Here is a 143250-nt window from a genome sequence, read left to right on the forward strand (position 1 = left end):
TTTTACCAACGCTCTTATATGGGTGTGAAGCATGGGTGATGAATGTTGCAGCGAGGAGAAAGCTGGAGGCAGTGGAGATGTCATGTCTGAGGGCAATGTGTGGTGTGAATATAATGCAGAGAATTCGTAGTTTGGAAGTTAGGAGGAGGTGCGGGATTACCAAAACTGTTGTCCAGAGGGCTGAGGAAGGGTTGTTGAGGTGGTTCGGACATGTAGAGAGAATGGAACGAAACAGAATGACTTCAAGAGTGTATCAGTCTGTAGTGGAAGGAAGGCGGGGTAGGGGTCGGCCTAGGAAAGGTTGGAGAGAGGGGGTAAAGGAGGTTTTGTGTGCGAGGGGCTTGGACTTCCAGCAGGCATGCGTGAGCGTGTTTGATAGGAGTGAATGGAGACAAATGGTTTTTAATACTTGACGTGCTGTTGGAGTGTGAGCAAAGTAACATTTATGAAGGGGTTCAGGGAAACCGGCAGGCCGGACTTGAGTCCTGGAGATGGGAAGTACAGTGCCTGCACTCTGAAGGAGGGGTGTTAATGTTGCAGTTTAAAAACTGTAGTGTAAAGCACCCTTCTGGCAAGACAGTGATGGAGTGAATGATGGTGAAAGTTTTTCTTTTTCGGGCCACCCTGCCTTGGTGGGAATCGGCCAGTGTGATAATAATAAAATAAATAAGTAGTCTCATCTTCATGTTTACTCGCAACATTTTTTTCATTGCTCTATTCTACCGCAATTCTTTTCCCTCCAAATTCTTGCCGTTCCTCTTTTCGCCTAAAAGAAATGGTCAGTAGCTAGCACTAACTAGGCTTGAAACTGTCCAATTCTCTAATAAAATTTATTGAACTTTTTAAAACTTGTTTATTACTGCTAAAAAAACCCTCCATGAATATAATCATGTAGCCCACTATTGAAAATCCTTGAAGCCTCTGTTCTCAAACCTCACTCACTATATATAGTCTAAACTCTCGCTCTCTGTGTGTCACCTTAATGAACTTCATCACTCAATAACACTAGCATATTTCACCCACTTAATGCACCTCTCTCAATAAGGCTTCATCGCTTTCTCCCTCTGAAACTACCCGGAATAATTAAGTAAATTATGTTAATTTTAATCGACCATATAAAGTTACTCCGCGAGCACACATTCCGTGTCTATGTCGTCAACTTCCCTGCAATGTTTGTATAATTTCCAGAGATGCTTATCAGCGAGACTAAATTAAGAAAGTCAACAGTAATCACGGTGTCCAGTAAGAACCACTCCTTTCCGAACTTCCAAATGTATGAGTGAGACAGAATGAAGAAGGGATTTTATGTCAATTATTAACCACAACAAAGGTTTAATAACCGGAGACAACTCAACGAAGATTTTTTTCCCGATGACCCGGAGGGTTAATCCAGGAAAGTCGGTGTTGCTCACTTCCGTTTGGGTCCTAAGGTTCTTCCGTAGGATACAACAAAGTCGACTAACTTTTATATATATATATATATATATATATATATATATATATATATATATATATATATATATATATATATATATATATATATCTGTTTACTACTAGGTAAACAATGTCCGGTCTCCTAACACAGTTACTAGGATCCCATACATCTTGCTCAGCCGGGATTAAACCCCCTGTCCTTTCGGTTGTAAGCCAAAGGCTGTACTACTGAGTAACAAGGTGTTACCTCCGTCAGAGAGGTTTATCTATGTTAAAACAAAATATAAAATTGTTGAGTGAGCTTGTTTATACTTTCAGGTGTCAGTACCCTTGTTGACTGTACTCCATTTCCCGGAAACTTGTCCCACTCTGTAGTGGTGCGATCGTGTGTGTTATTGGTCAAATGGTGGCTTAGGTTTAAAGCCTATCGCCCGCATGATCGTCATCAAGGCTGCATTTCACCCGTACACATAGTCAAGAATATTTAAACCTAAAGTAAATATTAAGCTCTCAATGCATATACACAAGGAAATATGCAACTCTTTATCTCTTTCTTATATGTATATGTATATATATATATATATATATATATATATATATATATATATATATATATATATTAGTATATATATATATATATATATATATATATATCGTGCCTAATAGGTAACACTGGTCAATTAGCAAGAACTCTTTTAAATTAAGCCCTTTCTAAAGTTTGCTCTTATACGTTTAAAGATATATATTTTTTTCATTTATGTTGATCTCAGTAAAAATTAATAATTTTATACCAAAAGAACCTCAGAAAACTTACCTAGCCTTATTATAACAAGCTCAATTTAATATATTTAATATATACAGGAGAAGGGTTACTAGCCTCTTGTTCCCGGCATTTTAGTTGCCTCTTACGACACTTATGGAGAAAGAATTCTGTTCCACTTCCTCATAATCTTGCTGCTTTGTTGGATGAATACATGGTCTGTTCATCAAGCGTTGTTTTGTACTGGTCCTCCTCCCAGTCATTGCAGCAGAACTACAAGATGACTGTGATTATCAAGTGCTGCTCCCAGTCAGTATACAGCTACAAGGTTTGTGGATATAAGATTGACTTCGCCAAACTGAAGCCTCATCTTATTGTTCTGTTTGGTCGCAATGAGTGTTGGTGTTTAACTGTCTGTACATTCACGAGTATGTATTTAAAATTAGCGTCCTGTATGATTGAGTATATGAACTGGCAGGTTTTATTTAAAAAATAATTTACAGTACTTATCAAAATATAAATAAACTTTATTTCAAGACTTCTTAAAGGAATTATGTACAGTGTTGCATTACGCATTAACATATTACTCTCTAGTGGGGTTCATGTTCGTTAGGTGTGGCGTTTTAAGACTGATTACCTTCATAGGTCCACTTTGGAGGATGCCGTGATTCTGGTAAAGGGCACAAAATTTCTAGCTGATAGTGTGTTCTGGGGGGTCAATTTTTCCCACAAACAGGAGGCTGAAGGCACCCTTGGCTCATTCATCTGTTCGTGGCACCTCGGTGATCACCCACTGCGATTTTTGGCAGATGCAGCATTTAATGCGTCTTTTAAACATAATTCTATACATTTCTGCGGCACCCCTTGCTGATATACGTGGCACTTCACTATTCCAGTTGGGAACCACTGAGTTTAACTTACGAGTAATAGATAATCCAGGAAATGGAGATGACACTAAGACGAGGATTCGATCCATCCTGAATCATTATAATGTAACTAACTCACTGCAGACAGCAGAGCCTAGTAGACTCACCACTGGCGGGCTCTGGCCCACACCAGCTCGTAACAGCAAGACCTGGCTTGTCCTCGGAACAAGAACCTCAAATTGTGGACGGGGTTGATTTCACTGAACATCAGCTTGAACCCGAAGCAGTCCAGCAGCTGAAAATACTTCCAGTATTTCTCCCTCACTTCTGACATTTCTGAAAAAAAAAAATGTGGTAAATATTTTTAGATATTTACAAATGGGAAGATACCATCACTAAGTAAATATTTTAAATGTAAGTTTCAGCCTATATATATATATATATATATATATATATATATATATATATATATATATATATATATATATATATATATATATATATATATATATATATATATATATATTACTAATTCGTAGTTGAGCGGTAGCAGATTTAACATACGACTCACGAAAACTAATACTCATATCTTATGATGTGTTATTTAATTTATAAGTTTCAGGCTCACTGAAACGATTATCATACGACTAAAAACCCACGTTAGGATACATTTTCCCATTTCTCTTGACAAGAAAATACCACCCTCGCACTCATCGTCATCCTGGTTTTTATCAAAAACAAGCTTCGAAATACTAGTCGTCATGACTACGCCTTCTTGTAGCCTAGACTACGAATTCTTGTAGATTAGACTCGCATTCTTGTAGCCTAGACTACGCATTCTTGTAGCCTAGACTACGCATTCTTGTAGCTTAGACTACGCATTCTTGTAGCCTAGACTACGCATTCTTGTAATCTAGACTACGCATTCTTGTAGCCTAGACTACGCATTCTTGTAGCCTAGACTACGCATTCTTGTAGCCTGGACATGAAAAGAAATGCTCTGCAAAATTATGGGTTTTCTGTATGCACAAGCAAATGTCACCCACCTATGTTATGGCCAGAATACGGGTAAGAGAACCACAAGACGACAACGGAAATAAGCCTACCTGGACTATCCTGGATTTAATTGCTCTCCAGGGTTAAATCCAAGTCAGCTTCATTCTAGAGGTAAGCTCAATGGAGCATCCGAGACTTACTGTTAGTGTAGCTGTTGTGGATCTCCATGCCGATTTGCTTGACGTTCTTGAGCAGGTTCGGGGTGTTGGTGAAGACATCTTGAAAGAAGCCTAGCTCGGCTCCTTCCACGTCTATCTTGAGGTAGTCTATGGTGGAGTTCTCATGTCCCAGTTTCTTCAAGATAGTTTCGTACCTGGCCAGCTGGTATAATGAAAGTATTATCATTATTATTAGTTATTATTATTATTGACACATCGGCCTTTTCCCACCAAGGCTGGTGACCATTATTATTATTATTATTATTATTATTATTATTATTATTATTATTATTATTTCATTCATTTGAAACCGCTAAATCCATACGGATCATACGCCGTATGACCTGTAAAGGTTTGAGCTACTCAAATATTACGCTAAAGGAGAAAAAAGAGATGGAAAAATCAATTTAAGAAAAATAAATGTTTAATTAAGTTACGAACGAATTAACACAGAACACATTTCGACACTCTTCAGGTCGCTTGTTCTATCTAGGTTGGAATATTGCTGCACACTAAGAGCACCTTTCAAGGCAGGTGAAATTGCTGACCTAGAAAATGTACAGAGAACCTTCACGGCACACATAACGGAGATAAAACACCTCAATTACTGGGAGCGCTTGAGGTTCATGAACCTGTATTCCCTGGAACCCAGGCGGGAGAGATACATGATTATATACACCTGGAAAATCTTAGAGGTACTAGTACCAAACTTGCCCACGAAAATCACTCCGAAAGCAAAAGACTCGGCAGACAATGCAACATCCCCCCAATGAAAAGCAGGGGTGTCACTATCACGATAAGAGACAACACAGTGTCAGGGGCCCAAGACTGTTCAACTGCCTCCCAGCATACATAAGGGGGATTACCACTAGACCCCTGGCTGTCTTCAAGCAGGCACTGGGCAGGCGCTTAAAGTCGGTACCTGACCAGCCGGGCTGTGGCTCGTACGTTGGATTGCGTGCAGCCAGCAGTAACAGCCTGGTTTATCAGGCCCTGTTCCACCATGAGGCCTGGTCACAGACCGGGCCGCGGGGGCGTTGTCCCCCAGAATTCTCTCCAGATAATGCAAATCAGGTGAACACAGTGAGAGCAAATTATAATATAGAGCAAAATGCATCAGAATATAACACCAGATGAAGTCAGTGAACACCAGTCATCATCTGACCAAGACCCGCGTCAGGAAACACTTGTCCGGTTTCCCGACGAACCTTACTTAACCTAACCTAACCAGGGATATACTGAGGTATTTTATATGACGTTTTGTGGGTGGTAGACACTTCAGTGGTACTGATTTCAGCATCTTTGAGAGAAACACTTCCGTGGTATACTCCAGGTATGAGTGAGACACTTACCTCAGTGGTGTTGATCTCAGCGTCTAAGAGAGACACACCTACCTTAGTAGTGTTGATCTCATCGTCTGAGTGAGATATTCCTAGGTCGTAGAACATTATGTTGGGAGACCTCCGATGAGTTTCTCGTCCGATGGTCGGGTCAAACGCGTACACCTGTAATGTGAACAGTAGTAGTCAGTGTTCTCGTAGCTTAGCACTAGAGCTCACAACCGAAAGCACCTGGGAGATATATAAGCCTCTCAGCGTGTATAGACAAATACACACCATTCATCGTATACACAGTTACACACCCCTCGGTTTGTATACATTAGGGGGATACACACCAATGAATGTATGTACACAGAAAGATACAAACCACTCAGTATATAAAGACAAATATACATCTTATTGTATATACAATAAGACGTACACACCACTCACTGCATATACATTGTGTATGTAGTTCGTTTTTTAAATTAATACAATAGAGTGGCTGGAGCAAATCATAATTAACTCACAAATTGGAGAAGAAACAGATTGAGATGACCCCGCGGTCCGTTTCAGCTCGATATTGATCCAGGGAGGACCTCAACGTCAGGAGTTCGAGGTAATCAGTGCCACCCAGGAGTCAGTGTGATCTGTCCGTCAGTTTTGATAAGAATACAACACGTGCGAAGAATGGGCTTACATACTGCAGATGCATATGCTGTCTGAAGGAGACTCACCGCGCTTTTGTCATAGGGCTGCCCCAGTCATGGGGCTGTAAACGGTACTACACTCGACATGAATTGCTTACCTTGCCTCTTTCACAGGGCTGTAAAGGGTACATCACTTGTACACACTCCGACACTCCTTCGGGAGCCACTGCCGGATCACAACATGGAGAAGACCCGGGCCAGGACCCGTCTTGGCAAACCTACATGAATATGCTGTATTCTTATCAAGATTGGTGGATTCACACAAACGTCGTTTAGCTGAAGCTTCTTCTCCTAATTATAAGTTAATAGCAGAGTGTCCCAGCAGCAGTTAGCTGTGGTTCCAGCAACTGACCTTACAGTTGAAGCGCTGATCCATATCATCGTCGAAGGAGAAATCTTGAAGGATCCCAAAGGAGAGCACGATGCACCTGCCGGGGACGATGTTGTAGGTCTTGCTCATGCACACCCACTTCTCCCCCACCATATATGGGGGATGACTCTTTAGCTCTCCTCCCACCATCACCTTGTCCAGGGGAAGTATAAAACTCGTCGTTAGTGATCGTTCACCTCTTTAGGTGAACGTAACATCTAGTGTTTTTTGGATACACACTAATATCAAGACTGAAGAAGTCACTCATGGTGAAACGTTTCCTCAGTAAATGTCTTGAACTGTGCGTGTCTTTACATACTGTGTTCATTGATATCGTATGAGAATGCAACTGAATTATAATAATGCTTCTATAGTTTGACCATTTCAGGAGCGAATCCTGTTTTCACTCTTTCCTCTACTCCTTACCTACACCCTTCCCTCCTCTGCAGTTCCCTCTCCACCCTACCCCTCCCCATGGCCTCTTTCCTTATCCTTCTTACCCCATTCTTTCCCTCTCTCCCATACTCAAACCATCGTATGTGCGTGAATATGAGAGGGGATACCTAGCTAGATATTTTCCCCACTGTGTACAACAGGGTAACAACACACTCAGGGTGTTCCCACCCTGTAATTGTCATATAAAGTTATTGTATTTAGTTCAATTAAAAACTCACAGGCTTGTCGCAGGGGAGCTGCCGGTTGTAGATATACGCATAGAATTCATCAGGATTGTTCAGCCTTGGTAGTGTGCAGTTGAGATTCCCTGTAGAGAAGACAGTCAACAGAGTCAGTCATGTGGAGTTTAAAAGAGTAGTAGATGTGGCAGGCTTGTTACCGGAATAGCTTCTTTTGGTGAGTACTTTTGGTTTCAACGCATTCACTCATACATACACAAACACGTCCATTCACTCACAAACACGTCCATTCACTCATACACACAAACACGTCCATTCACTCACAAACACGTCCATTCACTCATACACACAAACACGTCCATTCACTCACAAACACGTCCATTTATTCATACACACACGTCCATTCACTCATACACACACGTCCATTCACTTACACAAACAAGTTTACTCAAACACTCAAACGAGTGAGTAGGTGAGTACACACACACACACACACACACACACACACACACACACACACACACACACACACACACACACACACACACACACACACACACACTAACTAACACACACACACACTTTAAGGAGTTCAAGGATTGGAAGAATTCCAATTATTTCTACATAACAGGACGACTGTCACTGACTGTACTGATGTTTCTACTGCTGATATCCTCATCATCAGCAATACTATTTACTTTTTGTTGTGAGACGGTAGTGCAGCAAAACTTGAGTGTTGCAGATGACCGGAGACGTTGTTATGAGAGGTGGTGGGGAAGGCAGGGCTGTGTCCCCGGGTCAGTTCCTACAAGGGTTAGTACTAAGCCCTATATAAATAATAATTTGCCGAGATTATGGGTTATTGATTTGCTTGCTAGCCGTACAACCTGGTGAATACCTATTGAACATAAGTTAAACTCAAGTTCTAATTGTTTAAAGTTTGTCAGCCTCTTGTCGCCTCATTACCTTGTGATTTTTTTTATGTTACAAATTTGAGGCTTTCTGGTGTGTCCTCTTTTTATTCGAGTCACGAACTGATGCCGAATTACTTGCTATATATTTTGACTTTTTAACCTCTGAGTTTAAAACTTTATTATTTAAGTGTTGTGATCAGCAGTGTAAATCCGACAATTAGTTCTCTTTTCTTTCAGTAACAAACTGTAAGGACACTGTCAGTATCTTTAATACTCTCTCTACACTCTACATCTTATAAATGTTATATTTTTTTTTTGGTAGAAGGCAAGAGAGTAGCCCCTACAGTGTATCTAATCCCTGGGTACACTGACTGGCTACGTCCATGAGGTTAACTAATTTGAATCCGTGTCATTTTATAAATAGTATGCAATACACAATGATTACCTTAAGCTATCTCACCGCTTCGTCTACTGTCTCCAGTATTGTAATTATTCCTGTATTCGACTGAGGCGACAATTTTCGGTTATAAAAAATAATTAGTGTTGCACGTAGTCTCTTACCCATTCTATTCGTATGTTTGTGCTGGATAGTTTTCTGAGATGGTTAAAAAACAGTCACACAAAAATTAGGAAAGAGGTTACATATGATGCATAACACCTGTATTTCGAAGAGGAAGCAAGCTGCTCTGAGGGTCTTCGGTGCCTCTGACAGGATCGAGAGCTATCTTTTTTTTTTTTAATGTAATGTTAATTAAGAGTTAACCGGAACGCCGTAGACTGGACACCACGAGAATAGTTCTATAATGTTGAAGTGGGAGGCGGAAGAGGTGAAAGGTTCTTGATCCACATCATTGAGACTACCTTCGCCTCCTTAGATCAAACCTATTCCCGAAGCGGTGTGTGATCCGTAAGGATTTAAACTTTCCCCTTAAATATATTAATAGGTTACTCTAGCTGCTGCAGTTCAGTAATCACCAGAACAATTGTTTATCTATGTTGGACGATGCGATATCGCTGTGATATTGACAGCCACTTTGAGATACATTGACGAAACTATCCTTATAATTTAAAGATTAAATTTTAACCTGAAAAGAATGCTGAGCTCGACAAACTGATACCTTACCCCAGTCTTGGTGGTCATATGCGGTGTGTGTGCGAGCATTTTCTAGGAGCTCGCCAGCACCTTCACTCACATCACCAGCAGGAAACTTCTCCATGTTCACAATTTTATCACCGATTAACTCAAGGAAACCGTGGGCATATCTGAAATTACAAAAGAATCATCTCAGAGAATTGGCTTATCTGTAATTAACACGAAAATTGAGATATTCCTCTTTGTTAATTAGATCTGAAACGTGTCGACATGAGGGTCATCAAGGCTGCATGTAACCTACGCACGGATACTTTAATCCCTAAAATAGGAATTCGAGTAATCTCCCTCCATATATACATCGAGAGTCATGCACTTCTCAGTGTATACAACCTAAACTTGAAAACTTGAACTTGAACTTTTGACCAGAGCTTTGGTAAGAAAGGAAAGGAAGAAGGATGGGTAAGGATAGAAATATGGGAAAAGGGTGGGAGGGAGAAGAAAGGCAGGATACTAAAAGGAAGTGGCCCAAGCACTTTGGTGCAATTTGGAATGTGTATGTGTAATAACAGAAAATTATTAAAAGGGGTATAACATTTACTCATCAGATTCACACAGATATAGCAAATATATAGGTGCATGACTCTGAGTTGGTAATGGATATACAATCTGCAATTGCTTTTTTTTTTTTGCAGTTACAGGATGAAGGCTGGTAATGACAAGGGCAAGGCGATAAACATACGCACAATTTATTTAAAATTACTGGGCATGTTGGCTTTCAAGGTGGTGTCCCGCCATAGTAAGTATCGCGCTGTCAGTAGTAGATGTGAGCTTAGAGAAGTTATGAAAGATGTCTCCATAATTAGGTGCGATGATATGCTTAGTAGACATAGAATGGTTCCGGTGTTACCTAAGTATCTTCATCTGCAGGGAGGTTGCTCAAGATCATTGGTCGTTGGTAATCATCCTTGTGGGTGAAGCGGCGCACCCTAATTCGGTCCGGTTGAATTTTTATTTTTAAAAAGTACGGGTACAAAATTACGGCACTTTTTCTGACAGGTATGCAAAAAAAAAAAAAAATACCGCATCGTGGTTTGATCTTCGGTACGTGTTTCATTAAGACACCTGCTGTTCCTGTTTACCTGTCAGTAAAATAGGTACTTGGGTGTTAGCCGACTGGTGTGGGTCGCATCCTGGGGGACAAAATTAACATAATTTGCCCGAAATGCACAGCATAGCAAGGGGCTTTCTAAATATAGTAGTATGTCATTGATGTCAGTTAGGCCTGTATACCTCGTAAATATGCTTGTAGAAATAAAGATTATTATTAGAATTATTATTATTATTATTATTATTATTATTATTACCGTACCATACTGCCGGCATTGTCATAGGCCAGTGAAGATGATAAGATTATCCTGTACTTTACGTGTAATAAGAATAGGAAAAAATAACAGTAATATCAACAACAGAGTTTAAGGCTTCTTACCCTAAGGAGACCAGTAGTCCAGCTGTCGTACCCAAGGCAAAGATGAGCCAAGGTGGGATGACCTTAATTATTTTCATAGTGTCTGTCAACAACTGTGCCCCGCTGTCTTTACAATATTTAATTTTCTGAAACAAAAGAGGTTACGAGACCTTACCTGCTACTGTCAGTGAATAAACAGCAGGATGGTTGGTGGGGGGCGCGAACAGCGGTTCATAAATTGACAAACCATACCCCCGGCCGGGATTGAACCCGCGGTCATAGAGTCTCAAAACTCCAGCCCGTCGCGTTAGCCACTAGACCAGCTAGCCACAATAAGATTCATCCAACTAGGTATATTTCTACACCATAGGAAAGTTAGCACAGGCACCTCTGTGACCACAAATGCAAGTTTTTACAGACGAATCTCCAGCTAGCGTGGCCGTGACGAACTCTAGCTCAAGTCCCTTCACTGCCGTAAACATGACTCAAGAAATCGTAATGACACGATTGCAAATAAACCATACCCCCGGCCGGGATTGAACCCGCGGGTTCAATCCCGGCCGGGGGTATGGTTTATATATATATATATATATATATATATATATATATATATATATATATATATATATATATATATATATAAATGCACGATAAAATCACACTTTTTCAAGATATTAATGAATGACCCCGTTGAGCCATTATCTCGGGGAAAGAACAACAAAAATTACTCGAGTCTTTCAAAGAGGAAGTGTAGCACTCACTGCAGACACCGACGTTTCTCTGGTCGTTATTGCTGGAGTAACGAGCCAATACTTTTTATGCTAGACAGGCTAAATTGTAAATAATATTGCTTGCGTCATCGTTTCAATTTCCATGTAGACTTTCCTGGTGAGATACGTTAATGTTACAACTCCAAAGAAACGACACAAAATCCAACGAGCACATTGGTGCGACCGTAAAATGGTGAATATCGAGTTACTGAAGAGAACCTTAGATGTCGGCTAGACGGGCATCGTCTTCCATCTGAGAATTGTCGCTTTATTTTAGTTTCTCTCGCGCTTCCTCCAGCATTATGCCACATCATTCATCATTTTCTTACCTAATTTTCCTGCTTCGTATTTCTGTTCTTGTTTAACATCATTAGACCCATTGCATTATGGAAGTACGATTTACTGGACATAAGTATGAGCCGGGGGAAGAGGGGGTGGGGATGGGATGAGATGATAAAAAATAGTAAGAGGCAGGTCTGGGACAAACTGCCTCAGAGGCTAAATATATGGACTGCTGGTGAAGGCTGGTATTTCAAATGGGAATAAGGTAAGGTAGAGTGAAATTAGTTCCGAGGTTACCACAGCCACATATGTCCTCGCAACATGAAATATGCCTAGTGCTACTCGGTACATGATATTTGTAGGACTTACGGCCCAGTCGTTAGTTTTGATTTGCTTCCCAAGAAGCGGGCTACAGTAACAGCTAGAGAGAGCAGAAGTGAAAAATAGTTTTCAGTCTATTACGTATTCACGTAAATTTGTGTACATTTAATTTGTTTAATATACGCAAAACATTCGAATAAACAGTACTGCTAATGAAACTCTTATGGTGGGCGTTTAGATGTTCAAGTGAGCGATGGTGGGGAAAGGTCGCCGCCGACCACTACTCCGACCTAAAAGCTCTTTCCGTCTATTGGAATATTCCTGGAGAGGGTTTCGGGGGTCAACGCCCCCGCGGCCCGGTCTGTGACCAGGTCTCATGGTGGATCAGGGCCTGATGAACCGGACTGTTACTGTTGGCCGCACGCAACCCGACCTACGAACCACAACCCGATTGGTCAAGTACTGACTTCAGGTGCCTGTCCAGTTCCTTCTTGAAGACAGCCAGGGGTGTATTTGTAATCCCCCTTATATATGCTGGGAGGCAGCTGAACAGTCTTGGGCCTCTGACACTTATTGTGTTGTTTCTTATCGTGTTAGTGGCGCCCCTGTTTTTTTTTTTTTTTTTTTCATTTTGGGGATGTTGCATCGTCTGCCGAGTCTTTTGCTTTCATAGGGAATGATTTTCGTGTGTAAATTTGGTACTAATCCCTCTAGGATTTTCCAAGTGTATATAATCATGTATCCCTCCTGCCTGCGTTCTAGTGAGTACAGGTTGAGGAACTTCAAGCGTTCCTAGTAATTAAGGTATTTTATCCCAGTTGTGTGTACCGAGAAGGTTCTCTGTACATTTTCTAGGTCAGCAATTTCACCTGCCTTGAATGGTGCTGTTAGTGTGTAGCAATATTCCAGCCTAGATAGAACAAGTGACCTGAAGAGTGTCATCATGGGCTGTATAACCCTTACGGGTTTACCCATTGAAAGTAAAGCTGCTGCTACGACTACTACTACTACTACTGATAATAATAGTAGTAATAAAATAATAATAATAATTGAGCTACTCTGCACACCTTCATATTCTCGCTACAATGACTTAATTTAATTAAGGTTAAAGGGCTACACTTGTAGGGGTCACAGAGCGCCTGTGGAATTGGAGGCAATCAAGTTCGACCCGTGGGAGGCGAGTATAAATCCAGTTGCTTGAATCAAGACCCCCTCACCGGCCTTGAAGGTTATCCGTCCTACAGTTTGCGTATTCCTCGCAGTTCAGCGAGTTAGAGCGACTCTCACCAACAGTCTGATGGATCAGAGACCGCACTCCCCCCACCAATAACAGACCGATGATAAAATCTCCACCAGTCATTATTCTGAATGATCCATACTGGTTTAGTCTTCCATGAAGTACAATATACCGAAACATGTTATAAATTTTGTGTGTGTGTGTGTGTGTGTGTGTGTGTGTGTGTGTGTGTGTGTGTGTGTGTGTGTGTGTGTGTGTGTGTGTGTGTGTACTCACCTATTTGTACTCACCTATTTGTGATTGCAGGGGTCGAGTCTTAGCTCCTGGCCCCGCCTCTTCACCGGTTGCTACTGGGCCCTCTCTCTCCCCGCTCCATGAGCTTTATCAAACCTCGTCTTAAAACTGTGTATGGTTCCTGCCTCCACTACCTCATTTTCTAGGCTATTCCACTGCCTTACAACTCTATGACTGAAGAAATACTTCCTAATATCTCTCTGACTCATTTGTGTCTTCAACTTCCAATTGTGGCCTCTTGTTTCTGAGTCCCCTCCCTGGAACATCCTGTCTTTGTCCACCTTCTCTATTCCACGCAGTATTTTATATGTTGTTATCATGTCTCCCCTGACCCTCCTGTCCTCCAGTGTCGTCAGGCCGATTTCCCTTAATCTTTCTTCATAGGACATTCCCCTTAGCTCTGGAACTAACCTTGTGGCAAACCTTTGTACTTTCTCTAGTTTCTTGACGTGCTTTATCAAGTGCGGGTTCCAAACAGGTGCTGCATACTCCAGTATGGGCCTGACATACACGGTGTACAGTGTCTTGAACGATTCCTTACTAAGGTATCGGAATGCTGTTCTCAGGTTTGCCAGGCGCCCATATGCTGCAGCAGTTATCTGATTGATGTGTGCTTCCGGAGACATGTTCGGTGTTATACTCACCCCAAGATCTTTCTCCTTGAGTGAGGTTTGCAGTCTTTGGCCACCTAGCCTATACTCTGTCTGTGGTCTTCTGTGCCCTTCCCCTATCTTCATGACTTTGCATTTGGCAGGATTAAATTCGAGAAGCCATTTGCTGGACCAGGTGTCCAGTCTGTCCAGGTCTCTTTGAAGTCCTGCCTGGTCCTCATCAGATTTAATTCTCCTCATTAACTTCACATCATCTGCAAACAGGGACACTTCTGAGTCTAACCCTTCCATCATGTCGTTCACATATACCAAAAATAGCACTGGTCCTAGGACCGACCCCTGTGGGACCCCGCTCGTCACAGGTGCCCACTGTGATACATCATTACGTACCATGACTCGTTGTTGCCTCCCTGTCAGGTATTCTCTGATCCATTGCAGTGCCCTTCCTGTTATATGCGCCTGATGCTCTAGCTTCTGCACTAATCTCTTGTGAGGAACTGTGTCAAAGGCCTTCTTGCAGTTCAAGAAGATGCAATCAACACACCCCTCTCTCTCATGTCTTACTTCTGTTATTTTATCATAAAACTCCAGAAGGTTTGTGACACAGGATTTGCCTTCCGTGAATCCGTGCTGGTTGGCATTTATACTCTTGTTCCGTTCCAGGTGCTCCACCACTCTCCTCCTGATAATCTTCTCCATAATTTTGCATACTATACACGTCAATGCCACAGGTCTATACTTTAGTGCCTCTTTTCTGTCTCCTTTTTTAAAAATGGGAACTACATTTGCCGTCTTCCATACCTCAGGTAGTTGCCCAGTTTCCAGGGACGTGTTGAAGATTGTGGTAAGTGGCACGCACAACATATCTGCTCCCTCTCTAAGGACCCACAGGGAGATGTTGTCCGGTCCCATTGCCTTAGGCTTAGAGGTATCGATGTCTCTTAGCAGTTTCCTCACCTCCTCCTCATCTGTATGTATGTCGTCCAACACTTGTTGGTGTATTCCTTGCTGGTGTCCCCATCTGGTCTGTCCCCCCAGAGTCCTTCCTGTCTCTACTGTAAATACTTCCTTAAATCTCGTGTTGAGCTCCTCACATACCTCTTGATCGTTTCTTGTGAGTTCTCCACCTTCTTTCCTCAGCCTTATCACCTGGTCCTTGACTGTTGTCTTCCTCCTAATGTGGCTATACAGCAGTTTCGGGTCAGATTTGACTTTCGATGCTATGTCGTTTTCATACTGTCGCTGTGTGTGTGTGTGTGTGTGTAAGGTAAGTAGAAGTGACCTTTAATTGCTTTTATGGGAAATAATATGAAATTTGTTCTTATGAAACTCAAGTTCATTTCTGAATGACACTTTCTTATCGACCCCAAAGTATTTTGTCTTATTCTTCTCAATTCTGATCATTTAAAATCAATATATTAATTAATAACTCCAGGTAAGAACAGGAACCATTAGCTTATTTGAACGATTGTTTTACAAAATAACGTTAGGGAACAGTTAGTCAAATCCTTTTCTTTGGCAGTTGCAAATTAATATGTCGAGTGTGAAGCAACACAAGGAGGACTTCCCAAGACCAGAGATTCTGAATAATCTCTCTGAAGATGTAGAAGAATGGTTACCACCAGAGCCAGTCTATGTTTAAGACAATAAAAACCATCCTTACTGATGATACCTTACAACATCTAATCAAGTAGCATCCGAAAACTACCTACGGCAGGACACCACCTCATAATCAGACCAGCTGGCCACCAGCTCCAGGCAGGCGCCTTACAAGCCCAAAGAACTTGCCTCCTGCGCTGAAAAAATGGCAGTAACAAAAAATGTACCTGCCACTAACTCACTGTCATGCGGGTGTGCATCTTGCATATATGTGTGCCTTTGATGGATGGTGTGGTTTACACAGTCATCTGATTATTATACACAACACACACACCTTCATTAATATAAGCCAAAGTGGCTGGGCCACTCACCTTTGTTACCTCTTCTCCTAACCCCCTACCCACCCATCCTTCATATTCCTTCCTTACCTATCCCTCTTCCTTCCCCAACTTACCAAAGCTCTGGTCAAAGCTTCGTCTTCCTGTGTTAGTAACATCCTGGGGATGACATGGCAGCTGGGTTACCTCTGAGGTCCGCTCTCAGCAAGTTTAGTCTAGTTTTTTGACCTACTCTTGTGGCATTCCATGCTCACGTCCTATATAACGAGTGTTAGGTTTCCCACGGTTTGGTAATTCACTGGTAGAGTATACCGACGGTATGTAAATAATACTTTAAGTTTGTTTAGTATCTTTATTATGCACGTCATACTCATTCTTTGGGTGGTAGTCAAAAGATTACAGAGACGCATAATGCGTCCAGAAACTGGGCCTGAAAATTTTGATAGCTGAGCAAGTTACAGTGGTAATGAAATATTTACATATTTATATTTGGTTATAACCATAATAAGTTATTTATACAGACTTTAATTCAGTCACAAAAATATTACATTGTAGCTTTTATGTGGTTTTGAGTTATTTACAGTAACCAAAGTCAGGGTGTTTTTCCAGAATGTCTGGTAATATGCTACTGTAGTTAAAATACTTCGACATTTCTTGAATTTGTATGAGTGAATTATCTCCGAATTATTTGATTGCAGTCCAACACATAATGACACAAGTTGTGGCAGCCCATCTGGTAAAGTTTACATTTAGTTATTTTTTTTAGATTTTATTTAAAAACATGGCATTACATGAAATAAATATATAAAAAACATGACAGCCTATAGTATTAATACTACCCTACCGTCGTCAAGCAGAACACTACACTCACAACTATGTATGGATACCCCCCCCCTTGCTCCCCTTTCCTATGAACTGTCCCAAATCCTAAATTCAATTCATCAAACCTGTTGGATCCACCCAACAGAATTACATATATATATAAACAAATCTGATAACCTGTACATCCCGATAGGGTATACACACATAGAGGCCGCAGACAGCCTCTTCCATCCCACAGTGACAGCGTACCTCCGACCACAAAGAAATTCGGGACACTATCATGAAATATATATCACCGACATAAGTATTTCCCTAATTACATCTAGGGATCCTATAAAAATTCCCTCTCCCCCCCCCCCGGTGGTTATCCTCTCCTCCCCCTGCTATTCACAGCCTAACAGACATATACTATTATAATAATGGCTATTTGCCCAAAATCCTGAGCACTTAAACATGTACGGACCAACAAAGGCTCACTAACACCACTACAGGTTATGTACCTATAAATCAATAAAAAAAACATTACAGTGCAAAGTACACAAAATAAATATTAAACAATTACATTTAATCAACAGGACATGACATGCAAATATATATTTCCAATACCTCTTCAAGCAATAATTCATTGCAAGCACACATAACAGACATTGATCAAATACGTTTAATAAACATGCTAAATCATGCATGTATATAGTGACAGTACCTCCTCAAGCAATAACGCCAGACACCTTAATTACAAAGTTATATCAGAACATGTCACCGAACACTATTCAAGCTCTCAGGACAAACAGGCCAAAACGTGCAGTTATCTGGTGACTGTGCCACTTCAAGCAATAATGCACATACATGAAATACAAAGTATAACGCATCATCTCTCTTAACACTGTTCAAACTCTCAGGCCAAACAGGCTGAGACATGCAGATCACTAGTGACAAACAGTAATGCCATACACATTAAATATAAAAATATATCACATCATCTCTCTGAACACCGTTCGAAATCTCAGGCCTTACACCATTCAGTGCAAAGCACCCAGAACAAATGAAGCAAGTACATGTAACAAACAGGATAAAACATCCAGATTATAGTGCCAGTACCTCTGCAAGCAAAAATGCCACACACAGTATATACAAAATTATATCAGAGCATCGCCAAACAATAAACGGTAATGCTATATAAGAAGCTTATCACACATATTAATATACCACACTCTAAGCCCACCTTCCCCAAAACCCTTCTAACTCACAATCCCACACACACAAACAGTCAAACCTCTGCGACACACACACCCCAACACGCAAGCCCCCTCCCCCCCGGGGGAGGCCAGCCCGTTCATACCCCTGACAATCTATAAAACCCATAAATCTTTCAATTGGAAATCTCTATAGCCCTCCAGGAAATCCCTCTCCCACCTTCCCCCATATATTTCCCTGTTGCGACACTTTGTCCTATAAAAAGTTGCAGCTAGGGCCATCCTACGTTCCCCCGCCCCTTTATCTCTCATTGCCCACGATTTAAAAACGAAATCAACAACTAAGTAAGCCACCGCCCTTTGAACTTTCACCCCTACCCCACCTACATCTAAATTGAGCGCCCTCAAAACCGACAACCCTCCCCCCCCCACATACTGAATCCCTTTCCCCATCCATTCCCTCACAACCCCTAGGTGTTTGCAAAAGTAGACTACATGAAAAGCCGACTCATCTACCCTACAATCTTGACACATCCCATCCTCCCTTATTCGTCGATTATGTAAAACTACCCCTGATGGCAAAATTCCGTGGAGAAACCTGTACATTACCTCCCTCACACTTGGCCGGATGCAACCCTTTTAACCGACTCCAAATGTCTTCCCATGCGTACATCGGGTATGCCCCTTCCACAGCCACTGCCTCCCTAGGCCATAGCTTCCTCTCTATGGACCCTTTGTAGATGAATGGCTCAGAGAACCGACATGTTGATAAATTAGACTCATGTGCAACTCTAGGGTATCTTTATTGAGGAAACGTTTCGCCACACAGTGGCTTCATCAGTCCATACAAAGGAGAATCTTGAAGAACAGGAGGAGAATGAGGTAATCAGTCCCTCAACCTTGAGTTGATGTGGTCAGTCCATCAATCTTGAATAAAATGCGGCATACGTGCGGAGAAGGAGCTTATAAACCGTAGGCAGGAGAGGTGCAGCAGTCATAGGTGGTGTCACATTAGTTCAATGTGGAAGTAGATCGTGCCCAAGAATTAGGTAAGCGAAGAATTCCTAAGTATTAAGATCCCAAGAAGTTGCAGTGTCTGACAGGTTTGTAGATGAATGGTTCAGAGAACCGACATGTTGATAAATTAGACACATGTGCAACTCTAGGGTATCTTTATTGAGGAAACGTTTCGCCACACAGTGGCTTCATCAGTCCATACAAAGGAGAATCTTGAAGAACAGGAGGAGAATGAGGTAATCAGTCCCTCAACCTTGAGTCGATGTGGTCAGTCCATCAATCCTGCCTACGGTTTATAAGCTCCTTCTCCGCACGTATGCAGCATTCTATTCAAGATTGATGGACTGACCACATCGACTCAAGGTTGAGGGACTGATTACCTCATTCTCCTCCTGTTCTTCAAGATTCTCCTTTGTATGGACTGATGAAGCCACTGTGTGGCGAAACGTTTCCTCAATAAAGATACCCTAGAGTTGCACATGTGTCTAATTTATCTATGGACCCTACCCGCATGTTCTTCGGATCTCTGACGAGCATTAATACACGCAACTATCGTAAGGGGTTCAACTCCTCACAATCTCGCAAATCCCGTCCCCTCCACCATCTTCGAATATCTTCCTACACAATCCTCAGCCCTCCACCCCCCTCCCCACGCACCCGCAGGAACCCATGCTTCACATATACGGTCTTCAGCCTTCGTTCCAAGTGAATTAGCCCCAGCCCCCTCTTGGCCACCGGAAGTGTTACCACCCCCCTTCTTAACCAATTGCATCCCGAACCCCAAATAAAACGGAAAACCCTACCCAACAGTCCCCGAACATCCCCATACACCAAAGGGTACAACGGTGCCACATGCCATATTTTACTAAATAGAAGCACATTGACCACAATGACCCTCTGGTGTAGCGTAAGATGTGTCGGCCACAACCCAGTCAATCTTCCCAGCACTTTATCTACTACACCCTTTGAATTAACCTCTCTTGCCATCTGCGCATCACCCATATACACCACACCACAAATCTTAAGCCGATCCACAACACACCACCCTCCCGCCCATTCCATGCCCCTAATCTCATGAGCTTTGCTTTATCCACATTCACTGCCATACCTGCAGCTGCCCCAAAAACATCCAAGACCCTCCCCAGACCCTCCAATCCCTTTCTCCCACTCACTAGGACTGTCGTGCCATCGACATAACCTATGATACCAGGTCTCCTACCACTTAAATCATCCCTTACCCCCTCCCGTACACACCGTTCCACTGCCCTGTAAAAAGGATTCCGTAAACATGCAAATAGTACTTGTGATAGTGAGCATCCCTTTCTCAATCCCCTGCCCATTTGCACATGCGACCCCACCCTCCCATTAATCTGCACACACATTCCGGCTCCCTGATATAAAGTACGTGCCCATTTCACTATTTCCTCCCCAAACCCCTGCCACCTCATGATTCTCCACAAAGCCTTCCTCTTGACACTATCATACGCCACCCTCCAATCCAGCGCTAATACCCCTCCTTCCCCCTCACACGGACACTCAATAAACCTAATAACCCCATGCCCCTCATACATTGATCTCCCCGGTATCCCATATTGGTCCCATACTATAACAGTTCCAATGACCCTCTTAATATGGTTTCCCAAAATTTTCGCAAAGAGTTTGTAGTCTGCACACATGAGTGATATCATTCAATAATTCCTCACCATGTACTGACTATCACCCTTTGGTACCAAAATTACAATCACTGTCACTTGCAACTCCCCCAACTCACCCCGCTCTTTCATGATATTAAACAATTGCACCAGACAGTCCTTCAATACACCCCAGTGCTGTATATAAAAGTCGGCAGGCAGCCCATCTATCCCCGGCGCCTTACCCTGACTCATACCCATTAATGCCATCCACACCTCCTCCTCAACGATAGTCCCCTGTAACTGTTCCCTGTCGTCCCTGTCAAGCACACACTGCACCCAATCTCCCATCTCCCTTAACTCTCCCTCACTCCCACCAGAACTTCTCATATATGCACTAAGCCAAGCATCAACATACCCCCTATCCCCTCTGTTGTAACCAGCTCTTGCTCCTTCCTATACCTCTCCATGTCCTCGTGGACCCGCAATCCTACCATTTCCATAGCAATGCACCGATGCGCCTGCCCTCGCAGGACACACGCAGACAGCCTATCACCCCTTATCACCTCCTCTAATCCCCCTAAAACCCTTACCTCATCAAACCGTTCATTTTGCAATTCCTTGAGTCTTTCCTTCAATCCCTCTATGTCTGCCACTGGGGCTCCCACCCCCCTTCCTCTCTCATAATACTCCCTTAACTGCCCCTCAAGATACCTAATAAACCCATAAGCCAGCTGGTTCTCATGCCTCCCCTGGCAAACGTAGAATTCTCGAATACTCGTCTTCGCCATTGTATCCCACCAGCTCAACACATCCCCCTTCACGCATGCCCCATCCCACAAACTTTCCCACAAATGTGCAAATAAGACCCTCCCCTTGACATCTTGAAGTAACCGAGCATTCAATTTCGAATACTTCTTATACCTGTTCGGCCATCCCTCCCATCCCAATTCCACCAAAACACCTCTGTGATCTGAAAAAAACATATCCAAGACACTTACTCTCCGAACCACTGCTTTTCTCATTCCGTATAGTCTGTCCAGCCTCGCCGCATACCCCTGCTTCACAAAGGTGTGCTCCACCTCCCATGCCACACCCCCCACATCCACCAACCCATCCCGGTTTACAGCTCCCTCAAAATGCCAGAACAATATCCTGCCCCCCTAGGTTCCACATCCCTACGACGTATCACACAATTCCAGTCACCTCCCACCACAGCTACTGCCGGAAGCGACCTCAGGTGATATACCAACACATCATGCACAAACTCATTCTTTACCCGACTGTCCCCCTCTGCCGGACCATAGACACACACAAAGGATATCTTCTCCCTTCCCCACATCCTATCCACTCGTATAACCCTCCCCTCCCCTCCCTCCTCACAATGATGTACAGTAAACGGGCTAGCCTCCCTCATCAAAATAGCCACTCCTCCTTTCAATCTCGGTGAGTGTGCCGCATATACAGTGTACCCCTCATTCACCAACATACAACCTGGCTTGTGACTGTGTTCCTGTACAAACACAACATCTACACCATACCTAATGAGAAGCTCACGAAACCATGCACTCTTTCTATCATTTCTCAGTCCATTAATATTTATAGTGAGACTCTTGAAGCCATCAAAGGAGGGATGCCTTTATGCACTGCTACACCCCTTTCCCCCTTCCTCCTAATACTTCCTTGGTCCTCATACACCTCTGTGGGACCTTCTTTCGCAGATCCCTTGCCCCTGGACCCACCAGGTCCACACTCCTCCACATCTGCCCAAACCTTTTTACCCAAACGCTGTGCTGGAGTGAGTACATTGTTCATATCCGAGATCACGGCTGCTCTCTTCCATGACCCTTGAGCCTTCCTCCCAGCCTCCACCCGGAAGCCATCCTTGTGCACTTCTGCCACCACAGTACCAATCTGCAAATCAGCATCAACTTGGGCCTCCGACATGCCCCCCCCACACCTCCTGGAACCACTGCAGACTCCAGGGCACCCACAAGCCCCTCAATGGAGACCTCACCTGGGGTTCCTAACAGGTCGTGGGGCACTGTGTCAATGGTGGCCTCCACGTCCCTGTCCTCATCAAGCGACACCTCACCTACGGTCTCCGGTGCCTGCCCGGAAGAGTTCTGCTCCCCCGGAAGTGTTACACACTTTCCCTCCCTCAATTCAGCCTCATCGACTTCCACACTCCAAGCCTTACGCAAAGTAAGCGTCTCAGGCCGTGTCTCCTCCGTCGTCTCCTGTTCCTCCGGTGCCTCCTTATGTTGAGCATCCACCTGTGAACCCTGCCGTTGAACACACTGCCGTTGAACACATAGGCGCCGCACAAGCGACAAGCACGTCGTTGCCTCGCGTAGGTCACCATCACTTGTGTCCTGAAATCGTCAAGGTAAACATAGGAAGGAATGGGATGCCTTAATGTCATTTTCAAAGAGAAACTTTTCTCAGGCATCCCAGCATGTGATCCTTCCTTCCATTTTCCCAATGTCGCCATGTGAACTGTCCCGTACTTCTCAAACACGGCACGCAGGTCCACCTCATCAGCCTCGAAAGGTACGTTCCGGATCTTCACCCACGTGTAGTAGCGGGACACATCATGGAGCTTCGCTGTCACAGCAGGATTTACCGGCACACAAAGATCCTGAAATCTGGCGACCGTGTCTTCATATACACTAGCATTGCGAAGCTTCACAAAGATCCGGTATGCCCCATTCAAAGCCACACCATACAGCTCTTCATTTGCAAAGCCATATGTGTCCCTGATGATGGCAGGCAGTAAAACCTGAGCCGAGTGGGCATACACAGCCCCACGAACCACTTCTTGCCGACAGTATTAACCCGGTGTCTACCCTGCTGCACCATTTTGTGAAAATCAAGTTGTCACCAGCTGACAGCAGGGGGCAGGCTCAGCGCACGTCCACTCGTTCCGAGGGTTGAGTGACGAATCAACATTAGTTATTTATGTCTACAGCAGCTAGTGATGCCAGCCAGAGCCTGGCAGTAGTGACATTCAAAAGTCTGATGATTTTAGTTGATGCACCGTAGACATCAGGCTCCTGCACTGTAGAATGATCATAATGATAGATGGACTGACTGGTGTCTCTCTCCTATTATTGTCCACAAGCTACAAGTTGACAGTCCAAGACTGTAATCTACTCCCCCCTCCAAGGCATATATGCCTTTGCCAATTCATCAGTTCTATCATGTGAGGTCGAATCCGCAGGTGTACTCGGGCTCCATGTCTACCATCCTACCACTCCTGTGTCTGGCTGCAACACAAGCATGCTACAACTGACATTCATGGAGTTAAGAGCATTTATGAACGATACAGAAACAGTTACAATAAATATTGAGGCATTTGATTTCAAGGAGTATAGCAGACAATTAATTTTGAAGGGTAGAAACCCAGTTGTTGATGAGACATCACTCTGCAGGACAACAATGGCACTCCCTGCTGCACCAGTGGATTGGTGAACAGAGCTATCAACCTCCATAAAAAACAAAAAGGCACAATACCGTGACTTGACAATACACAAATAACTTGCACATAGGAGAGAGAGAGAGAGAGAGAGAGAGAGAGAGAGAGAGAAGCTGGCGATAACGTTGGGGTCTGACTTGAACCATATACAAAGTCACACTTTGTAAGCTTGTCTTTCCTATGTGCGGGTTATTTGTGTATCAACCTACATAATTTTTGAAAGAGGGTGCTGTATGACTTAGGCATCAATATAGCTTAAGGAACCATGCTTGGCTTCAAGACGAAGCTTTGGATGTAATTTAAGTTTTCTGAGGGCAATCGAAGGATCATTGTTTGGAAGGAATTTCCCACGGTGCATTGTGGGCTATGGAATTTTACTGAAGAAGCGTTTCGTTCGCCAGGGATTCTATGGATCCCCACAGAGAACAAGACATGGGTATTATTTATAGGCGATGCAGAGACGCTTCCCACGAAATGAATCATGAGGATGCATTATATGAGAGTAAATTGGTCACGGCAGTGGTATCTATAGTACATCCAACAAAATAAGGAGACCCCTGGATGTCACTACCGCCCGGCTCCGGCTGGGACGTAAGTATCTTTGGGAAGTTAAATCACCACCACCAGATGTATACCACAACCTCCGGTAAGGACAGATCTGTAGGAGAGTACACCTGTCTCTACTGAGAAAACAAGCCTACTTGAATGTCAAGTGTTTAGGAGAGTACACTAGTATACTTCGATGTCAAATCTATAGGAGAGTACACTCGTCCCTGAAGTAAGGGCAAGTCTATAAGATAATGCATTTGTCTCTCGACTTAGGGCAGGTCTAATTGGAGAATACACTTATCTCTTCAGTAAGGGCAGGTCTAAAGGGCCTGGAGGTCTGCACGTATCTCTACTACGAGGGCAGGTCTACAGGATAGTGCACTTGTCTCTACTACGAGGGCAGGTCTACAGGATAGTGCACTTGTCTCTACTACGAGGGCAGGTCTACAAGATAGTGCACTTGTCTCTACTACGAGGGCAGGTTTACAGGATAGTGCACTTGTCTCTACTACGAGGGCAGGTCTGCAGGATAGTGCACTTGTCTCTACTACGAGAGCAGGTCTACAGGATAGTGCACTTATCTCTACTACGAGGGCAGGTCTACAAGATAGTGCACTTGTCTTTACTACGAGGGCAGGTCTACAGGATAGTGCACTTGTCTCTACTACGAGGGCAGGTCTACAGGATAGTGCACTTGTCTTTACTACGAGGGCAGGTCTACAGGATAGTGCACTTGTCTCTATTACGAGGGCAGGTCTACAGGATAGTGCACTTGTCTCTACTACGAGGGCAGGTCTACAGGATAGTGCACTTATCTCTACTACGAGGGCAGGTCTACAGGATAGTGCACTTGTCTTTACTACGAGGGCAGGTCTACAGGATAGTGCACTTGTCTCTACTACGAGGGCAGGTCTACAGGATAGTGCACTTGTCTCTACTACGAGGGCAGGTCTACAGGATAGTGCACTTGTCTCTACTACGAGGGCAGGTATCAGGCGCGCAGTTCAAGTGTCGGCAGCTCTTTAAAGGCGAACACTCAAGTTTATTGTTGTTAAGAGCCTCCCTGGCGGCCATCTTGAGTATCTCTGGGATCCCTTCTCCGTTCCTCGAGTTACACTCCAGGTAGGCCACGGCATCCATGTCCCTGGCCACGGCTGCTGCTTCCTCGTATTCCACCACCGTGTCCTGGTTCTGCTGCTTCTGTGTGGCTTTAGCGGCCTCCCGCACCTCCTACACGCAAAAATAACCATGTTTATTGTTTCCATTATTATTCTTGTCATTAAAGAACAAAAAGGTACAATACCCGCACATAGGAGACACTTATGACGACGTTTCGGTCCAACTTGGAGCATTAACTGAAACCTCATGAATCTCTTTCTCCTATGTGCGAGTTATTCGTGTATTATTATTATTATTATTATTATTATTATTATTATTATAATTATTATTATTTATTTATTTACAAAATGTGTGGAAAATTTTTACATAATTTCCTGAATGTAGGACATATAAATGAATAATTTAAAAATTGCGTATTAAAATATGATGCTATTTAGACTCTTTGAAAATTTTTAAGTGAAGGTGGGTATGGAAGAGCTGGAGAGTGACGCGGACGGAGAGACACCATTTGTAATGTGGGAACGCTGGTTGTTGTGGGAAATACTGCTAATAATCCGGCATCTTCCAAGCCAAATTGGGGGTTTCGGCCTGAATTTATAATTAGGAACCCGTGTTAATGTCCCCTGCTGAAGAATTGGGACAGAAAATTTATGGGACCTCAAGAATTGCATGTGGAGGACAGAAAAATAGAGGATTTTAATGAATCCTTCATAACAACACACCTTAGCTAAGTGACGCTTACCCGTAAAGTACAGTAGTTTTTGTGTTGGCCATCGTAAATCCTATCTGCTAGGGTAGTGTTAGGGTGTGTTCCATCACCATTATCTTCCAGTAATTAAATGGTAAGTGTTAATACCAATTATATTTTGTGTACCCAACAAGCCTAATCGTATACAGTCCACACAACTTTAATTACCTGAGTAGCTGGTTTTAATGTTATAATTATTAATTTAACGTCAGGTCTAGCTTTTTGTGAGAGTGGTGAAGAAGTGGGCAGTCGAAGGAGTTACAGTTCAGTGACCTAATGTGACTAAGTCCCATTTACCTCACCCAAATTACTTGCAGGTAATAATTCAGGTAAGTCTTCTGCAGGTGATTTGCTTACATAATAATAATAATAATAATAATAATAATAATAATAATAATTTCACAAAAAATGCATACAACCCGTGTTGGTTATTCAGCGCTAAGTGGAAGGCACTAGAGGCAGAGTTGTAGACTAAAATAGACCGGTGAGGGGTGAGTGGGAAGAGGAAATAAGAGATTAGTGGGAGAAAGAGGAAGGGCTGGAGAGTAAAAAATAGACCAGGACTAAATACAGAAGCGGAGCACTATGTGGCTGAGTTGCAGTGTTCGCAATTTGCGATTTTTGCTCGCAGTGATCAGCCTGCAGCTCAAGTTATAATCGGCGGCAGGACGCATTGGATTGCCGGGGTGAAGCGAGCACCAGAACGACATAAGCCGCTTTTGAAACTCGTAGTAATAACTGTGATGGCATAGCTCTGGCGGCAATGAGGAGTGTGATTGGGTAGAGGATGGTGTTGGTGGGTCCACCCCTGGAGTAAAGCAGGGTTAGAGAGAGGCTGGAAGAGGTTGAGAAGGTCATGATGGCGCCTGAGTGTCCGTGGTTCAATCCCCGGTATGGGCGGAAACAATGGGTGTGTTTCCTTACACCTGTTGTCCCGTTCACCTAGTAAGCAAGTAGGTACCTGGGTGTAAATCGACTGGTGCGGGTCGCATCCTGGGGAACAAGATTGAGGACCGCAATGAAAATAAGACAGATAGTCCCTCGATGATGCACTGCCTCTCTTGGGTTATCCTGGATGGCTAACCCTCCGGAGTTAAAAATCCGAACAAAATCTTCTCTTATTGTCTCGTCGAGAGGTAGGTTGTCCATGAGGCGAGGTAAGTCTTCAGTTGGTCGAATTGCCTGTCGCTGAGTTTCCAGAAGAGGCTGAGAGCTGGGATGCCGACCCTGAGGTGGCGAGACTCACTTGTGAAATCCTGCCACCTCACGTTCAACACCCAGTGCAACGCTTGGTTCTGGATTCACTGCAGTTTTAGGAAATTCGAACTGGCAGTCAGCGAGAGAGAGAGAGAGAGAGAGAGAGAGAGAGAGAGAGAGAGAGAGAGAGAGAGAGAGTGAGTGAGTGAGTGAGTAAGCAGCGTATTTGTGATATGGGGCCGTATGAGGGCTTCGTAGAAGTGTAGTTAGTTGTGTTGCCTAATCGGTTAGCTCATTGTGCACCCCCATGCTCATCCTGCGAACGGTAAGCGTAAAAAACGAAAAAGATTGAAGAGGCCACAATGAACATTGTTACATCACCAGAAAGAAATATTAGTCTTTTTATGATTTATAATTATTTCATATAGAACAAACACACCTTATGGCAGCCAACAAGAATAACTGGAGTGTCCGGGATGTACCAGGCGACTTCCGGCCGCCATCTCTCTCTTGCCAGACGTAATGATGCTGGGGAGGTGACGGAGAAGCAGATCAAGACCACATGTTGACCCAAGTAACTGTAGGCTCCCAGACTACTGTCGTGGCAACTGGCGTAGTAACCTCGACTGCACCAGAGTTTCACCTGTGACGAGGCACAAGCATCAATAACTGTATTCTGTTGTAAAACTGGATACCTAGGTGTGTAAAAATTGGAAGCGCGTCTGTCTCTCGCTCAGCAGACAGAGGATCAAGCCTCCACCACGACTTGCGCTGAATAACCCACACGGGTGTAGCGCCTATCATGAATTATATAAATATTAGTATTATGTACAACTGATGTTTGTTTACATTTGGGCAGCTAAGCTTTGGTAGTAAGAAAGCAGCAAACACTGATAACTTAAAGAGAGACGGACACAAATGTATTAACTTAGGACACCTTTACTGAAACCGTTTTGGTCATAGTACCCTGATCACCTCAAATATGTGCTACCACTGATGAGACAAGACTTCAGGAAGATTTCTGTTTAAGGGAGAATAAGCTATAAACATGAACAGGGAAGAGAGTAATAGTAATAGTGGTGATGGTATTAATATTCTCTGGTAGTGGTAGATACAGAACACCGAAAGTGAAGAAGAGGTTGTTTCACGTGTCAATCCCGGGAAATCATGTTGTAAGATCTTATGTGCCAAGGCTGTGTAAATGATAAAACTGCAAACTTTTTGAAACCTGGTAATAAGGTGACATTGTGGGATGACTCATGAAATCGTAATGACACGATTGCAAACAAACCATACCACGGGCTGGGATAGAACCCGCTATCAGAGTCTCAAAACTCCAGACTGTCGCGTTAGCCACTGGTTCTATCCCCACTCGTGGTATGGTCTGACATTGTGGGATGTTTCAAGGCAACGATGTGGCCTTATATCTGGTTTCCATTAGATATATTCTTCAGTGTTTCAGTGCACGACACATGTTTTACCTGTGTTATTCCTGTTGCAGGTGTATCTTTGTTCATAAATTCTGGTGGACAAGTCCCTCCCGGTCTCCCTCACGTTCTCTTCCATGCAGTGACGTAGGCATACAACACAAAGGCCCTTGTTAGGAGGTACGTATAACTGCCACTACTTCGGCTGAGAACCTCATCAAGTAAAAGTCCTCATCACTCCCGCTTAAGAAGTAGAGTCCACCCCATTCTCTGTGGAGAGTGTAACAGTCTACGTGGAGAAGACTGAGAGGGACTTATTGACTAGAATTTATAAGCACAGATACGCCTGCAGCAGGGATGACACCAGTAACGTATGTCATACACAAAAACACTAAGGAATATATCATGCGATGGAAAGATGCTAAACTGATCTGCGGGGAACCAGAGTTGAGGCAACATCATTGCCTTGAAGCATCACTCATCGCCATCCCCAACACCTTCGCTCAAAAAGTTGGCATTTCCATAACCTTGGCACATGTGATATTACATGCATCCCGGGACTGACACTGATATAACCATAAGATAAACACTTCTCCACTTCTGGTTTTTCTGTATTTGCTGCTATTACTGCAGCTACTTTTCTTCATTAACTTCAAGATTACTCATCAGATTCCTTATCTGCCAAAAACAAGACAGCAGGTTATTTCCTCTTGCTGGTTCTGACAAACTATTTTAATAAGCAGACCTGAACTATTTCAAGTCGCTAGATTAGATTTCTTTTCAAATTACTCCAATCAATTTGGCTAACTTTAAAATCTCCCATAAAAATATACATTTCTGTATCTAGATGCCTTAGCAATTTCATCCCAAAGAAGTTTATCGTGGGTACTATCTAGGTTAGTAGGTCGTAGATCACACACAAGATTAGTGTCTCATGACCTTGGAAAAACTGCAGCCAAATGGATTCAGTGTCTGTCCCTTCCCCAGTTATATCATTAATGATGCAACAGTTAATTTTTTTCCTAAAATGCTTAGCAACTCCGACCTCTTTCCTGTTGACCCTATTAGTGAGGAATAATTTATACCGCCGTATGTGGTATTCGGCAGGCATGTCCCTATTTTTCAGATTGAGCCATTTATCGCTTTTGCAATATTATATATGTTCCTGCACATGCAGTTAGTCTTAGGTCGGTCATTTTATTTCTTAAGAGTTGGCTATTGGTTTAGTAAATGGTAAGGAAGTTTTAGAATGGTCTCTCTCCCCTTTGTCTATGTTTGTAAACCAATATCTAACATATCTTGACAATTTTATTTAGCATATCTCGACAGTTTTATTTAACATATCTTGACAATTTGTGCCCTCTCCGTCCCAAGTATTGTAGCAACCTCTTTCTTACCCACACATTACAGTACCTCTGCTTTTTATCATTTTAAAATCCTACACAATTCGACGTTCGTGTAGCTGATTCGTGTTTACTGTTGCCAAATATTTAATTAGTTCTGCATTTGTTTTTGATTGTTAATATTGGCGTACTTGCTAAGTACGTTAATTGATGCTCTGTAATGCACAGTGTTCTCTGACTCAACTTCCGGTTTCCCTATTACAACACAGGCACAGTCACAGGTTTTATCATGACACACAATACGTCTTACCTGCGTGCCATTCACGCTGAGTGATACTTGCTTATCTTCAGCGTAGGTGTCATTGGAGTAATTTTCGTCAAAGTTGTCGTCGTTGTTAGCATAGAAACTGTCGTCGTCGTCGTCATGTGCATAAGAGTTGTTGCAGACGCCGGAGCAGTCGGTGGTGTCGTAGTTGGTCATGGCGTACAGTAAGTTCATTCTTGCATTCTCTTCCTCGCCCACTATCAGCAGCCTCCTCCACACAGCTCGAGTCTTCTTTGAAGCTCTTTTTCTCTTGCCCGTTTTTGTGGAATACTGTAACTCGGGTCTCGCTGTCGGGAGCTTATGTGCGGCAGTCGTGGCTGGGGCTCTGTATGTCGTAGTTCTCAGGGGTGGGTTCCGTGTCATTGTCGAATAAGCCCTCCGTGTCGTTGTCGTTACCGTGGCTTGCCGTTTTCTGGAGATCGATTGAGCCTTCATTTTCGCTGCTCTGGCTTTCCGTTTTGTCGTTCCTCCTTGGGGCTTTTGTGTCGTGGATGTGGATTTCTGTGGTGCGGTCGTGGATGAGGACGTCTGTGGCGTGGTCGTGGATGAAGAGTTCTGTGACGTGGTCGTGGAAGAAGAGTTATGTGTCGTGGTCGTGGATGAGGACTTCTGTGACGTGGTTGTGGATGAGGACCTCTGTGATGTGATCGTGGATGAAGTTTTCTGTGACGTGGTCGTGGATGAGGACCTCTGTGTCGTTGTCGTGGATGAGGACTTCTGTGACGTGGTTGTGGATGAAGATTTCTGTGGGGTGGTCGTGGATGAGGAATTCTGTGGCGTGATCGTGGATGAGGATTTCTGTGGCGTGGTCGTGGATGAAGCTTTCTGTGGCGTGGTCGTGGATGAAGCTTTCTGTGGTGTGGATGAGGATTTCTTTGTCTTTGTCGTGGCTGAGGATTTCTGTGTCGTGGTCGTGGATGAGGAATTCTGTGGCGTGGTCGTGGATGAGGATTTCTGTGGCGTGGTCGTGGATGAAGCTTTCTGTGGCGTGGTCGTGGATGAAGCTTTCTGTGGTGTGGATGAGGATTTCTGTGTCTTTGTCGTGGCTGAGGATTTCTGTGTCGTGGTCGTCGTTGGAGACTTCAGAGTTGTGGTCGTCGATGGAGACTTCAGGGTTGTGGTCGTCGATGGAGGCGCCTGTGTTTTGGTTGTCGCTGAGGCCTTCTGAGTCATTGTCGCCGAATTATTTTTCTTCGTGTCGGAAGTCGTCATGGCTGCTGACTTCGCTGAAGCTCTGCTTGGACGATACTGGAGTGCTAACATCGTTGAGGAGAGAGCTCACTGTGACCACTGGTTGAAGAAAGAAAGATCTCAATGCTACAAATGGTGAAGCAAGATTTCAGTAATACCAGTAATACACACTAACCAGGAGAGACAGCGCTCATACACTAATTAGGAGAGACAGCGCTGATACTAACCGGAAGAGACAGCGCTGACACTAATCAGAAAAGACTTCACCGCTGACAGTGGTAAACAAGAGACCTCACCGCCGTCACTGGCTGGTAGAGACTGAAGTGAGACATTGTCCATGGGTGATGGTGTGGCTTTATCACTTATATTTTGTTTTTAACATATGATTACCCACCGAGGTCTGAGATAAGGAGATATAACTGATAGTGATCATTAACACCACTAAAATCCACTCTTGCAGTCATCCATGTCAAGATGATCTTTATCAGTATTATTATTGTAGTAATTATTATTAGTATTATTATTATTATTATTATTAGAAGTAGTAGTAGTTGTAGTAGGAGTAGTAGTGTAGTAGCAGTTTTATCGTAATCAGGGAAGGTTCCTAGACGCCAGTGAGAGGGGGCTCTTGATCCAAGGAATTGGATTGACTTTGGTGGTCTCCCATTTCACCACCAGGCACTGTATGACCCATACCGGTTTAGCGCTCTCCCATGAATATGACACCAGACTAGGTTACTAGGTTACTATATATATAAATATCTCCTACCTCCGTCCGAGGACGCATCTTCCGTTCAGTAAATAAAAGAGATGTAAAAAATGCATAAAAAAAATAATCACAGCTCGGTGTCACTGAAGATAACAGATTACCTTGTAAATGGAAAATGTGAAGAATAACCTTGAATAAATCGTACCTGGATACAATGGTTACTTGCCTTTTATAAACGCTCTTTCGTCCACAATGGTTTTATTAGCTGACTTAATGAAGCCAGTGTGTGGGGGGGGGGAGACGAAGTGGTAATGAAGATATTCACTGCACCTAAGTGTCTTTTTCTCCACCATGTCAATATTTACATACCATTCCAGTAATGAAAAGTTAATTTGTTATTTCGAGAAACACCTATGTTGTTCGATCTTTTTAAGTAAAGGTTCTGTTGCAGTGAAGTAGCCTAGAGGCCTTGGAGTTATTTACCAGACGTAGGTTCAGCTGCATCTTATCTATATGATAGTACTTGGCAAGGCAGTAACTAAATAGTACCCCCGTCAAGCACGAGAGGTTTTTCTTATACTCCATCACACAAGATGCCTTCCGTTCATACTCCATCACACAAGATGCCTTCCGTTCATACTCCATCACACAAGATGCCTTCCGTTCATACTCCATCACACAAGATGCCTTCCGTTCATACTCCATTACACAAGACGGTTTTCATATCATACTGCTTATCACAAGATGAGTTTCCTGTCATTATCAGTCACATAAGATGGTTTGCCTAATATATTATTCAAATAAAATGGTTTTCCTATTATTCTCCATCACACATGATGATTTTCCCCCCATCAAACTTCACCACAAAGGATGAGTTTCGTATATGAGGTAATGAAATCTGTCAACTTCAGATAATATCCATCAACAGAGTTGTAGAATATGGTATTTGGTAAGTTTCAGTAGAGTTAGTTTAATATGTTCATTATGCACCCCATACCCATCCTGTGGGCGGTAGTCAAATGATTACAGAGGTACATAATTGGTCCAGGGACTGGACTCCAAAGTTTTGATAGCTGAGCAAGTTACAAAGGTAACGAACTAGATCTGGTCACAGTCGTGACCAAGTACAAAGGTAATGAGTTCCAGGTAGAGCTGGTCACACTCATGACTAATTACAAAGGTAATGAACTAAATCTGGTTACAATAATGATAATTAACAAAGGTAATGAGCTCCAGGTAGAGCTGGTTACAATCATGACAAGTTTCAATGGTAATAAATCGTGAACACATGATTACAATCATGGAAAATTTTCAGAGTAATGATCAGTTAACATTGTAGGGAATTCATCCATTGTCAACAGACGTTGCTAGGTGCCTGTCCCTCCTCGGCAGGACAGCCAGACAGCCATTGCAAACAGCACCAGGTTGCGCCAGGAACTGCTGCTTGCAGGAGCACCATCGACCCTCCCCAAGAGGTCCAAGAGGCCAGCGACTCTGCTAGCAGCCCGAGGGAGAGCCGCCCTGGGGACGTGTCAACGTCCTGGTGGACGCCAAGTTGACTGACGATCCCCAGCCCTTTGTAAAGGTGAAGGCGCGGCAGCTGTCACCTACTTCTGCTGGGAGGGGCTGTTGGTTGTTTCCACCTTTCAGTAGAGTAATAGAGAAATCGTCACTCTACCCTTAGTTTGGTAGCTACGGCAGCGTTAATTTCCTTCCAGCAGAGCTGCAGTTACTGCTGTTTGTGCTTTACAATTTCTGGATGGTTTATCGTGTAGAGTTAGAGTAAGCAATTGTTTACACGTAAGAATTACGACATTAGGATCCAAAGGGCATATTTCCGGCAATAGTGAAGTAGACACATGGGCAACAGAAGCTTTGATTAAGACAAAGATCTACACAAAGGGGAAATTATCCTAATAATAGCTACGTAGAGCTGACAGGACTGAGGTTCAGGTCTCCACCAATCCTGCTAAGTGATCCACAAGGGTTTGATGTTTGTATAAATATAATAATATTGCAGTGCGTCTTTTCTTCAACATTTGGAGCATAGCTAGAGTGCTGACTACTCAAATACAAGAGTTTTCTTTAAAAAAAAAAAAAAAAAAAAAAAACTACGTTGTAGACCGCATCACGTACGTCTTAAAGGCCATATTCCAAAAAAAATAAAAATGGTATAACAGCTTACAACAGGCCGTAAAATTTAGTCAAATAAAAGCATCATAAACATCTTAGGCTGCTGAACAACATTCTATACAAGTCTCCCATTTATTTTTCACAATCTAAATGCATAAAATGTATACACAGTTCGTCTTTAAGGAACACAAAGATCATAGCAACTTACCCATTAGTGATAACTTTGATTTTTCAACAGTCTTGAATTCGCTCGTAGAAGACACGTGTTCACAGGAGTATGAGTTGGCTGGCAGCCAGTGGTCGATGAAGAGGCTGTGTATGTGTGTGTGTCTGTGTGTTGCAGAGGTCGAGTCACAGCTCCTGGCCCCGCCTCTTCATTGGCCGCTACTAGGTCACTCTTCCTCCTCCATGAGCTTTATCATACCTCTTCTTAAAGCTGTGTATGGATCCTGCCTCCACTACATCGCTTCCCAGACTATTCCACATCCTGACAACTCTGTGACTGAAGAAATACTTCCTAACATCCCTGTGATTCATCTGAGTCTTCAACTTCCAACTGTGACCCCTTGTTGCTGTGTCCCATCTCTGGAACATCCTGTCTCTGTCCACCTTGTCGATTCCTCTAAGTATTTTATATGTCGTGTGTCCAGGGCTTGAAAAGTGACATTACCAGCGGAGAGTTAATGCGGAAGCGATCATTATGATAATTATAAATTAATCCAAAATCTTCCCATTAGTAATTATGTTATACGTTTGGTAACCGTAGTAAGCTTTATTATCAATTCAGGAAGGCTTAGATAATAATTATTTAAATAACCAAGATTATCAGATTGTTACCTTGGGAACAATATTGATTACAGAGATTGGATATATTTTATGCAAATTTTTGGTGGGGGGTAAATGACGATGAAGCGGGAGCTGGCATTATCATTCAAAACACCATGTGGGGTGGAGGCAGTCTCGAAGAACAAGTGTATCAACACACTGGAGATCTCCCCAGCTCATCAGAGTATCCAGACGACTGAACAACCAGAAGAGCAGAGGCAGCCAGTGAGTCTCTCCAACGTAGTTAGTTAGTTTAATATCTTTATTATGCACCCCATACCCATCCTGTGGGCGGTAGTCAAAAGATTACGAAGGTACATAATGGGTCCAGGGACTGGACTCCAAAGTTATGATAGCTGAACTAGTTACAAAGGTAATGAACTTCAGGTAGATCTGGTCACAATCATGGCAAGTTACAGAGGTAATGAATCAGCCTCACTCCTATACATGGTTACAGTCATGAACAAATTACAAAGTAACCAACGTACCAGAGAAATTTCATGTCTGTCGGCGAGTACCCGGTCTGTGAAGAGGTCCAGAGGTCCATGTTAATGTGTTTAGTCATTCACCTGGATTGTGATCAGTTCGGCTATAAGTGAGGTGAGACCACCAAATAGATACGATATCAGCGTAGTCCTAAATAATACCTTGGTGATCAAATTGTTGTCTGTAGCCTGAGGTAAATTAGGAATTACTTATTAACTTTAACATTGGGTTACAGATTTGTCAGTATAACATTTATTTACAAGTTAACCAGTCATCTGGCAGGAGAAGGGCTGCTTCCATGACCCAAGTGTAGAGGCAGTCTTGTCTGGGAGCAGCCAGCTGGGAGGACCTAGGCTAGGTACAGTCGGTCTGGAGTTTTGAGACTCTCTGATCGCGGGTTCTATCCCCGCCCGTGGTATGGTTTGTTTGCAATCGTTTCATTACGATTTCGTGAGTCAGTCTTCAGTAAGTCTGCTCTTTGTTTATGCACGAGAGTTGTTGTTACTTCGTCTATATTTCATCCAGAAGAAAAATGTACAGGGACTTAGTTACCGTGTGAAGGTGGTAAACAACCTCACATTAAGTACGTAAGTAAATTTATTCAGGTATAGGTACACATAAATACAATTATGTAAATTATCATACACAGCAGCATATGTGTAGTTTACCTATGATAACCCAAGAAAGTCAGACAAAAGTGACTTATTTCCATTGGTATCCTTGTTACCATGGTTACCACGAGTTCTACATTTAATATTCTTGATTATTTGTGATTCTTCTACCCATGGTATTGTCACTTTTATTCCTCAGTATTGATGAGAAAATAATAATGACAACCTAAATAAAAGCTATAGTAATAATGCTAATATTGATGAGGGTAACAGTAATTATGACAGTATTAATGTGAGCATTAGTTATAATGATTAATGTTATTATCAAAATTCGAAACACTACATTGTGTGGCTATCCTGATGTATATGATATTACGTACATAAAAGTTAGAGCAACTGCTGTATAATGGTTAATGCGTGTAGCCTGTACATCATATCCACGCATTGACATTTTTTTTTATTCGCCGGTACTTTTTATGCATCCTTGTACCATTTACTGGTAATTTAAAAAAGACCTAATTACTGTATGCATGTAACGTATATATGTGCATATATATGTGCATATATATATATATATATATATATATATATATATATATATATATATATATATATATATATATATATATATATATATATATTATATTATATATATATACACACATACTAATCTAAAAATAAAAGTATAGAATAATATTAGAAAGCTTGTTACCCCTTAACGCATTTTCATTTTCTTTGATTTCCATTTTCTTTGATGCTTATACTACGTTAATAAAAATGTAAATAATGTTCATTTCTAAAATAGCCTTAATTAAAGGTTTTATAAATAATATGAAGCATGCAGTACAAGCTATTTGGAAATCCTCTGATTATACAGAGCATTCCAGGCATCGGTATGTAAATGTTTTTAGGAAATTACACACACACACACACACAAACGGGGCCAGGAGCTATGAATCGACCCCTAAAACTACAATTAGGCGAGTGCATATACACAGGTATGATGAAGTTCCTGGAGCAGGGAGAGTGTACCTAGTAGCGACAGTGAAGAGGCGGGGCCAGGAGCTGTGAATCGACCCCTGCAACCACAATTAGGTGAATACATAGAAACACACACACACACACACACACACACACACACACACACACACACACACACGAAAGCAGGAGGAGAAAAAAGCGATTGAAGGTATCATGAAGGTGATAGGCGAGGGGGACATGGCCCAGGTGGCAAATTTTCGGAGAATCGGGTGGTTCACAAAGAAAAGGAATCGGCCTCTCAAAGTAATTTTCAAGGCAGAATCAACCCGAACCATGATCCTGCAGGAGAAAGCACGGCTGAGAGGCAAGCAGGAGTTCATGAGTGTGTACCTCGATCGAGACAGAACACAGGAGGAAAGAAAGATGATGAAAGAGAGAGTTCAAAAACGAAAGGAGAAATGGGAGGAATTGAAAAGGGAGAGCAGAATAAACCAGGAACAAGTGGATGGACAAGCACACCCCCCAGAAACACCTGCAGAAGGACTCCAGCCACGACACTCCCAAGGCAACTGAACAATCCAAACCAACCATCACACACCGATCCCTCTGTTCCCACCCCAAGCACCACAGTTACAGTATTAGAACAGACGTTGAAGGTTTGGTACACAAATGCGGATGGATTAACGAATAAACATGAGGAATGGCAAGAAAGAATCAATGAGAAGTCCCCAGACATCATAGCAGTTACAGAAACAAAACTCACGGAGACAATAACAGATGCAATCTTCCCACCAGGATACCAGATCATGAGGAAAGATAGAAGGGGCAGAGGGGAAGGAGGGGTTGCTCTGCTCGTAAAAAACAGATGGAAATTCGAGAAAATGGGACTCATAGACGAGACGGGAGAAAGAGACTACATAGTAGGTACACTTCAGTCTGGGGAGCACAAGGTGGTCATTGCAGTGATGTATAATCCACCACAGAACTGCAGGAGGCCAAGAGAGGAATATGAAGAGAGCAACAGAGCAATGGTGGACACACTTGCTGAGGTGGCAAGAAGAGCTCACTCCAGCAGAGCAAAGTTGCTGGTTATGGGGGATTTCAACCACAGGGAGATTGACTGGGGAAAACCTGGAGCCACATGGGGGTCCCGAAACATGGAGAGCCAAGTTGTTGGACGTGGTGCTGGAAAACCTCATGCACCAACATGTTAAGGACACTACCAGAGTGAGAGGGGAGGATGAACCAGCAAGATTGGACCTTGTGTTCACCTTGGGCAGTTCAGACATTGAGGATATCACGTATGAGAGTCCCCTAGGAGCTAGCGACCACGCGATTCTGTGCTTTGAATACATAGTAGAGTTGCAAGTGGAGAGAGTAACAGGAGTTGAATGGGAAAAGCCTGACTATAAAAGAGGGGACTACATAGGGTTGAAGAACTTCCTGCAGGAGGTTCCGTGGGACAGAGAACTGGCAGGAAAGACAGTAAACGAAATGATGGAATATGTAACAACAAAATGCAAGGAGGCAGTGGAAAGGTTTATTCCCAAGGGCAACAGAAACAATGGGAAGACCAGAACGAGCCCCTGGTTTACCCGACGGTGTAAGGAGGCAAAAACAAAGTGCAATAGAGAATGGAAAAAGTACAGAAGGCAGAGAACACACGAAAATAGGGAGATCAGTCGCAGAGCCAGGAACGAGTATGCACAGGTAAGGAGGGAGGCCCAGCGACAGTATGAAAATGACACAGCATCGAAAATCAAGACTGACCCGAAATTGCTGTATAGCCACATCAGGAGGAAGACAACAGTCAAAGACCAGGTGATCAGATTGAGGACAGAAGGGGGAGAACTCACAAGAAATGATCAGGAGGTATGTGAGGAGCTAAACAGGAGATTTAAGGAAGTTTTTACAGTAGAGACAGGAAGGGCTGTGGGAAGACAGCACAGAAGGGAACACCTAGAGGGAATATACCAACAAGTGTTGGATGACATACGAACAACCGAGGAGGAGGTGCAGAAGCTGCTAAGTGACCTTGATACCTCAAAGGCGATGGGACCGGACAACATCTCCCTATGGGTTCTTAGAGATACTGTGTGTGCCTCTAACCACAATCTTAAACACATCCCTTGAAACTGGGCAACTACCTGAGAAATGGAAGACAGCAAATGTAGTCCCCATATTTAAGAAAGGAAACAGAAATGAGGCACTAAACTACAGACCTGTGTCTCTGACATGTATTGTGTGCAAAGTCATGGAGAAGATTATCAGGAGGAGAGTGGTGGAACACCTGGAACGGAACAAGATTATAAATGAAAACCAACATGGGTTCATGGAAGGCAAATCCTGTGTCACAAACCTCCTGGAGTTTTATGACAAGGTAACAGAAGTAAGACACGAGAGAGAGGGGTGGGTTGATTGCATTTTCCTAGACTGCAGGAAGGCCTTTGACACAGTTCCCCACAAGAGATTAGTGCAGAAGCTGGAGGATCAGGCGCATATAACAGGGGGGGCACTGCAATGGATCAGGGAATACCTGACAGGGAGGCAGCATCGAGTCATGGTACGTGAAGAGGTATCACAGTGGGCGCCTGTGACGAGCGGGGTCCCACAGGGGTCAGTTCTAGGACCAGTGCTATTTTTGATATATGCGAACGACATGATGGAAGGAATAGACTCTGAAGTGTCCCTATTCGCATTTGATGTGAAGCTGATGAGAAGAATTAAATCGGATGAGGATGAGGCAGGACTGCAAAGAGACTTGGACAGGCTGGACATGTGGTCCAGAAACTGGCTTCTCGAATTCAATCCTGCCAAATGCAAAGTCATGAAGATTGGGGAGGGGCAAGGAAGACCGCAGACAGAGTATAGGCTAGGTGGACAAAGACTACAGACCTCACCCAGGGAGAAAGACCTTGGGGTGACCATAACACCGAGCACATCACCGGAGGCACACATCAACCAAATAACTGCTGCAGCATACGGGCGCCTGGCAAACATGTGAATAGCGTTCCGATACCTTAATAAGGAATCGTTCAAGACACTGTACACTGTGTATGTCAGGCCCATACTGGAGTCTGCAGCACCAGTCTGGAACCCACACCTGGTCAAGCACGTCAAGAAGTTAGAGAAAGTACAAAGGTTTGCAGGTGTGGCCCGGTGGCCTGATGTGTAGCCCGGTGGCCTGGTGGCTAAAGCTCCCGCTTCACACACGGAGGGCCCGGGTTCGATTCCCGGCGGGTGGAAACATTTCGACACGTTTCCTTACACCTGTTGTCCTGTTCACCTAGCAGCAAATAGGTACCTGGGTGTTAGTCGACTGGTGTGGGTCGCATCCTGGGGGACAAGATTAAGGACCCCAATGGAAATAAGTTAGACAGTCCTCGATGACGCACTGACTTTCTTGGGTTATCCTGGGTGGCTAACCCTCCGGGGTTAAAAATCCGAACGAAATCTTATCTTATCTTATCTTAGCAAGGCTAGTCCCAGAGTTCAGGGGAATGTCGTACGAGGAAAGGTTGAGGGAAATTGGACTGACGACACTGGAGGACAGAAGTGTCAGGGGAGACATGATAACGACATACAAGATACTGCAGGGAATAGACAAGGTGGACAGAGATGTTCCAGAGAGGGGACACAGAAACAAGGGGTCACAACTGGAAGCTGAAGACTCAGACGAGTCACAGGGACGTTAAGAAGTATTTCTTCAGTCATAGAGTCGTCAGGAAGTGGAATAGCCTAGCTAGTGAAGTAGTGGAGGCAGGAGCCATACATAGCTTTAAGAAGAGGTATGACAAAGCTCAGGAAGCAGAGAGGGAGAGGACCTAGTAGCGATCAGTGAAGAGGCGGGGCCAGGAGCTGAGTCTCGACCCCTGCAACCACAATTAGGTGAGTACAATTAGTCGAGTACACACACACACACACACACACACACACATATATATATATATATATATATATATATATATATATATATATATATATATATATATATATATATATATATATATATATATATATATGTAACTTCATCCCAATAGGGTCGGAGACCCTTGGAGCATGGGGCAAGTGTGCTCTAAAGTTCCTAATAGAGCTGAGTGAAAAGCTCATCATAGAAACCAAGGACCACAGGGCGATAAGCTTCCTCTTTCAGAGACTCAGTGTTGCGATCCAGAGAGGAAATGCCTGCAGCATTCTGGGCACGCAGCCCACCGCCGGGGAGCTGGACGAAGTATTCGAGATGTAGCTCTGAGTTACCTATGTTGTTTTACTTTCTATCGCATTTTTGTGAATGTTTCGTCAATGTATTTTGTCTTTAAATAAAATATATATATAAAATATAGGGGATGGTAGGAGAAAATTCTCAAACAGCTTCAGGGAGAACCTTGAGTTTTCCCTGAAGCAAGGTTATTCTTTTCTCTGAGGATGAGGGTCCCTATAACAGTTCTAGAGGTGGTACCTCTCTATATTTATATATATATATAGATATATATATATATATATATATATATATATAGATATATATATATATATATATATATATATATAGATATATATATATATATGCACAACAACCACTCTGAAAGAATAGAGAAATTCCAAGCGCTTTCGTGACTACTCACATTATCAAGGAACTATGAAAGTGAAGCATCCAAGGAAGCTATATAAGGGGTCCGGCCAGCACCTCACTATCAGATCCCACAACGGTTAAACACGTGACGCGCGGCGACCGTTTAACCGTTGTGGGATCTGATAGTGAGGTGCTGGCCGGACCCCTTATATAGCTTCCTTGGATGCTTCACTTTCATAGTTCCTTGATAATGTGAGTAGTCACGAAAGCGCTTGGAATTTCTCTATTCTTTCAGAGTGGTTGTTTTGCATATTTTTAAATCACCTGTTTACTGTGATCTTATTGCATATATATATATATATATATATATATATATATATATATATATATATATATATATATATATATATATATATATATATATATATATATATATATATATATATAGTATGTTTAAATGAGTCAAATAAACAATATAGGCATACAACGGAATTTAACCAAAAATAACACCAACCGTTATAGTAAGCTGTGCATATTATAGGCGTCACAGAAAATACCTTGCACTAGTTTATGAGGTCAAAGTATTTTTGACTGCATTTAGGTCATTAAGACTGCAGTTTCCCTATAAAGGTTGGTTTAATAGGGTTCAAACCCTAGTGAATACGCTAGAGTCATTAATTAAAACTTAGTTAGTTTAATATGTTTATTATGCACCCCATATCCATCCTGTGGGCGGTAGTCAAAAGATTACAGAGGTACATCATGGGTCCAGGGACTGGGCCCCAAAGTTTTGAAATCTGCAAGTAACATTTTCACCACCAGACAAGAATACTTCAATCCCTAAAACAGGGATTAAAGTATTCTCTCAGCATATATCCACTGAGAGAAATACACCTGTTTGTGTATATATCCTGTGTGCCCTGTAAACTGGCATCAATAATAACTTAATCTCTAAAATGTGGACTAAAGCAAACTTCCTCTGTATATACAGACATATCTACCTCTCGATGTATATATGTTGTTATCCTGCACTACTATTATCCAAAATATAATTATTTGAATTTTGATGAGCATGTAAGAGTGCTGAGTATTCGTATTGGTAATGTATTTGTCAGAGAACAGGATCAGAGTTCCCGGACGTGGGTTTAAGCCACAGAGTGACTCCCTAACTACAGCGTTCAGTCACATGATTGAAGTTTTCCGCTAACCAGTCCACCAAGCATTAATTATAGATGACATCATGTAACATGTAATATCAGTGTGCTGAGTACATACTAGCAGCCTGTTCAAGTCCTCATGTCTCTTCCTAATATCTCCACATCTCTGTTAATGTCTCCACTACTTATAATAATAATAATAATAATAATAATAATAATAATAATAATAATAATAATAATAATAATAATGATGAAATTATTCTGATAGTCGCAAGTACATATAATGATAGTGTAATGCGATATTAATAGCAATAACTACTTTTTTATTTAGATCAAACGTACACAAAACGTACCTAGTAACATCCGTTGAACTTTGACACGTAAGATTATTATGGAAGACAATGGAACTGCGTAGTGCGACATCAACTACCTTCACCCACAATACAGCTAAACTGACACATAATGAAGCAAGATACAATACACAAAAACGACATGTACACCCATGACATCCAGCAGGCGTGTGTGAACGTGTTAGGAGTGGAAGCAAGTGGTTTTTATGAAGAGTGTGGTTTTATGGAGAGTAAGCAAGGTAATGTTTATTAAGGGAATCAGAGAAACTGGTTAGTTGGACTTGAGTCCTGGAGGTGTGAAATACATTGCTTGCACTCTGAAGGAGGGGTGGGTATATTTGCGATTTGGAGGGGCATCTGTGGTATCGGCACGCCTCTTGTCAGGACTGATGGAGTGAGTGATAGCCATTGAATGTCGTTCATGAGATTATCATGTACAAAGCTATAAGGAATTAACTTCTGTATAAACCTCACGTGATACACTACGAATATGCATGGATACTAGCTCAACTACACCTCACACATACTGACACAAAGTAAATAAACTAAAATATAAACTACGTGTGGCAAATTATAAGCAAAAGTCTTTAATAGTAATTATAGAGATGGGGTCCACTTGTAATGCCACTGTGGGAAACGATAGCCTCGGAGAAGTAGGTAAAGAGGCTTCGAGGAAAAATATCCGGTTGTCCTTAAGGTTGTTTATTCTGGTTCTCCTACCACCATATCTGTATTTACTGGGTTTTCCACACGCTCCTTTGTTGGGTCTGGAATTATGCAGGAGTGTTGGCTTACACATATTACGTGTGTGGTGTATGGTGCCTCAATAATCGTTCTCCCACCCCCTCTTCCTCGTAAACCTTGAGTGGTGTGTGTAGTCCATATATGAATTTATATATATATATATATATATATATATATATATATATATATATATATATATATATATATATATATATATATATATATACGCACACATGTATATCGCTACATAGTCACTGTATTCTTATCTTAGCCCTTAACCCTCACCTACAACTTAAATAATAAAGATTGTGCCATGTTTCAAGCATCTAAATTAACTGACAACTCATTGTATCGATGTAACAGTTGAATATACAATGGCTGTGTGATGTATCGTATGGTCATGTCCTACGTGGTGCAATACTGGATTCATGTCTCTTCCTACCAAACTGCCACTTCCGTGTAATAGCTGAACTGTTGTTATCATCCATAGTGTGGCTGTACGAAATATATTTATTTTGTTGAGTGCTAAATATATTCTGTGGTCCTTTCCTATAGATCATGTTTCATACGTGATAAATTTGACACACGTGCAGTGTATGTGTACAGCACACCAGCTTCCAAGAGGAGGCATTAATTGCCTCATCTTATACTGTCACCGGATATCATTCCTGTATTGGAATGAAAGAAAACCACTGATTGGCGACACATCTTCAAATTAAGATAACCAGGTGTTGCACATGTGTCTAACACTAAATTAAAATTTCAACTACTACTACTTCTACAACGATTATATTGTGCCTTACACCTCACTCTAAGCATATATATATACCCTGTGTCCATGTATTGTTCGTAACGGCTTAACAAAGCTCCTGGAGAGCAAAACGTTGCCACAATAAAATATTACATTATTTGCAATTGTGTCCTTTTACCTAACATATTGTCGGTAATTCTAACAACATTAATACAACCACAGTCTAGGTATTAACACAACACAAATATCACTCGCAAGAGGTAAACATTTATGAGGCAGTGACACGAATCCAACATTGCAATCTAAGAATTCATCACAGGGTATATGTGTGTACATGTGCACCGAGAGGGGTGTGCATCTGTTGGTCTGTATACATTGTGAATTTGCTTTTTTCCCATATTTTATAAATTGCAATATTCTAGACTGGTGTGTACACGTAAAACACAGCATTAATGACCCGCATGCAACGATCAGCTTTTAACCTAACAGACTATCGCACCAGCATAGTGAATGATAGGACACGAAAACATAATTCAAAATATGTTCTATATATTACGTACAATATATTCTTGTCGTTAATGTGACTGGAAAACCGTATCAATCTATGTGATGATAGCGGTGGTGCCCAATGTAAAGGACACTCCAGACCCACTGGAAAGACTCAATTTAACTATCAGTTAATATCGGGAAAACCAATATTTGAACAAAACCATCCTACAATACTGTGCATCTAAATTGGTGAGTTTATGAAAGAATCCGATTATGTCTTGCTTAAGCTGATAAATGTATGTAATGTGTTATTTAATTGAAAAATATTTATTATTTAATTACCAAAAAATAAAATACACGTAAACAAGATAACATCTAGGATGAATCAGTCACGTACATGATTATTTTCTTAATTATTAATAGATACACAGCGATGTGTTGAAATAATGATGCGTTTTACCCAGTTCTTAAGACTCGCAGCACGTCTCAAGTTGTCTTACACAGCGGCGGTTATGCCATGAATGAAGTATGCAATATGAAAGATGTATATTACTGTGTGCATACACTAACCTTACTTTATTCACTAGTTTAGGGATAGAATATGGCTTTATTGGCCCTCTTGTTACTGAAAAAATCTTAAACCTGATCCAGTATAAATATAATCATGGAGTTCTAGTGAATCTAAGTGGTATACCGGCCATAAAAATAATGAACACACGTTTTTTGTACTAGCTTTCATTTAGACAACGTTGTTCTGTGTAGAGCTTTATCAAGTCACAGACTTTTAAGCCCTAACAGAAGAAAATATTGTCCAAACAAAATCGTGTTCTACGTGTTTTTTATTAATAATTCGAGTGAACCGGAGAAAACTGGATATACTAGGTTTTCCGCACCAGCCATGGTCTTGGTACCAGCCTGGTTCCTGCACCAGCGTATACCTGGAGAGGATTTCGGGGGTCAACGCCCCCGCCGCCCGGTCTGTGACCAGCCCTCATGGTGGATCAGGGTCTGATCAATCAGGCTGTTACTGTTGACCGCACACAACCCGACGTACGAACCACAGCCCAGTTGGTCAGGTGCTGACTTTAGGTGCCTTCCAGTGCCTGCTTGAAGGCAGCCAGGGGTCTATTGGTAATCCCCTTTATGTATGCTGGGAGGCAGTTTAATAGTCTTGGGCCCCTGACACATATTGTGTTGTCTCTTATCATGCCAGTGACACCCCTGCTTTTCATTGGGGGGATGTTGCATCGTCTGCCGAGTCCTTTGCTTTCATAGGGAGTGATATGAAGTGAGTGCATGAAATAGATGTTCAACAAATTATTAACTATGGCTACAAGGACTGTTATAGCTGATTTATTGTAGGTTCTCGATCAAGGGAACTGGAGATACTCTCCATTACCTAGGATAAAACCTGATTTTGTCCCATTCCCCAGGCTCTGTATAGCTCCGAATATCTTAATTCGGAGAAAGATTTTGGGTTAGAAGGGTGAATTTATTCAATTTAAGTTTCTGTGTAAACTTACAAATGCTCTTTTCTGTATTTTAAGTTAGGATAAGGTTAGGTTAGACTAGCTTGGGTTACTTTAGGTTGCTCAAGCCGAGGGGAAATGTATATTTATTAACTGTAAGTAAGTAAAATTTTAACAGCACGGCTGCGACACATCGAGCAACATGGTAGGTGAACGATTGCAGGAAACGTTCAAATGTGCACAAATACCGCTAGCTGCAGATTGTACAGGTTACATAAGCACAGTACATTTCAGCCCATCATTGTCACGTATCACATAGTACATAAAACAGCAGTCACCCCTCATCAAGGTAACCACGTCGTCTTCAGGCCACGTCCGCTTCAGGACACAGCAACATCCAAACATCCATTCTGTACAGCCACATCCGATGCCTACAGCTCCGGCAGTGAGATGCATAGGGTAGGAACCTCTTCCGCCATTAAACTCTCCAACCTGGTCCGGGCCACTCTAGGAATCCCTCATTGTAGAGCTTCGTCCTTATAGATGGCGTGTAGCTCCCTAGTCGAACCTTCTCGATGGTACTACATATCACCACTTATACCATCACCACTTGATAAATAAGAGACATGTGAACTCCTAGGCATCTTTATTATGAAGACATTGAATTTCATTTACTTCTAGTAGTCGGTTCCACCCACCTATGACCATGCCTTCAGCTGTTGTACCTCTCTTCTATTACCACAATGAGGTCAACGACATCATAAAGAGAACCCTTGCTACAGCTGGATGCCCAGCCGAGAGGGAGCCCCGATCACTAGCAGCCAACAATACCCACAATCCAGCTAACCGCCCCGACGGGATCACCAACTATCCTTGGAAGAATGGCAAACTCTTAGCATGGGACTATACCTGTGTCCACACTGGCTGACACCTACATCCATCACAGTGTGGGGCGACAGGGAGGAGCTGCTGACCACAGGGAGGAGTACAAGATCAGCAAGTACAGGGACATAAGCCAACAGTATCAATTTGTCCCAGTGGGATCAGAGACCTTGGGATTATGGGGAAAAAATGCCACACGTTTCCTTAAAGAATTGGGTTCCAGACTCATCGACATCACCAGGGACCCAAGGGCAGCCACTTTCATGTTCCAGCGCCTCAGCGTGGCCATCCAGAGAGGAAATTGTTGCTGCTTACTTGGCTCGCGTCCAGCTTCGGAGGAGCTGGAGAAAATTCATGATCTTTAATACATTGTACCATTGTATTCATGTTTATGTTTTTCTGTAAATGTATTCTGTTTATTAATAAATGTTCACATAGAATATAAAATATAGGGGGTGGTAGGAGAAGAAAATATTCAAGCAGCTCCGGGGAGAACCTTGAGTTTTCCTTGAGATACGTTTATTGTCTTCTCTGAGGATGAGGGTCCCCATTCCAGCTATAGAGGTGATACTTCCATATATATATATATATATATATATATATATATATATATATATATATATATATATATATATATATATATATACATATATATATATATATATATATATATATATATATATATATATATATATATATATTATATATATATATATATATATATATATATATATATATATATATATATATATATATATATATATATATATATATATTATATAATGTGTGTGTATGTATCCATCTACCTGCCTCTACTTCAGATTAATTAAGGCTAAGGGACTGAACACCTGTCGAGGCTGAGAAACTGATAACCTCATCTTCCACGGTTTCCAATGTATCATCTTTGTAGTGAATTGAAAAAGCCACCGGTTGGAAAATGTCTTCATAATAAGATAACCAGGTCTTGTTCGTGTTTCTTATTCATCAATTTACCAGTATTCAGTATGCCGTTAATGTAATGATCTCACCATTGCTTGTACGGATATGTATGCGTCTCTGGAATCCCACAGCGATATATAAAGCCGCACCAAATCTCTGTTAGTCACGGACAGAAATACATCAGTTGTAGTGATGTATCTGGTTGTCTACACACCTTCCAGTGGTTGTCGTCTGTAAATCTTCACACGTCCAAGAAAACTACAAGAAATGGCGAATCATGTCATTATTAACGTTAATATGTCTGAAACAATACTGTATCCACAGTTTGCACCGGCTAGATGATTGAACTGTTATTTGATGAGGCTGCAACTCAGTACTGTTAAACCGGTAGTTTAGCGATAATGAGATACTTTAACATTCTTGAGATAGTATCTCATATAAAAAAAAAATCTGAAGCAACACTACAGTAACTTTTTGGCCCACCCACACCCCAAGTACCCGTCGAACCCATATTTAAAGCTACCCAGAGTTCTCGCCTTGGTGACGTTACCTGTGAGTTCGTTCCACTCATCTACAACTTTCTTGCCAAACCACTAAATCTAAATTTGTCTAGGTTGAATCTATTGCTGCAAGTCCAATCTTGGTTAAATATTTCCAACGTGTTGCTTACATCCATATACTCATTCGTGTTTTCTCTTTGTACACTTCACCCATATCTCTTCTAATTCTGTCTTCCCAGAGTTCAAATTCAGTGCCTTCAGCCTGTCTTTGTAGAAAAGATTTCTGATACATACCTGGAGTTTATCTGGAGAGAGTTTCGGGGGTCAACGCCCCCGCGGCCTAGTCTGAGACCAGGCCTCATGGTGGATCAGGGTCTGATCAACCAGGCTGTTACTGCTGGCCGCACGCAAACTGACGTACGAACCACAGCCCGGTTGGTCAGGTACTGACTTTAGGTGCCTGTCCAGCGCCTTCTTAAAGACAGCCAGGGGTCTATTGGTAATCCCCCTTATGTATGCTGGGAGGCAATTGAACAGTCTTGGGCCCCGGACACTTATTGTGTTGTCTCTCAGTGTACTCGTGGCGCCCCTGCTTTTCATAGGGGGAATGTTGCATCTCCTGCCGAGTCTTTTGCTTTCATGTGGAGTGATTTTCGTGTGCAGGTTTGGTACCAATCCCTCCAGGACCTTCCAAGTGTATATTACCATGTATCTCTATCGCCTGCGTTCGAGGAAATACAGATCAAGAACCTTCAACCACTCCCAGTAATTTAGTTGCCTTATCGTACTTATGTGTGACGTGAAAGTTCTTTGTACACTCTCCAGGTCTGCAATGTCGCCAGCCTTGAAGGGTGCCGTTAGTGTACAGCGGTATTCCAGCCTAGAGAGAACAAGCGATTTAAAGAGAATCATCACGGGCTTGGGGTCCCTAGTTTTGAATGTTCTCATTACCCATCCTATCATTTTTCTAGCGGATGAGGTAGATACATTGTTGTGGTCTTTGAAGGCGAGATCCTCTGATATTATCACTCCCAGGTCCTTCACATTACTTTTCCGCTCTATTGTATGGTTAGAATTTGTGGTATACCCTGACACATTTTTAATTTCTTCAAGTTTTCCATATCTGAGTAGTTGAAATTTCTCCTCGTTGAACTTCATATTGTTTTGAGTGGCCCATTTGAAGATTTGGTTGATGTCCACTTGGAGTCTCTCGATGTCTTCGATGGAGGTCACTGCCATGGTGATCCGGGTGTCATCCGCAAAGGAAGACACGGAGCTATGGCTTACATCTCTGTCTATGTCAGAAATGAGGATGAGGAATAGATTATTATTATTATAATCAAGGGGGAAGCGCTAAACCCGGAGGATTATACAGCGCCTGGGGGGGGGGATGTGGAAGGCATTCAGGCTTAATTCGGGGAACTGGAGCACAGATCCAATTCCCTAAATCAAGAGCCCCTCACCAACATCAAGGAACCTTCCTTGAGGGGGATGAGGAATAGAATGGGAGCGAGTACTGTGCCTTGTGGAACAGAGCTTTTTACCCTGGCTGCCTGGGACTTAACTCTGTTTACTATTACTCTTTGTGTTCTATTTGTCAGGAAGTTGTAGATCCATCTGCCAACTTCGTCATCCTTCTCTGTATATTTTCCAGTGCATTTATATTCATTCTGTAATAGCAGCATAATCTAAATAAAACTTTATTAAAGATATATAAAATTGAAATATTACTTAATGATTTATATTATTTATACTTTTTGACGTGAAGCCTAGAATTCTATTAACTTTATCGCGACCACTTATGCACTGTTGTCTTGGCTTTAGAGTTCTGCTAACCAGAACTCCTAAATCTTTTTTTCGCATTCACTTAAACTAAGATCTACATTATTTAGTTTATAAGTGTCATAGCTTAGTCTACGATATTTAGCATACAATTGTCATAGTCATTGTTTGCACTGAGCTGCTTCGGGCATTTCTCCGACCACATCAACCTCTCTAAGTTGTCCTGTGCCCCTGTGGTTTCCTCATCAGAAATTATTTGACGGCCAGCTTTGGTGTCATCAGCACTCACTTATGTCATTATCTATTCCCTCTATTGCCTATCGGTCAACCATGCTTCGACTCAATGATAATTTATCATTTTATACTATGTGCCGTTACTTTCTTAATCTCCTTGTGTGGGACTTCATCATAGGCCTTAACTTAGCTTTCGTTTTTCTTTTTAGGTCACCCTGCCTCGGTGGAATATGGCCGGTTTGTCAAAAAAAAAAAAAAAAAAAGTGGAAATGTTCGGCTCATAACAGCGAGATTCGTTTTTTTTTTTCCTAGAGTGGGGTGAGGCATATTGGACAAGTCTCCTGCTGCCTTGTTCATACCAGTACTTAGAAATTGACTTTTGCGGATGGCCTTTTAAGGACGCCAATGGAAATAAGCCACGGTGCTTGGCCCACTGTTTTATCCAAATTATTTAATCCGCTTGGGTTATTAATTTAAAGAAAGTCTTCTTGTGCAGTCAACTGGTTATGAAGGAACATTGTGTCTTGAAAGACTGAGTCACAGTTTTCTTTTGAGTAAGCGAGTTATAGTATTAAAATATTTACAATAGTCGAGATTAGTGTGGAGAAAATTCTCCAGTAAACGAAGCATCTCTCAGCCCCCCTCAGCCCTCTGAGGGGCTTAGCCCTCCCGGAAGGGGCTAGTGGACTCTTACATCCTCGCAAACAGATTTAGCAAACCCACATGTTCGTACCATAGCATCACAAGGCACGCTTTCCTCTCCTTGCTAGACTTGTTGCAACAACACAGTGAAAGTTAAACGAGAGTAATTACTCTTTCTCCTTAGCAGGAAAATTAAGGGAAAACCTGTGCCCCACTCTATCTACAAGTTGGGACTATTATGAATTCTAGTCTATAACTAGATAACAAGAAACCTACCTTCTTGAGTGAAAACATTATTGATGTTTTTATTATAGTCATGGAAGGAGCGCCAAATCCGTAGGGATCATGCAGCACCTAGGAAAACGGGAAGTAATTAGGTTCGATTCAAGGAAAGGGAGGCCGGGCTCAGTTCCTTAGATCGTGAGCACCTCACCTGCGTCAAGGAACCTCCCAGAAGGGGGCGTGGGTGACCCAAACACATGCGCCTCTCGCAACAATCTGGGACACGTCCCTAGTTTCTTCAATGGTACAAAAGGGGAAGCATGTCTATCTCGCGCTCAGGAGACGAAGGCTGAAGTCTCCATGTCATGCGCTGAATAACCCACATGGGTTTAGCGCTAAATAATAATGATAATACTTCCAATGTACAAGTGATACTATGTTCTTTAAATTACTAGGTAATCCCTAACCATTTCTTTGAATGATTTATCTTCTGAAGACAACTTTTTTATGGAAGGTCGTCATACTCATCACCTTCTTCCGTGGTTTCATCTCCTGGGTAAAAATCGAGCATTTTTGATTAACCAACTCTCTAAAAATCACGATGTATACACATATGTCCCATCTTTTCATTCCAATAAAGTTTTTTAAAATATCCACACTAATATATATATATATATATATATATATATATATATATATATATATATATATATATATATATATATATATATATATATATATATATATATATATATATATATATATGTCGTGCCGAATATGTAAAACTGGTCAATTAGCAAGAACTCATTTAAAATTAAGTCCTTTCTAAAATTTTCTCTTATACGTTTAAAGATATATTTTTTTCATTAATGTTCATGTAAAAATTTATAATTTTGCACCAAAAAGAACTTAGAAAACTTACCTAACCTTATTATAACAAGAACAATTTATTTTAGCCTAACCCAACTAAATATATTTTAGATTTGTTTACAATAATTTAATACTAAACAAACACAGTGAAATATATTTTTGTCGTTAGGTTCAGATTTATTTTGGCGAAATTATTGCATACACAAATTTTCACTTGCCCTATATGGCAAGATGAACGTTGCTATTTAAGCCAAGATATCAAGTTCTGCCTATTCGGCACGACATATATATATATATATATATATATATATATATATATATATATATATATATATATATATATATATATATATATATATATATATATATTACGCATTGTATTATATTGCGTAAATTAGAGCAAAAATTAGTGTGGTTTCTAAGTTAGTTTTGGTGAGAAATAGAAAAATAAAAAACATGTTAATTAATGTCTGTCTTAGGGATTAAAATATTCATGATATTAATGTCCAGGTAAATCATGGCTTTAATGATTCATGTGCAGACGATAGGCCTTAAGATTTACGAAACTAACAAAAGTATATCAATGAGAGGAATGCATCTCTCACTGTGCATTAGTTCCCCTTAATCCCTACTATAGGATGCAAGTGGCATACAGCTGAAAGTCTTTAAACCTAACTAACCAAACCAATAAACCAAGCAAAGCATCTAGCGTAAAACCTTGAAGAGTTAACTGGAAAACGTGAAGGTATATTTGTTGAGTTTGTCGGTGGCGCGTCTGGTGAGTTGCCAGTCCATGAGTTGCTCAATGCAGAGCCGAGTCAGCTGCTTCAGTCTCAGTGCGCGAGTAGAGCCCCTCATAGGTAGGTGATACTGACTTTCATCTGTTCTCAGCACTCTTCTCTACCGTTCTTGCAGCCTCTCGTGAACCACAACAGGTAAGATGATAGCCGTTGTCAGTACTTCGAGAGTAACCCCAGGGAAAAATGTGGTATCATTTAAATATGCGCAGAGAATGGATGTTTCTCCATTAGCTTAATAAAGCAGCCAGCGAGGACTTGGCTGTTTCAGTTGGACCAGGTTAGGACTAGTTGTATCATGCAAAGGATGATATCACAGGTGATTTATAGATTCCCAGTCAACATGCGAGTTATTTTAGGTCATGGTAGTGGTGGTGCGAAATATGTATCCAGGTACGACGGATGTTTTAAATTATATATATATATATATATATATATATATATATATATATATATATATATATATATATATATATATATATATATATATATATATATATATATTGTATCGTATATATATAAAATAATTATCTATTAAACTCAAATTTTCTAGTGTTCGCTCGTTCGTCAGCCTGAGCGTGTGCGTGGTTAATTTATATATTAAATAACTGTATTTTTATACATCACTACGCCCTTCCGTCAAACCACGATTCATACTGACCACAGCTTTTGCCCTCAACCTGTTGTAACGCGTCATAACCACTAGTCTTAACTAGTTCTAAAATGAATTGTTTTCACCCTGGGAGGTATAAATTTGTCATCTTTCTAACGTTACCTCTGTGTGAAGACAGTGCTATTTGGACCACATAATGATCCATACATAAATTCTGTAATATTAATGTAGAAACAATAAACATTCGTGAAAATAACATCCATGATATCTATTCACGAGGAAGAACTTTACTTTTAAGTCTGTGCATTTCAAAGTTGCTTTCGGTATAAATTAATACTTTAAACTGATGTTTACTGTGTTTCACCAACACTAATTGTGTGTATGTATGTTTGTCAGGAAACGAGAAGTTTCCTGACCCGCAGCAAGAGATATTGGTTATTTGACAGAGGCCTTCCTCTGGCATGCCGGTCCACCCTTTCTAAAATTCTGGTTATGATTATAACTTCTCTTCTTCCGTCTAAGGCGGAATAATATACCAACTGGTTTGTAAATATATTCTCTACATTATGAAAATTTTAATGCTAAGAGTATTAATTTAAAATTTGTTAAAAAAAATGAGTCGTCTATAGCAATATCCATATACATAACATATGTTCGTTAATATCATACATGCCTGCCTGAGTACTGACGACACACGATGGTAAGACCATATATTAAATGTTTAATTACTTAATTTTTAATAGCAATTAACTTTTCCAGTCTTTAATTATTCAGTTTATAATATAATTTGACGTCATGTTCTTTTATACCATTAATTAATTTATAACACGTAACAGGGTCAGAGATATGGTGGTGCAACAGGTCAGTCTCGAGCATTAAACTAATTGATAGACGGGTACTATACGTAATGCAAATGTTGTGTATGTTGCGTGACTTAGCAGAGCTTTTACATTAATATAATATAATTATAAGCTTTTAAATTAATATAATAATGTAACGGGTGTCACTATATGGTATACAGTACCGAGAAGTCGAGGAAAGCACCTCCCCAATTCTTCCACTGTGTCCAGCATTAGTCTCCTCAGTATTCGACTGAAGAAACCTATTGTGCAGGCAACAAAAATTTCGCAGTAAAGATACCCATATGTTGCACTGGTAAGGGGTGTATTAATGCACCCCATGCTCATCCGAGTTGTAGCATGCTAAAAGGTTATGGGGTCGTAGTGGATCTTGGAAGGTCCTGTTGTATGTTTTTGGATATTGGTAATTTTGGTTCACTTAAGATTCGAAAATGAGCAACCCGTCCTCCCGAGCAATTACAGTGAGCAAATTCTTCAGATACGGTTTGCAGAACATTTCTAGGTTAGGTTGTCTTTTTTTTTAACAGGGTTTGACAAGGTTAGGTTAAGGATCCCTAGCTTTATTGACAAGCTATTTACAGGTTAAGGATTCCTAACTTTATTGGAAAGCTAAGAGCTGTTACCAACATCAGCTGATTTGAAAGCATTTGTATTGTTATGAGACATACAAGTAGGGAACAGGATGAAGTTGGAGCCATCTGTGGGCCAGCATTTTCATTTGATCAACTGACTTTATCTCGATGACATCATTATGCTGTACGAATGTGTTCCATACTCAAGTCATCCTGGGTATATATGATCTCAGATGGAGTGATGTTCTAGAGAAGGGTACAACCAGAGTGAAGTTGCTGCTTTCTGCCCGTCTTGTGGCATAAAAGCTTGTTTCTCGCTGTCCTCGAAGTGGATCCAAGTGTGGTACTTTGACAATATTGGCCTTGTACATAACAGTAAGGCCACCCACATCCCTTCTGTGTTGAAGGCTCTGCTGAAATGACAGGTCTATCCAGGATGGGTTCAGGCGAGAGATGAGACGTCTTGCTCTGTTCTCTGCTCTGTCAAGCAGTCGCAGATGAGAGGGAGGGCAGGCAAACCAAGAAAGTGGAGCATACTCAAGGTGTGAGCGTACTTGTGCCTCGTACAGAATCTTGCAGCCCCTACTGTCAAGCAGATGCGAGATACGGCGAAGTGCTGTAAGCTTCCTGGCTGCCTTGTTTGCAAGATTTACAACATGGTTCTTCATGGTTAGTTTGGAGTCAAATTTCACCCCAAGGATATCAACTTCTCCAGGTGCCAACACCCTCCCATTCATCCTTACTACTGCACCAGCATTACCATCATGGTGCCTAGAGACCATCATCATTTGCATTTTCTCAGGTGCAAATGTTACTTGCCATCTATTTCTCCAAGCTGATATAGCTCTTAGCTGGTGATTGATGTAGCTTAGTGCAGCTGGCATTTCTTCTCTTGGATAAGTAAATGTCAGTGTACAGTCGTCGGCATATGCATGGGATTCTGGGATGAGATTAAGAAGGTCGTTGAAGTAGACATTCCATAACAGTGGTCCCAGCACGCTTCATTGTGGAACACTTGCCCCAATAGGATGTCTTGCTGATTCCGTTCCATTGAGAACTACACTTAGAGATCTACCATGAAGGTAATCACTGAGGAGACATAGCGTAGAGCCTGCAATTCCCAGTGCTTGAAGTTTTGCTAAGAGGTCCTGGTGCCACACCCGGTCGAAAGCACCAGCAATGTCCAGTGCTACCACACAGCTGACTTTGGATTCATCCAGTGACTGGTGCCACTTAGTGGAGAGGTTTAACAACAGATCAGCAGCAGAGTAACAACCTTTCCTGAAGCCATATTGACGATCACAAAGTAGTGAGTGGTAGTCAAAAAACTGTCATTTGTCTTGAGATTATTGTCTCGAGGATCTTACCAGTGATTGACAGGAGTGACACTGGTCTTCTAGCCTTTATATATATATATATATATATATATATATATATATATATATATATATATATATATATATATATATATATATATCGGGCACCTCTACCAGAGAGAGGCTGTGGGCATCTCGCTCTGTGATTTTGGCACAATATCGTCCAATCAAGAACACCTACCAGGATTATCATCAACAGACTGGTGTGTGAATATCTGCTGGTCGTGTTGGAAAGGGCCAGAAGACTCCGCATTTCGTCTATTCCGTCAGAATCAAGAAAAGTTCTGTGTATGTGAATTCAGTGAGGGAACATAAGGGTCACCTATGGGTAGGAGAGGTCGGTGAGGGGAGGCCTAATGGAGGGGGAGGAGGCGGAGGTTGAGGGGTAAAACTGTCCCCCCCTTCCCCAAACAGGCGCGCATACACCGTGTGCTCGTGTTACAACAATGGTGTGTTTGTTCACCGTGTGTATAGTGTATATAGTCTATAGTGTACAGTGCATAGTATGTGCATGGTATGCGCATAGCATGCGCATAGCATGTGAAGTGTATAGCGGTGTGTCGTTGATAGTGGGGGTGAGCATCGTGGTGTATAGTGACTTGTCCTGGGAGGGAGTGAGTGCCCTACTCCGCCTCAGCACACATCTTCCACCGCCCACCACAAGGACTGGACACCCCTCTCCCCCCCCCACCACCACCATGAACCACATGCGGAATGTGCCATGCGCCATTTTCCCTTCAGCTTGGGCTTATCACACAGTTTGAGGTATGGCAGACGATGAAGCCAGCCAGCCACAAAGCCAGGGAAACAATGCACCCAACAATGAAAGAAGAGGCACATGTCAGGTGTGTGGAGAGTTTCGAGCATGCAACAGGGACGGCCGTATTCGTGCACACAATAGGTGTGCGGGATCACATATGCCCCCAGCAGAGAGCAGCCCACAGCCTCCACAGGCAGATGACAATTCCAATGGCAACCTTGTCACTTGCGATAACCTGTTGGCATTCAAATCCACTGCTAGCAGTACACTATCCCACATCCCTAAAGCAGCTCGCCCATATGCAGCAGGGAAATTCACAGACCTTCTTAAGCGGGTGAATGGAGGTTCCACCAACTTAGAAGCCCGAGGCACCATCCAAGCATGGCGCAACCTTCTCTTGTTCGGCAATGTCTGTTTTGCAGTTCCTGAAAGACGTCAGTTATCAAGGCAGTGCGCAACTACCCAAGAATGGATAACTGTGTCCCTCTGCCCCATCATCGCAGGAATCAAAGAGGCAGACCCAAGAAAAGTCCTACTGAGAACGAGAAAATTTGCGCACAGGTTAGCAAAAAAATTGAGGAAGGTAACACAGTGGGAGCAATAAGAATAATTACAAGTGACGACACTGTAGCCCCCATGGATGAGACCACGGCCCAAGCACTAAGAGACAAGCATCCAACCAGGGACACCACAGCCATCAACGACAACCCTGAGGAAGACCCTATCACTGAACAATTAATTTTGCCAGAATCGGAAGTCTATAAGGCGATCTTGTCATTTCCAGCAGGATCTGCAGGAGGTTACACTGGAATTCGACCTCAGCACCTCAAAGAGATGGTAAATCCAGTACTCGGTGAATCTGCATCAATTCTCACCGAGTTAACAACTTTCGTCAACAATTGCCTGGCTGGGCGAATCCCATTAGAAATTAAACCTTTCTTTTTTGGAGCCTCACTATGTGCTTTGAAGAAGAGGGATGGGGGAATCAGACCCATTGCAGTTGGAAACACTCTTCGCCGTCTCGTTGCCAAAGCAGCAGTGAGAAACATTCGCCTAGAAGCTGCCACTTCACTCCAGCCACACCAACTGGGCTTTGGGGTCTCTCAAGGCAGTGAAGCTGCAGCTCATGCAGCAAGGGCCTACATCAGGGACTTACCAGAAGACAAGGCCATAGTCAAACTTGATTTTAGAAATGCCTTTAATATGGTGAGGAGAGATGCTGTTTTGCCAGCTGTTCGGGTACGGTTCCCCAGTCTCTTTCCCTTCATTTCAGCCGGCTACAGCAAAACCTCAATTCTTTTGTTTGGAGAACATGAAATTCAATCATCAGAGGGTGTTCAGCAGGGTGACCCACTTGCTCCACTTCTCTTCTGCTTGGCAGTAAGAGAACTATCTTCCAGCCTATGCAGTAAGCTCAATATCTGGTACCTGGATGACGGCACTCTGGCAGGTACTGAAGAGTCCCTCGTGGGGGACCTACAACTGGTGAAAACACAGGGAGAAGGCTTGGGACTCATCCTCAATCCCTCTAAGTGTGAAATCATCACAGCGAACCAGGAAATAATCAATGCTGTGCGAAGAATCCTCCCGGAAATCTCAACTACAACTCCGTCCAACAGTACCCTCTTGGGGGCACCGCTGGGTCACCAGGCCATCGATACTGTCCTCAGGGACAAATTGAATGACCTTATGAGAATGGAGGAGAGAATAAGCGATCTTGATGCCCATGATGCTCTGTATCTCCTCACAAGGTGTCTTACTATGCCAAGACTCACTTCTTAAGGTGTGCACCCTCTTTTGACAACCCAACACTCGATGAATATGACGCACACCTGAGATCAACTTTTAAGAAGGCACTGAACCTGTCACTAGAGGATGAGCAATGGGATCAGGCAACCCTCCCAGTGCGACTGGGAGGTATAGGGGTGCGTAAAGCAACGCATGTTGCTTTACCTGCTTTTCTGTCTTCGTGTTTGGCTTCCAGTGCATTAGTCAAGAAGATAGTGCCCGAACGCTTGAGAGACTTGGTAGGAGCTCAAGACCCCAGGTTTACTGAAGCAGCAATTCGGTGGGACACCCTTACAGACTCCTCCAGTAGACCAGCTCCTCCCAAACAGCACAAACAGTCCCACTGGGACAAACCGATCATGGAAAAAATCGCCAACACAATGCTCTCCAATGCTTCAGGAAAGAACAAAGCTCGTCTCCTGGCAGTGAAGGCACCACACTCAGGAGATTTCCTGTTAGCTGTTCCCAATTCCTCCCTGGGCACCCGTCTCGACCCACAGGCCATTCGGATTGGTGTTGCTCTTCGCCTAGCCGCCCCCATCCTCACCGAACATAGGTGTATTTGCGGCAGGGCGACAGCTGATCAATTCGGACTCCATGGTCTCGTGTGCCACACAGCAGAAGGGAAGTATGCCAGACATGAGGAGATCAATGACATAATAAAGAGAAGCCTCGCCACAGCCCGTTGCCCAGCTCAACGGGAGCCCCAAGTACAGAGGTCTGATGGAAGTCAAAAGCGTCCTGATGGAGCCACTATGCTACCCTGGAAGGATGGAAAGCAGATTGCCTGGGACTACACCTGTGCTGCCACATTGGCAGACACCTACTTGCCATACTCTGTAGTGGAAGGGGGTGGAGCTGCCAGCCACAGGGAGACCCAGAAGATCCGGAAATATGAAGACCTTCCCCCTTGCTATAACTTCATTCCAATAGGGTCGGAGACCCTTGGAGCATGGGGCAAGTGTGCTCTAAAGTTCCTCAAAGAGCTGGGTGAAAAGCTCATCATAGAAACCAAGGACCACAGGGCGACCAGCTTCCTCTTTCAGAGACTCAGTGTTGCGATCCAGAGAGGAAATGCCTGCAGCATTCTGGGCACGCGGCCCACCGCAGGGGAGCTGGACGAAGTATTCGAGATGTAGCTCTGAGTTACCTATGTTGTTTTACTTTGTATCATATTTTTGTGAATGTTTTGTCAATGTATTTTGTCTTTAAATAAAATATATATACATAATATAGGGGGTGGTAGGAGAAAATTCTCAAACAGCTTCAGGGAGAATCTTGAGTTTTCCCTGAAGCAAGTTTATTCTTTTCTCTGAGGATGAGGGTCCCCATAGCAGTTCTAGAGGTGGTACCTCCCTATATATATATATATATATATATATATATATATATATATATATATATATATATATATATATATATATTTATATTTATATTTATATTATATTTATATTATATTGTATTTACGTATATAATGTCAGAAGGAAGAAAACTGGTTATGAGGACGGGCCCCTCAAGGGAGGTTCCTTGACCCTGGTGAGGGGGTCTTGATCTAGGGAATTGGATCTGTGCTCCAGTTCCCTGAATTGAACCTGAATACCTTCCATCCCCCCCACATGTGCTGTATAATCCTACCGGTTTAGCTCTCCCCCATGATTATAATAATCATAGGAGGACGGGCTGAGTGACAGCAAACTCGTACACAATCTGCTCTTATTATTTATTAATTTGAACATGATACAAGAAGTACAAGGAATACAATTTTTAAAGTGCAGCATGCCAAAGCCCCTTGTATGCTGAGCATTATGGGCAGGCTTAAAATTAACTTAAGTTTAACTAAGCAATGATATATTCAGTGGTACAAAAGTTATTGTAAAACAGATAACAATTTAGTACAAATGAGTATTACAAAGACAGGTCATATGGTCATTTACTGTGTTGCTGTGTAATCAGTAGAATGGAGTATTCTGTTAGGTAATGAAGTTAATGAAGTAATGAAGTTAAGTTAGATGAAAAGAATCCTGGCAGGGAGGCCATGAGTTGTTGGTGAATCAGGAAGATGAGCCAAAGGCATCATCCCTTAGTTGCAGTAGGTAATCTTTTTTTCCTGTCAAGAGGGGTGCCTGGATGCCGGTGAAGGGATCTTGATCCCTCCCGCTGACTGCATTTCACTCATCAGGCGCTGCAGGATCTTTCCCTTCCCTCCCTTGATGCTGGTGAGGGGTTCTTAATCCAAGGAACTGGACGAGCCCTTCCCTTGGATCAAACATGCCTCCCATTCTTCCAGTGACCTCCCTGCGGGTTTAGCGCTCCCCATTAATGTAATAATTCCCCCAAGGGGGAAAAGTTGATGCCGGCTCTTGATCCAAAGAACTGCACCGATCCCCTGATGGATCGACCTTGTTTCTCATTCCCCAGGTGTTGCATGACCTCATGGCTTTAAAGTGCTTACCCATGGATGTAATTACAATGACTTAATTCCTCATCAGTGAGTTCATAATCCTTGTTTGTTTCCATAAACATTTTATTTGTTTCATAATGATGAACACTTAATTTGCCACATCCAAGCCATCCTGTATAGCTTACTCATTCGTATGTTCTTCTCTAATAAATTTTTACTCTGGCGTACTACAAGGTGTGCATGTACATAGTTTGTACTTGCACAAGACTACACTTATTTAATCAAATTCAAGACTACACTTATTTAATCAAATTCAAGACTACACTTATTTAATCAAATTCATGGGGATTACAAGATCAATAGGCAAAAAACACGAATGTATAAAGTTAGGACATCTTTGTTGAAGTTTCGGTCTTGGGATCTTGAGCAGCATAGATACATGAATGGGGAAAATACAGGCTGTGCTGTATATAGTGGCCGGAGAGAGTATAGTAGTGGTAGTCGGGCTCTGGGTGCTGGAAGTGGTGAATGGTTTATCTTGCGGTTGTCACGTGAAAGTCGCGAAAAATGTTCTAAGATCATGTGTCAAGGTTGAGGAAATTAACTGCTAGCTTTATGAACGAGTGTTGGTGGCCATGACGAACGCGACTTGGGTGCCTTGAAGTCAGTCAGATTATGGAGGTGTTTGAGACAATTTTCATAGGTAAGAAAAGGGCTGCAGATATTCACAACCCATTGTGCAGCACTTGTCAATTCACAATTCACGTGCTCAGCTGTACTTTGGTTACGCAACTTTTCGTCTATTCCTTCCATATTTTTAGTTAAATCTATATAGGAAATGTTGCTGTGGAAAATTGGCTGGATTTTTCCTCGTATACACCGATGTATGTTCATTTCGAGGGACTGTCCAGTCTCCATTTGACCAGTCAGATCTGAATGGAGCTGAGGTCACCTTGACATTTAGTAAAATGTAATTCGGCATCTGCTTCTCACTCTTGGCCGTATGCTGTCATGACGTGCTCTCTGACCCATTGTTGCTTGCTATTCCAATCATAACTTCCCCACCTGCTCTTCCAACAACCAATGCTCACCTTCATCCGCCCACTGGCTCTTCATATACCCCCACTTTCCCCGTTTTATATGTACAAAGGTATGAGTATATATAACGTAGACCAAATTAATACCCCCCCCCCCCACCTTTTCGTTCTAAAATACTTTTGCTCTTCTCTGATGGACATATTCATAAATTCTATTTCTCCTGTGTATGAAATAGGCAATCCTGAGATATGGTAATTCTCATGTAATAGTAACTTCACTCAACTACCGAAGCTCAAGCAGCTGATGAACCTTTAATGTACTTTAAAATATCCTCATTGCCCTACTGATGTATCCTAGCTCAGGCTGACAAATTCCAACACTATGATGGAACATGACAGGTAAACATGGCTCTCTTTTGTTACCATTGTGACTGACATCGAATACTGTAACAGCACACTGATATATCTAGTTGGAAAACAATACCTTTCAACTCGCCCGCTCTTCATAACTCTCCCTCCTGTCTATCCACTATTACACCCTTTAACTGGAAGGGAAGTTTTAAAGCCCCTGTAGCTACTGTATTCCTGGTGAAATGCCATGTTATCTACTCTGACCTTTAAAAACTGTAATCAGTAGAGCGCAAAAGTACTTGGATTCACTTAGGATAATAGTTGCGTATAGTAATTTCATCATAAATTTCGGCTAAAGAGGGTGCCTTGACGAAGGTGAAGGCCTCCTGATTCAAAGAATTGGAGCTACCCTCTTTTACATGAATAGAATCTGACTGCGTCACATTCCCTAAGGCGCGGTATGGCTATTACTGGTTTAGCGCTTCAGGATATAATTGTTCCAAGGTGTTGAAGTTACCCTGTCTGTTCACGCATTATAAATTTTGTATGATGGGAATATCCATTAAAGGTGAAATGGCGAAAGTTCTTTAAAGCAGTCTGTAACAGCAACTATCAGTAGTTACAATCTTCGTACACGTGTACTGATTCCTCATTCTATACGACTGCTAACTTTGTTCCCACTATGCAACTGTTTCCCAGTCATATTCTGTCACCGAGTGGATTTCGTGTTGAAATTAGTCATACGCTGGGAAATAGTAGGGCAATGAGGATAACGTCAAGCATTCCATTAAGTGTTCAGTAAAGATTTCAAGGAATGGAGAGACGAAGTAAAAAAAAAAAAAATTGTATGTAGGGAGTAAATTTAGCCGCCCCGAAAACCTACTACGCTTCCATATTATATTCAGGGCTACAACACTATCTTTCCCCTCGGCTGTGGACATAACCCCGGCCATTACTTCCGCTGCCATTGTAGGCAGTCGACTAATAATATTGACTAACCGCAGCATGACGTAGTTTCTGGAGTAAGACTGGAGCGTCACTGCCGAGTCATAACCTCAGGTTGAATCAGTCTCTTGCAGTCATCCTGTTAATACTAGATAGTTTTACTCTAAAGTCGTTAATGCTATATACAGAAATTGCTTCAGGGAATAATATCCTAAATAATTTATACTAGCACATACAATTGTTAGTCTGTGAAGCATGCTAGCAAGATTGCCACACAGGCTTCTGTAGCTTATCCAGTTGTTACAAGCTCTGGTTCTCATTGTTATGTGTCGCAGTGCCATTCCAAGGCTGCACTTGAGTGCCTTCCCTGCATTTATATAGGGATCCTTCGCCTGAAAACTTTGCAATGTTTCATGGATGGTTCATGCTGGAATATTGTACTGACAACGCTTGGCATTTCTACTAACATTCACTTTCCTCCACCCAAACTTCAAAGTAATCTTTTAAGTTTTATTTCCAGGTCTTAGCAGACTAGTTATTTTAAGGTAGCTTGCTTTACCCTGAATTGCTCAACTGCAAAAAGTAATACTGTAACTACAAAATACATGGGAAGGTGGCAGTCAATCAGCACGGGATTAATTTACGTTGCTTAATTCTAGTGAAATAAGTGAACAGTGGCTGGGACGAGCCGGGTATTCTTAAACTTACTGAGCTGGGGCGGCAATGGAGGGGGGGGGGTATTCTGAAACTACTGATCTGGGGCAGGGGTAGTCTGAAACTTGCTGGTTTGGGGGCGAAAATTCTGAAACTTGCTGGTTTGGGGCTGATACTCTGAAACTTGCTGGTTAGGGGCGGATATTCTGAAACTTGCTGGATTTTTTTTTTTTATATTTTATTTAAAAAGTACATCACAGCACATAAAAAATAACAAACAGGCCTTATCTGTCAACAAATGTAATAAACTTTCCATGGCCATATAATACCACATACAAATATAATAATTATACATCATGTAACAAATATCTAATGAAAACACAAACAGTAACCAAAGTAAGGAGAGAATTGATACATACTTCCGTACTATAACTTGCTGATTTAGTGCGGTGATACGGGGGCATTCTGAAACTGGTTTGAGGTGGGTTTTTTTTGTTCTGAAACTCGCTGGTGTGACTCAGATTTACAGGAAACCCACCTAATTTTATTCCTTCAGTTAATAAAAATAAAAATAATAAAGAACACGCTTAACTGATTTTTTTTTACATATCATGATGTACACTGATACAAGATCACCTGAATAATATGCACCCCAAGGAAAAATTCAGTTATTCTTATGCAAAAATCTTTAAACTTTTTGATACGTAAATTTTAGAGGTTGGTGTTGGTGTAGAATTGAAAAAAAAAAGCCTAAAAAAAAACTTTCATAGCAAAATTTTTACTAGGTCTGCGCATGCTTCAGGTGATCCACATGTATGTTATAAAAGATTTGCACTTAATGTGTAACACTGATAGTAGTAGGCTGTCTAGTAGCCCGTGTATACGTTGACAACTAACGACAGAACACTAAATTTTCTTGAAAATAGGCATACCTGTAATTCCCGAAGACAACTAGGTGTTGGGTGATACCTAGCAGTAATTATCTGCATCCGGTGGATACATCTTTCCCAACGCTTGTTAACCGGTCGTCGCTGGATATTACAGACTTAAGTTATTCAAGTCTTTGTTTTAAGAGGAAACCAGGGGACGTGATTGTAATAGTATTGAGCCACTCCTATAGTTGTCTGGCTTTGTATGCATAACTCATTCCCCATATTTTGATGTGAGTGGGTTTGTAAACTTGGTTGTGGCGCATATAGTCCGACGTCCTACTCCAGGCGCACGCGCGAATTTAAAGGAGAGTTGTCTAGGTACAAAATGGTCTTAAAAATGGGAACAAAAGCTTAATTCATCATGGACTGTCAGTGAATGAAGAGAAGAATAAATGGGGACTCGAACAGTGGTCATGGCACGTAGCAGGTCCAACGCTGTACCCCTGGGCTACTAGGCTTTCAATAGAAATGTTTCAGAAATCACTTCTGTGATCTGCAGCATAGCAACAAATAACTTGGCAGAATAAAGTATTGCTAAAGACTTTGTGTTCGAGTTAAGGAGAATACGCAGTAAGGAACAAAGGAAGAATATGAACACCCAAAAATATTATAAATATAAAGATCAGAATAGCTTCTTTACAAGGTACGTAACGAACGAGACAGTTTGAAACTGCTCATACGGGCTTGACACCCAACCAACACAGGACCCAACTAACAAGTTCACTCAAGGTCTCAGCCCTCATACATTCTGCTCAGGAATGCCCATTGTCACCACCTCGTTTACCCATACCCCATTCTTTAAACGCCAGCCACCCATAAACACCTCCACTCTTAACTTCTGTATCACTTCGTGCCTTTGCTTTTTATCAGAATAACACTCTAAGGGCACTGATTGTGAGTCTCTCACAAACTGTATGAACTTTCCGTCATATGCTTACCAACTCTAGCCAGTTTCGCATGACTCACCTACGCCACCTACACTTCCACACGCCACCTACGTTCCCACCCACCCAATCGCCCACCCTCATATCACCCAGCTAACTAATCGCCCAAACGAGTGATGAGTGTCCAGCGATTACTGAACTAGATCGCCTTTATCACTTCAGCTCGTCCTCCTACCATACAATGGAAGATTATATTTAGGATTATTAACCTGGAATTAAGCCAGTGTCTTGCTTATTTCCAGGATGGCACCCACCTCAGTAGGTACCATAATACCTACTTGCAACTAGGTGTACAGGGGCAACAGAAATATGCCTGATGTCCACTTGAACTGGGGAACAAATCCAGGTCCACACATGCGAGCTGAATGGCATTACCGTTTGAACGTATTTTTCTCTAAAGAGTTATTAACGCCGGTGCTACTCAGTTGCCAGACGTTACTCACCTCCATCGCCCCGCCCCCATTGCAATTATTTAAATGAGCATAATTTTGATAATTTGCGATAAAGTAACCTGACCTGGAACGAGGCTGGTTGCACCTTGTACCAGTGTGGGGAAAAGGGTAGATGTGTGTGGGAGGGAAGGGGAGGACAATTGCGGTAGTGGGAGGGAGATGTTTCATAACATGGGCTTCCTTTATGATACGACTTGCATGTTTGTAGGAACTGTTGTTATGAACCAATGCGGTATATGCAATGGTTTTGTTCACAAGTAGACTGTAGCGAAAAGTTCACTCCTTTGATCTGGTGGAGTTGATTTAGTATTGTCACTTGATTTGTGCTGGGATTGTCGGGGTAATCATCAAAGATCATCTGGTCTTAGTTGTCGCGAATCACCACCTTCCAAATCGTCCCACACTTGAAACTGCGCATAATATTTGAGGTACATGTTTGTAAAGTATGTCCACATTGTCCCACACCTGCGCCTATAATTCTTATCCCCTTAATTTATGCACCCACATATAATGACAAAAAGCACAGTAGATCCTAGCATAAGCTTGCACCAACTTAGAAAGAAAAGGATGGGGAGAGGAGAGATAAAGCTGATATTATTGTTCCACGGGGCTCAGGAATATGTAAAGCCTGTAGATAATGTTTCAGGTGGGGCCAGGAGATGCGAGCACATTTACAAAAACACAATGGAGTACTAACTCAAATTCTTCACCCACGTACCTTGGTGAATAAAGCCGGACATGACTCACCGGGGCCTCTCATGATTAAGGAACGCCCTTGGAGACACCAAAACACATCACCACCTAGCACGCGTCTCTTGTTTCAGGGTAACGCCAGTGTTATCAAAGTGTAGACGATTGAAGTTTTTAATTTTTCTTCAGTTAAAAAAGGATGTTAAAAATACTACTTTTTATATTTGTATGTTACGACTTTGATGTCGTAACTTAAATAAAATGTTCCTGGCTCATAAAGGCTGCTCACACTGCTGTCTAGGAGTTATAAAATTACACTGAAAAAATACAGCAAACCTTGGGCCAGCATGTACTCGTATATTAAACAATATTAATTATTATTAGGAAGGAAGGACAAAAACTCGCCAATATAAAAATATATCTATATTAATAGTAACTTATATACAACTTATAACTACTACAAAAAAAAAAACACACCCCAGTTCACATTAGCTCACTAGCACATTGCTACTGAGGAGTTCAACAAAATAAACCAGGGAGGCTCCATGACGTACACCCACCTCTTCACTTCTGTCTGGTAGACTACCAGCAGGGAAAACAACATACAGTACTCTCGCATAAATAGGCCTCTGCATACTAGGGCCTTACAAATAAACATGAGAGCACTTAAATACAAACACCTATAGTATACACTAAAAAACTTACCAAAATTACCTACTCAAACTAACACCAACCCATGACGACTTCGCCCAGCTGCTTTCCTACACGTCCTGAACTAAAAAAGACACCTCATTTGCTCTTGTCCAGGCCAATGCCTGACTGCCAGGAATAAAACGCATTCGCTTTGAATAATACACGTCTGCTTTCAGTATACTCCCGGAACTCATAAAATATTTTTTTCTGCATGTTATTGTGTAACAATGTAGCTATAATTTCACTTTGTATTTACATCCAGTGGCGGTAGATTAAGCTATATACCCTGAATGAGTAGTGACCAGGAAAGCATAACTGGGTTCTGCAACCCTCTCAACATGATGCGGGACCTTAAAATTTTTTAAGTGCGAGCGCGCGCGCATTCGTACTTATGTACACGTGTATTTGTGGTTGCAGGGATCTAGTCTCAGCTCCTGGCCCTGCCTCTTACCACTTGTCGGGTTTACTCTCCCCATAGCCTCCTGAAGCCTGGTCATACCTCTGCTTAATTAAACCTGTGTATGGATCCTTCACTACATCGTCGTCAAGGACATCCCACTTGGTGACTACACCGAGGCTGAGAAAATACTTCATGACATGCCTATGATTCATTTGCTTTTAGCGTCCGAGTGTTCTCTCTAGATTGGTCTATCCCTCTCCACTGTCAAACCCTCTTGAGTATTTTGTATGTGGTTGTCTCCGCCTGGTTCTTCATCCTTAGTCAGGTTAAGTTCTTTTAGTTTCTATAAATAGTTCGTTCCCTTAACTCTGACGCTAGTCTCACTGCTAACCTCTGCATCGTCTCCCGTGTCTGATAGTCTTTAGCAAATGTTTATATACCATACTGGTGCTGCTTATTCCAATATGGGCCTGATATGTCATCTAAAGGGTCGTTTATGATTGCTGAAGATGCCTGAGAACTAATCTTAGAGTTGCCAAACGAGCATTTGCAGCAAATGTTATTCATTTCATGTTCATCTCTGACGATATGCTCTGCACTATGGTCATTCCTAGTTTTTTTTATTGAGGTTTGCCGCCTCTGTTAGCAGAGTCTGTACTCAGTTTCCGATCTTAGTTTCCTCACTTCATAACTTGCCTTTGCCGGCGTTAAATTTCAGTAATCACTTGTCTGACCACTCCTGTGGTTTGTTCAGGTTCATCTGTAGCGTCTTCATCAGTTTTTATTCTTATTTAACATCTGTACAGTGATACATCATCTCTGGGTATACAAGTCACATATACCAGAAAGAGAACAGTCCCAGTACTGATCCTTGTGGAACCAAACTTGTTACTTTCCCATTACGACACCTCTTCTAAGACAGTTTTATTCCCTAAAATACTCTTTGATCCTAAGGTTATCCCAGTTACTTGAGCTATATCAAATGTATTCTTGCAGACAGGATTTGCCATCTCTAAATCCATGCTGGTTGTTTATTAAACCACATTTTATGGATGGTGCATCACACACGGATTATCTTCTCCATTACTTTACATATGCATGGCAATTATCCTGGCCCCTATTTCCAATCGTATGTGCAGCTCCCCACAAGACTGTTTCTCGCGAGCCGCCGCCCTCTTCCTCAAGTCTTACCTACTGTTGCACCGTCGTCTTTCATTTGATGTTGCCGTTGTAGTTGGTTTGATTCAGATTTGTCTTGTTAGTCTCTCGATTTCCTACTCGGGCTTTCTTCTCGCCCTTGTGTGTACTCTTCTTTTTTTTTTTTTTTTTTATATCTTGCTTTTCTTTTCCTCTGCTTTCTGTATTTTTTTCCTTGTTGCATTTCATTTTTTTTTCTGTTCATCTTTACTTGAATCACAGGCTTATTTTTTATTTTTCTCCTTCACCCTGAAATTATTCTTGGTTTCCCACCACTTTCTGGCTAGGTTCTCTATCTCACTCGTTGACTTTCCTTCCAGTTTTTTTTCTTTTTATTATACTGCAGGCATTTATATCCTTGCATAGTTTCCACTATGTGATATCTAATTTCTCCCGACCCTATCTGCTATTCTAACCTTGTTTACTTTCACTATAAATATTTGAAACTACTGTATGGACCATTGATGTCCGGAGGCCTCTCATTCTGTTTCGCTTACATCAGATTATAATGGATCGTTTTACTGGTTCATCGTCTCTTGTCTGACATGCTGAGTTTGGAGTCGCCACCTCCATCTTAGCCCTCCGCGTTTCAAGTCCCCCCCCCCCTCTGTCTGTCTTGGACCTTGGTCTGTCTCCACGCTAATTTTTAGCAGGTAGGTGCGAGAGATCAGAGGTGTGTACACAATGAGTAACTGTTTCACAATAGTTGGCGGCAGGAAATACTCGGCTCCGATGTATGTATTAGTGTATTCACACGAGCAGGACACAACATCCGTGAGGAGACTACAGTCAGAATATTAGAACACTTGTTTATGTAAAATGTCTCTGTTCCTGAGCCAATTTAGTATCGGCTTCTGCATGGAGACCGCAGTTATTATATTAAGAAAATTAAGAGTTTGCAGGACCTGTGAATAAGACCACCAGATTAAAAATGAAAAAAAAGCTAAGAGGCTCTTGACCATAGCTAAGCAATTCCCATTGGTAATTACCAACAACTGGTAGTGTAGAGTGCATGGTAGCAAAAAGTATGGAAAAAGTTGCTGCAAGGTTCCTCAGAATTCCTGTGGTTTACATAATACAAGGTTACTAGGGAAAGTTGGTAATACCTGGCTAACCTACATCACACGGTGTACGAAATATTATATTTAGATTTATTTAAAATATGTAACATTGGCACATAATTTGGTGACACCTCTTGCGTGTACAATTTTGGGAGCCATGTGGCCTGGTGGCTAAAGCTCCCGCTTCACACATGGAGAGCTCGGGTTCGATTCCCGGCGGGTGGAAACATTCCGACACGTTTCCTTACACCTGTCCTGTTCACCTAGCAGCAAATAGGTACCTGGGTGTTAACCGACTGGTGTGGGTCGCATCCTGGGGGACAAGATTGAGGACCCCAATGGAAATAAGTTACAGTCCTCGATGACGCACTGACTTGGGTTATCCTGGGTGGCTAACCCTCCGGGGTTAAAAATCCGAACGAAATCTTCTCTTAACAAATTCTTGCTATTAATACTTCACTGTAGTTCTCAAATACAATGGTAATAGTCAGTTACTGGTTTTATAGGTTCTTTTTTTTTTTTTTAAATCCTCAGTTCTAAAAAATCATTGGGTTATTTACTAACTGAAGAGAATGTCAGAAATTATAAAAGGTACCTTCTTGGTCATTAAATTTGTGCTAGAATATTGTGTATTGGACCTCTGGTGATTATAAAAAGCAGTTGCTAAATACCATGCAACTCGATAAAAAAAATCTTGGGCTTCAACATTTAAATTTTTGACATTTTTAAATACTGAATAAATTATATTAGTTTCACAGTGGTGGAACTTCTGCAACCCAGGTATGATCTGCAGTGCCATACTAAACTTTTATGTTCCCTGAAGGAGGGTACTTGGACGCTAATCAGGACTGCTTATGATAGTACTTGTACGTACACTCTGTACTTGTACACAACCGTAGTTGAGCTCTGGCTCAGTCACCACTGTAAGCATTTAGCTTATTCTCAGTGGCGGATCATTTCAAAATAGTTAGCGCCTGATGCGTAATTCATGTAATTTTGACGGATGATGGTGGGTGAGGGCTCATCCCTGGCGGTTGTGATAATTTTATTCGGTAGAAAATTGCATGATGGATGTGGGTGGGTGTGAGTTGGACCTAATAGCTTGTGCTACCAGGTCGGTTGCCGTGTTCCTCCCTTAAGTCAATGTGACCTGACCTGACTAGGTTGGGTGCATTGGCTTAAGCCGGTAGGAGACTTGGACCTGCCTCGCATGGGCCAGTAGGCCTTCTGCAGTGTTCCTTCGTTCTTATGTTAACTGGGGTTTACTCCCCCCATCCCCCCGCCCTTGGATTTCATGGGGGTGACACCAACAATGCCACCTCGGTGACACCAACGCTAAGCGACGCCACTGCGTAACAGTGATGCTTTGTGCACCAGTGTGACATGTTTATCGTGAGTGGTAAACATAGTGATGACGAGTGACTCCATACATAGCTGGAACCTTGAGTGTCATGAAAGGATCATTGGTTTGTGATTGCCTGGTGGCACGGTGTAAACTAGTTTACCTAAACAGTTGGAAGAAACCTGTGCGTCCATACTAAGGTTCAACGTTCACTAGATTGGAAAATGTCAGTAATTGGTTCTGAGGTACACAGTGTGCACTGATGCACTTCATTATATATATACTGTAGATAAAGATGTTCGTAGAGGCCCGTAGGCAGGCATTCGACCTGCACCGTAGAAACACTCGTTTATTTTGTTACTGGTCGTAGTACCCTTGTTGCCTTGCTCCGTTGGGTTGAGCAATAACACTTTCGGCGGCTAACTCTCCTTGGGCACAGGCAGCCTGCTGGTGTCTCCACCAACAGTTCTGGAAGACCCGGCTCCTTTCTGGAAATTGCCATCCAAGCTTACGCCGCACTTTGCACCATTCTTACCGACTGCATTAATGTACAAAGGGACTGATGTTATGCAAGACAGGGATATCTTTAACAGCTACAAGCCTGGTCCAGCAACTGAAATAAATTTTTTTTTTTCAAAAATGTACACGTGTAATTTGAAAAGTCCTTAGTATGCTCATTATTTCAGGCACGCTTAGACCAAAACTATATACATATTACTAAAAAATATTAAAGAACATAAAGGGGAACGGAACTATATACATGTACAGGTAACCCGCACATCAACACATCAACCAGATAACTGCTGCAGCATATGGGCGCCTGGCAAACCTGAGATTAGCATTCCGATACCTAAGTAAGGAATCTTTCAAGACACTGTACACCGTGTACGTCAGGCCCATACTGGAGTATGCAGCACCTGTTTGGAACCCGCACCGGGTCAAGCAGGTTAAGCAATTAGAGTGCAAAGGTTTGCAACAAGGTTAGTTCCAGAGCTAAGGGGAATGTCCTATGAAGAAAGGTTGAGGGAAATCAGCCTGACGACACTGGAGGACAAGAGGGATAGGGGAGACATGATAACGACATACAAAATACTGCGTGGAATAGACAAGGTGGGCAGAGACGAGATGTTCCAGAGAGGGGACACAGAAACAAAGGGTTGTTACTCTTGGAAGTTGAAGACTCAGATGAGCCACAAGGATGTTAGGAAGCATTTCTTCAGTCATAGAGTGGTCAGGAAGTGGAAGTCTGGCGAGCGATGTAGTGAAGGCAGGAACCATACGTAGCTTTAAGACGAGGTATGATAAAGCTCATGGAGCAGGGAGAGAGGACCTAGTAGCGTTCAGTGAAAAGGCGGGGCCAGGAGCAGAGTCTCGACCCCTGCAACTACAATTAGGTGAGCACATAGAATGAAAATTTGACGTTTTGGTCCGACTTGGGCCATTAACTAGTCCCAAGTCGAACTGAAACGTTGTCAGTTTCATTCTCCTATGCGGGTTGTGCAAAAATATTATATAGATGCAATATTTATGCTTATGAGTCACGTACAAGGTATGAATAGATTAATTTTTTATTTTGACAATTTACATGGTTGTACAGAGGAATATAATAGTTGGGTGTACATGCCAAAATAGGAAGTTAAAAATATTTTAAATAGAAATTAAAAGATTACCCAGTGAAAAGGACAAAATGATATTTTTTAAACTTAAGCTAAGATTTGCCTTGGGAGATTCATGGGAAAAAATGATTTGAGTGGAGCGAACAGCGTAAATTGTGAGAGTATATTACGTAAGATTGAGTATATTGTACCTACTGCCTACGGTTTTTCGAATTTTAATGGGTGGGGTGGTGTTATTAAACATTGTCGGCTACCATAGCAACATTCTAGTTCAACATTAACACATACCAGCCCATTTTGGAACCACTATTATTCAAGAGCAACAGAACTTTTTAACTGGAAGCCCGCAACATACTAGGCAAATCAGAGCAACGCAAGAGAATCCAATATGTACCTGCAGAACCCATGCCTGAACATCTTTATGGCTTCCCACAGACGCGCATGCCTGGTATCCCACGTGTCCTGTTGCTTCAGGCATAGAAAGGTTCTCCCACAGATTAGCTGGTCATCATGCCATTCTGGTGACCTCATATTTACAGCCTGAATGTAAAAAAAAAAACCACATCTTTCAATATTTCTTTTTAACTAACGTACCCACAGAGGCTACCATTAATATGCTGAGATGGAGGCTCACTGGCAGCCACAATCTCGCATTACCTCCAGAATTTTCAGTCTAGTAGACCTGTTAAATGTAAATGTTACAAAGTTTTGGAATGGCAATGGACAGCCTCCTCTCACTGCTGTGCTTGCCAACCTGTTCATGGATGACTGAGAAATTCAGTACCATTATTCCCAACACTTTCTTGTCTTAAATCATGTTTGATATCTTGGTAATCTGTCCCAGATTTTGTAATATGCAGGACCTTCTCAACTAAGTCAACAAAGGTGAGCCATATGTCTAGTTCACTTTAGGACTTAAACAAGAATGAAGATTCTTTCCTTGACGTCCTCCTGTGCATGTCTTCGACCAACATGATAATCTTGTGCACTTTTACTCACACCATGTCATTTGCACCAAAAAAATTTTCTAATTTGTTTCTTCTTTATATAGTTAAAAATATCTTCAGGCTTTTTCTTGAAGATTGTACATGTATATTACAAGCCTTCACGTTTTCACATACCCTTTTTCTTCATCCCGGACCACAGGCTCAAGGCCTTAGCCATCGTCAGTAAACTTGAGGAATGGGAGGCATCTATGTTCAATCCAAGGAAGGGGAGGTTGTCCCATTCCTTGGATCAGGAGCTTCCTCGCAGGCATCCGAGTACTTTGAGGACCCTCCTCCAACAGGAATTGTCACTCGAGACTAATCAGTTGAGTGAGTGAGCTCACATCCCACCCATCAATCAGTCAATCAAGTTTATTCTCTATAAGGATTACAATGTGGAGTTTACAGATTTTGGTTATTGTGTGGTTTACATGTAAAAATACTAATTACAAAGGGGGCCACTAGGACACCTAGCACGGCTAGGCATTTCGGGCAAACTTAAGATTAATTCTTAACCCTAAATTATTACAAATTATGGAGTAAGTTGACTAAATACTAAGTGACTAATACTAGTTTGTGAGTTCAGAAATGTGAATGCTTTTGTTTTGGCACAATACATAGTTTCTATATTGGAGTATCACAGGCAAACTTATGACTAGTTAGGAATCATTATTTTAAGATTAAGATTCGTATTTCTGTGCTTAGTCAAATGGATGAGTGAGTGAGTGAGTGTAAGTGTGAACCACCATGTGGTTTTTATGTAGTTAGTTGACGGGGTGTATCAGAGAGATAAGATGTTTTCTAACGGTAGTTTTGAAGGTGATGAATGTGTCTGCAATTCTAAAGTTTTCAGGTAGGGTGTTCCAGATTTTAGGGCCTTTGACATGCATTGAATTTTTGTAAAGGTTTAGTCGGACACTGGGAATGTCGTAGAGATATTTGTCTGGTGTTATGCCTGTGGGTCTTGTCACAACTATCAAGAAAGCATTTTAGGTCAAGGTTAATATTGGAATTTAAGGTCCTGTAGCTGTAGATTGCACAGTAGTAAGTGTGGATGTTCTGAACAGGGAGTAAGTTTAGATCTATGAAGAGTGGGGGGGGGGGGCTGTTGCCAGGGATTGGATTTAGTGATTATTCTTACTGCGGCTTTTTGTTGGGTTATTATTGGCTTCAGGTGTGTTGCTGCAGTTGATCCCCAAGCATAAATAGCATAGGTGAGATATGGATAAATGAGTGAATGAATGGCATAGTGTGAGAAGGGCATTTTGCGGCATGTAGTATTGTATCTTGGAGAGAATCCCAACTGTTTTGGATACTTTTTTTTTGCTACGGGTTGGATGTGGGTGCTGAAATTCAGGTTGTTATCGAGGTATAGGCCTAGGAATTTGCCCTCATTATGTCTGGCAATTAGAGTATTGTCGATCTTAATGTTAAGTTGCGCAACACCTGCTCTGCTACGAAACATAATAAAGTAGGTTTTGTCAGTGTTAAGTGTAAGTTTATTGGATGTCATCCAAGTCAATATTTTGAGCAGCTCCTCGTTAACAATGGTGTTGAGGGTGGGAAGATTAGGGTGAGAGATGACACGTGTCATCAGCAAAGAGGATGGGTTTCAGGTGTTTGGAAGATCATTGATGTAAATGAGGAAGAGCAGGGGACCAAGGACACTTCCCTGTGGAACTCCAGTATCAAGTGGCCCTGTTGATGATGCTGTGTCTTTAATGGTGACATACTGATACCTATTAGTAAGGTAGGATTTGAAATGTGCAAGCACATGGCCTCTTATACCATAATGGTCAAGTTTGTGGAGTCAAAAGCTTTTCTTAGGTCAATAAAAATTACTAGGCCATGGCCACTTGTTTTTAGGTGCTATACATTGCTTTGCTGTGTAGCTTAGTGCAGCTGGTTGTGGAGCACATTAATAGTTTGCCCATGGATTAGGCATTTCTGCTTTAGTCAGTTTTTATGATTACTGGGCTGCCTTTAGGAATGACAGAACACACACTTTTGACATTTAATGGCATTTTTAATTAATGCTATTTATTTTAGCCTGGTATGATAGTATTTATTTGTTAATTTATTTTTTCTTTAACATTTTTTTATCGAGAGTCGAATGATCTACATAATAAATGCTCTAAAATTTTTTAAAACTACCTTCAGCCAGACTGTTGTATTTTTTCAGTGTGCAGTACTAGTAACAGCAACAAAGGCAGAAACTTCTAAAGCAGTTAATATACAAACTTGAAGATGGTGTCTCATTGGACTATTGATGTGGTGGTGATGCTAGCACTGGTGTCTGCAGCATCAGCCCTCAAGTGCTACAAATGTAAAGACTGTGCTAACCAGTCTGCCCAGGTTGAAGAATGTTCTTATAACTATGATACCTGTATGGTTAGTAGTCAGTCTAGTTCTTACTGATGTATAATTGTCATTTAACTTTTTTGTTGAATGTGGAGTTGACGGAGATAATGTCTGGACAGATCATTTTTTCTTAAGTAAAGCTATTTGTCAATTTGTTTCTAATATAATTAATGAAATTAGTACATTAGGAATACATGTATACTGTATATATAATGAATGTTATATTCATGGGGGGAGCATTAAATCATAGGAGTCATACAGTGCCTGGGGTTAATGGAAAGCATTCAGGTTTGTTTCAGAGAAAACTGTGATTGCTAAATTTTAAATATAACCCACTAATTTGACATTTCAGAAAATTGATCTTAGTGGCCATGTAATCAAGGGTTGTAGTAGAAGGGTTGAATGCAGCTTGGGAACCATTGAACGTGGAGCCGTCGACGCTTGGAACTCTGTTAAGAATTGGATAGCAAATCTACATGAAGGTGAGTTTTAAATGCTAGCATAAAGAACACGTAAAGTTACTTAGTGTGCCCCCGTAAAATAATGTACAGTGAAACCTCATTGGATTTGGTCCATTGTGTGGGGAACCTATTGTGTACTCATTACTGCTAATGACCAAAATATTGGTAGGGTTGGCTTGGTCCATTGCATTGAACATTTGTCCTGCCAAATATTATGTTTGAAATCCATTGCATAGGGGTCGGTTATATCGAGGTTATACTGTACTTTTAAAAATGAAACTACATTACTAATGTATGTGGGCAGTACATAAATGCTCTTCAAATTTCACAACTGATTTAGTTTTCACTGCAGAAATCTTGTTTATGCCATAGTAGAGGGGAAAACAATTATTAGTGGTCTACCATTTATTACTTTTAAGGACTGCCCACCACAAGAAACCAACCTCCCATAGTGCTACATTCTGACAGAGGAGGGAGGGGTGGGTGACGATTCCCATATTGACACTTGCGTGTGGCACTCAAGGGATGCCCAATACTTCTCCATATTTATTTTATTTGTAAATGTTATTGATGGTACCACATAGAATAATTTAGGTAATGTACAGTGAAGTTCTAAGTTTGTTGCTTATTGAAGTAATCAGTATAACTAGAGTAATAGGGGGATTGTGTGTCCATTAATCAGAATAATTTGAAAAGGCACAGAAAAAGCACCAAAGCAATTTACTCTGTACCTGATGTAGTACTGTACATGGGGCTTACACATACTGTAATTAACATTGAAAATAAATGTTAAGTATGGTTTACCCCAGTGAATTTTGTTGCTTCAAAAGTCCATTAGAGAGATCTGTTACATGGAGGGTTTATAAATAACATGGCTGATAATGTTTTTAGAGTGGGATTACTTGGGAATAGTTGCTGTACTTTCTCTTAATTGTATTATTAAGGTTTTCCTGTACTTGCTCTTGTGGATAATATGGAGGACAATAATTAAATTGATAATAATAATAGTTTATTTCTCTATGCCATACAAATGTAGTTTAAATGTATTACTACATAGACACAAAAGAAAGCCACTAATTGTGCTGTGAATTTTGGGCAACTACTCATAAGGTTTACATGCTAGAACTAGACAGTCTGTTATGTAAGATTTCTTGTGTAGTTAATTTCAATCATAAGTGGAGTAAAAAAGGTAGCTAATGACAAAAGGTCAGTTACAAAAACTTTGCATACTTAAACCGATTCATCGATTGAATAGAGATGGTGACAATACAAGAAGATACTTGGGTTACAATACAAATGAAGTGGGACAAGATATGTTATCAATTGTGTATAAGAGTTGAAGGAAGGCTGGAAGAACAGGGACAGAATTAGATGAAAGCTAATTTTGTTTGACATATCATTATCTTTGTAACTTGCTCAGCTATCAAAACTTTAGGGCCTAGCCCCTGGACCCGTTATGTACCTCTGTAATCTTTTGACTACTGCCCACAGGATGGGTATGGGGTGCATAATAAACGTTAATATTAAACTAACATGGCATATTGCTGTCTTGATTACATTAAGGAGACAAGGTGCTTTTTAGCAATAGCTCTTGATAGATTACGAAAGCACTTGGTAAATTTGTTTATACCCGTGATGAGTATTGAAGACAGTGAATCATTGAAAATGTCCTTAATTGTGGATTTCATCAGTGTGTACTTGGACTGTGAAATATAATGGTACAGTATAATTATGTTTGAGAGAATAGGATACTTTTGGCTCCATGTGAAATTCCTCGTGATACTTTAACAAAGGTAGTAGGTTGGTAGACAGCAACCACCCAGGGAGGTACTACTGTTCTACCAAATGAGTGTGAAACAGAAGCCTGTAATTGTTTTGCATGATGGTAGGATTGCTGGTGTCTTTTTCTGTCTCATAAATGTGCAAGATTTCAGGTACATCTTGCTACTTCTACTTACACTTGGGTTTTGGAGTGAGATTAATAAGTTTACCTGGAGTTTACCTGGAGAGAGTTCCAGGGGTCAACGCCCCCGCGGCCCAGTCTGAGACCAGGCCTCCTGGTGGATCAGAGCCTGATCAACCAGGCTGTTGCTGCTGGCTGCACGCAAACCAACGTACGAGCCACAGCCCGGCTGATCCGGAACTGACTTTAGGTGCTTGTCCAGTGCCAGCTTGAAGACTGCCAGGGGTCTGTTGGTAATCCCCCTTATGTGTGCTGGGAGGCAGTTGAACAGTCTCGGGCCCCTGACACTTATTGTATGGTCTCTTAACGTGCTAGTGACACCCCTGCTTTTCATTGGGGGGATGGTGCATCGTCTGCCAAGTCTTTTGCTTTCGTAGTGAGTGAATGGATTTGTTAGTTAATAATAGGAGGGGAGAGTTATTAAATGGAGACTTAGAGGTATCAGGAAGATGGAGGGAATATTTTGAGGAACTGTTAAATGTCAAAGATAGGGAAGCTGTGATTTCGTGTATAGGGCAAGGAGGAATAACATCTTATAGGAGTGAGAAAGAACCAGTTGTGAGTGTGGGGGGAAGTGTGTGGGGCAGTGGGTAAAATGAAAGAGGGTAAAGTAGCTGGGATTGATGGGATAAAGATAGAAATGTTAAAAGCAGGTGGGGATATAGTTTTGGAGTGGTTGTGTCTTTATTTAATAAATGTATGGAAGAGGGTAAGGTACCTAGGGACTGGCAGAGAGCATGCATAGTTCCTTTGTATAAATTATTATTATTATTATAATCGAGGGGGAAGCGCTAAACCCGGAGGATTATACAGCACCTGGGGGGGGGGATGTGGAAGGCATTCAGGCTTAATATGGGGAACTGGAGCACAGATCCAATTCCCTAAATCAAGAGCCCCTCACCAACATCAAGGAACCTTCCTTGAGGGGTCCTTTGTATAAAGGCAAAAGGGACAAAAGAGTGTAAAAATTATAGGGGAGTAAGTCTGTTGAGTATACCTGGTAAAGTGTGTGTGGTAGTTATTATTGAAAGAATTAAGAGTAAGATGGAGATCAGGATAACATGAACAAGGAAGCTTTAGGAAGGGTAGGGGTGTGTGTAGACCAAGTGTTTGCAGTGAAACACACAGGTGAGCAGTATTTAGATAAGGGTAAAGAGGTTTTTGTGGCATATATGGATTTAGAAAAGGTGTATGATAGGGTGGATAGGGGGACAATGTGGCAGATGTTGCAAATGTATGGAATAGGAGGTAGGTTATTGAAAGCAGTGAAAGTCTTTACGAGGATAGCGAGGCTCAGGTTAGATTATGTAGACGAGAAGGAGGTTATTTCCCAGTAAAAGTAGGCCTTAGACAGGGATGTGTGATGTCACCATGGTTGTTCAATATATTTATAGATGGAGTTCTAAGAGAAGTGAATGCTCGGGTGTTGGCAAGAGGTGTAGGATTAAAAGCTAAAGAATCTAACACAAAGTGGGAGTTGTCACAGTTGCTCTTTGCTGATGACACTGCTTTTGGGAGAGTCTGAAGAGAAGTTGCAGAGGTTGGTGGATGAGTTTGGTAGGGTATGTAAAAGAAGGAAATTAAAAGTGAATATAGGAAAGAGGAAGGTGATGAGGATAACAAAAAAATTAGGTAATAGAAGATTGGATATCAGATTGGAGGGAGAGTGTATGGAGGAGGTGAATGTATTCAGATATTTGGGAGTGGACATGTCAGCAGATGGGTCTATGAAAGATGAGGTGAATCATAGAAATGATGGGGGGGGGGGGGGACAGTGAGTGGTGCACTGAGGAGTCTGTGGAGACAAAGAACTTTATCCATGAAAGCAAAGAGGTGAATGTATGGGTGTGAGGCATGGGTGGTCAAAGTTGCAACAAGGAGAAGGCTGGAGGCAGTGGAGATGTCAAATCTGAGGGTAATGTGTGATGTGAATATAATGCATAGAATCCATAGTTTGGAGATTAGGAGGAGGTGCAGGATTACAAAAAGTATTATCCAAAGGGCTAAGGAGGGGTTATTGAGATGGTTTGGACATGTAGAGAGAATGGAACGAAATAGAATGACTTAGTGTATAAATCTGTAGTGGAGGGAAGGCAGGGTAGGGGTCGGCCTAGGAAAGGTTATGGGGAGGGATTAAAGGAGGTTTGGTGTGTGAGGGGTTTGGGCTTCCAGCAAGCATGCGTGAGTGTGTTAGATAGGAGCAAATGGAGACAAATGGTTATTAGGACTTGACATGCTGTTGGAGTGTAAGCAAGGTAACATTTATGAAGGGATTCAGGGAAACTGGCAAGTTGGACTTGATTCCTGGAGATGGGAAATACAGTGCTGGCACTCTGAAGGAGGGGTGTATGTAACATGTACATATAGTCATATTAGAGGGAAAGTACTAAACATTTAAATGTCAGTATTTGGGAACCTGGAGATAATTGGTTGGATCCAAGAAAGGGGACTGTAGCTAAAAAATTCCTTGGATGAAGGAACCTTTACCAACTTCCTCTTTCCTGTTGAAGGGTTAAAGGTTGTAAAGACAAATTAAAAAGTTCCCAGAATGGTGTATTATACATGGCACTTGGTTTGGCTTGACTTGATGGGATAGATCAGTCTTTTGGGGAAGGGAGTATGACTTAACAGAAAATTTTGTCTAGACAAATTGATTTTTTTTCTTTTTGTAATAGTATCCATCTTTAAAACTGAAGATTATTAGTTACGTATTTCTGATTTATTCATAATGAAAAAATAAACTGGGTACATTATTATTACAAAAACCAAGTGCTAAACCCACCAGGATCATACAGCACAGCAGGGTAGGATATATGAGCTTTGTAAGATGCGAGCTGTATAGCTGTGGCTTAGCACTTCTTTTTGATTATAATAATAATGTAACATGTGAACTAGGTGCAACAAAAAGATTCCTTGCTTATGTATGACATATTTGTTGAATTACAAGAAAGAACAAATAGAATACTGCAGTATAATTGTTGCTTTCTCATTAATGACAGATATTGAAGTGCCTCAAGATGCTCAGGCCAGGGTGGTGGGCTGCTGTGAACATGATTACTGCAACTCTGCTGTCACCAAGTTGATGAATCCTCTCCTCTTGCTCCTGCCTCTCATGATGTACTACTTGCAGTGCTAGGCTCACATGCTGTATTGGTTAGTAATAAGACATGCTTTCACAATACTTTATTATGGGGGAGTGCTAAACCTGTAAGAATTATACAACTGTGGGGAAGAGGGAAAGGATGGAAGGTATTCGGGTTCAGTTCAGGGTACTGGAACTCTCATTCAATTCCCTAGATCAAGAGCCCCCTACCAGAATCAAGGAGCCTCCCTTATGGGGCACAATACTTTATAAAAGGTTAGATACTTGGATAATTATTCCTTAACCCTTAAACTGTTCAAACGTAGATTAAAGTTCACCCGAGTAGCACTCTGGACATTTGAAAGCGCGTAAAATAAAATTTAGATCTAGGTTTAGACAGTTTAAGGGTTAAATGGCTGCATACAGTTAGAGATTCAGGAGCCAATTTTATGAATAATGAAAATTACCTATATATGTTTTTTATAATAAAGTAATAGGATAAAAATCATAGTAATATCCTGATGATTAGTTAACATTTTCTTGATTAGTACTTCTTCCTAGGTAAGCCATCTTTTCCCTCCCTGATATTGTCTGAATATGGAGTGTGTACCTTATGGGTTTAGTGCTTAACTTGATAAACCAATAATAATTATAATATAATGTGATGATTCACAAATTGTCAGCTTTAAACATAGTTAAGATAAGATTTCGTTCGGATTTTTAACCCTGGAGGGTTAGCCACCCAAGAAAGTCGGTGCGTCATCAAGGACTAACTTATTTCCATTGGGATCCTTAATCTTGTCCCCCAGGATGCGACCCACACCAGTCGACTAATACCCAGGTACCTATTTGCTGCTAGGTGAACAGGACAATAGGTGTAAGGAAATGCTGATATGTTTCCACCCACCGGGAATCGAACCCGGGCCCTCCTCGTGTGAAGCGGGAGCTTTAGCCACCAGGCCAGTTACTGTAAACTGTTTCTCATTTTTCATGTGGTGACATTCTTGAAAGATTCAGTTTTTTTCAGTGCAAGTAGTCTCGCCTATTTCTTACATCGGGAAGTGATAAATCCACAGGAAAAATGGGGGTAATAAATTAATTGAGAAATGGGAGGTCTTAATGTTGGTTTCAAGAAAGGAAATGATAGTTTTCCCTAGTAAACTACTGTAACATTCCTCCCTATAACTTTTCCTCTTAATTTTTCACACTTCATCCCCTTACTTTTTTTTTTCTTTAACTTTCCTCCAACTCTACCTTTTTCCATTATCTTTTTTTCACTGTTTTCTACATTTTACTCTTCTTTTTCTTCCTCCTGGCATTTCTCCTATGTATAGGTTATTTGTGTATTGTTCCAATCACAGTATTGTGCCTTTTTATTCTTTCACTAAATTACAAGCCCTTTATCAACATCAAGGCATCCCTCTTTATTAGTATTACAATCAAAACTAAGCCCTAAACCCACAAGGGTCATACAGGTCTCTCTTGAAAAGTGGGTAAACTACAAAGTTAACTGTCTAGTCAAAGTACGTTTAGTATAAGGGAAAATTCCCTCAATAAATGGTGCCTAGACATGGTTGGTTTCATATTAATGGTATAACAGAATAAAATGTAGTTACACATCTTTATTGCTGAAATGTTTCACCTGCTTTCCAGACCTCGTCAGTCGAATACAGAAATGACTAAATATTGGAGAGGACGGAAGCAGTGGAGAGGTCAAGATCGGTCCCTTGGCCTTTTATTGTGGTGGTCAGTCCTTGAACCTTGAAATGTTCTGCTCTGTATTGTCAGTCATAGCTGAATTATTATAATCAAAAAGAAGTGCTAAACCACAAGGGCTATACAGCATAGCTGAAGCATAAGAATGGGGCCTTTCATACTGGATCCAGAAGTAAGGTGCTGAATTTAAGAATGGCATCACAAGCTGCAGGACTCACTAGTAGAAGAAAAAACATAAGAATTCAAAAGTGCTGCAGTATGCCTACTTCATGTTTCTTTTGATGCCATATCTAAATTCAGTACCTTGCTTTAGATTCTGTATAAAAGGCCTTTTTCTCTTTCTTCAGCTTTGACAATGTGGTGTGGAACACTTAAAGGCTGAGGGAATGACCACCTCAAAACTACTAAAATTGTGGCCAAGGGACTTATTACTTGATTATTACCTTTCCATTGTTTCTACTGTCCTCATTATTTACCTCTGCATGTGAAGCAACCTGCAGAGCAGGCAAAACACTGACAAAAGTGCCCAGCTGTTTAGGCTGAATTTATTGAAAGGGTATTCTAGGTTTGAAGCTAGAAAGTGTTGTTTCCACAGTAAGGTACCAATACAGTGTTAGGATTCACCACAAAAGGCTGCTCTAAAGGTTTTTAAAATGCAGTTAGGACCTATTTTTTTTCAGTACGTTAGTAAGAGAAAGGAAATTTATTTTTGACCGATTTGGATTCATCTTTCTTGGATTGAATCAGATCGTCTTCCATATCCCAGGCACTGTATGACACCAAAGAATCAGAGTGCTCTCATAAATATAATAGCTCAGCATTAAATGGAATGTGCCAAAGTCTGTGGTATCTGCTAATTTTGATAGTCTAAAATGGAGTCATTGTCCTATCCCTAGGGTTAAATATTGTTAGCCATGGACAGTCCCATAACATATTTGACTTGTTTGGTAACTTGCATGCTGTTAACCTCTTGAAGGTGCCTGGATGTTGAAGGACTCTTGGTCCAAGGAATTTTACATATCCTCCCTTTCCTTAGATCAAACCTTATTGCCTTCGTTCTGCAGGTGCTGTATGACCCTTACGAGTTAGTGAAAAACATTAAATACGGTGGAATCCTGGTGTTTGAACTTGACTGGTTCTCAAGTGCTGTTTGAACTGCAAAAAGTTTGATGTCCGATTCAGTATTTCTCAGTCTTTAATTATCAGACACTCACACTGGAAGATGTTTGACCAACTCTTCCAAAAGCCTGGAGTTAGGTCAGTGTCAGAGGTCATTTCAAAACATTTTTGAAGCAGGGTTTTACAAGAAAGTTTTTTTTACAACTGAATTTTAAACAAGTCAGCATGTTCAAACTCCAGTAAAATGTTCAAAGACCAGGTCAGTTTTTCTGAACGAAATTAATAGGACTCTGGTTAGAGGTCCGGTGTGTTCGAACAGAAGTTCCACTGTACACTAAACCTTTTATTTAACAGACTGAGGAAGGGTGGAATGTGTGATTTGTAATGTCAGGTGTGGAGGCTAGAGAAAAGATTTTGCTGTTATTGTAACAGATTCTGTCAAAGACCTAGCAGATTTTCTGTATTTGTGGTCTGTTGAAAGGAGGATTTACTGTGGAATGTAATATTGACCTAATATTCTGTGGGTTCCATCAATATTTTGCAGTCAGACTATGAAACTGATTGATACTATTACACTATAGAACAGTTCAAAAAGTAATTTGGTATATTACGTAATCTAAATTAACTGTTCCTCATTTTGACATTAAATTTTTCAGAAAGAATGGATGCCCAGCAGACTGCGTGTAATGAACAAGACACTGGTGCTGGCATGTTGTGCAAACCATGCTTTCTTAATTACAAATTTTAGAGAAATACTGCAGGTGATAGTTAAGTAAATCATTTGGTAATAATGTTTATAGAAATAAGATGTGTAATTTGCCTAATTTTAAGTTATAAAAAAAAAAAAGTAACAGGGATGAAGTGTAATAGTTTACAATAAGAGTAAATGTGTCAATTTTTGGATTTTTTAATTTTGTGTATTAATAAAACTCATTATTATACAATTAAATTATAGCACTAATTTTCCCCAAAACTGGTATTTTCAAAGATAGAAGAGATTTCATTTAACACTTTAAAATGTAAAGTTTTATATATGGCATATCTTCAGCATTGCATTTATTTCAAATTTTTCTTTTCAAGTCAGTGTTTTTAAGGCAATCATTGAATGTGGCACGATTATGGTCCTGAAGATGCTGACTTGATTTTAATGTACATTACTGTTTAAAAGACTTGTTCCTGTATGCATAATATGCACAAGTCACTTGTTAAAAAATGTACATAAACTGTTTAATCTTTTTTTTTCCAAAGATTTTTTTTTCCAAGTAATGAACCAGTTAAACTGTCTTCACTTGTATGTACATTCAGCAGTTTTGCATTATCTGTCCATAAACTACTTTGAGCTAGTTGCAAGCAGAAATGTCAAGAATACCCTTCTGTCAAGATCTTCCCCACATGAAGCAGTAAATTATGCTAATGCTGGACAAACTCATTTAACACTTACTTGGATTCACATTCAAACATTATTGATAGTGTCTTGCCCTAGTAGATGCACAAGTTTTCAATTCGGTGAAAAAATACTTCATTAAGGCACAGTTTGTGTGTAGTTTTTGCTAAATCATTCTAATTTTTAATGTTAAAACTGAAAAATGAACTAGAGATCTTTGTTACCATTTTACGGTGGAAAACAAAATTGCTACCGAGTAGTTAATTCATCCATTACTTGGTAATTCTCACATGATCATTAAAATATTTATTAATTAGACTTTTGATATTCAGATATTCTGCAAGAGCACAGCCATTTTAGGACTAAATGAAGATTCCTACTAAGGCCCACTTAATATATTTCCTCATCTTTGTGCTTGCACTGTACGACCCTCGTGGGTTTAGCGCTTAATTATAATTGCAATAATAATTACACTTGTTCCCTAACATGCACTATACATCACTGACATTAATAATAGTATGTATTAAAGCATCCTGTAGTGAAGCAAAAGATATTTGCTACTGAATATGGATACTTTAGAGTTTAAAGAATGAATTCCCTTAGAATTTTAAGTGTCAAAAATCTGCCTCCACTAGGGTATTTAAAAAAATTAAACATACATAGCAGTAATTTGGAAAGATCATAGTATTCATAGTTTGCCCAAAACAAAGATTACTCAATACAAAGACAGTACAGTATTTAGATGTAGCATGCTTTGATTAAGAGTTATGTTAGTGAAGGGAAATACAGGGGACCCCCACGAATTCGCTGTTCCAAATTTGTGGCTTCAGTAATTCGCTGATTTTTTTTTTTTTGGCTGTTTCATGGCAGTATATAATTTTTTGTTTTAACAAAATATTAAGAAAAATATAATTTTTGTAACAATGTAAATTCAGCAAAATTTCCACATAAAATGCAATACATACTGTATAAATTTTTTTAGTGTTGTAGAGAGAATGGTATCGTTCATTATTGGAGAGTACCTGTACATTTAACTTTACTTTTAATAAATTATTACCTTGTGTATACCAAAGAAGCTGAGTTTGAGAATAAAGTGTTTTGGGGGCATATTTAGGGTTTAAACAATGAAAATAGACACACAGGCATTTTTTAACCACATCCAGAATTCACTTTTTGCAAATTCTAGGGTGGTCTTGGAATGTAACCCCTGCAAATTTGGGGGGACTACTGTAAAGCTAAAATTCAAATTAAAAGATTGATTAATTGAAGTTTTAATGAAGTTAGGTTTGAATAGTAATAAGAATTACAATTAATGCTAAGTTACCAGAAGGTGCATTGAGTGAATGATGTAATTAAGCATAGAACTTAACAATTCATCGTTTCATTTCCTGATTATAAAAAAAGTGCTAAACCTACATGGGTCATACATTGCTTTAGTTTCTTGAAATGTGGTACACAATTCCACATTTTAGGACCTTGTGTTTAGATGAACTATTATTATAACTAAATACTAAACCTGCAAGTGTCATACAAAACATAATGAGAGGCATTTTTGAGTGTAATGCCCTTTGTTAATTTTTGAGGATGCATCTTGGGCAGCATTAGAGAAATTTTTGCAATTAGTATGTCCCTGCCTTGAAACTGAGTTGAAGGACATTCAGGTATATTGTACTTTTTGCTTTGTTGGCTTCTCTTGCCATGTGATACAAAGGTTTGGTATTCATAACTTGTGGTGCTTCCCAGTTGATCCAAAATATTCGGTGTTAATTTTGAGAACGTTAGAAAGTGATTTTTTGTTACACAATGAAAAGCTCTAATAAAAGAACAGTATTCATTAAGTTTATTCTCATGTGTACAATGCATCCACAATTATTAACCTACTTTTTAATATTCACCTACAATGTGCAGGGATTGATCTTGATCTGCAGCATCTTTTCCAGAAGACCATTAATTCTTCGGCAAACTGCATTTTTATGCATATCTAGTTGTACTACCTCACTTGTATGGATATTTCTAGTAATAGAGGCATAATCAAAGACCTGAAAATAAATGAATAAAAGTTTTAATTACTAAAAGTTAGTGGGGGACACTGAATCAGACTAAAAAATTCAGTTTAAGCCAAAATATTTCTCCAACTTTCCTAGCTTGTACAACACTTAGAAATTTAACATATTCCATGGGTTCACGTAACTGAATTCCCCTCAAAATGCTTTTTTATAGCTTATTAGTGTACAGTATTTGGGGGAAGGAAGCGGAAAACTCTCAAGGCATACAACACTTGGGGAAAGGGGGTTAATATGTTCAAGGAAGGAGAACAAGAGTCCAGTTCCTGGCATCAGGAGCCTGTTGCATGCATCAAGGCACCTCCCTCAAGTGTTTTTACAGAATAACTGTACTGAGGATTGTTGGAAGTTAGCATATTCCCTGTAGTCCTTAAAAAGTAGTAATAATACACGTTTACTGCAAGTGCTTGTACAAAGTATAAAGGCCTAGCTGACATCAATGACATACTGTACTATTATACAGAAAGCCCCTTGTTATGCGGAGCATTTCGGGCAAATTAGGTCAGTTTTGTCCCAGGATGTGACACACCAGTCGACTAACACCCACACTCATTTTACTGACTGGTGAACATAGACAACCGGTGTAAGGAAATGCGTCCAATGTTTCCACCCCTTTAAGAATTGAACCTGGACCCTATGTGAAGCTAGAGCTTTTGCTACCAGGCCACGGGGCACAGTGGCCTGGTGGCATCAGTGTGCCAGTTCTGTAATATATTTGAGGGAACAATTAACTCTAGAGACCTTTTAGTACCTGGGGAAACTGGAAGCTATCAGTTAATCCAAAAGAGGGTATAGCCATTTTGTTGGATAAGAAAGCTTCCCTGGTACCCATCGAGCACCTTTCTATACAGTAGTACGTCATTAATGTCAGCTAAGCCTGTATACCTCCTCCTACATGTACATGTAGAAAAATGTATAAAAAAACGGGGGGGGGGGGCACATCTCACGAGAGGCCAATTCAGTAAAATTGGATGTGAATAATAGCAAGTCATGCCATTAGCATAGGAGTCAATGAGTTGGTATTTTAATATCTGCTATACTGGAAGCACTAAATCAGTAGGACATGTAGTGCCTAGGGAAATGGGTAGTAGTCTAGTTAAATTCACAAGTTCAACTCTTCACATCATGAGTCCCTCACTGGTATCAAGGAACCCCCTATAAGAGGTTCAGTACTTTATCACTGGGTGAAAAGGTGGTAAAATGTGTAGACAAACCATATTAAGTTCAACAATATTATAATAAAAAAATGTGTAGATGAGGTTTATCCAAGACTTATCCTGACTTTCCTCCTTAGCATGCGAGCCTAATATCGTTACTGTTTTTCCAGACAACTTCAGTGTAGTATAGTACTATGACCCATAGGAATTCTGCTTTATAACCGAAATTAAAACGTGTAATAATTCATATTTCCCTACTAATAAACAATTTAAATTTTTCTCCTTAGCAAAATGAGCCTACACTATCTGTAACTACCAAGTGGCCCATATATTTAATATTAAAATTTCAGCCTTTGATACCCTTCATGCTGAAGGGCTCTTAATACAAGGAACTGAAGCTACCTTACCTTTGAGAAAACTTGATTGTTTGTAATTTCCTAAGTGTTGTATATCCCCTGTTAATACCTTCCCTTGAAAATTCAGTAAGTCATTGATGAATCTTTGATGGAAGAAGCTTTTAAGCAGATATTTTCAAATACAAAATAGTTTTTAAAGCTTTAACTATACCCCTAGATGCCAGCACCTAGTGCACAGAAATGCATTGCATTTCTGTGCACTGGGTGCTGGCTTTTTGGGCCTACTTTTGTACCAATTCATGTATATCCACTCCATTCCTTTTTATGACTCAAAGAAATAAAAGTATTATAAAGCTGCAAGAATTCCACATCTCCTTATCAGAACAATATAATTTTAAATAACCGTTCATCTTCAATACTTACCGAAATGTAGTCCAAATGAGAATTCTTAATAAATCATTATGAATGTGATGCAGAGGCTTGAGAAGAAGAGTATAGGATGAATGAAGCAGTGTACAGCAACGTTGCAGTAGTTGCTCATGCAGCAGTACACTAGCGCAAGTCTGTCTCTCGTTACAAAAGAAAAAACGATCAATATGTTAAATACTGAATATACAGTAATTAAAATAAAATGTGGAATCTGTCAACGCTGCCAGGAAAATAAAAATACTAGCTAGATACCTGTGCACCCACATCACACTATCTGGAATAATAGTTCATGTCCTACACCATCAGAGGATTTGGAGGAATTATGTACACAGCAGTAGCATGTAAATGAAAGTGATTAGGTAAGGAGGGAGTGTTCATAACAGTGATGCAAAACTTTGAAAAGGAAAGGATGAGGTACATGCTTGAATCGGTACCTCCTAAGGGGAAGTAGAAAAGAAATGAAGGTGAACAGAAATGGGGAGTAGATTAAGGAAAGGAACTGAAGTCAGAGACAAAGGTTAAAAGAATATAATAAAGGCAATGACAATTGAAAGTGTCAGCCTTACTAGAATCAGTGATTACTTTCATGATATTTGACTGTGGTCTATAGAAATTTAAAACAGATTGCAAGATGTTTATAAACTGTCAATGCTGTGAACTAAAATCTAGATATTGACTATCTATTGAAAGAACTAAAGGCACCAAGATACAGACCTTTTCCTTGGTGTTGGACAGCATCTATCTTTAACAGAATAGCTATTGAAGTAGATAAACATGCCTGATCCCTATAGTAAAGTTTAAATAGCTCCAAGACCAAATAAAGAACAACTTGCCTGTCAGTAACCCAAGTAAAGTATGGCAAAATTAAGAAAATTTATCTTCCAAGACATGTTGCTGACTTGGCCAAGTGATACATCACTTCCACGACATCCTGCACTATAAACCAAACCAGGAGGCTTGGTTGATAATGTCCTCAGCTCTTATACACTTAAGGTTCGGAATCAATCCCCAGCATTGGTGAAATGTTGGACACAAGAGAGACTACCCAATCACAATGGAAACATCTAAAGAAAATAACAGCAATTAAAATCTGAGAATTATTCGTTGAGGTAAAGATGAAGAGAGGCATTTCAATGTCTGAAAGTAAGGGGTGAGGAGAAAGATAAAGATTGTATATAACTTTTTTAAAAAACACAGACTACATTGCAATGGAGAAGAATTTGGTTAAACAGTCTAGTGTACAGATAAGTGCACACTAGAAGTGCACTTTCATTGTAGGAGGCATTGGGGTAAGGATGGAGACATGAAGCCAGGAACCTAGCGAAAGTGTAATTTCTTGGAAGCAAATAAAGAAGAAAACTGGAAAATGAGCATCAGGAGTGCCCTCAGGTTTCCCTCCATTTACTATTCCATTGTAATATAGTAAATAGTAAAATTAATGTCAAGTGATCACTTAAGTCAGGTTTTGGTGGTAGAGGGAAGTTTACTAAAAAACTTACAGTAAGTGGTTGTGAAACAAGATTAGTAGGTTGCTGGGCAGACAGGAGAAAGGTTAAAAGTGGATTAGACTATTACTGCACTTTAGGCTTGTGGATGTGGCTTTACTGCATTTGAGATTATCTGGGATGATGATCATAGTGTATAGAGCAATTAGTCTACAAAGCAATGGGTGTTGTGTACAAAAGCAGAAATGGCTTCTATCATTTAATCAGAAGGGAAAGAAAGTAGTCTGCCCATAATGCCATTGCATGATAGTGGCTCTTTTTACACTGCAACTCATTGTAACTATAGGATCTCAATGTAAACTTGCAAATAAATAAAAATTGTATTGCATTGAGACACTAACTAAGGCACCCTTGAACCTTTTCCTCTATCACCCGAGGACAGATTATGTAGGCTGTGTAGAATCAAACCAAAGAGGTTTCGTGGGAAAGTGTTTCACATGTATCGAATACAAAAGGTGATGGAGATGTGCCTTTATCCGATAGAAATTGGGAAGACATGTGAACATAGGATATTCTGAGCAGACTACTACTGCGAAGTATCATAGCTTGGCCATACGACATGCCCTTTTTATCATCTGGGAAATGGTAGCAGACCTTCAGAGCTTGCCCTCGAAATGAGATGAGGTGGGATAACTGCTCTTACCCTGTAGATTCATCTGTAATAAACAGCTGATGCAAAATTCATGTCCCTCGTGTTTTGACTGCCATTCTTAAAATAAACTAATAAACTTAAAATAAAACTAATATAAAATTAATGGGAGAACTTCAAGCAAACTTCTCTGCAACTGCTAATAATCCGATCAGACAAATCGTGCTTAGTGGACGGTGGATCCAGCCTTAGCTACTTTCTGCTCAATGACCCCCCAGCACAGGTTTAGCACTACACTTTCAAGTCTTACCCGTGTCTGAGAATCTCTGGTAGACAAAGTTGAGCAGCGTGTTGGCCAGACGTTGTGAGTCCCCCAAGCCACAGTCTAATTTGTTAGCACACTGCTTAAACTCCCCAGAGATGGTGACAACTTTCTGAAAGATAAAATATAACCCTATATGTAATTATATCCATAGAGCATTAAGTACTCCAGGGCCATTCTGTGCTGAACAGCAGAGGTGACAATATGAAATACCAACAACTATTCAGTCTCAGCTTCTGGGTTCAATAAAATTTTTGACCATTTATATTTGAGAAACTAATTGTTGAAAGGAATGTGCAGTAGGAAGCAATGACATGAAAATAAATTGCTAAACAGCACAGCAATAGTCAATCACTTGCATTAACAAAATTTGCTCAAATATTTAAGAACCTAGGGAGGAAAATATCATTAAATGACAAGACTTTTAAAGTCTCGGCATAAACATTTTTATTTTATAATGAAAATGCTTAAATATAGCTATGACTAACTGATGAAGAACATTATTTAAAACAGAGAAAAGGGGTTCGTCATAGGGCACCTGGGGAATGCAAGGCAAATCAGATTTAATCTATTCAAGGGGAACTTCAATTTCCTAGATGAACACTTCACCAGTATCAAGACATCCCCCCATTCTTCGAGTATAATTATTACAAATCATAACTAAGCGCTAACCCCATTCCTCGAAAAATTAGTTTTAAATGAACCCTCGCCTCCTCCAAAGAAAATGTGGTATTACAAATCTGGACAACTGTTTACCAGCAGTCTTTAATAATGCAACCCTCCAGCCAACAACTGAAAGATCCACGAGACTGACTTATAAATGTGATATAAAAAAAATGGTACTGACCATGCAGGCAGGGTCACTCTCATTGCATCTTGAAATTACACCAATCTCCTGGTCACAAGTCTGGCAGTCTATGCAGTACAGTGTCTGGCCTCCCTGAGGCAGCACCAGCACTGTAGTCACCACCATCACCAGCCACCACATGCAACAACCTGAAGGAGGTTAAGTTGATAATTTGAGATTTAAGTTCTACAGATTATTATATGCATTGGGAAGCACTAAACCCATAAATTATATGAAACACCTAGGAAATAAGGGAAGGGTGAATCAAGTTTGAACCAAGGAAGAGGGCAATAGCCTCAATTCCAAATCAAAATCATTTATTTCCTTGTAAAACTTAGTGTATGGTTTACATGTTATAAAATATTAATTACAAAGGCCACTAGCATGCTTTGGCATTTTGGGCAGACTAATACAGTGGAACCCCGGTTTTCGTCCTTAATCCATTATAGGTCGGTCGGTCAAAATCCAAAATGGACGAAAACCGAAGTAATATTTCCCATAAGAAATGAGGTAAATCCAATTAATCCGTTCCAGACACCCAAAAATATTAAAAAAACATTTTATAGAGAATAACTAGTTTTTTACATACAGAAAACAATGAAAAAATATAAAGACTAATTTTAATGGATAAATGAACATTTAAATCACTATTACATACCTTTATTGAAGACTTGTTAGCCCACTCACATCCAACCCCATGGACTTCCCCAAAACCACAATAGATTCCACAGCAGGCATAGGGTTGTCAAGTTTACACTAACATATTAAGTTAGTAATAGAACTAGGCATTAAAAAAACACACAAGTAAAACTCATACACAGTACTACATTCATTACTTACCTTAAAATATTTGTAGTCTTAATGTAGGGCAAGAGGTAAGTAGCAGGTAGTGTAGGTAGCTGGTAGATGTAGGTATGTAGTCCGCCTGTCTACATACCTACACGATATTTAATGCAGTCCAGAGCCATATTATTACCATCGACATACCATGTTCACCGAATTTAATCGTTTCTAACAACTACCTTTAGATGCCATCATAAACAAAGGGAGAAGTAATGAATAATTCATGCCTAGAATTGTAAACAAAAGCGTTATATGTATTAAGGGGAGTGACTGGGCCAACGCAGATTCATACACATTCTCTGGTGCTGGAGCAGAGAAGATGCAATGTATTCCCTCTGCCCAACTACCACCCCTACATAGCATATAAACATTGCATGTTATATGCTATGTAATGTGTTTCTTATATAATTTTGAAGAAAATATAGATGGATTAATGAAAATGTCTATATTAACATAAAATAAGACATTGGATGTGCCCAAGTGATTATTATTATTAACTATATTAGTATTATTACTATGGCATTAAGACTAGAGGGACACTCTTAATGAACGAGTAACAAAGGCAGACAGTCATGAACGAATAAGTTTATTCAGGTATACACAAATACAGTAGATATTTTCATACAAAGCAGCAAACGTGGAGAGAACCTAGGATAACCCAAAAAAGTCAGTAACTTATTTCCATGAGCGGCTGCGTCCTGTGGCAGGCGGACGTGTCTGGTATGGAAGATTTCCCAGCGGGTGTATGAAACCCGGGGTAAAATTTCGCCCAAACAAATGGTCGAAATCCGAATTGTACAATATCAGCAACAGACGAAATCCGGTGTTCCACTTTACTAATTCATACTACTTATATAGGTTATGGAGCAGTACATTTGACATTCTTACATTAGATAAATACATAATTAGATACATACTTAATTAAGCACATACATAATTCAAATTCAAAATTTATTCTCTATAAGGATTACAATGCTGAGTTTACAGAATTTGGTTATTGTGTGGTTTACATGTAGTAAAATAATAATTACAGAGTGTACCACTAGAACACCTAGCATGGCTAGGCATTTCGGGCAGACTTAAATTAAATCTTAAGTTTAAAATATTACAAAATTATGAGGTTAGTTGGTATTATGGCTAAGTGACTAAATACTAGTTTGTGAGTTTAACAATGTGAATGCTTTTGTTTTGGCACTATACATAGTTTCAGTATTGGAGTATCACAGGCCAACTTATGACTAGTTAAGATTCATTATTTTGAGATTGAGATTGATATTTCTGTTTATGGTCAAATGGGCGAGTAAGTGTTAACCACCAGGTGGTATTCGTGTAATTAGTTGACAGGGTGTATCAGGGAGATAAGATGTTTTCTGATGGTAGTTTTGAAGGTGATGAATGTGTCTGCAGTTTTAGAATTTTCAGGTAGGGTGTTCGAGATTTTAGGGCCTTTGACATACATTGAATTTTTGTAAAGGTTTAGTCGGACACGGGGAATGTCAGAGATGTTTGTGTCTGGTGTTGTGCCTGTGGGTTCTGTCGCAACTATCAAGAAAGCGTTTTAGGTCAAGGTTAATATTGGAGTTTAAGGTCCTGTAGATGTAGATTGCACAGTAGTAAGTGTGGATGTACTGAACAGGGAGTAAGTTTAGATCTATAAAGAGTGGGGGGGTGTGTTGTCAAGGATGGGATTTAGTGATTATTCTTACTGCGGCTTTTTGTTGGGTTATTATTGGCTTTAGGAGTGTTGCTGCAGTTGAACCCCAAGCACAGATAGCATAGGTGAGGTATGGATATACAAGTGAATGGTATAGTGTGAGAAGGGCAGTTTGCGGCACGTAGTATCGTATCTTGGAGAGGATCCCAACCGTTTTGAATACTTTTTTGGTTATGTGTTGGATATGGGTGCTGAAGGTCAGGTTGTTGCCCTCATTATGCCTGGCAATTAGAGTGTTGTCGATCTTAATGTTAATTTGCGCATCTCCTGCTCTGCTACCAAACAATGTAGTAGGTTTTGTCAGTGTTAAGTGTAAGTTTATTGGCTGTCATCCAAGTCTGATATTTTGATCAGCTCCTCATTAACAATGGTGTTGAGGGTGGCAAGATTAGGGTGAGAGATGACATAAGTCGTGTCGTCAGCAAAGAGAATGGGGTTCAGGTGTTGAGATACGTTTGGAAGATCATTGATGTATATGAGGAAGAGCAGGGGACCAAGGACACTTCCCTGCAGAACTCCAGTATCAAGTGGCTGTGTTGTTGATGCTGTGTCTTTAATGGTGACATACTGATACCTATTAGTAAGGTAAGATTTGAAATATGCAAGCGCATGGCCTCTTATACCATAATGGTCAAGTTTGTGGAGTAGGATGCCGTGGTCTACTGTGTCAAAAGCTTTTCTTAGGTCAATAAAAATTCCTAGTGGATATTCCTTATTTTCCAATGCTGTGTAAAGCAGATCTAGCATTTTTATGATTGCATTGTTAGTGCTTTTATTTTTCCTGAATCCAAATTGGCAGGGGTTGAGTATGTTTTGTGCTGTTATAAATGAATATAGTCTCCTGTGCATGAGTTTCTCAAAGATTTTGGATAGCAATGGTAAGTTTGATATTGGCCTATAGTTGTTTAAATCTGTAGGGTCACCACCTTTATGTATTGGTGTAACCCTTGCCATCTTGAGTAGTTTTGGGAAGGTGCTAGTTTCTAATGACTTGTTAAAAAGTAATGAGATAACATGAGAGGACATGGGCCGCTCTCTTGTACAATAATGGTGGGACATGAGACAGATTCCCCGAGTTATTTTTAAGTGATTTTATAATATCGGTGACTTCCATGGGCTCAGTTGGAGCAAGATAGAAGGAATTTGGGAAATTCCCATCTAGGTAGTCCCTGGCATGGGCATTGGTGCGTGGGATTTTATTGGAGAGATTAGAACCTATGGTTGAGAAGTCGTTTATCTTGTTAGCTGTGTCAGTGGGATGCAGTGGTGTTTCATTAGGTTTAGTTAGGGCAATATTCTTGTTTTTTTTTCAGTTTGTGGGTCCCTAGAATCTGAGAGAGTGTTTTCCAGGTCTTTTTTATATCTCCTCTTGTGTCAGTGAATCTACTGGAGTAGTATAGTTGTTTGGCTTTCTTTATTACTTTGGTGAGGACTGATTAATAGTGTTTAAGAATATCTGTGTATTAAGCCCCGTCTATATTGCTTTTCATATTGGTGTTTCTTATCAATGGATTTCAGAATGGTGCTGGTTAGCCATGGGCAACCAAGCCGTTTGTTTGTGATCTGTTTCGTTTTTATAGGACAATGTTTGTTGTATAGTCTAAGTAATTTGTTAAGAAAAATGTCTGTCCAGTCATCAATACCATTGGCCTTGGAGAATTCTGTAGGCCAGTCAACAGTCTCTAGGTTAGCTGTGAACTTCCTTACTGAGGCCTCATCATGGAGTCTAAATGAAACTTTGTTGTATTCAAGTGGTGGTTTACTAATGTTTGTCAAGAGGAAGGTAGGGTAGTGGTCTGTAGTGCTATCTGTGATTATCCCTGATTTAAGGGGGGCTAGTATATTGATCCATATGTGGTCTATTATGGTTGCACTTGTTTCAGTGAGCCTGGTTGGTTTAGTTATTGTTGGTATGAGAAGTGTGTTGTTCATATTGTTGATGAAATCAGTTACAGGCTGATCATCTAGTAGGCCAAGGTTGATGTTGAAGTCTCCAGCTAAGAGAAGGTGGTGCTTATTCATTTGTCTGTTTGTTATTAGTGCCTTTAGTTTCTCACTGAAATTTGGGATGTTTGTGTGGGGTATCCGGTAAATGGCACCGATTGTAATAGGCGTCTTAAGGTTTTTTACAGTAAAATTAACAATAGTGAGGTAGAACAAATCATATAATAAAATTACAAATGGTAAATTTAGTAATGGGGCTGGATTTGTCTGTTTCCTGGAGTTTACCTGGAGTTTACCTGGAGAGAGTTTCGGGGGTCAACGCCCCCGCGGCCCGGTCTGTGACCAGGCCTCCTGGTGGATCAGCGCCTGATCAACCAGGCTGTTGCTGCTGGCTGCACACAAACCAACGTACGAGCCACAGCCCGGCTGATCAGGAACTGACTTTAGGTGCTTGTCCAGTGCCAGCTTGAAGACTGCCAGGGGTCTGTTGGTAATCCCCCTTATGTGTGCTGGGAGGCAGTTGAACAGTCTCGGGCCCCTGACACTTATTGTATGGTCTCTTAACGTGCTAGTGACACCCCTGCTTTTCATTGGGGGGATGGTGCATCGTCTGCCAAGTCTTCTGCTTTCGTAGTGAGTGATTTTCGTGTGCAAGTTCGGTACTAGTCCCTCTAGGATTTTCCAGGTGTATATAATCATGTATCTCTCCCTCCTGCGTTCCAGGGAATACAGGTTTAGAAACCTCAAGCGCTCCCAGTAATTGAGGTGTTTTATCTCCGTTATGCGCGCCGTGAAAGTTCTCTGTACATTTTCTAGGTCGGCAATTTCACCTGCCTTGAAAGGTGCTGTTAGAGTGCAGCAATATTCCAGCCTAGATAGAACAAGTGACCTGAAGAGTGTCATCATGGGCTTGGCCTCCCTAGTTTTGAAGGTTCTCATTATCCATCCTGTCATTTTTCTAGCAGATGCGATTGATACAATGTTATGGTCCTTGAAGGTGAGATCCTCCGACATAATCACTCCCAGGTCTTTGACGTTGGTGTTTCGCTCTATTTCGTGGCCAGAATTTGTTTTGTACTTATATATATTGGAAGTGTATTTTAGGTAGACTTAGGATTAACTTAAGATTTAATAGGCAATAGCTATATTAGTAATTTACGTTTACAGTCATTTAGGTGGGTGCAAGTGCAAATTAGGAGGAATTACAGGTAATGAGAGTAAGAGGACTATATTGGTTTGGATGTGTTCATGATACAAACATGAAATTAGGAATTTCATTTGGTTAGCTAATGATGGGGTGTGTTAGGGAGATGAGATGTTTTTTAACGGTAGTTTTGAAAATGGTGGTCAAGACTGCAGTTATAGTTTTCATGCAGGGAGTTCCAGATTTTAGGTGCTTTTATGTACATCGAATTCTTGTAGAGGTTTACCCGGATACGAGTAATGTCTGAGGTTTTTGTGTCTGGTATTATGTCTATGGGTCCTGTTGTAACTATCAAGAAAGTGTTTTAGTTCTGGGTTAATATTAGAATTTATGGTTCTGTATTGTAGAAACATTGGGCGTGTTTCTTTACACCTGTTGTCTATGTTCCCCATCAGTAAAATGGGTGCCTGGGTGTCAGTCGACTGGTGTGGGTCGCATCCTGGGACACTGGCCTAATTTGCCCGACATGCAGAGCATAACAAGGGGCTTTCTGTATAGCAGTATGTCATTGTCGTCAGCTAGGCCTGTACATCATGTACATGTACTTGTAGTAAATAAAGATATTATTATTACGTGTTGGACATGGGCGCTGAATTTCAGGTTGCTGTCAAGATGTAGGCCCAGGAATTTGCCCTCATTATGTTTACCAACAAAGTGTTGTTAATCTTAATGTTCAGTTGTGCAACATCTGCTCTACCAAACATAATATAGAAAGTTTTGTCAGTATTAAGTGTAAATTTATTGGCAGTCATCCAGATCAATATTTTTAGGAGCTCTTCGTTAACAAGGGTGTTGAGTGAAGCAAGATTCAGGTCGGAGATGACAAGTGTGGTCAGCAAAGAAAATAGGCAGAATCAACTTCCTTAACTACCTGGAGAGAGTTCCGGGGGTCAACGCCCCCGCGGCCCGGTCTGTGACCAGGCCTCCTGGTGAATCAGAGCCTGATCAACCAGGCTGTTGCGAGCCACAGCCCAGCTGGTCAGGAACCGACTTTAGGTGCTTGTCCAGTGCCAGCTTGAAGACTGCCAGGGGTCTGTTGGTAATCCCCCTTATGTATGCTGGGAGGCAGTTGAACAGTCTCGGGCCCCTGACACTTATTGTATGGTCTCTTAACGTGCTAGTGACACCCCTGCTTTTCATTGGGGGGGGATGTTGCATTGTCTGCCAAGTCTTTTGCTTTCGTAGCGAGTGATTTTCGTGTGCAAGTTCGGTACTAGTCCCTCTAGGATTTTCCAGGTGTATATAATCATGTATCTCTCCCGCCTGCATTCCAGGGAATACAGGTTTAGGAACCTCAAGCACTCCCAGTAATTGAGGTGTTTTATCTCCGTTATGCGCGCCGTGAAGGTTCTCTGTACATTTTCTAGGTCAGCAATTTCACCTGCCTTGAAAGGTGCTGTTAGTGTGCAGCAATATTCCAGCCTAGATAGAACAAGTGACCTGAAGAGTGTCATCATGGGCTTGGCATCCCTAATTTTGAAGGTTCTCATTATCCATCCTGTCATTTTTCTAGCAGATGCGATTGATACAATGTTATGGTCCTTGAAGGTGAGATCCTCCGACATGATCACTCCCAGGTCTTTGACGTTGGTGTTTCGCTCTATTTTGTGGCCAGAATTTGTTTTGTACTCTGATGAAGATTTAATTTCCTCATGTTTACCATATCTGAGTAATTGAAATTTCTCATCGTTGAACTTCATATTGTTTTCTGCAGCCCACTGAAAGATTTGGTTGATGTCTGCCTGGAGCCTTGCAGTGTCTGCAATGGAAGACACTGTCATGCAGATTCGGGTGTCATTTGCAAAGGAAGACACGGTGCTGTGGCTGACATCCTTGTCTGTCGGATATGAGGATGAGGAACAAGATGGGAGCGAGTACTGTGCCTTGTGGAACAGAGCTTTTCACCGTAGCTGCCTCGGACTTTACTCTGTTGACGACTACTCTGTGTTCTGTTAGTGAGGAAATTATAGATCCATCGACCGACTTTTCCTGTTATTCCTTTAGCACGCATTTTGTGCGCTATTACGCCATGTTCACACTTGTCGAAGTCTGTATATATTACAACTGCATTCTTTTTGTCTTCTAGTGCATTTAGGACCTTGTCGTAGTGATCCAATAGTTGAGACAGACATGAGCGACCTGTTCTAAACCCATGTTGCCCTGGGTTGTGTAACTGATGGGTTTCTAGATGGGTGGTGATCTTGCTTCTTAGGACCCTTTCAAAGATTTTTATGATATGGGATGTTAGTGCTATCAGTCTGTAGTTCTTTGCTGTTGCTTTACTGCCCCCTTTGTGGAGTGGGGCTATGTCTGCTGTTTTTAGTAACTGTGGGACGACCCCCGTGTCCATGCTCCCTCTCCATAGGATGGAAAAGGCTCGTGATAGGGGCTTCTTGCAGTTCTTGATGAACACAGAGTTCCATGAGTCTGGCCCTGGGGCAGAGTGCATGGGCATGTCATTTATCGCCTGTTCGAAGTCATTTGGCGTCAGGATAACATCGGATAGGCTTGTGTTAACCAAATTGTGTGGCTCTCTCATAAAAAATTCGTTTTGATCTTCGACTCGAAGTCTGGTTAGCGGCTTGCTAAAAACCGAGTCATATTGGGACTTGAGTAGCTCACTCATTTCCTTGTCATCTGTGTAGGACCCAATAAGTAGGGGCCCAATACTGGATGTTGTTCTCGACTTTGATTTGGCATAGGAGAAGAAATACTTTGGGTTTCTTTCGATTTCATTTATGGCTTTTAGTTCTTCCCGCGATTCCTGACTCCTATAAGATTCCTTTAGCTTAAGTTCGATGCTTTATTTCTCTGACCAGCGTCTCCCTACGCATTTCAGATATATTGACCTCTTTTAGCCGCTCTGTTATTCTTTTCCGTCGCCTGTAAAGGGAGCGCTTGTCTCTTTCTATTTTACATCTACTCCTCCTTTTTCTTAGAGGAATAAGCCTTGTGCATACATCGAGTGCCACGAAGTTAATCTGTTCTAGGCATAAGTTGGGGTCTGTGTTGCTTAGTATATCTTCCCAGCTTATATCGGTTAGGACTTGGTTTACTTGGTCCCACTTTATGTTTTTGTTATTGAAGTTGAATTTGGTGAATGCTCCCTCGTGACTAGTCTCATTATGTCGATCTGGGGCTCCACGCATACATGTCAACCTCAATTATGTTGTGATCTGAGTGTTTTTGATATGGTGACATTTCTTATCAGATCATCATTGTTAGTGAAGATGAGGTCTAGTGTATTCTCCAGTCTAGTAGGCTCTATTATTTGCTGGTTTAAATTGAATTTTGTGCAGAGATTTAAAAGCATCAATGCACTGGACAGGATTACAAAAAATTAACATCCTCAAATTCAGTGGTTCAGAAACCCTACAGATAACCCGACTTAGTATATCCCGTATAACTTTTTTTTTTTTTTTTAACTGTTATGGAAATTTGTATGGACTGCCTCCTCGTGAGCTGCTCAGTAAGTAATAAGCAAGTTTATTCAGGTATACACAAATCCAATTACAACATAGATCATCATACATAGCAGCATATGTGTAGAGAACCTAGGATAACCCAAAAAAGTCAGACATTGAGGCAGACAGTGAGGCAAGTGTTTGACACCCTTAGATTAGTCGTCTCAGTCTCGCAAGTTGCTTTTAGGCCATTTCCACATGCACCTGATCTTGCAAGAAATTCCTAACTACATGCACGAATAAAGGACCAACTTACTTGGTGGTGAAGAATATGCTACAAGAAATTGAGGTTCCTGAACCTGTATTCCCTGGAACGCAGGCGGGAGAGATACACGATTATATACACCTGGAAAATCCTAGTGGGACTAGTACCGAACTTGCACACGAAAATCACTCACTACGAAAGCAAAAGACTTGGCAGACGATGCAACATCCCCCCAATGAAAAGCAGGGGTGTCACTAGCACGTTAAGAGACCATACAATAAGTGTCAGGGGCCCGAGACTGTTCAACTGCCTCCCAGCATACATAAGGGGGATTACCAACAGAGCCCTGGCAGTCTTCAAGCTGGCACTGGACAAGCACCTAAAGTCGGTTCCTGACCAGCCGGGCTGTGGCTCGTACGTTGGTTTGCGTGCAGCCAGCAGCAACAGCCTGGTTGATCAGGCTCTGATCCACCAGGCGGCCTGGTCACAGACCGGGCCGCGGGGGCGTTGACCCCCGGAACTCTCTCCAGGTAAACTCCAGGTAATACCCAAGCAACTAGATTTCTCGGGTCCCTCTCTTCTAGACACCACGTGCAGTGAAGACTTTTTCTTGAAAGTATTCAGATGGTATTAGTATCCCTGCCTGCACCTTAAGGATCCCTGATTTCAAAATGGGGTATTCCATAAGCAGTATTTATGCAGCAAATGACACTAGCTTTTAGACCAGTAAATGTAGTGGTCTCTGGGCGTCCGTCCGCTCATGACCCACAGTTCAAATAACCCACGTTAATACAGGGGGCCTGGAAAGAAGTACCAAGAGCTGCAGCTCTTGGTACTTGTTATCACCACGGTGTCAGGTCTTAGAAGAACAAACTAGCGTCTGTATGACCTGATCTAGCCTCCTTTCAGGCATGGGGGGTCACCTTATCTAATATTTACTTACATTAGTAAGGCAACAGTGGCACTTCCCCGCTCCATGGGATATGACCCCATTCCAAACTACCATTCCTCAATTTTCCCCAAAATTCTTCTCAAATCACAACCAAAGCTTCGCCTTGAAGCCAACAGGATGCCTAAAGCTGTAGTGATAGCTTCATCACACAACACACTTTTACACAAATTATGTTATTGGTTCTGTTCACTAATCCACTGGTGCAGCTGGTAGTGTTGCTGTTGTCATAGTGTTGGCTCTCAACGAAATTGGAGCACGTACCAATAACTGGGTTTCTACACTTCAAACAACTGTGCCATACTCCATGCACTCAAATGTGTCCATGTATCTAAGGTTGACACTTAAATTGTAACTGATTCTCTGTCATCCATAAATGATCTCAACTCGTTAAGTATAAATTGTGGCATGCTTGTGTCAGAAGCCAGACACGTATGGTAAGATTGGGGATAGTGGAGTCAGTGCACATGCTATGATTCCATCTCATTGGCCTTCAGATGCATGATAGAACTGATGAATTGGCTAAGTTATACTCTTTCAGAAAGGGAAGAGACTACAATCTTAGGTTGTCAGTTAGCAGTTTGAGAACTTAAACCGAGTTTTATTGACTTAAGACTAGGTAGATTGACAAGTCAGTCCATCTATCATTCTATCATGCAGGATGAGCCACATGTCTATGGTGCATCCAACAAAATAAGCCGACTCTTGGATGTCACTACTGCCCGGCTCCGGCTGTTACAAGTATTTTTGGCAGGTTAAATCACCACCACCAGATGTAGACCAAACGAAATTTAAACTTTCCCAGATGGACTATTGTCACACCTTGCGTCATTATGTACTGGAGTGCGATAAAATTAATGAATTCAGAGAACTCACTCAGAAATGTTCAAGAAATGTCAAAGTAAGTTATCCACAGTGGTACATTACAAACTATTCTGGAAAAATACCTTGACTTTGCTCCCTGTAAAGCATTACCACTGTGTGTGTGTATGTGTGTATGTGTATGTATATGTGTATGTGTGTGTATGTTTACCTGGAATTTACCTGGAGAGAGTTCCGGGGGTCAACGCCCCCGCGGCCCGGTCTGTGACCAGGCCTCCTGGTGGATCAGAGCCTGATCAACCAGGCTGTTGCTGCTGGCTGCACGCAAACCAACGTACGAGCCACAGCCCGGCTGATCAGGAACTGACTTTAGGTGCTTGTCCAGTGCCAGCTTGAAGACTGCCAGGGGTCTGTTGGTAATCCCCCTTATGTGTGCTGGGAGGCAGTTGAACAGTCTCGGGCCCCCTGACACTTATTGTATGGTCTCTTAACGTGCTAGTGACACCCCTGCTTTTCATTGGGGGGATGGTGCATCGTCTGCCAAGTCTTTTGCTTTCGTAGTGAGTGATTTTCGTGTGCAAGTTCGGTACTAGTCCCTCTAGGATTTTCCAGGTGTATATAATCATGTATCTCTCCCTCCTGCGTTCCAGGGAATACAGGTTTAGGAACCTCAAGCCCTCCCAATAATTGAGGTGTTTTATCTCCGTTATGCGCGCCGTGAAAGTTCTCTGTACATTTTCTAGGTCGGCAATTTCACCTGCCTTGAAAGGTGCTGTTAGTGTGCAGCAATATTCCAGCCTAGATAGAACAAGTGACCTGAAGAGTGTCATCATGGGCTAGGCCTCCCTAGTTTTGAAGGTTCTCATTATCCATCCTGTCATTTTTCTAGCAGATGCGATTGATACAATGTTATGGTCCTTGAAGGTGAGATCCTCCGACATGATCACTCCCAGGTCTTTGACGTTGGTGTTTCGCTCTATTTTGTGGCCAGAATTTGTTTTGTACTCTGATGAAGATTTAATTTCCTCATGTTTACCATATCTGTGTATATGTGTGTGTATATGTGTGTGTATGTGTATGTGTGCGTGTGTGCGCGTGTATGTGAATGTATGTGTATGTGTGTATGTGTGCGTGCATGTGTGTGCGCGCGCGCGTGTGTGTATGTGTGCGTATGTGTGCGTATGTGTGCGTGTATGTGTGCGTGTATGTGTGCGTGTATGTGTGCGTGTATGTGTGCGTGTATGTGTGCGTGTATGTGTGCGTGTATGTGTGCGTGTATGTGTGCGTGTATATATGTGTGCGTGTATGTATGTGTGCGTGTGCGTGTATGTGTGCGTGTGCGTGTATGTGTTCGTGTGCGTGTGCGTGTGCGTGTATGTGTGCGTGTATGTGTGCGTGTATGTGTGCGTGTATGTGTGCGTGTATGTGTGCGTGTATGTGTGCGTGTATGTGCGTGTATGTGTGCGTGTATGTGTGCGTGTATGTGTGCGTGTATGTGTGCGTGTATGTGTGTGTGTATGTGTGCGTGTATGTGTGCGTGTATGTGTGCGTGTATGTGTGCGTGTATGTGTGCGTGTGTGTGTGCGTGTGTGTGTGCGTGTGTGTGTGTGCGTGTGTGTGTGTGCGCGTGTACATGTGTGCGCATGTGTGCATGTGTGTGCATGTGTGTGCATGTGTGTGCATGTGTGTGCATGTGTGTGCATGTGTGTGCATGTGTGTGCATGTGTGTGCGCATGTGTGTGCATGTGCGTATGTGTGCGCATGTGCGTATGTGTGCGCGTGTATGTGTGCGCGTGTGTATGTGTACTCACCTATTTGTACTCACCTATTTGTGGTTGCAGGGGTCGAGTCACAGCTCCTGGCCCCGCCTCTTCGCTGATTGCTACTAGGTCCTCTCTCTCCCTGCCCCATGAGCTCTATCATACCTCGCCTTAAAACTATGTATGGTTCCTGCCTCCACCACATCACTTTCTAGGCTATTCCATGGCCTGACTACTCTATGACTGAAGAAATACTTCCTAACATCCCTTTGATTCATCTGAGTCTTCAACTTCCAATTGTGACCTCTTGTGTCTGTGTCCCATCTCTGGAACATCCCGTCTTTGTCCACCTCGTCTATTCCGCGCAGTATTTTATATGTCGTTATCATGTCTCCCCTGACCCTCCTGGCCTCCAGTGTCGTCAGGCCGATTTCCCTCAACCTTTCTTCATAGGACAATCCCCGTAGCTCTGGGACTAGTCTTGTTGCAAACCTTTGCACTTTCTCTAATTTCTTGACGTGCTTGACTAGGCGTGGATTCCAAACTGGTGCTGCATACTCCAGTATGGGCCTGACGTAGATGGTGTACAGAGTCTTAAACGAATCCTTACTGAGGTATCGGAACGCTATCCGTAGGTTTGCCAGGCGCCCGTATGCTGCAGCAGTTATCTGATTGATGTGCGCCTCAGGAGATATAATTGAGGTTCAGTCATGTATGCGCGGAGCCCCAGACCGACATAAGGAGATTAGTCACGAGGGAGCATTCACCAAATTCAACTTCAATAACAAAAACAAAGTGGGACCAAGTAAACCAAGTCCTAACCGATATAAGCTGGGAAGATATACTAAGCAACACAGACCCCAACTTATGCCTAGAACAGATTAACTCGGTAGCACTCGATGTATGCACAAGGCTTATTCCTCTAAGAAAAAGGAGGAGTAGATGTAAAACAGAAAGAGACAGGCGCTCCCTTTACAGGCGACGGAAAAGAATAACAGAGCGGCTAAAAGAGGTCAATATATCTGAAATGCGTAGGGAGACACTGGTCAGAGAAATAGCAAGCATCGAACTTAAGCTAAAAGAATCCTTTAGGAGTCAGGAATCGCGGGAAGAACTAAAAGCCATAAATGAAATCGAAAGAAACCCAAAGTATTTCTTCTCCTATGCCAAATCAAAATCGAGAACAACGTCCAGTATTGGGCCCCTACTTAAACAAGATGGGTCCTACACAGATGACAACAAGGAAATGAGTGAGCTACTCAAGTCCCAATATGACTCAGTTTTTAGCAAGCCGCTAACCAGACAGAGTCGAAGATCAAAATGAATTTTTTATGAGAGAGCCACAAAATTTGATTAACACAAGCCTATCCGATGTTATCCTGACGCCAAATGACTTCGAACAGGCGATAAATGACATGCCCATGCACTCTGCCCCAGGGCCAGACTCATGGAACTCTGTGTTCATCAAGAACTGCAAGAAGCCCCTATCACGAGCCTTTTCCATCCTATGGAGAGGGAGCATGGACACGGGGGTCGTCCCACAGTTACTAAAAACAACAGACATAGCCCCACTCCACAAAGGGGGCAGTAAAGCAACAGCAAAGAACTACAGACCAATAGCACTAACATCCCATATCATAAAAATCTTTGAAAGGGTCCTAAGAAGCAAGATCACCACCCATCTAGAAACCCATCAGTTACACAACCCAGGGCAACATGGGTTTAGAACAGGTCGCTCCTGTCTGTCTCAACTATTGGACCACTACGACAAGGTCCTAAATGCACTAGAAGACAAAAAGAATGCAGATGTAATATATACAGACTTTGCAAAAGCCTTCGACAAGTGTGACCATGGCGTAATAGCGCACAAAATGCGTGCTAAAGGAATAACAGGAAAAGTCGGTCGATGGATCTATAATTTCCTCACTAACAGAACACAGAGAGTAGTCGTCAACAGAGTAAAGTCCGAGGCAGCTACGGTGAAAAGCTCTGTTCCACAAGGCACAGTACTCGCTCCCATCTTGTTCCTCATCCTTATATCCGACATAGACAAGGATGTCAGCCACAGCACCGTGTCTTCCTTTGCAGATGACACCCGAATCTGCATGACAGTGTCTTCCATTGCAGACACTGCAAAGCTCCAGGCAGACATCAACCAAATCTTTCAGTGGGCTGCAGAAAACAATATGAAGTTCAACGATGAGAAATTTCAATTACTCAGATATGGTAAACATGAGGAAATTAAATCTTCATCAGAGTACAAAACAAATTCTGGCCACAAAATAGAGCGAAACACCAACGTCAAAGACCTGGGAGTGATCATGTCGGAGGATCTCACCTTCAAGGACCATAACATTGTATCAATCGCATCTGCTAGAAAAATGACAGGATGGATAATGAGAACCTTCAAAACTAGGGAGGCCAAGCCCATGATGACACTCTTCAGGTCACTTGTTCTATCTAGGCTGGAATATTGCTGCACACTAACAGCACCTTTCAAGGCAGGTGAAATTGCCGACCTAGAAAATGTACAGAGAACTTTCACGGCGCGCATAACGGAGATAAAACACCTCAATTATTGGGAGCGCTTGAGGTTCCTAAACCTGTATTCCCTGGAACGCAGGAGGGAGAGATACATGATTATATACACCTGGAAAATCCTAGAGGGACTAGTGCCGAACTTGCACACGAAAATCACCCACTACGAAAGCAAAAGACTTGGCAGACGATGCACCATCCCCCCAATGAAAAGCAGGGGTGTCACTAGCACGTTAAGAGACCATACAATAAGTGTCAGGGGCCCGAGACTGTTCAACTGCCTCCCAGCACACATAAGGGGGATTACCAACAGACCCCTGGCAGTCTTCAAGCTGGCACTGGACAAGCACCTAAAGTCAGTTCCGGATCAGCCGGGCTGTGGCTCGTATGTTGGTTTGCGTGCAGCCAGCAGCAACAGCCTGGTTGATCAGGCTCTGATCCACCAGGAGGCCTGGTCTCAGACCGGGCCGCGGGGGCGTTGACCCCCGGAACTCTCTCCAGGTAAACTCCAGGTAAACACCCCCAGATCTTTTTCCTTGAGTGAGGTTTGCAGTCTTTGGCCATCTAAACTATATTGTGTCTGCGGTCTTCTTTGCCCTTCCCCAATCTTCATGACTGTCTGTGTGTGTGTGTGTGTGTGTGTGTGTGTGTGTGTGTGTGTGTGTGTGTGTGTGTGTGTGTGTGTGTGTGTGTGTGTGTGCGCGCGCGCGCGCATGTGTGCATATGTGTGCGCGTGTGTGCATGTGTGCGCGTGTGTGCATGTGTGCATGTGTGCATGTGTGCATGTGTGCATGTGTGCATGTGTGCATGTGTGCGCGTGTGTGCATGTGTGCGCGTGTGTGCATGTGTGCGCGTGTGTGCATGTGTGCGCGTGTGTGCATGTGTGCGCGTGTGTGCATGTGTGCGCGTGTGTGCATGTGTGCGCGTGTGTGCATGTGTGCGCGTGTGTGCATGTGTGCGCGTGTGTGCATGTGTGCGCGTGTGTGCATGTGTGTGCATGTGTGCGCGTGTGTGCATGTGTGCGCGTGTGTGCATGTGTGCGCGTGTGCGCGTGTGTGCGCGTGTGTGCGCGCGTGTGTGCGTGTGTGCGCGTGTGTGCGCGTGTGTGCGCGTGTGTGCGCGTGTGTGCGCGTGTGTGTGCGTGTGTGCGTGTGTGCGTGTGTGCGTGTGTGCGTGTGTGCGTGTGTGCGTGTGTGCGTGTGTGCGTGTGTGCGCGTGTGTGCGTGTGTGCGCGTGTGTGCGCGTGTGTGCGCGTGTGTGCGTGTGCGCGCGTGTGTGTGCGTGTGTGTGCGTGTGCGTGCGTGTGTGCGTGTGTGTGTGCATGTGTGCGTGCGTGTGTGCGTGCGTGTGTGCGTGTGTGCGTGTGTGCGTGTGTGGGCGTGCGTGTGTGCGTGTGTGCGTGTGTGCATATGTGCGTGTGTGCGTGCGTGTGTGCGTGTGTGCGTGTGTGCGTGTGTGCGTGTGTGCGTGTGTGCGTGTGTGCATGTGTGCGTGTGTGCATGTGTGCATGTGTGCATGTGTGCGTGTGTGCATGTGTGCATGTGTGCGTGTGTGCATGTGTGCATGTGTGCGTGTGTGCATGTGTGCATGTGTGCGTGTGTGCGTGTGCATGTGTGCGTGTGTGCATGTGTGCGTGTGTGCGTGTGTGCATGTGTGCGTGTGTGCGTGTGTGCATGTGTGCGTGTGTGCATGTGTGCGTGTGTGCGTGTACTCGCCTAGTTGTACTCACCTAGTTGAGGTTGCGGGGGTCGAGTCAGAGCTCCTGGCCCCGCCTCTTCACTGATCGCTACTAGGTCACTCTCCCTGAGCCGTGAGCTTTATCATACCTCTGCTTAAAGCTATGTATGGATCCTGCCTCCACTACATCGCTTCCCAAACTATTCCACTTACTGACTACTCTGTGGCTGAAGAAATACTTCCTAACATCCCTGTGATTCATCTGTGTCTTCAGCTTCCAACTGTGTCCCCTTGTTACTGTGTCCAATCTCTGGAACATCCTGTCTTTGTCCACCTTGTCAATTCCTCTCAGTATTTTGTATGTCGTTATCATGTCCCCCCTATCTCTCCTGTCCTCCATTGTCGTCAGGTTGATTTCCCTTAACCTCTCCTCGTAGGACATACCTCTTAGCTCTGGGACTAGTCTTGTTGCAAACCTTTGCACTTTCTCTAGTTTCTTCACGTGCTTGGCTAGGTGTGGGTTCCAAACTGGTGCCGCATACTCCAATATGGGCCTAACGTACACGGTGTACAGGGTCCTGAATGATTCCTTATTAAGATGTCGGAATGCTGTTCTGAAGTTTGCTAGGCGCCCATATGCTGCAGCAGTTATTTGGTTGATGTGCGCTTCAGGAGATGTGCCTGGTGTTAAATTCACCCCAAGATCTTTTTCCTTGAGTGAGGTTTGTAGTCTCTGAACCCCTAGACTGTACTCCGTCTGCGGCCTTCTTTGCCCTTCCCCAATCTCCATGACTTTGCACTTGGTGGGATTGAACTCCAGGAGCCAATTGCTGGACCAGGTCTGCAGCCTGTCCAGATCCCTTTGTAGTTCTGCCTGGTCTTCGATCGAGTGAATTCTTCTCATCAACTTCACGTCATCTGCAAACAGGGACACCTCAGTCTATTCCTTCCGTCATGTCGTTCACAAATACCAGAAACAGCACTGGTCCTAGGACTGACCCCTGCGGGACCCCGCTGGTCACAGGTGCCCACTCTGACACCTCGCCACGTACCATGACTCGCTGCTGTCTTCCTGACAAGTATTCCCTGATCCATTGTAGTGCCTTCCCTGTTATCCCTGCTTGGTCCTCCAGTTTTTGCACCAATCTCTTGTGTGGAACTGTGTCAAACGCCTTCTTGCAGTCCAAGAAAATGCAATCCACCCACCCCTCTCTCTCTTGTCTTACTGCTGTCACCTTCTCATAAAACTCCAGTAGGTTTGTGTCTCAGGATTTACCTTCCCTGAAACCCTGTGTGTGTGTGTGTGTGTGTGTGTGTGTGTGTGTGTGTGTGTGTGTGTGTGTGTGTGTGTGTGTGTGTGTGTGTGTGTGTGTGTGTGTGTGTGTGTGTGTGTGTGTGTGTGTGTGTGTGTGTGTGTGTGTGTTGGGGTCATTGCACCTACTGGGATAGTTTTTTTTTTTGGGGGGGGGGGCGCAATTACTGTTTTTATTGGGGAGTCAGTACAACTACTGTGATCGTTTGCTTTAAGTACTTGCACTGCTGCAGTGGAATTTTATGACCAACCTCCACTATTCCTTCTGCATCCACTTAGGTGGAGGAAGTTGGGCTTATGAAACTCAAGGGGGGGGGGGGTTAACTGTCGGATAGCGCAGCGTCAGAGATCCATCTAGTTTATGGCTGCCTTCCACTGGTACACTTCAATTACCTTAACCTGAATAGGTCCTTCCAGAGTGCTGATTCAGTGCCTTCAGCCTACACAATGAAAAAACCATCTACCTAGTTATATTCCTCCTCCCTCCGTCCACCCCCCTTTCCTCCTCTTCCAACTTTTCCACTTCTCCCTTCGACCTATCGTTATCTTTCACTCGTCCTCTTCCCTCCCCCGACCCCCCGTATTCTCCACATCTTCCCCAGGATATCTACACGTATTTAGTCTAGCTAGCTTTACCGAAGCGAGCAGTGTTTTCAACGGAATCTTTTCCAATATTTCTTATATCGCGACTAGATAATTAGCAAAGACAAAACCTAACGGTATCTAAAGTATTATCTATGATCTTCCGCCTGTGCACTAAGTAATGGCTATAGGGAGAATGATTTATTAGGTTTAATATCTTCCTACTGCACAAGTGTCATCAACGCTGCATTCACCCGTACACTAACATCTAGAATAAATCCCTAGAGTATAGGAAGGAATAAACTGTGTATATGCACACCTCTGTATATAAACATTTTGAGTGTATGTAAAGAATGCTCACAAAATCATTCAGAGCTCCTCAGAACAACAGTAAGAAAACCTCACCCGACCGCTGCCTGAGACGGTACTGACTAAGTAGTGGTTATCTGGTTGAACCCAAAGATTCACGTTCAAGTATTCACAAGAACTCGAAGCTGTTAAAACCTCATAGTTTGTATACACGACGAGATGTATATCTGCCAGTGTCTATATATGCTCTGAGTTTACTCTAAGCCTCATTTTGTGGAATAAAGTATTCGTAACGTTAGTGTTCAGGTGACAGACCTGACTATGTAAATTTTTTTTTTTATATTTTATTTAAAACAGTACAGAACAGTTAATAAAAAAATAATACAAGACCTATCCGGCAACAGATGTGATAACCTTCCATCGCCTAATGAACCACACACAACTCCGTGTGGCTTCCAACACCCCCCCCCCCTTTTACCCCCCTATTCTAAATCAAACAGGTTTACCACAGCAACCTGCATTAATCTTACAGACATATTGACATATATACATTAATATAACAGTTGTCATGCTTGTCCACAAAGTGTATTAAACGACCACAAGACCGCTTGAACAGTGTACTAACAACAGTCATGGTTTAGATATATATCACAACAAACAGGACATTTGCTACAACATAAAAGACACGTAGCACACATAAGTAATTCACTACAGGAAAAGACACCTATTCCTAAAAATTATCCCCAACACAAACGTGTTTAAAGCCTCAACCCCCCCCCCTTTGCATTTCCCACCCAAACCTATCCCCAACCAAACATACAAATTATACAGTAAAGAAAAAGAATATAACATCGTAACACATTGATACAGGACATGTATATACACAACCCATTTCACAAATATCCTCAAGTAATTACAAAGGGTCTATCCATGTACATACAAGAGGCCTCATAACAGCAGGTCCCTCACAACTGACACTACCAGTGTTTTTATACATTGTGTATGCATAGGTATAAAATACATACCCAATACTTGACATAGAACATAAGGACGCTCCTCAAACCTCCACCATACAGACCCCACCCCATAATGTTATACAACATAATAGTCCAAGATTCACACACACAGCAGCAACATACGCCACCTCAACCACACCAGCGTACCTTAGGCGCGCACAAGCGCAGGCAGCAACACCTCTAAACAGAACCTAACACTACTCATACTCCACAATTTGCAGACACATCTGAACAGCACATATCAAGTTACTTTTATCCTAACACTGGGCACATGCCCCTCAAGGCGCACGCTATCTGACGCTCCCAGACACACACGCCATTAACCAGCGCTGCCATCAAGCAGCAGACCTCACCACACCTTCCACGATGATTCCCGCCCCTATCTAACCCCCCCCTCGCACCTGGCTAAGGTTTCCTCCCTCGCTTCCCACTACTACTTTTGCTTGCCCACTTGGGCCCTGGGGCCACGTTTGCCATGCTCTCCACGCACGACACCCGTGCCACCTGGCACCACCTGCTGTCGCTGCTCACCTCCACTAGCGCACCGCCCCCCATCTACCGATGCTTTCTTCCCTGTTCGTTGAGCCGGCGTCAGGACGTCGTCAGAGTCCGACATTGCTGCCGCCCTCTTCCTCGTCCCAGCGTCCTTCTCCATGTTTGTGACTGGATCGTCCACACGATGAACCTCCACCACCACCTTCGTCTCAGCCTTCTGACGAGGGGTCACCACGTCCCCGCCAGCCCCACCAGCACCAACAACCGCCTCCTGCTGCTCTACTGCCACGGACACGATCTCTGCACTGGCTGTCGGCACAGCCGGGGAGACCACATCCGTAGATGAGAACATGGTATGCAAAACAGACGCTATTCCAGGAACAGCTGTTAAAAATTGACCACTGTCTGGAAAATCTTCCAGCTCCTGCACCCAACATCTTGCTCCTGGGGGATTTCAACTTAAGGCACCTAAAATGGAGGAATATAGCAAATAATATTGTTGCAGTAATAACACCAGGAGGCAGCTCTGATGAAAACTCACACTCACACGAGCTTTTAAATCTCTGCACAAAATTCAATTTAAACCAACAAATAATAGAGCCTACTAGGCTGGAGAATACACTAGACCTCATCTTCACTAACAATGATGATCTGATAAGAAATGTCACCATATCAAAAACAATATACTCAGATCACAACATAATTGAGGTTCAGACATGTATGCGTGGAGCCCCAGACCGACATAATGAGACTAGTCACGAGGGAGCATTCACCAAATTCAACTTCAATAACAAAAACAAAGTGGGACCAAGTGAACCAAGTCCTAACCGATATAAGCTGGGAAGATGTACTAAGCAACACAGACCCCAACTTATGCCTAGAACAGATTAACTCGGTGGCACTCGATGTATGCACAAGGCTTATTCCTCTAAGAAAAAAGAGGAGTAGATGTAAAATAGAAAGAGACAGGCGCTCCCTTTACAGGCGACGGAAAAGAATAACAGAGCGGCTAAAAGAGGTCAATATATCTGAAATGCGTAGGGAGACACTGGTCAGAGAAATAGCAAACATCGAACTTAAGCTAAAAGAATCCTTTAGGAGTCAGGAATCGCGGGAAGAACTAAAAGCCATAAATGAAATCGAAAGAAACCCAAAGTATTTCTTCTCCTATGCCAAATCAAAATCGAGAACAACGTCCAGTATTGGGCCCCTACTTAAACAAGATGGGTCCTACACAGATGACAGCAAGGAAATGAGTGAGCTACTCAAGTCCCAATATGACTCAGTTTTTAGCAAGCCGCTAACCAGACTGAGAGTCGAAGATCAAAATTAATTTTTTATGAGAGCCACAAAATTTGATTAACACAAGCCTATCCGATGTTATCCTGACGCCAAATGACTTCGAACAGGCGATAAATGACATGCCCATGCACTCTGCCCCAGGGCCAGACTCATGGAACTCCGTGTTCATCAACAACTGCAAGAAGCCCCTATCACGAGCCTTTTCCATCCTATGGAGAGGGAGCATGGACACGGGGGTCGTCCCACAGTTACTAAAAACAACAGACATAGCCCCACTCCACAAAGGGGGCAGTAAAGCAACAGCAAAGAACTACAGACCAATAGCACTAACATCCCATATCATAAAAATCTTTGAAAGGGTCCTAAGAAGCAAGATCAACACCCATCTAGAAACCCATCAGTTACACAACCCAGGGCAACATGGGTTTAGAACAGGTCGCTCCTGTCTGTCTCAACTATTGGATCACTACGACAAGGTCCTAAATGCACTAGAAGACAAAAAGAATGCAGATGTAATATATACAGACTTTGCAAAAGCCTTCGAAAAGTGTGACCATGGCGTAATAGCGCACAAAATGCGTGCTAAAGGAATAACAGGAAAAGTCGGTCGATGGATCTATAATTTTCTCACTAACAGAACACAGAGAGTAGTCGTCAACAGTGTAAAGTCCGAGGCAGCTACGGTGAAAAGCTCTGTTCCACAAGGCACAGTACTCGCTCCCATCTGGTTCCTTATCCTCATATCCGACATAGACAAGGATGTCAGCCACAGCACCGTGTCTTCCTTTGCAGATGACACCCGAATCTGCATGACAGTGTCTTCCATTGCAGACACTGCAAGGCTCCAGGCGGACATCAACCAAATCTTTCAGTGGGCTGCAGAAAACAATATGAAGTTCAACGATGAGAAATTTCAATTGCTCAGATATGGTAAACATGAGGAAATTAAATCTTCATCAGAGTACAAAACAAATTCTTGCCACAAAATAGAGCGAAACACCAACGTCAAAGACCTGGGAGTGATCATGTCGGAGGATCTCACCTTCAAGGACCATAACATTGTATCAATCACATCTGCTAGAAAAATGACAGGATGGATAATGAGAACCTTCAAAACTAGGGAGGCCAAGCCCATGATGACACTCTTCAGGTCATTTGTTCTATCTAGGCTGGAATATTGCTGCACACTAACAGCACCTTTCAAGGCAGGTGAAATTGCCGACCTAGAAAATGTACAGAGAACTTTCACGGCGCACATAACGGAGATAAAACACCTCAATTACTGGGAGCGCTGCGCTTGAGGTTCCTAAACCTGTATTCCCTGGAACGCAGGAGGGAGAGATACATGATTATATACACCTGGAAAATCCTAGAGGGACTAGTACCGAACTTGCACACGAAAATCACTCACTACGAAAGCAAAAGACTTGGCAGACGATGCACCATCCCCCCAATGAAAAGCAGGGGTGTCACTAGCACGTTAAGAGACCATACAATAAGTGTCAGGGGCCCGAGACTGTTCAACTGCCTCCCAGCACACATAAGGGGGATTACCAACAGACCCCTGGCAGTCTTCAAGCTGGCACTGGACAAGCACCTAAAGTCAGTTCCTGATCAGCCGGGCTGTGGCTCGTACGTTGGTTTGCGTGCAGCCAGCAGCAACAGCCTGGTTGATCAGGCTCTGATCCACCAGGAGGCCTGGTCACAGACCGGGCCGCGGGGGCGTTGACCCCCGGAACTCTCTCCAGGTAAACTCCAGGTATTGTCGCATCCAAGTCCTCCACTTCCACCGTCACCTGGTCCTCCCCGGAAGCCTGCTGTACTACCGGCGATGCAGATGACTCGAGAGACGACAGCTCCAGATTCGACACCACCAATGGCTCAATCTCCTCACTCCAAAGCCGACCTTGCCCACCATCTCCTTTTCGTCCATGTATGGGAGCCTCCTGCCCAGCGTCATTCGTTGATCCACCAGCCGGCCTTCTGGCCTGCCCTCGCTGCCCACACTCTGCTGCCATATGATCATAGTCACCGCAGAGGCGGCACGTCCGTCGTTGACCAGCATACAACACCATGACCTGTGTGCGGAAGTCATCAAGGTACACATACGATGGTATGGCCTGGCGTAGAGACATCTTAAGGGTAGACGAACCGTCTGGGAGACCAGCATACACCCCAGCCACCCTATTGCCTTGTTTAGTCATGTGTACCACTCCGTATCTTCTGAAAACACTGCGGAGATCCGTTGCATCGGCCTCGAAGGGCACATTGCGCAGTTTCACCCACGTATATTGTTGAGAGACATCCACCATACGCACATGCACTTCAGGGGACACATCTACGCAGAGATCTTGGAATTGCTCAACCAGCTGCTCGTACACTGGCTCGTAGAGTAGTTTCACAAATATCCGGTAGGCGCCATTTAATGCCACACCGTACAAATCCTTGTCCGCAATACCATAAGTGTCACGGATAATCTTAGGTAGCAAAACTTGTTCATTCTAAGGCGTAATCGCCCCCCCGAACAAGCTGTATACCAACGGTATTCACCCGCCTCCTCATGCTGAATACCATGACATCACTGGATAGCTTGCTAGACTGTCAGCAGAGAGGTATGAGGCACGTCCACACTCCCTGGCAGCTAGGTCGCGAATGCCCAAAGATTCACGTTCAAGTATTCACAAGAAATCGAAGCTTTTAAAACCTCATAGTTTGTATACACGACGAGATGTATATCAACCAGTGTCTACATATGCTCTGAGTTTACTCTAAGCCTCATTTTGTGGAATAAAGTATTCGTAACGTTAGTGTTCAGGTGACAGACCTGACTATGTAAATTAAGGTTATTTACTGAAGTGCTTCTGAGGTCATTACTTGGGTTAAAGCCTGCCGACTGCACAACTATCAAGGATGCATGTAACCTGTTCAACACCACTTAGGGCTACTTTAATCCCTAAATTACGGTAAACTCTTAACATATATTCACTAAGAGACATTCACATCTCTGTGTATGGAAGCTCGTGTAGTTACTAACTAGACTAACTCTGGCTTCAAGGTCCCCAACCAGGAAATAATTTGGCCACCTCCAACCCCAGATCCGACTCACCTTGTCAACCTAACACATGAACAAGGCATTCGTCTCTCGACCTGCGGGGAGAGAGGACGCTTCTACAGTTTCTCTTGCACGCCACCTGGTGAGGAAAACATAGCATTAGCACCAAGATGGCGGACCGAATGAACCGGGGCATAAATAGTCTGCATCAAGCTAATCAGGGGATCTTTAAGCAGCGCCACGATGAACGTACTCCTGCCAAACATTATGAGGGACGTTTATGGAATCCCCAATGAAGAGTTGTACGGTGTGGCGCTAAATGGTATGTCAAGGGTCTTCGTGATGTTCATGAGGGCCGACTTCTACTCCTGCATCGTCGACGAACTTCAAGGAGGATGAGCGTCAATTCGGCAGTGGAAGTATGCTTGCATGATGTTTCTAAGTATTTTACTTGGGTGAAGGTACGGAATGTACCTTTTGAAGCGACAGCATACAGCCTACAGGATGTGTTCAGTGGTTATGGGACTACACTCGGCGAGCATGGGAATGTGGAGGGACGGCCCCTACAAGGGGCTGCCTGAAGGATCCTTCACACTGAAAATGCCCCTGAGGAGGCCGATACCATCGTACGTCACATTGCATGGTTATAGAACTCAGGTTTTTGTACACTATGTGGGGCAGCGGAAGACGTGCCGTTTATGTGACTCTCATGAGCATATGGCGGCACAATGCCCCAGGAGACAGGGCCCTAGGGTTCCAGAAAAAGCTTCTGAAGACAAGCAGTTAGAAGCCTTGGACGTTATGATGGGTGATGTGGAAGGCAGGGGGAAGGGCCTATGGAGTGAGGACGTTGAAAGAGCAGAGGTGGCTTTGGAGACGTGTTACACTACCAGAGGAAACGGGGGGGGGGGTATTGCTGTCAAGCAGACCGTTAGGTACTACAGATTAAGCTCAGGAAGGGATTTTGGAGGCTGTGCTGAAGGATTTTTTGGAAGAGTCGGAGCATGGTGTGGAAGGCGATGTGAGGTTAGGTGATGTCAAGGTGATGGACGATCAGAAACGGGGTAAGGAAGACTTGAGTGAGGTTAGGTTGGAGAGCAATGTGGTGGTGGAGGTCCATCAAGAAGATGTGATTGAAGATGTGTGTGTAGAGGGTAGCTCTCGCAAGAGATCAGCGCGGGCATCAGACATGGATGAGGTCCTCACACCAGCGCATCGGCCTGGGAAGAAGGTTTGGGCAGCTGTGGTGGAAACGGCGAGACAGGGAGGGGGGGGAGCAATGGAAAGATCGGCGGGAAGAGACAGGAAGGGGTTGGAGGGCAGGAACGAGGGATTGCTAGAGATGGACCGAGACCTATGAAAGGAGGATCAAGTAAGCCTCAGCAGCATAGAGGTAAGCCGCCATTCTTGTAATTTCAGGTGTGTAACTTTGAATGTAAACGGTCTTAAGACCGAGGTCAAGAGGGTATGGTTAGAGTGGTTTTTAAGGAGATTTAGTATTGATGTCTGTTTTTTGCAGGAACATAACCATAGGTTAGGATGTGAGTTGGTTTTGAAAGGATATAGATTGTTTACCAGTGATGCTTTGAGGTTGAAAGGAGGTGTGGCTGTGGCGGTAAAGGAGACCAGTCCTTTGCGTATCATGGGTTGGGAGGAGGTGGGGGAGGGTTGTCAGGGTGGATGGGTTTTGGGGAGCCGGGAGGGTTTGTTTTGTAGGTGTGTACATGCCAGCAACTAGTAACGCAAGGGTGAAGGTGGATTTTGTACGCGATGTCTTGGTGTATCATTTGAGAGGTTTGCCGGCTGTTACAGTGCTTGGCGGGGATTGGAATTGTGTAATTAGGAATGGGGATGTGGTTCCGAGGGGGGGGAGGGTTGTGTTTTGGGGGCTTGGGATGTTGGAGTGGTAGATGTGGTGGGGAGTAGGGGATATGGAGTGAAGCACACTTTTATCCATAGGGGATATGAGGCACGGTTAGATAGAATTTATATTAGGCAGGGAATAGGTGTGGAGAGGGTGAGGACTATAGATGTGGGTTTTTCTGATCATCGTGCTGTTATAGCAGATTTGAGGGTAGATGGTATAGTGCGAGTTTATACAGGATACTGGAAATAGAATGTGAGGCTCCTTAGGGACGAGGGTGATGCTACAGGATTTGAGGATTGGTGGAAATCCTTTTGGGAGACTAGGAATAGGGAGATAGATTTGCTGGATTGGTGGGAAATGAGAACTAAAGTTGGAATCGCGAAGTTTTTTAAAGTACGGGGTAAGGAGATGGTGAGGTGGAGCTATGGTCTACAAAATTATCTTGAAGGTCAGTTAAATGACTGTTATGCAGAGGAACGGGTGGGGCGGAGTGAGGACATGGAACGTTTAAGGAAAGGCAGACGAAAACCACCTTGGTGTATATAGTGGCAGGAACAGGGGGGTGGTGGATTTGAGGAGGGTCAAGGCCTATCCACCACGGAACATATTAGTTTGTATGCCGATTTCTGGTTTAGGGAGAAATGGAGGAGGGTTGGCGGGGGAGTGGGTGAGGGACGTTTTGGGGATGAGGGGTTTAATAGGGTTATAAGTGAGCAGGACAGTGACAGACTCGAGTAGTATTAGTGTAGAGGAGGTGGAGGAGGCAGTTTTTGGGCTGTGCCAGGGTAAAACCCCTGGGATAGATGGCATACTCAACGATTTTTATAGGTATTATTGGGGGAGTTGTTGAGAAATGGGTTTACCAACTAAGATATAATTTATAAATTTGAATATAGGGAACACTTAGCTAATAAAAGACAGCAAATCGTCCACACAGCCGCCCCTGCAGACAAGGTCTTGAATTGTTGTCATGATCATCTCTCAACGGGCTGTAATGAGTTATAATTTGTAAGATTATAAATTACCCCTAGGGGGTGTTATGTCAGCATATTTCATTCACTGATGGCTGACAAACTTACTTGTGTGGACTCAAAAGTCCGCACCTAACTGCCGACTATAGGTTGATTACAAACTCCTTGCGACTCAAGAACTGTGCAGTCCCCCATACTACAAGAAATTCGTAACCTACCTTGCTCTTGTAGCGTGAGCTATGGTGTTCTTCACACCTTCGACAGGTATCGGTGACTTGATAGAAGCGGAAGTGTCCTTGGATGTCCACGTCTTCCATAGTCTAGGAATATGCACACTGGTACACTATGTTCCACAAGATTTGTCTTTATTGTTCACAATCTTATCACTAAAGAAGCTGATCACACTTCTCTTAAGTGTTTATTGTGTTTTATGAGACACTTTGTTCACACTAATGCACAGATCGTTCTTTGTCGGTTATCCTGGCATCAGTGTCACTCTCAGTAGAGTCAAAAGTAATCTGAAGATGCCACAACACCCCACGCCATGACTGCCCCCATCACAAAGGAAAAGCTGACCTAGTACTTTTGCTTCCTTGCCACTTCCTCGATGAAGCAAAGCAGAATGTTTCTTGCTGTCTTAAGCATAGACAACAATGTCCACTATCTTTACTATGGTAATAAAGTGGGAGCAGGATTTTTCCTTAATTGTCCTGCTAAGGTAAGAGATGTACTGTCTCTTATTAAAATACACTCTGCAACACTGGACTGCAAGGAGTGGTGGTCGCTTGACCACAGGTCATATACTGGTACTGCATCTGGGATCAATTACTCGCTGTAGCAGTAAACAAGATATTTGCCCCTTCTGAGAGGGCTGGGCCCCTCAGGGCTGAAAGGGGCTGAAAGGGCTGAAGGGGGCTGATACCCCCCTCCTGGAGAAAGTTTCTCCACACTGGGGGGCGGCGGAGGTTCGCTGCAGGTGAACTATTCATCACTTAACATTAATTTGATTTTCTCACTCACCACCACTGCTGCTTGTCTTTTCTGAACAGCTTTAGGCTGTGTGGTTTCTGGAGAATCACTAATTTTGTTTTCAACACTTTGTGATTCTAACGGTACTAGTTTATTTATTGTCCGCTTATTCACTACACCTTTGCTCAAAACATCAACTGCCCTGATGATTCCATTTGCATCAGGATATATGGTCACAATTTTTCCAAGTGGCCATTGGGACCTCGGACCATCATTGTCGATAATCACTATGTCACCAGGTCTTAAGGACTTATGATTTTCAGGAACACCAGTTCCATAGAAGTGTTCTCTCAATGAGGTGAGATAGTCTTCTCGCCAAATTTTCTCCCAACATTCAATCACTTTATTAAGGTGTTTGAATTTACGTCTGAGTTGCTCAGGTTCGAAATAAGTAGGATCCTCTATGATTTCTTTATCATTCATGGGAGGAACAGGTTCGAGCCTTCTACCATGGAGTAAATGAGATGGACTTAACATTTCTAAATTGTCCAGATCATCGGTAACATAAGTTAGAGGTCTGTTGTTAACTCTATTTTCTATTTCAGTTACAACTGTACGGAATTATTCTAAGTCGATTCTTTGACGATGAAGAGTCTTCCTTAAACAACGTTTTACAATGCCGATCATTCTTTCATAAAATCCGCCTTGCCATGGAGATTTAGGAGGAATGTATCTCCAACGACAACTGCGTTGATTCAGCATCTGTTGTACTTCTGGTTGATCAAAGATCTTGCTTATATAAGCAGCACCAGCAACAAAGTTCGTTGCATTATCTGAAATCATCAGTCTGGGACATGCCCTTCTGGCTGCAAACCTTCTGAATAATTTGATAAAGGTTTCAGCAGACATGTCAGTGGCTACTTCTAGATGTACTGCTCTAGTTGTAGCACAAGTGAACAAACAGATGTACACCTTGATGGGAACTTTGTCAACTGTTTTGGTTAAAATTATTGGTCCAGTGTAATCTACACCTGTCACCTCAAATGGAGTGATATGACAAACTCTTTCAGAGGGATATGGAGGTGGACCTGGATACTGACATACTCGCATATCGTAGTGACGACAAGTAATACAGTCCTTTATTTGTTTTTTCACACTTTGTCGACCTTGGGGTATCCAGTAGGATTGTCGTATATGACAAAGTGTGTCAGCTACCCCACCATGTAACACGTTACTGTGGGCGTTTTGCACAATCAGTTTTGTTAGCCAATGATTCTTGGGGATCAATATTGGATGTATGGCTTCTTTAGGTAGTGAAGAATTATGAATTCTTCCTCGACATCTTATAATCTTTTCTGAGTCGAGATAAAGTCCTAAAGAATTAATCATGACAGGTTTCTTTGGGGATTTATCTTGTGTTTCCAGAAATTTATATTCTGTAGAGAAAACATCTTTCTGTATTAGTTTCACCCAGTATTTAATTTAAAGACAAGAGCTGTAACTCTTAAGAGTTTACCCAAAGATGAGTATTTAGATCCATCAATGACTATTTCTGTTGTGTCTGCAGTATTTACACAACTTATTTTTGCTGTGTTCAAGCAGACTGTTTCTTCTGGCATAATGTGGGTCTTTTGCTGAGGCCAGTTATTTTCATTAGAGAGCCAGTTCGGTCCGTGGAGCCATAATTTATTATCCACAAATTTCTTGAGTGGGACACCACGTGACAACATGTCAGCTGGATTCTCTTGGGTAGAGACGTGGAGAAAGAGATAATCTCCCTGCATCTCTTTTATTTCTGCTACTCTCTTCTGTACATAGACCAGCTTACTCTTATTATTTCTTAACCACTGGAGAACTGCTTCATTATCACTCCAGATCATGGTTTCTTCAATAGTGAGATGATCAAGTACTTTGTTGAGATAGACAGCTAATTTTGTACCTACATAGAGTGCTGTCAGTTCCAATTGTGGTACTGTTCTGACCTTCAAGGGTGCTACCCTGGCCTTTGAAGTAATTAGTGTACTTCCTTCAGCATTACTCATGTAAGCTGCAGCGCCATAACCTCTGGTTGACGCATCACAGAACACATGTAATGTGTACTTGTTTCCCTCTTGACCTATTTGTCTGGGAAATTTAATTTGATGAAGTTGCTTAAACTCCCTGGATATTTCATCCCATGTTTGATTCATTTCTAGAGGCAAGTTCTCATCCCATCCAATTTTGAGCTTCCATGCATCTTGCATAAGCATTTTACCCTTTATGGTAATTGGTGAGACGAGTCCTAGAGGATCAAAACATTGTGATACCTCTGACAGTAAACTACGTTTAGTGAGTGTACTGCATGATTTATTGTTTATCTTTTTGAGACTCAAAGTATCTTCCTGTGTGTTCCAATTAAGTCCCAGCATATTGTTGCAATCAGGAATTTCAGCTTCAGGGAAATCTTCTTTGATAAGTTCTCTTAATTGCATTGAATTAGTATTCCACATCCTTAGAGGCATATTTGCTTCCTTCATCTCCTTGTTAGCTTCTCTGTATAAGGATTTCAAATCCTCCTCTTTATTCACAGTACCTTGAAGATTGTCCACAGAAACTTTTCTTTAAGATTTCTTTGAAGGGACTTTCAGATTTCTTCAAATGTGTATTTAGAGTAGCTTCTAGTAAGAATGGAGAGGATGTTGCACCAAATAATACTGATTTGAAACGATAAGTTTTCACAGGACTTTGAGGATCATGTGGATTTTCAGGCCACAAGAATTGAGTATAATCTCTATCTATTTCTTGTAGTCCTACTCTTAAGAAAGCCTTGGAAATATCAGCCGTGTAGGCATATGAGTTTGTGCGAAATTTCATAAGCACGTCTCCAAGCTTCTCAGTTAGTGAGGGTCCGGTCATCAGACAGTCATTAAGACTTGCTACATCTTTATTTGCACGTGCGCTGCAATTATATACAACACGTAGTGGAGTGGTTTCAGAATCTTTTCTGACTCCATGGTGCGGGAGATAATGAGCGTCTGTCTTCAACTTATCTTCGACTATTTCCTCAATGAATTTATTGTCCAACTGTTCTTGTATGATATTATCATAGACAGTCAGTAGCTCTGGATTCTTCCTGAGCTCATGTATTTGTGCTTTCATCTGTCCGAAAGCCATGCGATAATTGCTAGGCAGATGTGGTGGATTTAATTTCCAATACTGTCCATCTTTATACTTGACAGTGTCCAAATATTGGCTATAAGTCTGAGACTCTTGTGGGCTTGGTTTATTTACATCAATACCTATCGCATCTAAATCCCACAACTTATCAATTGGTTCATTCATTTCTTCCAGTAATGACAATTTTTGCTGTGGTACATGATCAGCGGTTATTCTCGTAACTAGTACATTTTCCACTGAATCAATATCAGCTTCTTTCCCACTTTGAGAGGGAATGGGACCACATATCATGTGGCCTCCTGCTGTTTTCAGCAAGTGAACATCATGTTTACTTATTAGATTTTGTACAAAACAGTGATAATAATCACTTCCAATGATTAAATCAATTGGACGAATTGTGTCCGTCTGTATGTCAGGACAGGCTAACTTGACCTTAGCTGCTTTCAGTGCTGCAGCTGTTTCTTTTAATCCCTGGATCTGCACAGACTTAGGCAAATCATCTACTACCACAGTTTCTACTGTCTTTTTCCTGTTTCCTAGACCAACAGTGATTCTGGCTAGGTCATATGTCTGTTTACCAGAATTGTGGAAAAAACCAGCTGTATTTTGGCATAGGGTTGTTTATTCAGTTTCTGTAACACTGTTCTTATGAAGGACCTTTGTGAGCCTTGATCAAATAGTGTTAGCACATTGGTTTTGTGTAATTTATTAGATAACTCAATTCGAGCTATCGGGAGAGCAGTTGCTTTAAACTTATCTCTCACATTTAATGGTGTTACTTGTTGACTTCCTGATTCTGTGGAAGTCTTCTGCTGTTCAGCGAAAGTATTTGGGCATAATGCTGTATGATGCATACCCTTGCATTTAAAACACTTCTTTAGTGAGCATTTACCTCCCTTGTGCTCACCTAAACACTTGATGCACCTTTTCAGCTGATGAACACGTTGTTTACGTGCCTCCACTGATGTGTATTGAATACAATACTGTGCCCAATGTATTCCATCACAAAGTACACATTTTGGAGAACGTTTATGTGTGACAGTTTGTTTACTGTCTGTTGTATTCACAGCTTGATAAATGCCTATATGGGATTTCCAATTCTGTGGTTTAGTGGGAGTAGGTATACTCTTTTTATACTGAGTTGAAGGTTTGTTATCCACGGGATTTGTGGATTTTTCATCTTGTCTCGTTGCTTGCATGCATGAAACTATTGTTTGTAAACCATTGCTAATTTCCTCACAAGTGAAATAGCGTTTATTGAACATAATATTTAATCGTTCAATAGTTTGTGGTGACAACTTATCTTGTACAATACCACTGATAAACCAATCACATTGTCTTAGGTCATATTTAGCATCTAGAGATCTGAGACTATTGTCTAATGTGATTCTAAATGCCTGTAAGTCTGAAAAACAATGTTTGGGTGGCTTCAAGCTTGATATTAAGACTGCATGTTAGTTACCATTTTGTCTTAGGCACATGTCGATTTGACACTAGGCCTGTTGTGTGTGTAGGTGTGTGTGTAGGTGTGTGTGTAGGTGTGTGTAGGTGTGTGTGTGTTAGTGTGTGTGTGTGTGTGTGTTAGTGTGTGTGTGTGTGTGCGCGTGTGTGTGTGTACTCACCTATTTGTACTCACCTATTTGTGGTTGCAGGGGTCGAGTCTTAGCTCCTGGCCCCGCCTCTTCACCGGTTGCTACTGGGCCCTCTCTCTCCCCGCTCCATGAGCTTTATCAAACCTCGTCTTAAAACTGTGTATGGTTCCTGCCTCCACTACGTCATTTTCTAGGCTATTCCACTGCCTTACAACTCTATGACTGAAGAAATACTTCCTAATATCTTTCTGACTCATTTGTGTCTTCAACTTCCAATTGTGGCCTCTTGTTTCTGTGTCCCCTCCCTGGAACATCCTGTCTTTGTCCACCTTGTCTATTCCACGCAGTATTTTATATGTCGTTATCATGTCTCCCCTGACCCTCCTGTCCTCCAGTGTCGTCAGCCCGATTTCCCTTAATCTTTCTTCATAGGACATTCCCCTTAGCTCTGGAACTAACCTTGTGGCAAACCTTTGTACTTTCTCTAGTTTCTTGACGTGCTTTATCAAGTGCGGGTTCCAAACAGGTGCTGCATACTCCAGTATGGGCCTGACATACACGGTGTACAGTGTCTTGAACGATTCCTTACTAAGGTATCGGAATGCTGTTCTCAGGTTTGCCAGGCGCCCATATGCTGCAGCAGTTATCTGATTGATGTGTGCTTCCGGAGACATGCTCGGTGTTATACTCACCCCAAGATCTTTCTCCTTGAGTGAGGTTTGCAGTCTTTGGCCACCTAGCCTATACTCTGTCTGTAGTCTTCTGTGCCCTTCCCCTATCTTCATGACTTTGCATTTGGCAGGATTAAATTCGAGAAGCCATTTGCTGGACCAGGTGTCCAGTCTGTCCAGGTCTCTTTGAAGTCCTGCCTGGTCCTCATCAGATTTAATTCTCCTCATTAACTTCACATCATCTGCAAACAGAGACACTTCTGAGTCTAACCCTTCCATCATGTCGTTCACATATACCAAAAATAGCACTGGTCCTAGGACCGACCCCTGTGGGACCCCGCTCGTCACAGGTGCCCACTGTGATACATCATTACGTACCATGACTCGTTGTTGCCTCCCTGTCAGGTATTCTCTGATCCATTGCAGTGCCCTTCCTGTTATATGCGCCTGATGCTCTAGCTTCTGCACTAATCTCTTGTGAGGAACTGTGTTAAAGGCCTTCTTGCAGTCCAAGAAGATGCAATCAACCCACCCCTCTCTCTCGTGTCTTACTTCTGTTATTTTATCATAAAACTCCAGAAGGTTTGTGACACAGGATTTGCCTTCCGTGAATCCGTGCTGGTTGGCATTTATACTCTTGTTCAGTTCCAGGTGCTCCACCACTCTCCTCCTGATAATCTTCTCCATAATTTTGCATACTATACACGTCAATGACACAGGTCTATAGTTTAGTGCCTCTTTTCTGTCTCCTTTTTTAAAAATGGGAACTACATTTGCCGTCTTCCATACCTCAGGTAGTTGCCCAGTTTCCAGGGACGTGTCGAAGATTGTGGTAAGTGGCACGCACAACATATCTGCTCCCTCTCTAAGGACCCACGGGGAGATGTCCGGTCCCATTGCCTTTGAGGTATCGATGTCCCTTAGCAGTTTCTTCACCTCATCTGTATGTATGTTGTCCAACACTTGTTGGTGTATTCCTTGCTGGTGTCCCCATCTAGTGTGTGTGTGTGTGTGTGTGTGTGTGTGTGTGTGTTAGTGTGTGTGTGTGTGTGTGTGTGTTAGTGTGTGTGTGTGTTAGTGTGTGTGTGTGTGTGTGTGTGTTAGTGTGTGTGTGTGTGTGTGTGTGTGTTAGTGTGTGTGTGTGTTAGTGTGTGTGTGTGTTAGTGTGTGTGTGTGTTAGTGTGTGTGTGTGTGTTAGTGTGTCTAACTCTGGCCTTGTCAGCATCAAAGTAATTGTCTACTAAGACACGTAAGGCTATTTGATAATTGCCTTTAACCACCGGAAATGACTTAATCAGTTCATAGGGTTCTCCCTTCACAAGACATTTAAGATAATTGAACTTAGCAATCTCATCTATGTCAGTTCGTGAATTTACTATTGACTGAAACCCACTAATGAATTCTTCGTAATTATGACCTTGGAAAATAGGTAATGACAATGTAGGTAAGCTTGGTAATGGGACACTTGTTGTTGTTACAGGTGTAACAGGTGTTTGACCACTAGTTACAGTAGGTCTCTGTGACAGAGTTTTGCGGCAGATACCCTGTACTCCTGCCCACCTTAATTGTTGATTACTAAATGTATCCAAAACATTTTTAATTTCATCCTCAGATGGGTCTGACTCAAGAAATTCCTTTTCATAATTTGTATAGTCTGAATTAATTATTTTCAGACGTTGTGTAAGTAATTCAAACTTGACCTCAAGATCAAAATCTGTGTTTGTATCTTGAGTTAATCCTATACAGACTGAAATTAGATTTTCTAATTGTGTAATCTTAGTCTGTAAAGACTGAAACTGAGTTTTCAAACAAGCCATTTTAATGGTATACTGAAAATTCTAGCACCACACTTAGAGTGTTTAAAAAGCACTGTACTGCTATAAACAGCTGAGTTTTGTTATGCTTAAGTCAGCAATAATCGAGTCAGACACTACTGACCCACTAAGCTTAACCTCAGGGACAATGACCATGAAGGGTACACAGTACATATGGCTGGTGTTTATGGCTTGAGTTTGCTGTGTCAGCCTGACCACGATGATTAATCGTAAATAACGATGTTATACACTTCATTCACTATACACTATAAATGTCACTGTATATCTGTAAATCACATGTAAATATTACTTACACATATATAAATGTCACTGTTAATATGTATTTGAAAGCTTACACTTTATATATAAGTTCCTTTAATATAACAGGTATATCTATAAGAAACAAACTTTAACACAATCTTGTCTCTTAATTTCTGTTTATAAACATTATAAACACTATGTGTATATACACTCAGACAAACCGAACATCAGTTGGGTTGTTGTTGTCTTAGTCAGCGATTTTCGAGATTGGAGCAGTGGATGCAGGGTGCCATCCCCTGTTTTCTTGTTGGGTGAGTCACCCAGCTCCCGTTTTCTTTGGGTGAATGCTGGGTGAGCGCCCGTTTTCTTTTGGTTGCCCATTCTCTGTGATTGAGTCTGGAGGGACTCATTTATACTGATTTAAATTGTAAAACACTAGTTTTACAGCTTTTTTCGAAGGACCTTGGCTCGTAGTTTATTTGTACACTTTAGTACAACATATTTGGACCACAGCGTGGCCTTTATCTGGTTCGAGCACGACCAAAATGTTGAGAAATGGGTTTACCAACTAAGATATAATTTATAAATTTGAATATAGGGAACACTTAGCTGATAAAAGACAGCAAATCGTCTACACAGCCGCCCCTGCAGACGAGGTCTAGAATTGTTGTCATGATCATCTCTCAACGGGCTGTAATGAGTTATAATTTGTAAGATTATAAATTACCCCTAGGGGGTGTTATGTCAGCATATTTCATTCACTGGCTGACAAACTTACTTGTGTGGACTCAAAAGTCCGCACCTAACTGTCGACTATAGGTTGATTACAAACTCCTTGCAACTCAAGAACTGCGCAGTCCCCCGTACTACAAGAAATTCGTAACCTACCTTGCTCTTGTAGCGTGAGCTATGGTGTTCTTCACACCTTCGACAGGTATCGGTGACTTGATAGAAGCTGAAGTGTCCTTGGATGTCCACGTCTTCCATAGTCTAGGAATATGCACACTGGTACACTATGTTCCACAAGATTTGTCTTTATTGTTCACAATCTTATCACTAAAGAAGCTGATCACACTTCTATTAGTGTTTATTGTGTTTTATGAGACACTTTGTTCACACTAACGCACAGATCGTTCTTTGTTGGTTATCCTGGCGTCAGTGTCACTCTCAGTAGAGTCAAAAGTAATCTGAAGACGCCACAACGCCCCACGCCGTCACTGCCCCCAGCACAAAGGAAAATCTGACCTAGTACTTTTGCTTCTTTGCCACTTCCTCGATGAAGCAAAGCAGAATGTTTGTTTCTTGCTGTCTTAAGCATAGACAACAATCTCCACTATCTTTACTATGATAATAAAGTGGCAGCAGGATTTTCCTTAATTGTCCTGCTAAGGTAAGAGATGTACTGTCTCTTATTAAAATACACTCTGCAACACTGGACTGCAAGGAGTGGTGGTCGCATGACCACAGGTCGTATACTGGTACTGCTTCTGGGATCAATTACTCGCTGTAGCAGTAAACAAGATATTTGCCCCTTCTGAGAGGGCTGGGCCCCTCAGGGCTGAAAGGGGCTGAAAGGGCTGAAGGGGGCTGATACCCCCCTCCTGGAGAAAATTCCTCCACAGGAGTGTACGGCATTGTCTGGTGGGGGTTTTGAATTGTATGTTAAGTAGTGGGAGGATGGGAAAAGAACGGGTGTCACGGTTTTAGTGCCCAAAAAGGAATGCCGAGTTTTTAATGATTACCGTGCGATTACGTTAATGTGCTCGGATTACAAGATTTTTGCTAAGATTTTAGGCAACAGAATGAGGAAAGTGTTGGGTTTAGTGTTACATAGGGGGTAGTTGGGGATTCCGGGGAGAAGGATGAGGGATTTTCTAGAGAGTTGTACGAGAGGGGGAATACTAGGTTTAGATTGGGAGAACGCATATGATTGCATGGACAGAGATTTCTTAGGGGTTTGCTTAGAGAGGTTGGGGTTTCGGGAGGGGGTAGTGAGGTGGGTGAACACCCTGTATGCTGAGGTGGAGGTGAGGGTACAGGTCAATGGGAGGTTGGGTGAAAGTGTACCAATGGAGAGAGGTTTAAGTGTTGATGGTGGACTAAGGATTGCAGTCTTTCCTAAATCAAATAATTATTATTGTAATTAAAACTAAGCCCTATACCTACAAGGGTCATACTAAATCAATGAAAATCTTGTTTAGAGAGAATTTTTTTTTTCAACAAGGCAGCCGTCTCCCACCGAGGCAGGGTGACCCAATGAGAAAGAAAATCCTCGAAAAGAAAATACTTTCATCATTCAACACTTTCATCTCACTCACACATAATCACTGTTTTTGCAGAGGTGCTTAGAACACAACAGCTTAAAGTATATATGTATAGAAATACACAATATCTCTCTCCAAACTTCCAATATCCCAAACCCCTCCTTTAGAGTGCAGGCACTGTACTTCCCATTTCCAGGACTCAAGTCCGGTTATATAAAATAACCAGTTTCCCTGAATCCCTTCACTAAATATTACCCTGCTCACACTCCAACAGATCGTCAGGTCCCAAATACCATTTGTCTCCATTCACTTCTAACACGCTCACGCACGCTTGCTGGAAGTCCAAACCCCTCGTCCACACCTTTACCCCCTCCCTCCAACCTTTTCGAGGACGACCCTTACCCCGCCTTCCTTCCCCTACAGATTTATACGCTCTCCATGTCATTCTACTTTGATCCATTCTCTCTAAATGACCAAACCACCTCGACAAACCCTCTTCAGCCCTCTAATACTTTTAACTCTACACCTTCTCCTAATTTCCACACACCGAATTTTTTGCATAATATTTACACCACACATTGCTCTTAAACAGGACATCTCCACTGCCTCCAACCGCCTCCTTGATGCAGCATTTACAACCCAAGCTTCACACCCATATAAGAGTGTTGGTACTACTATACTTTCATACATTCCCTTCTTTGCCTCCATAGATAACATTTTGCCTCCACATATATCTCGATGCACCACTCGCCTTTTATCCTTCATCAAGTCTATGATTAACCTCATCCTTCATAAATCCATCCGCTGACACGTCAACTCCCAAATATTTGAAAACATTCACTTCTTCCATACTACTCCTCCCCAATTTGATATTCAATTTTTCTTTATCTAAATCATTTGATACTCTCATCACCTTACTCTTTTATATGTTCACTTTCAACTTTCTATCTTTACACACATTCCCAAATTCGTCCACCAACCTTTGCAATTTTTCTTTAGAATCTCCCATAAGCACAGTATCATCAGCAAAAAGTAACTGTGTCACTTCCCATTTTGTATTTAATTCCCGATAATTTAATCCCACCCCTCTCCCGAACACCCTAGCATTTACTTCTTTTACAACCCCATCTATAAATATATTAAACAACCATGGTGACATTACACATCCCTGTCTAAGTCCTACTTTTATCGGGAAGTAGTCTCCCTCTCTTCTACACACCCTAACCTGAGCCTCACTATCATAAAAACTCTTTACAGCATTTAGTAACTTACCACCTATTCCATATACTTGCAACATCTGCCACATTGTTCCCCTATCCACTCTATCATATGCCTTTTCTAAATTCATAAATGCAATAAAAACTTCCCTACCTTTATCTAGATACTGCTCACATATATGCTTCAATGTAAACACTTGATCTACACATCCCCTACCCACTCTAAAACCTCCTTGCTCATCCGCAATTCTACATTCTGTCTTACCTCTAATTCTTTCAATAACCCTACCGTACACTTTTCCTGGTATACTCAATAAACTTATTCCTCTATAATTTTTACAATCTCTCTTGTCCCCCTTCCCTTTATATAAAGGGACTATACACGCTCTCCTCCAATCCCTAGGTACATTTCCTTGTTTCATACATTTATTAAACAAAAATACCAACCACTCCAACACTATATCCTCCCCTGCTTTTAACATTTCTGTCATGATCCCGTCAGTTCCAGCTGCTTTACCTCCTTTCATTCTACGTAATGCCTCACGTACCTCCCCCACACTCACATCCTGCTCTTCTTCACTCCTAAAGGATGATATACCTTCCTGGCCAGTGCATGAAATTACTGCCTCTCTTTCTTCGTCGACATTTAAAAGTTCCTCAAAATATTCTCGCCATCTACCCAAAACCTCCATCTCCCCATCTACTAACTCCTTTCTCTGTTTTTTACTGATAAATCCATTTGTTCCCTAGGCTTTCTTAACTTGTTTAACTCCAATTTTTTTTCTTATTTTCATTAAAATTCCTTTACAGTACCTCTCCCACTCTATCATCTGCTCTCCTTTTGCACTCTCTCACCACTCTCTTCACCTTTCTTTTACTCTCCATATACTCTACTCTTCTTATAACACTTCTGCTTTGTATTATTATTATTATAATCAAGGGGGAAGCACTAAACCCAGAGGATTATACAGTGCCTGGGGGGGGGGGATGTGGAAGGCATTCAGGCTTAATTTGGGAAACTGGAGCACAGATCCAATTCCCTAAATCAAGAGCCCCTCACCAACATCAAGGAACCTTCCTTGAGGGGTTCTGCTTTGTAAATACCTGTCATAAGCTACCTTTTTCTCTTTTATCACACCCTTTACTTCATCATTACACCAATCACTCCTCTTTCCTCCTGCACCCACCCTCCTATAACCACAAACTTCTGCCCTACATTCTAATACTGCATTTTTAAAACTATTCCAACCCTCTTCAATTATTTTATGATTCAGTAGGATGACAGACTAATGATTGCAACGTACATCTTGATCATTAGCCAATATTTAAAAAAAGATCATGTGAGGAGAGAATCTTCTCACATGATCTTTTCATGTGATATTTCCTTACTGTTAGGAGATTCTCTCCTCACAGTAAGGAAATATCACATGTTCTATTAGGCATGTGAGAGGCTACATGGTGTGTGTGTGTGTCTTGTAAATATGTGTCACGCGTGCACATAGTTTATCACAGGAAATAAAACACTTCACAAGATGTAAAATATATTTTGTTAATTTTAGTTTTGTTTGTTATAAAAAATCAAATATTTTAAAGTTAACAACGCACACTGGTGTATATATATATATATATATATATATATATATATATATATATATATATATATATATATATATATATATATATATATATATAATATATATTATATCTTTGGGCTGCAACAGTTTATCATCCGTGTCCAATATGTTTCAAGATGGCAAACTAAAAATAATCAATACGTTGACTCTTGTGTATCAAGGTTACAACAAATTATAAAAGCGGTGAACACGGGGCGGCAGGAATATAAAGTATTGGAAGAGTACCTGATCAGAAAACATTTACTTTGAGTTTGAGTTAATAAGTGTAGCAGTAGTGATCCTGAGAATGTTGTAGTCATGTAGTCACTACCACAGCTGTTTCCAGCAATTAAGTGTAACGAGTGTAAGATCATCATGGCAATCTATCACTTAGACGAACAGTAGTTGTGATACCCTATGCCAGTTACAATTGCATAAACATGACTACATAAAATGAAATGAAAAGGAACGTTCAAGAACACTGGAAAACATCTACGGAGGCGGTGTGACCCATTTACTCAGAAAAAACTGCAAAAGGACTTTCTAGGTTTGTTTTTTTCTCAGAGGTGGTCAGAGTTTGGTACTCACTGTTAAATGTTGGATACGGATGCAAGGAGAACTGTTGGAGCAGAGATAACGAGGATTTTTAACTTAATTCTGGCAATGTTATGATCTTAACATAAAGTAAAGATATCTTTTTACTGATCATCCGGGGCAAGGTGTCTCTCTCGTCATGAATCACTTTTCGTGAGGCACTAATCAATGGGTCCTCACCAAGCGCTTACGTATAGTTTTTGACGTAGCAACAAGTTTCTGCTGTAACTAATTCTACTGTCGGAATATTCTATCACGACAACTGATAGAGGATCCTTTCCAGTTAGAGGAGTTTTGTTTTGTCAGTGAGCATGCATAAGTCAAGGGTATTATCGGGCTTCAGCACGATGTTAACTGGTCATCCTATGGTTCACTGACTTCTCCACTTACCAAAGTAGAAATCTATCGTGGCATCGTTTGTCTTGTGAGCGATGTCTCACTTTCGGGTTTTGGTTTGTTTATTGAGGGCTTCTCATGAATCATGTTTACTCTGGTAGACAACACCAGAGATCCACACACAATGCGAACCCGAGGTGCTTCACGTCTCGGTTTCACTGGGGAGTCACACGACACTAAGAAATCCTTATCGTTGACCACGTTCGTCTCAAGCGTTGAATAGAACACTAGGATTTCCTTCCTAAGAAATCCAAAATGATTTGAACCGTAACCTAACTCGAACACTAGCATTACGGAACTGCGTATGTTTCCGGTGACAGTGTGACGTGACGATCTCTTTGTGTTTGTAGGCTTAGGCGGGAGCCGGTGGTCTGGGTTAATTCCTTCGGCTTGAACACGGAGGAAGAATTCTGCTCGAAGGGAAACTCCGCCGAATCGAGTGAAGAGTTCGACTTCGAGGAACGGAAGTTGATACCATCCAGTTGATGGAGATCAGTGTTCGAAGAATGAAATTTGACTCCTCTTTTTTGATGGTGGTCGCCCCCTTCATCCGTCGTCAAGATCTCGAGGATACAAGGTTTCTCGTCTCCGAGGTCGATGGCCTGTTCGTAAGAGGATGCTCTCCTTTTTCTTTTAGCAAGAGTCACAACAAGCTGAGATTGGGGAAGGAATGGGAGGGAAAAAGCAGGTATTAAAACATGCAATTTAGGGCATTCAGGCTACAACAATTAACCAACGACAGATGACTGCACATAACACAAATTATACCACATTATTACAGTCAAGGCAACGAGAGACGAGCATTTTAACACTAACACATTTTAACATGAGCATATACAGCGACTTCATCCCAGAGTGACGAACTCATTAGTACACAATCTGGTAAAATGTATCACAAGCAAGATACATATGCCTCAAAGCACAAGTAAGCTCTATCACATCTTAACGCCATCAAGCATCAGCACTGTGCCACACAGACAAGAGTTACTATAGGTGCCACACAGACAAAAGTTAATGTAGGTGCCACACAGACAAGAGGTACTGTAACATCAATTATACATCTTTGGAGGAGTAAAAAAATAATTACAGATGTAATAGCTAATTGTGTTAGTTAATACTTTCACGTTACTGAAAAGTGCTACTGATGAATGGATGTAGATGAAGAGTACTAATGATGAAGAATGAATGAAGCTGTGTAAAAATATATTTCCAGTGAGTGGATAAAAGATGTTTTAGAAGGATTCAATGCAGATGGTTTTCTCAGATACACTTAAAATGGCCAATGCATCTCGATGAAGAAGCAAGGCAAAATCTGTCACTATTCGAATTATGATAGAGCGGTCATCGAGGAAGCCCATGTGACCAGATATACCAAAGCCGAAAGTCTAAAAGTAAAAGGGCTCGCGAACCCCAATGTATTTTAACAAACATACTTTGTCAGCTGCTCGCCATTCACTACAACTAAAGCCCTGGCTGAACAATGACCTGTTAAGAACATTGGTGTATAACCTGGCTCTTGTAGCAACTGAGAAGGAAACACTGGCTCTTGTAGCAACTGAGAAGGAAACACTGGCTCTTGTAGCAACTGAGAAGGAAACACTGGCTCTTGTAGCAACTGAGAAGGAAACACTGGCTCTTGTAGCAACTGAGAAGGAAACACTGGCTCTTTAACTTTATTTGTGGTTGTTATGATGAATGGAAATTAGCATTGTTGGTTCAAAGGACACACCTGCATGCACTTAGAACGTCTTTACTGGATACTGTTCGGTCCTGGTCACTCCAACTCATTTAGAGTGACCAGGGTCCCAGGACCTAAAAATATCCAGTAAAGAATTGCCACTAAATTCTGTTTACGATTTCTTCATATGCTTGTGTACAACAACATGAAGAAACTTATTTTTTTTAGTAGTACCAAGATACATATTTTTTGAGATTGTATTCCTTACTGTACTGTGTACAACAACTAGACGAAATTATTATAAAACACGAAATGACGAATATTCTCTTTTAGTGATGTAACGACGCTCAGTGAGGTCTGATGAAGACCCATTGTGACCTCTGCAATAATGTTTTTTTTTTTTTTTGGGGGGGGGGGGGTAGGGCTACCATTCACAGAATGAGTTGCGGACGCACTAAACTAGCCACTCCGGCGGCACAACTAACTAACCAATGAAGATTCTCCAAATGTATGCACTTGTGTCCTTTCATCTATACTCTTAGTTCAAGATTAATAAGATACGAATGCATTCAGACAGCCTGAGTTGGCACTGTTTTACTGTTTGTCCTTACAAGGATGTTAGTGAAGAATGTGTGTCCAGGGTAGTCTGAAAATATATGGTGTTTGGTGGAGGGCCTATCAGTGTCAGGTTGGAGTGCCTACCAGAGTGTCAGGTGGTGATACCAGAGTACCAGGGGGGTGGTAATTTCAGTGTCAGGTGGAATGCTCAACCATTAATATATTCCTGGCCTGTACTTACTTTCTCAATGTGCTACGAAGAAAATGTACATTAGTGTTACTCTAGATAACGGTAATCTATAATGGGTTATTCTAGTGTTGTATCACACCCGCATGTATATAAATGCGCTTCAAATCCTAACTAACACGGTGTTGAATTCTCTTCATCTTTGTCGCAGAGTTCCAGCTCGGCTATCATGGTGTTAATATGGTTTTTATTATTAATTATTTATGTTCTACATTTTAATTAATTTAATTTTTCTTCCCAAGTTTCCAGTCTGTCAATTTCTTTTTCTCTTGAGGTGAGTCAGCTGTGCTTGGGAATTATCAATGCAAAGTTTACTTAAATAGATTTTCAGAGACCACTAACTCTTCGTTGTATATATAAAAAAATATCTGTCTTATGGTTTATGTCTACGTTACTCAGGTCAAACTCGACTGGTCTGGATGAGGGTTGACCGTGTGGGTGAGGGGGGGGGGGGTTATTAACACGGGTATGGCGTATGCCTCGACCCACACATCTATAGAATGGTTCGTACATTACAGCTACTCCCGGGAGGTGAAGCAACTTCCCAAGCACATATACCTGGAGGGGGTTTTCGGGGGTCAACACCCCCGGTGTCCGGTCCATGACCAGGCCTCGTGGACTCTATATTTAAAAGAATATTTTTTAATTTTGCGTAAATTTGGGCAAACTACAGACTTGAGTGCACTTTATAGTGTAGCTGAAACAGTTGAACTGGCAATTTTATATAATTTTAGTGTCATTACCCATTTCAGAAGAAAAAGTAATTTTTTTTTTTAAACCAGTGAACACTGAAAGCAATATTAATTTCAAGGGTCTGGGCAGTGAAAGGGTTAATGTTTATGATAGTCCATAAATTAGTCTCAACAGACATCAGTAACTACTAATTAGTTCCTAACTTATTATTATGTAAAAAAAATGCTTTAAAAAAAAAATCGGTAATTTGTAAATTTGAGAAACTCGATTGTGAAACATTTCCCCGAGGTTGTTGTTGTTTGTAATTTAATGTTCACGAGTCGACTGTCTTGCCGAGCAGAAGAACAAGTATACTTGCACAAACACCCCCAACACCCCACACATTGTATAGAGGACATCATGTACATGTGCGCACACACAGAACCCTCCCCCCCCCACAGACACACTTATACAGAGGACATATACGTGCGCACACACACAAACATACACACAAATACACATATGTACACATTGAAAGTTTGTCCTTGTGTATATTTACATAACAGTCTTAAAACACACACACTCTTTCTCTCCCTTCCTGTCTTTTTGTCTCGCACAACACAAATAACTTTCTCTACCACGATCACAAAACCTCGTCTCACTGTTGGGAAAAGTATATATTCTCATATTTAAGAATTAAAGTGACTGCTAGAGTAACGTCAATGCAAGACATGCCTAAGTTAATTTACAATGCACATGTCATGAACCATGCAGTGTATGCCGATTTACACATTCATTCACTTATATTTACATTGTTTATTCAGTCACGCAAGTCCTTCACACATATATTTTAAAAGTTTCTTTTATGGGTAATTAACCATTTCACGAATACTAAAACAAAAAAAAAGACAAGAGGAATTAACTTTTTTTTTGTAGGGGATAGGAAGTAAGGGCATTTTTTTTAATGGCTACGTGACAGATGTATCGTGGAGGCAGGCAACGTAGGTTAAGACTTGTACCTTACAGTCACCGTCGTAAATTCCTCAGTACATTTACTGCCATCATTTTCCTATAAGAAAAAAAAACATCGACAAAGAAATCAGGTTAGTAAATGCTAGAAGAATATTAAGAGCTGCTGTCACCTCTGAAATGGAGCATTAGTTCTAGAGAAAAGTTTATATATATATATATATATATATATATATATATATATATATATATATATATATATATATATATATATATATTATTGTAACGACGAACAAGTGGTATTTAATCAATAACAAACTGCTGCTAGCCGGGGGGATCGAATCCTTGTTGTTTTAGCCCGCCTCGCGGGAAAAAAGCAAAAATTCACGGCGCTCTAAACCAATAGACCATGCAATCATTCGGGATTTTATGGTCCAATGGTTTAGAGCGTCGTGAATTTTCCCTCTCTTCCCACGAGGTGGGCTAAAACAACACGGATTCGATCCCCCGGCTAGCCGCAGTTTGTTATTGAATAAATACCACTTGTTCCTGGTTACAATAATATATATATAATTATTTGAGATGAGTATATTGAAATTAATAAATACGAAGATTTGTTAAAAAAATGTATTTTCTGTTGATTATTTTAGATAATTAAATATACATTTAAATGCCCCGAATTAGGAAAATAAAATTAAAGATGAATGGCATGGTGCCATGGATAACACAGTGGCCGGGCATGGTGCCATGGATAACACAGTGGCCGGGCATGGTGCCATGGATAACACAGTGGCCGGGCATGGTGCCATGGATAACACAGTGGCCGGGCATGGTGCCATGGATAACACAGTGGCCGGGCATGGTGCCATGGATAACACAGTGGCCGGGCATGGTGCCATGGATAACACAGTGGCCGGGCATGGTGCCATGGATAACACAGTGGCCGGGCATGGTGCCATGGATAACACAGTGGCCGGGCATGGTGCCATGGATAACACAGTGGCCGGGCATGGTGCCATGGATAACACAGTGGCCGGGCATGTGGGATGGAACACAGTGGCCGGGCATGGTGCCATGGATAACACAGTGGCCGGGCATGGTGCCATGGATAACA

The 143250-nt window shown here is 41.9% G+C and overlaps 5 protein-coding genes across 19 annotated transcripts in view; 1 reads left to right on the forward strand and 4 right to left on the reverse strand.

Annotated features, from left to right (window-relative positions):
- Nucleotides 1-2700: 2700 nt before the first annotated feature.
- LOC128686706 (uncharacterized) lies at nt 2701-10976 on the reverse strand. Its single transcript, XM_053773736.2, has 7 exons — nt 10802-10976; nt 9346-9485; nt 7348-7436; nt 6656-6826; nt 5669-5779; nt 4257-4437; nt 2701-3396 (listed from the first exon to the last, which is right to left on the reverse strand). Exons 1-7 carry the CDS (start codon nt 10876-10878, stop codon nt 3224-3226), a joined length of 942 nt encoding a protein of 313 aa, XP_053629711.2. The 5' UTR covers nt 10879-10976; the 3' UTR covers nt 2701-3223.
- A 5594-nt stretch (nt 10977-16570) lies between these two features.
- On the reverse strand, nt 16571-32625 carry LOC128686759 (putative uncharacterized protein ENSP00000383309). 3 transcript variants are annotated; one of them, XM_070082276.1, is made up of 4 exons: nt 32500-32625; nt 31067-32371; nt 28426-28629; nt 16571-16965 (listed from the first exon to the last, which is right to left on the reverse strand). In XM_070082276.1, the coding sequence occupies exons 2-4, from the start codon at nt 32342-32344 to the stop codon at nt 16906-16908; spliced, it is 1542 nt and encodes a 513-aa protein (XP_069938377.1). In that variant the 5' UTR covers nt 32345-32371; nt 32500-32625; the 3' UTR covers nt 16571-16905. The 3 variants fall into 3 exon arrangements, with proteins under 3 accessions (XP_069938377.1, XP_053629771.2, XP_069938376.1); XM_053773796.2 differs by lacking the exon at nt 16571-16965 and adding an exon at nt 19684-26152; XM_070082275.1 differs by lacking the exon at nt 16571-16965 and adding an exon at nt 19684-26152 and having other exon boundaries at nt 31067-32577.
- A 21703-nt stretch (nt 32626-54328) lies between these two features.
- LOC128686756 (uncharacterized) lies at nt 54329-90014 on the forward strand. Of its 3 annotated transcripts, none has more exons than XM_070082279.1 (5): nt 54329-54478; nt 78268-78476; nt 78799-78928; nt 83870-84023; nt 87444-90014. In XM_070082279.1, the coding sequence occupies exons 2-4, from the start codon at nt 78333-78335 to the stop codon at nt 84004-84006; spliced, it is 411 nt and encodes a 136-aa protein (XP_069938380.1). In that variant the 5' UTR covers nt 54329-54478; nt 78268-78332; the 3' UTR covers nt 84007-84023; nt 87444-90014. The 3 variants fall into 3 exon arrangements, with proteins under 3 accessions (XP_069938380.1, XP_069938378.1, XP_069938379.1); XM_070082277.1 differs by having other exon boundaries at nt 54398-54553; XM_070082278.1 differs by having other exon boundaries at nt 54398-54553; nt 87448-90014.
- LOC128686757 (uncharacterized) lies at nt 90000-115011 on the reverse strand. 6 transcript variants are annotated; one of them, XR_011391664.1, is made up of 5 exons: nt 114859-115011; nt 95440-95588; nt 94581-94704; nt 92171-92310; nt 90000-90210 (listed from the first exon to the last, which is right to left on the reverse strand). XR_011391664.1 is itself a non-coding variant. In XM_070082281.1 (5 exons), exons 1-4 carry the CDS (start codon nt 114786-114788, stop codon nt 92300-92302), a joined length of 300 nt encoding a protein of 99 aa, XP_069938382.1. In that variant the 5' UTR covers nt 114789-114803; the 3' UTR covers nt 90000-90210; nt 92171-92299. The 6 variants fall into 6 exon arrangements, 2 of the variants coding, with proteins under 2 accessions (XP_069938382.1, XP_069938381.1); XR_011391665.1 differs by having other exon boundaries at nt 114815-114880; XR_011391667.1 differs by lacking the exon at nt 114859-115011 and adding an exon at nt 106807-106829.
- A 21926-nt stretch (nt 115012-136937) lies between these two features.
- Nucleotides 136938-143250, reverse strand: part of LOC128687003 (open rectifier potassium channel protein 1-like) — a 194496-nt gene continuing 188183 nt past the window's right edge. For 2 of the 6 annotated variants that reach the window (XM_070082284.1, XM_070082282.1), the window contains exon 8: nt 136938-138665. In XM_070082284.1, the coding sequence (XP_069938385.1) occupies nt 138303-138665 (363 nt within the window). In that variant the 3' untranslated portion in view covers nt 136938-138302. Of the gene's footprint in view, nt 138666-139037; nt 139658-142090; nt 142237-143250 lie in introns of those variants that run through there. The other 4 variants (XM_070082285.1, XM_070082286.1, XR_011391668.1 and 1 more) reach the window with 4 other exon arrangements.

Source organism: Cherax quadricarinatus, chromosome 7 (assembly GCF_038502225.1).
Source record: "Cherax quadricarinatus isolate ZL_2023a chromosome 7, ASM3850222v1, whole genome shotgun sequence".
NCBI classification, from domain to species: domain Eukaryota; kingdom Metazoa; phylum Arthropoda; class Malacostraca; order Decapoda; family Parastacidae; genus Cherax; species Cherax quadricarinatus.

What these genes read in the sequence shown, in the direction of transcription:
- LOC128686756 (XM_070082279.1), top strand. Translation starts at nt 78,333, where the DNA reads ATGGTGTCTCATTGGACTATTGATGTGGTGGTGATGCTAGCACTGGTG. An exon ending in ATAACTATGATACCTGTATG is followed by an intron (nt 78,477 to 78,798) that starts GTTAGTAGTCAG and finishes TTGACATTTCAG; the next exon opens with AAAATTGATCTTAGTGGCCA. An exon ending in GATAGCAAATCTACATGAAG is followed by an intron (nt 78,929 to 83,869) that starts GTGAGTTTTAAA and finishes CATTAATGACAG; the next exon opens with ATATTGAAGTGCCTCAAGAT.
- LOC128686706 (XM_053773736.2), bottom strand. Translation starts at nt 10,878, where the DNA reads ATGAAAATAATTAAGGTCATCCCACCTTGGCTCATCTTTGCCTTGGGT. An exon ending in GGACTACTGGTCTCCTTAGG is followed by an intron (nt 9,486 to 10,801) that starts GTAAGAAGCCTT and finishes TTGTAATTTCAG; the next exon opens with ATATGCCCACGGTTTCCTTG. An exon ending in ATATGACCACCAAGACTGGG is followed by an intron (nt 7,437 to 9,345) that starts GTAAGGTATCAG and finishes TCTTCTCTACAG; the next exon opens with GGAATCTCAACTGCACACTA.
- LOC128686757 (XM_070082280.1), bottom strand. An exon ending in AGAGTGACCCTGCCTGCATG is followed by an intron (nt 94,705 to 95,439) that starts GTCAGTACCATT and finishes TTTATCTTTCAG; the next exon opens with AAAGTTGTCACCATCTCTGG.
- LOC128686759 (XM_053773796.2), bottom strand. Translation starts at nt 32,344, where the DNA reads ATGTTAGCACTCCAGTATCGTCCAAGCAGAGCTTCAGCGAAGTCAGCA. An exon ending in TCAGCGTGAATGGCACGCAG is followed by an intron (nt 28,630 to 31,066) that starts GTAAGACGTATT and finishes GCCTCGTCACAG; the next exon opens with GTGAAACTCTGGTGCAGTCG. An exon ending in TTCTTGTTGGCTGCCATAAG is followed by an intron (nt 26,153 to 28,425) that starts GTGTGTTTGTTC and finishes TTTTGCGTGTAG; the next exon opens with GAGGTGCGGGAGGCCGCTAA.